The 126,468-nt window shown below is 33.1% G+C and overlaps 9 protein-coding genes and 2 long non-coding RNA genes across 15 annotated transcripts; all 11 read left to right on the forward strand.

Annotated features, from left to right (window-relative positions):
* The first annotated feature begins 10,651 nt into the window (after positions 1-10,651).
* Positions 10,652-13,664, forward strand: LOC110607240 (pentatricopeptide repeat-containing protein At3g22470, mitochondrial). 3 transcript variants are annotated; one of them, XM_021746318.2, is made up of 3 exons: positions 10,652-12,656; positions 12,781-12,892; positions 13,472-13,664. In XM_021746318.2, exon 1 carries the CDS (start codon positions 10,858-10,860, stop codon positions 12,508-12,510), a length of 1,653 nt encoding a protein of 550 aa, XP_021602010.2. In that variant the 5' UTR covers positions 10,652-10,857; the 3' UTR covers positions 12,511-12,656; positions 12,781-12,892; positions 13,472-13,664. The 3 variants fall into 3 exon arrangements, with proteins under 3 accessions (XP_021602010.2, XP_043815707.1, XP_021602009.2); XM_043959772.1 differs by lacking the exon at positions 12,781-12,892; XM_021746317.2 differs by lacking the exon at positions 13,472-13,664 and having other exon boundaries at positions 12,781-13,035.
* Positions 13,665-18,491: 4,827 nt separating this feature from the next.
* On the forward strand, positions 18,492-53,652 carry LOC110607231 (putative pentatricopeptide repeat-containing protein At1g12700, mitochondrial). 2 transcript variants are annotated; one of them, XM_043959735.1, is made up of 3 exons: positions 18,492-20,638; positions 24,019-24,068; positions 53,606-53,652. In XM_043959735.1, the coding sequence occupies exon 1, from the start codon at positions 18,605-18,607 to the stop codon at positions 20,624-20,626; it is 2,022 nt and encodes a 673-aa protein (XP_043815670.1). In that variant the 5' UTR covers positions 18,492-18,604; the 3' UTR covers positions 20,627-20,638; positions 24,019-24,068; positions 53,606-53,652. The 2 variants fall into 2 exon arrangements, with proteins under 2 accessions (XP_043815670.1, XP_043815669.1); XM_043959734.1 differs by lacking the exons at positions 24,019-24,068; positions 53,606-53,652 and adding an exon at positions 21,504-21,786 and having other exon boundaries at positions 18,492-20,685.
* Positions 22,541-53,348, forward strand: LOC122724555 (putative pentatricopeptide repeat-containing protein At1g12700, mitochondrial). The gene is made up of 2 exons (XM_043959816.1): positions 22,541-23,040; positions 52,403-53,348. The coding sequence occupies exons 1-2, from the start codon at positions 22,541-22,543 to the stop codon at positions 53,346-53,348; spliced, it is 1,446 nt and encodes a 481-aa protein (XP_043815751.1).
* On the forward strand, positions 44,638-47,922 carry LOC122724527 (putative pentatricopeptide repeat-containing protein At1g12700, mitochondrial). Of its 2 annotated transcripts, none has more exons than XM_043959738.1 (2): positions 44,638-46,830; positions 47,647-47,922. In XM_043959738.1, the coding sequence occupies exon 1, from the start codon at positions 44,756-44,758 to the stop codon at positions 46,769-46,771; it is 2,016 nt and encodes a 671-aa protein (XP_043815673.1). In that variant the 5' UTR covers positions 44,638-44,755; the 3' UTR covers positions 46,772-46,830; positions 47,647-47,922. The 2 variants fall into 2 exon arrangements, with proteins under 2 accessions (XP_043815673.1, XP_043815674.1); XM_043959739.1 differs by lacking the exon at positions 47,647-47,922 and having other exon boundaries at positions 44,638-46,385; positions 46,477-46,620.
* Positions 53,653-56,622: 2,970 nt separating the features above from the next.
* LOC110607264 (putative pentatricopeptide repeat-containing protein At1g12700, mitochondrial) lies at positions 56,623-61,778 on the forward strand. Its single transcript, XM_043959817.1, has 5 exons — positions 56,623-56,635; positions 56,886-56,954; positions 58,907-59,072; positions 59,875-60,783; positions 60,956-61,778. Exons 1-5 carry the CDS (start codon positions 56,623-56,625, stop codon positions 61,776-61,778), a joined length of 1,980 nt encoding a protein of 659 aa, XP_043815752.1.
* Positions 61,779-61,988: 210 nt separating this feature from the next.
* LOC110607250 lies at positions 61,989-62,971 on the forward strand. Its single transcript, XR_006351996.1, has 2 exons — positions 61,989-62,076; positions 62,656-62,971. It is a non-coding gene; the product is annotated as an uncharacterized LOC110607250 (long non-coding RNA).
* Positions 62,972-73,571: 10,600 nt separating this feature from the next.
* Positions 73,572-75,275, forward strand: LOC122724556 (pentatricopeptide repeat-containing protein At1g63330-like). The gene has a single exon (XM_043959818.1). It carries the CDS (start codon positions 73,572-73,574, stop codon positions 75,273-75,275), a length of 1,704 nt encoding a protein of 567 aa, XP_043815753.1.
* Positions 75,276-81,841: 6,566 nt separating this feature from the next.
* Positions 81,842-83,578, forward strand: LOC110607265 (pentatricopeptide repeat-containing protein At1g63330). The gene has a single exon (XM_021746351.2). The coding sequence runs from the start codon at positions 81,842-81,844 to the stop codon at positions 83,576-83,578; it is 1,737 nt and encodes a 578-aa protein (XP_021602043.2).
* A 10,270-nt stretch (positions 83,579-93,848) lies between these two features.
* Positions 93,849-95,318, forward strand: LOC110607266 (pentatricopeptide repeat-containing protein At3g22470, mitochondrial). Its single transcript, XM_021746352.1, has one exon. The coding sequence runs from the start codon at positions 93,849-93,851 to the stop codon at positions 95,316-95,318; it is 1,470 nt and encodes a 489-aa protein (XP_021602044.1).
* Positions 95,319-95,360: 42 nt separating this feature from the next.
* On the forward strand, positions 95,361-96,088 carry LOC110607258. Its single transcript, XR_002486698.2, has 3 exons — positions 95,361-95,462; positions 95,889-95,934; positions 96,056-96,088. It is a non-coding gene; the product is annotated as an uncharacterized LOC110607258 (long non-coding RNA).
* A 19,924-nt stretch (positions 96,089-116,012) lies between these two features.
* Positions 116,013-118,926, forward strand: LOC122724533 (putative pentatricopeptide repeat-containing protein At1g12700, mitochondrial). The gene is made up of 3 exons (XM_043959779.1): positions 116,013-117,579; positions 118,417-118,462; positions 118,584-118,926. Exons 1-2 carry the CDS (start codon positions 116,172-116,174, stop codon positions 118,452-118,454), a joined length of 1,446 nt encoding a protein of 481 aa, XP_043815714.1. The 5' UTR covers positions 116,013-116,171; the 3' UTR covers positions 118,455-118,462; positions 118,584-118,926.
* Positions 118,927-126,468: the final 7,542 nt, after the last annotated feature.

Raw genomic sequence — 126,468 nt, forward strand, 5'->3', positions numbered from 1 at the left:
AAATTCTATTCTATTCTTTTTTTTTTTTATTTTAAACTATTCTTTTATCCTACTTGTCATCTAATTTAAATAAAATTAAGGTCTCTGTGTAGATCAACATTCATTTACCCTATCTGCATATTCTTTTAAATCAAGTAAAAGGAAATCAGTTTTAATTAACGGATTCAACGCCTGTTTGTATCCATTGAATTTTATAAATAGATTCTATACTTGTTTACGAATTCTTTTGCGTTTATTTAATTTTACAAATAGATTATATATCCGTTTAAAAATCAAATTGTGTTTATTTAATTTTATAAATGTATTACTCATTGGTTTGTTAATACATTTATGTCTAATGCTAAATATGTGAAAAAAATATATATCAATTCTATATTTAATCTTTATATTAATTTATATTTTAATCATTTTTTTAATTTCTATTTAATGTTGCAAAATTCACTATTTTTTTCATATTAAATTGCATGATTTTGATATAAGCAATTGATTTTTACTTTTGGACAGATTTTGAGCTTAAAATGAGAAACTAAATCAAATATTATGTTAGAGCTTTTTTTTACTAGAAGGTACAGTGTTACCCAAAGTTATGATCGAAGCTCGATGGACAGATTGCAGTATTTCTGTTTTGTCAGTTTTACAGAGTTCAGAACTATTTTCATATAGATGCAAATACAATCAGATTAGGATTAAGATAAGAGTCATCATAGGTAACACGGAGCAATTAGCCTTAGACGTTACGGCAGACTTGGACCGAGTCTAACTTTTACTGCCGACGTCCGATGGAAACCCATGATAATTTTTCAAAAATAGAATTTCAAGACGCACAATTTTTAAAAGTGTGACAAAAGTCGTAGGCCTGTCATAAAGTTCAATATGGAAATTCCACTGTTTAGGGGTCAATTTTGCATTTTATTATTTTTTTGAATATTTTTATAATTTTGCATATTAGAGTTTGTTTCTTATTATAAATAGCATTATTTTGCTATTTGGAACTCACTTTTTAATTTTTAAAGAATTTCAATAAGATTTTGCTACTTTTATCATATTTGTTTCTTATATCGTCTTAGCAAAGCGATATTGGTTAAAACTCCTGATGGAATATAAATAGTCTTTTATCATATAGGTATCAGAGTAAAAGTTTGATTATGGCAGACAACTAAGAGGCGCGACTTATTACAATTGAGGCATCTTTGGCAGAATTGAGGGAGATGATCGGAAAGTTGGCCCTACAGCAGGGAATCAACCAACCTGCCGCCGCTGACTCCCGGCCAGTCGCTAATCATGTGGTTGCCAATCCTGTGCCTGCAAATCCCCAATAGAATTATCATGAATGTTACAAGATCAAAATAGACCTTCAAAACTTTTCTAGTTCGTTGGATGTAGAATCTGTTCTTGATTGGTTGCCGGAGGTTGAACATTTCTTCGAAATTATGAACGTGGAAGAGGATCGCAAGGTTCCGTTTGTGGCCTATGAGTTAAAGGGGGTGCAACAGTTTTGATGGAATTCAGTTCAAAACGAATGCTATCGGAGGAGGCTTGATCCCGTACAAAACTGGATGTTGATGAAGCAGATGATTGAACAACAATTCTCGCCTAGCGATCACGCTCAAATTTTGTATTATCGGTATCATGACTGTGTACAAGGGAATCGAAGGGTGGATGAATATACCAAGGAGTTTTTTAGGTTGCAGGCGAGGTGTGAAAACTGTGAGAACGAAGTCCAGCAGGTTGGTCATTATTAGAGGGGTCTGAATCATGAAATTTGTTGTATGATAGGAGTAGCTGCGATTTTCACTTTGGCAGATGCCATTGAGATGGCAGAAAGGGTAGAAGAGCGTGTTGATTGGCAGCTACGACAGCAGTATAATCGAAATTTTAATTACAAAAATTCTGGATTGATAGGAACGCAGCAGTATAGAGGCAATTACAGCGGACAATCTTCTATGGTTGTAAATTTTGGCAATTCTCAGAATACTATGGAAGAAAGGAGAGATAATAAGGGAAAAATAGTCACCACTACAGCAGACAAAGATTTTTGTACTGGGAGATTGCAACCTTAGCCAAACCTGTAGCCCAAGGCGATGGAAAGTTTTAGAAAGCCCCATCTCAGCAAATTTTGCCATCTAACCATCGATAAGATAAATTTCAAATTGGATCAAACACAATCAGATTAAGATTAGGATAGGGATAAGATAGGAGTGGTAGAATTTATTTTAAATTATTAAATTCTATCTTTTTGTGCCTATATAAGGACTCTTAGAATTAAACCTAGGCATCATATTTTCTTCCTCTTTTCTCCCTCTCCTCTCCTCTCTTGCCACTAATACACTGGGCAATCAGAGATATCTTTATTGATTACAGAATAGGTATTTATACATACAAGTGTGACTTGGTTAACAAGTATTTGAAATCTATACAAACTAGGAAACTGAAATCTATACAAATTAGGAAAATAGAATCCTAATCCTTATCAGTATAGTCTCAATCCTAATCCTTATCACTTATCAGTATAGTCTCAATCCTAATCCTTATCACTTATCAGTATAGTCTCAATCCTAATCCTTATCACGCCCCCGCAAGCTGTACCGGAGGGGCAGCAAGGTACAGCTTGTCTCGAAAGAATTGAAAACGAGATTTTGGTAGTGGTTTAGTCAGTACATCAGCAATTTGATGATCAGTCCCAATGTAACGAACAAAGAGGTGCTTGTTTTTGACCAAATCTCTAACAAAATGAAAATCTATCTCCATATGCTTTGTTCTTGAATGGAAAATCGGATTAGCAGTCATATAGGTGGCACTTAAGTTATCACTCCAGATGATTGGTGCAGTGGATAATGAAATTCCAACTTCATTTAGTAATGACTTTAACCATACCATTTCAGAAGCTACTGAAGCAATGGCTCGATACTCGGCTTCGGTGGAGGACCGAGATACAGACTTTTGTTTTCGGGAAACCCATGAAATCAATGATTTGCCGAAGTAGACGGCGAAACCTGTGGTGGATTTTCTGTCATCAATAGAACCACCCCAATCTGCATCACAATATCCTTGAAGAATTGGTTGAGTACTTTTCGAAAAGAAGAGGCCAAACTCTGATGTAGTTTTCACATAGCGCAGAATCCGCTTTACTGCCATCCAATGTTCAGTGGTAGGAGAATGCATAAATTGGGCTACCTTGTTCACCGAGTAAGCGAGGTCTGGACGTGTGAAAGTAAGATATTGAAGTGCTCCTACAACACTTCGATATAAGGTTTGATCATGGAATGGAGCACCACTTGTTAAGGAGAGCTTTGCTTTAGCATTTGATGGAGTATTGACTGGGCTACATTCTGCCATTTGCGTTCGATGGAGTAAATCTGAAATATACTTCTTTTGATTCAAGTACAAACCATTCTTATTCCATGTTGCTTGTATGCCCAAAAAATAGGAGAGGCGTCCCATTGGCTTGATTGCAAACTGCTGCTTAAGATTGGATAGTAAGGATTCGGCCAAGGAGTGATTATTACCAATGATTAAAATGTCATCCACGTAGACAAGGCAAAATAATTTTGAGGATCCAGCCGTATAGAAAAAAAGAGAGGTATCGGTTTTGGAGCCCTTGAACCCGAAGTGAAGCAAAGCATCAGTCAATCGTTGATTCCACATACGTGGAGATTGTTTTAAACCATATAAAGAACGCTTTAGATGACAAACATGATTCGGCTTATGAGGATCAATGAAGCCTTGTGGTTGGATCATAAAGACATCTTCGTCGAGATTGCCATGAAGAAAAGCGTTAGAAATATCCATTTGGTCAACAAACCAGTCATGTTGTAGAGCCAAAGCTAACATCAATCGAATGGTAGATGGCTTGACAACCGGGCTGTAGGTGTCATCAAAATCAATTCCAGGCCTCTGATGGTAACCCTTTGCTACTAAGCGTGCTTTGTACCGATCAACAAAACCATCGGTTTTTAACTTGGTGCGATAAACCCACTTGCACCCAATGACATTGTGAGTTGGAGTTGGTGGAACAAGTTGCCAAGTACCATTCGAAATGAGTGCATTATACTCCTCTTGCATTGCCAATCGCCATCTAGAGTCCTTGCTTGCTTGAGTGAAAGTAGTTGGTGTTGAGGTAGAATCAACCGAAACAGCCAAGGAGAAAGGTTGTCTCGGTTTAAGGCTCCCAGTTTGAATTCTGGTGACCATATGATGGCGTCGGGTAGTTACTGGTTCAGGAGAGGCAGCTTCGATAAGACCAACAGGTAGTGACTCAATCAATTGTAGAGGTGGAGGACTAGATTCGGCTGCTAGGGAAGTCTCGGCAGTTTCTTGAGACGGTGTAGGCGGTTGTGAATGGGCAGCCAAATGGAAATCCGTACCATTGGGAAGTACCTCCTGAATTGGGTATTGAACCCGCTCTTGAATAGCAGCCGTAGGTAAGGAAAAAACCGGTGCAGAAGCTGATGGTGAAGGGACAGTGGTACGAGTTGCTGATTGACCAATGAATGGGAAAACCTGTTCATCAAAGACAACGTGACGTGAGATAAAGAATTTGGAAGAAGACATATCAAGACAAATGTAACCTTTATGTTGTCTACTATAGCCAAGAAAAACACAAGGTTTAGAACGGGGTTCTAATTTATTTTTGGTATATGGACGTAACCAAGGGTAACACAAACAACCAAAAACTCTAAGACTTTTGAAGTTTGGCCGAACATGAAAAAGTATCTCAAAGGGTGATTTGTGATTAAGATGTGGTGTAGGCAACCGGTTTATGGTATAAACGGCAGTAGCAAAAGCATTTGTCCAATATTTGTGTGGTACGCCGGAATGAGCTAGGAGAGCTCTTCCTGTTTCAACAATATGCCGATGCTTTCTCTCAGCGCATCCATTTTGCTCCGGTGTGTATGGACAAGAGATTCTCTGAGATATACCATTATCACGAAGATAACTTGTCAATGCTTGAAATTCGCCACCCCAGTCTGCCTGAAACATCTTAATAGAACGACCAAAGTATTTTTCCACTATTATGCGAAATTGCTGGAATATTGATAGAACTTCAGATTTATGTTGCAAAAAATAAATCCAAGTATACTTGGAATAATGATCATAAAAAATAACATAATATCTGAAATTGTCGGCGGAAGAAACCGGAGCTGGGCCCCATAAGTCAGAACAAATTAACTCCAAAGGTGCTTTTGCCTTAAATTCAGAATTAACAAAAGGAAGCTTATGACTCTTAGACATTGAACAAGCAGAACATAAAGATTTAGGTAACATAGATGACGAAATTAAACTTGACTCGACTGCCTTCCGAATGGTAGGAAAATTGGCATGTCCTAAACGAGCATGCCATGTAGTAAGAGACGCAGCATGGGCTTGAATATTGTTAAGTGTTGTGGCGGATAATGGATAAAGGCCCCCTTTACTCGGTCCTTTGTGCAGAATTTCCCTCGTTACCAAATCCTTTATATCGAAAAAGTCAGGGAAAAATTCGATAGATACACGGTTAGAAACACAAAAGGAATAAACTGACAAAAGATTTTGAATGGCATTAGGAACACAAAGAATATCACGGAGATTAAACTTGCGATGAGAAACATTAATGGAGGAATGACCAACATGAGAAATTGGGAGTTTGGAACCATTACCTAAAGCGACTTCCTCGGGACCAGTATATTCAGAGTGAATTGCTAGGTTATCCAAATCATTGGTCAGATGATGTGTAGTACCACTGTCCATTAACCACGGAGCTGAAGGGTGCACGCGGTTAGACGCCATATTGGCTGCTGGCCGAACTGGATTCTTGGAACTGCCATTATCAGTTTTGGGAGAAGGACATATGCGAGCCACATGGCCAAAACCATTACAATTATAACATTGAAGATTGGAATTGTCTTGAGGAAGTGAATTCAAACCTCCATAAGATTGTTGTCCACGACTATTACCAAAAGAGTATTGGTTCGAATAATTATTGTAAGAGAATGGATAATTATTCGAAGAATACCCTCTGCCAGAATTTTCAGAATAATAACCTCTGCCGGAGGAGTGCCTACCACGACCACGTCCTCGGCCTCGCCCTCTCCCTCGGGCATTGTACTGACTTTGCGAAAACTGGGCTGATGGAGCCACAACAGCAACTTTCTCGTCTTTCTTTAATCTGCGTTCTTCAGTCAACAAACGAGCATGTAATTCGTCAAAGTCAATTGTAGCATCACTTTGATCAAGCAAACGAACAAAACTGCTATAAGTTGGGCCAAGCCCATTACAAGCAAATTCAACCAAGTCGTCATCAGAAACTGACTGTCCTAAAGCAGTCAATCGATCGGACAATAGTTTAATATTCGACATATACTCATCGATAGACAGAGAATCTCGTTGAAGATTATGGAGCTGTCCTCTTAACTCACGAATCTGAGCACGGTTGCCAGACGCATAAACCGTTTGAAGTTTTGTCCAGGCTTCATTGGCAGTTGTAAGTCCAACAATCTTAGAAAGAACTCGTTCGAATAGTGATGACGCTATCCAACTAAACACGAGCTGATCGGTGGTCTCCCATTGGCTGTAATTCGGGTTTGCTGTTCCATCCGAATTTGTTTTTGCTGGAGGTGGAGTACTGAGATCAAGATGATGCTTCAAGCCGCAACCGCTAACCATGGGAAGAAATTGCGTCTTCCATAACAAGTAATTATCGGAGGTAAGCTTAATTGAGATTTGATGATTAAGCTGGGGTGAACTCGCAGAACTAGAACGAGAGCTTGACGCCATGATTAGAAATTCTGAGATCTGAAAAAAAAAAAAATGGTGTTTAAACCCTATTGGGCTCTGATACCATAATACACTGGGCAATCAGAGATATCTTTATTGATTACAGAATAGGTATTTATACATACAAGTGTGACTTGGTTAACAAGTATTTGAAATCTATACAAACTAGGAAACTGAAATCTATACAAATTAGGAAAATAGAATCCTAATCCTTATCAGTATAGTCTCAATCCTAATCCTTATCACTTATCAGTATAGTCTCAATCCTAATCCTTATCACTTATCAGTATAGTCTCAATCCTAATCCTTATCAGCCACCACCCCTCTCTCTTCTTCTCCATCTTCTTTTCTTTTTCTTTTTTTTTTCTTTCTTTAGCTTTTGCAATTTTATTATAGTTTTTAGAGGCTAAACAATTATTTTCAGTTGAAAATTAATTTCAATTGAGGTTTTATTTAAGTTGTGAGTTTATGTATTTCAATTCTTTTTATCTTATTTCTATTTTCTGTTAATTTCTGAATTGGAGGAATAACACCTCCATTGTTATTTTCTTGAGAATTCAAGGGGTCCGTTGAATCTCTTGAAAAGATAATATATTGCTAATTAATTTAATTGGATCCATAATTGTTTAATTGAGTTAATAACAAATATTAATTAATATATTAGTTTATGGTAATAAACTGGTAATCGCGTGTTTTTATTGATTAATTTTGGGTTATTCTCTCTTAATGCAGTTGACTAATTAAATCTACACGCGTGTTTGAGTTATTAGTTAACTAGAAATTAATTTAAGCGTGAAGCGGATTAATTTATTCATAAGTAAGAATTGGTGGGATTCGCGTGTTTGACCACTATAACCAAACAATAGATAATAACATGAATTTTTTTTTTCTAATCAATGATCAACTGTAAAACACATTTGATTATTTTCAGCTGAAAGTTTTAATTAATTATTTGTTTTTCAAATTTTAATTGTATTATTTATTATTTTTCTTGGCTTGCAAGGCAAAACCACTTTCATCGAAAAAACTCTTTTCTTCTCACTTGTTGTATTAAATTACTTTCTATCTTAAATTGGTTATCTAAATTAAACAGGATTCAGATCTATGTGGTATCGATACTTCCTTACCCTATCTACAAGTTTTAATCAATCAAGAGAAGAGAAATAAATTTTAAATTGACGGACTGAACATCCGTCAGTGAGCTCGTTATTAATATTAAAAAGTGCATTTCTATGACGGAGTGTGGCAAGCCACTTTCTCTTCTTCTCACTTTATTTATATGACGGAGTGCGGCAAACCATTTTCATAAAAAAACTTTCATCTTCTCACTTTTTGAATTAAACTACTTTTCTATTTCAAATTGGTTATCTAAATTAAACAAAATTAAGGTTTCTGTGAAATCAATACTCACTTACTTTATTTATAAATTCTTATCAATCAAGAAAAGGAAAGTGCATTTTAAATTGATGGATTCGATACCGTCATTGAGCTGGTTATTAATCGTAAAAAGTGAAGTGTATTTTGTTTCTGAGATTCACTGTTAGTGTAGAAGAGATATATGTTGATGAGAAGAAGGTAGAAACAATACAGAATTAACTCATCCTAAAACTATTTCTGAAGTTAATAAAAATGGACTTGTTAAGGGGTGTTCCTTGAAGCTGTTATTCTAGAAGATGAGAGTACCCATCAATTCTCTCAACATATGATTTATGAATGGAGGCATGCTAGATGCCAGGAGTGTAGGAACTTTGAACATTATAAATCTCAGTATAAGAAAAAGCACGAGAGATAAATCTGGCAACTTAAGAATAAAAAAATCGATGGGAACAAGGGTGACAAAGTTGAGAGGTGGTAATGATGGCAGGGAATGTAAATAAAGGAAAATGGAAGAGGAGAGTGGTGAGAAATGGGAAAGAAAAAGAGAAAATATATAGTGTCACGAGAGAAAATCATTAATTATATAATATTATAATAGGGAAATTGAAAGTATTTTAGTTTTTCTTCGGCTTTATATATATATAATTTATGTGAATTGATTCAAAAAGTTGAGCGTTTGTAAATTTAATATTTTAATCTAAAATTTTTTAATTTTTATTTAATTGATTTAAATTTTATATTTTAATCTAATTTTAATTAATTTATCGATTCCTAAATTCCTATCACATATATTATTATTATTATTATTATTATTTATATAAATTAATAATAAAATTATCGAAAAAGTCTAAGGTTTATATTATTTTATATTTTAATTTAAATAATTAAAATTTAATTTAATTGATTTAATATTTATATTTAAGTATAATTTTAATCAATTTTAAAAATTAAAATATAAAATTTCAAATAAAATATTAAATATAATATCTTATTATTTTTTAAATATAAACTAACTCTATATGTGAAAATAATATTACTTCACATTTAATTATAATTAAATAATATATTTAATTTTAAAAATAATAATAATTTAATGATTAAATACGTGGTCGATAAATTTTGTTTTGTATTCATAATTATAAAAATTTTATAATAGCTATATTATTTTTAATTATTTTATATATATAATTATTTTAAATTAAATAATATATTTATTATAAAATATTTATAATTATTATTATAAAATAAAATTTATTACAGTTTAAATCGTGATCTACATATTTAACTATTAAATTATTTATTTTAATCGATCAAAATTATATTTAAATATAAAAGTTAAATCAATTTATTTAAAATTTAAACGTTCAAATTAAAATACAATGATACAAATATTAAATTTTTTAAAATCAATTAACCAATGAAAAAATTTATAAATATTTAATTTGATTGGTTAATTATAAATTAAATAATTAAAAATAAAAAAATTATACTAAAATAAAGTTATAAATGAAGTAATTAATAATAAAAAATTATATAAAGTTACTCATTTTAAATTTCTGATTATATTAGAGTAAAATTAAACAATAAACTATTTATTTTTTCCTCATCTATATTATTTACAATTAGACTATAATAATATTTTTAAAAATATAAATTGATAATTATTTATTAAATAAGGAATATTATTTAATAAAATAAAAAATCAATATTATACAATTATATTTATAATATTTTATTTAAAAAAATAAAATTAAAAAAATTAATTAATTTTTAACTAAATTTAATTAAATATAAGGTACGGTTATAATAATTTAATATCATAATAATATAAAAGAAAATTTATTAGTTATTTAAAATGATTTATAATTTTAATATGATATTGTATACAAAAATTAATTTTTATTTAGAGTGAAATAAATTTAATTTAAAATTTTAATTTAAAAATTTAGGCTAATTAAAACTATGTAATTTTATTAAGAGCTAAATAAATTCTAATTTAATATTTTAATAATAAAATATTATTTTTATAATTTAAAACATTAAAAATTTAGTAGTTTAATTATCATAAAAATTTTTAAAAATATATAAATATAATAAATAATTTTTATAATTATAAAAAAAAATTATCATAAAAAAATATTTTTATTATTAAAAAATAATATTATGTTAGATTATAATTTATTATTAATTCAATTTATATTGAAAAAATTATTATTATAAAATGATAAATTTAATTTGTTATTAAATAATATTTTTATATGAAAAATTAATAAAAAAAAATTACAAAATGTGGTGCATATAAACAACTAGTGCATTTCCTTTCCCAATTTCCTTTTGTTTTCCTTACCACTTTACCAGCTGGCAGAGGGCCTTCCTTTTCCGATTCTCTATTTCCTTTCCTCATTCCCAATCTCCGATCCATCCCTAAAAACAACTGACGAGAGATCGATGATGATGAAGATGCCTTGGAGGAGGAAGAGCAGGAGCTTCCATCTTCAGCTACAAGGGGCAATTGGTACCATTCAATCTCCATTCCTATTCTTATTTACCAATTATTGCCATTCTTCTACTTCCACGCTTGAAGATGCACGCTTCTTCACAAATAACTTCAAATCTGCTTCTTTTACCCACCTTGATGATGCCATTGCTTCCTTCAATCATGTAATTCATAAGCATCCTCTGCCTTCTAGGGTTCCATTTAATAGATTCTTATCTGCCCTTGTGAAAATGAAACAATATCATACTGTCCTTTCCATGTCCAAAACAATTGAATTGCTAGGAATCTCTCACGATCTTTATTCTCTTAGCATCTTAATTAATTGCTTCTGCCATTTACACCTTGTGGATTTTGGCTTCTCTGTTTTCGGGAAGATGTTCAAATTCGGATTGGAGCCTGACGTTGTGACATTTAATACCTTAATTAATGGGCTTTGTATGGAGAGCAAAATCGATAAAGCAGTGGAAATTTTAGATGATATGGTTGCACGTGGTTATCAACCTGATGTTCGTACTTTCAATGTGATAGTAAACGGAATGTGTAAATTTGGGAAAACAAATGTGGCTATCGGACTACTAAAGGGAATGGCTGATAGAGGTTGTGAGCCAAATGTTGTGACATACAATGCAATCATTGACGCCCTTTGCAAGGATGAGCTAGTTGGTGAGGCTCTAGATCTCTTCTCTCAAATGAGGAATAAGGGCATTTCACCTAATGTCATCACTTACAATAGTTTAATTCATGGTGTTTGCAAATTAGGCCAAAAGAACCAAGCTTTGGCCTTGATGAATGAAATGGTGGAGCACAACATATTACCAGATGTTTATACCTTCAATGTATTGATTGATGCTCTTTGTAAGGATGGAATGGTTTCAGAGGCTCAAAATACATTCAATGTAATGAATCAAAGAGGTGTAGAGCCTGATGTTGTCACCTACAATTCCTTAATTGATGGTCTTTGCATTTCAGACCAATTCAAGGAAGCTTTGACCTTGTTAAAAGAAATGGTGGGGAGGAACATTTCCCCTGATGTTTTTACCTTTAATATATTGATCGACACTCTTTGTAAGAAAGGACTGGTTTCAAATGCAGAGAATATATTCAAAATAATGATTCAAAGAGGTGTGGAACCTACTGTTATCACTTATAGTTCATTGATGGATGGATATTGTCTGGGCAACCAAATTGATAAGGCTAGAAAGGTATTTGATCTGATGGTGACCAATGAAATAGCTGACATTTTTAGCTACAACATTTTGATCAATGGATATTGTAAGTGCAAAATGATAGATGATGCAAAGGATATTTTTGGTGAAATGTCTCATAAAGGTTTAGTTCCTGATGCTGTTACTTATTGTACTCTTATAAAGGGTATGTTTCAAGCAGGGAGGCCCCAAAATGCAAAAGAGCTCTTTAAGGATATGTACTCTCATGGTCAACAGCCAAATATAGTAACTTTCTCAATTATGATTGATGGCTTGTGTAGACAGGGGAATCTCGATGAGGCACTCACACTATTGGAAGCAATGGAGAAAAGTCAGTTGAAGCCTAATCTTGTGATCTATAGCAGTTTGATCAATGGTCTGTGCAAAGTTGGGAAGATTAATGATGCCAAGGAACTTTTTTCTAGTCTTTTTGAAATTGGTTTACAACCTGATGTTTATGTATACAGTGCAATTATGAAAGGACTCTGCCAACAAGGATTAATGGATGAAGCGTATAAGGTATTTAGAGACATGGAAAAGGGAGGATGTTTACCGAATAATTTTTCTTATAATATCATCATTCAAGGGTTTCTCAAGCATGAGGATTTACCAAAAGCATCAGAACTAATCAACGAAATGGTTGATAAGGGGTTCTCTGCTGATGCTACTACCACATAATTGGTAGTACATTTATCGCAGAATAATGATCTCATTCTAAGCAAACTACGAAATCGTTCTGAGGCTTCTAAAGCTGTGCAATGAGGGATCAGCAAACTAAAGTTGTTATATCTTGACCGTTCAATGGTGTCTTGGAGAGAAACTTGGTAATTACCTTCTTCAAATGTAGTAGGTATGTAATTTAACTAACTTCAAATTTCATTTCTAATTTCAATCAGCTGTGATTCTCTTCACAAAACGAAAATTTCTAACACTGTAAATTACCTGCAGTGGAAACCATGATATGTGTGTGCCTTTCACTTGAACTCAGACATGGACTAGATCTCTTTGGATATAAGATTGTTGATGAATGGAGGTCAGATTTCTAATGATCAAGTTGCTGGTAAACCCACCATCTTCCTTACAATTTTTTTTTGGGCTGCTACTGCAGCCTTAACTCGAGAGCTCCGTCCTAAAAATGAGTTGAGAACTAAAACTAATTGATTCCATGCTATAATGCTTAAGAATCTTGATCTATTTTACTTTTGTGCTCAATGACCTTTTAAAATGCTATCATTTTTCGGTAAACATGCTGCCTTAGGACAATAACTTGGAGATTTTATCATATATTTTGATTTTTACCAGTAAGAATGCGGGTGTTAAATCAGTGAACTAGCAGGTGTTAACACCTGCTTTCTGTATCATTTTACCAAAGCTACTCATGCCTGTTTCCGTCCATTAGAATTTAACACCTACTAGTTTATCATATACTTGCATTACTTGTAATAAGTTTATGCTCCCAAAATGATTTCTATTTATTGCTAGTTTATTACTTGTAGTAAGTTTATGCTCAAAATAATTTCTATTTATTGCTCCTTGAATTAATACTTATAACTTGAACTAGAGTTAGTACTTACTCCTTGAGTGCAAGTTTTAACACCTACTTGTTGAGTTTAAGTATTAATTTGAGTTTTTGCAACAGGTGCATCTGAGCTTGAGCATGGTGCAGTATCTCTCCCACTAGTCCACCGGGTCTTTTCCCGCATGCCTGAGATGAAGATGGATTAGATGAGCAAATCGAGGATTTTTGTTGATTACTTGTTGTACACATTTTCGGGTACTATTTGTTTTGGCATTTACTACAAAAATATGCTTTTAATTATACATTTTTTGTGGTTGTATTATGTTCAATTTTAAGTTCAAAAGACTTTTCTTTTTATTGTAATTGAATACATTAGATTTGTGGTTGATTTGTGTTATATTATGCATTTAATAGTTTGGGTTTGTGATATTTGTAATTATTTTGGATTGGTTAAATAAAAAATTGCAAACGAAAATGCAATTGAAAATCTGGTTCAAATTTCGTAAAGGGTGTAAAGAAGCAACATCGAGTCACTTTGCTTTGTAGATGATTTGTTTTTGTTTTGTCATGGGGCTAGGAATTTGGTCTGTGGGCTTGGAGAGGCCTTGAAGTTGAGGAGGTTTTAGGATTGCAAGTAAATGAGTCTAAGAGCTGTGTTTATCTTGCAAGAGTGCTAGAGGAGATGAAGCAGCAAATTCTACAATTACTCAATTTCAGGGAGGGATTTCTTCCTGTTATCTATTTGGGATTACCTCTGGTATCTACTAGTATTAAAAAAGAGCATTGGCAGAAGCTTATTAGTATAATAACTAGTAGAATTGACTCATGGTCTGCGAAATAATTATCCTATGCTGGTAGGGTACATGGTAAGGAATAAGTTGAAAAGCCTCAGTTTTTGGGGATCTCTAAACCTAGTAATGCTAGTTGATCTTGAAAGAATCTGGTGAAAATTAGAGATTGTTTTAGAAAGCATTATGCATATAAGTTGGGAAGAGGGGTTTTTCATTTTGGTACGACCCTTGCATGGGTGGGAAAAGTCTTGTTGAGAGGTCTCTAAGTTGAATATGGGATATTCTTAGGGATGTAAACGGGTAGGGTATCCGCGAAAATTAAACTATCCGAATCTGAATCCGATTTATATTAGTAATATCCGAATCCGGTTCGAACCCGATTAAAAATTAATTTAAACTATCCGAATCCGTCCCAAACTCGATTATTATTATCCGAATAAAATCCGAACCCGTTTAATATTATATATTTTAATTAATAATTTATATAAAAAATATTTTTCATTAATAAATTTCATTTAAAAAATTTAATATTTCTAAAGAATATTTAAATTTAAATTTTTAAATAAAAATATATTAAAAAAATTTCTAAATATTATTATAAAATATATTTTTATATTAAATTAATTATTTATATAAACGGGTTCGGGTAGTGGGTACCCTGTACATAAAATCCGAATCCGATCCGAACCCGCAACGGGTATTATTTTTAAAACCCGAACCCATCCCAAACCCGATTATAACTATCCAAATTCATTCTATTAGGATTCGGTCGGATCGGGTACCCGAAAATACCCGATCCGTTGCCATCCCTAGATATTCTGACATCCCTAGATATTCTGACATCATAGACATGCTAAGGTGAGATATTCTGACATCATAGACATGCTAAGGTGAGGGAGGTTTGGATGGTATGTGGAGGCTTCCTAATCCATTGGATTCCACTATGGAAGGAGCCTGGGAAGAGGTTCGAAAACATTATGTAAGCAATGAATGGGCAGATATTAAATGGAAACTCATAGACTTACACTGTTAATAGTGGTTGGAAAGTCCTAAGAAGGAAGGGTGGAGTGGTTAATTTGTGGAAGGTGATGTGGGGTAAGCGTATTCCCAGGCACAGTTTTGTAACCTGGTTAGCTATCCATAATAGACTTGTTGTCAAATCGAGGCTAGGGATGGTAAATAATCCATGGTGTTGCATCTGATTACTTAATATTAATCTGTGAAAGGGACACTTTTAAAGATTAGTGTGTAAGGTCTATATGATTACTTAATATAAATTAGATTAATGATCGGTAAAAAAGTGAAACAAGTGAAAAAACTCATGTAAATCTTATTTTTTAGCAAAGTGTATCGTTTAAGATCAAGTAGGAATATCACAAATCAAGTAGGAATATTCTTGTGATAGATACTTTACGGTGCAGTAGCTAGAAGTGTAAATGAATTAAACTGTTTGTTCGTGAGTTATTTGAGATTCGATTCGATAAAAGTTTAATCGGGCTCGGTCTAATTTATAAACAAACTAAGTTCGAACTTAATTTTTAAACTCGTTTTTGAACTCCATAGAATTCAGCTCGTTAAAACCCGTGAGTTCGGCTCGTTTTCGAGCTTATGAGCATATTCGCAAATAGACTCGTAAATTATCTCGTTAAGTAGGTTGAGATTAACATCATAAGAGATATAAATTCAAACCCTACATATATTTTCATGAGCCAACCTAAATTTTTTAAAGTTCAATTCTACGTAATTTAATTATACCGTTCAAACTTGCAGATATTCAGATCCTTAAAATTTAAAAGCTCATTCTTCACAAATTTGTGAGTTAGTTTTTATATATACTTATTTAACTAAAATTATTTAGTTTTAAACTTAGAGTTGATCGTCAAAAAAATTTCTATACTTTTGATTTTGTTGCAATTATACCATATATTTTTTTACCCATTAAACTTTGATCTTTTAAAATTACTCCAAATACACCCGACTGTTACTTATGCTATTAAAAAACTAATGGAAATACCACGTCACTCGCCATATCGTCACGCCACGTCAGTAAAGTTTAAGTTTATAATTAATCGCAACAAAACTCTGTATTTTACTTTTATTACAATTCCACCCTATATTTTTACTTTTTATCAATTAAACTCAATCTTTTTAATGTATGACTAAATGCACCCTACCATTACTAGTACAATTAAAAACTTACAAAATTATAAAGTTATCATTTTTCACTATTAAATGTATTTAAAAATTACTATTTATATTATTATTCAATTTTTTTATTTTTATCAATAATTTTATAATAACAATTTATCTTAATTTTATTTTGACTAAAATTATTATCAATCGATTTTTCTTGAATCTATCTAATATGCTTACTGTTTTAGCATTATTTTTTAAAACTATCATTAAGAAAATGACCTTATTAAATATATTAATTATGAAGTGTTAAAAAATAATTTAAAATAATATATAAAATGATTCAACTTAAAAATATCAAAAATAATAAAATAATTTTTTAGGATTCTTTTTTAAAATTATTCTTTTAACTCTCAAGCATAATATTAATCCACCGCTTTTTTCTAAATTATAATAATATTTAGAGTGGATTTTAAGAAAATTAATAATATATAGATTAAGTATTTGATTATTTAATCTAACTTGGTTAGGTGACTAAAAAATATGTAATTCATCTGACGTGACATTGATATGGCGAGTGACATGGTGATTCTGTCTAGTTTTTAACGATACAAGTAATAGTAGGCACAATTGGAGCAATTTTAAAAATCAGAATTTAATTGACAAAAAAATTTATAAGGTATAATTACAACAAAATAAAAAATATAGAATTTTTTTTGCTCATTAATTTTTAAACTTATTAATTTTTAAACTTATTAATTTTAAACTAAAAATCATTATATATATATATATAAATTAAACTGTTTATGAACTATTCGATACTAAATTAGATAAAAACTCAACTCGTCTAATATAAAAATTTATTTTAATCGAATGACAGAATTAAAAAATTAAACAATCAATTTTGATAAAATATAAAAATTAAATAATAATTCACTCTTTTATATTTTAAAGTAATTTTTTTGGGTTTTTCATGGCAAATTCTCAATAATTTTACCAATTATATCTACCATTTATATACATCTTTTTTTCAAGTTTTATTTTTTTCTATTTATGCATTGATTTTTATTTCTTATAATATCAATTTAAATCTTGCTATTCGTTTGATGCCAAACTCTTGACATAAATTTAGTATAGAAATTAATTTTTTAATAGTAAAATAATTTTTATAAATGGTTATACATAAAAATATTAATAAATTATATTTATGATATTATAACAAAATATTATTATTTGATCATTGTCATATTAAAAAACTTATTAGTTAGCTCATGTTTTGAAAAATACATTAAAAGTTTTTTGAGATTTTAAAAAGTTTACTAATTGATTAAATATTATTAAAATAAAAATTATTATTTAATCCATATAATATAAAAAAATTCACTAATTAATCCATTAATTTTAAAAAATATATTAAAATATTCTTAAAATTTTAAAAAATATACTAATTAATTTCTCCATTAATTTTGGCTATTAAATTTTTAAAAAAAATTTCAAATATTCTCAAAAAACTAATTAGTAAATTTTTTTTATAAAATTGAGGGATCAACTAATAAATTTTCTCTTAGAAACTAAATAGTAAAATATATAATGGATAAAACTAATGAAATGACTAATTAATATATTTTTAGTACGTTAAGAATATTTTAATATATTTTTCAAAATAAAAAGACTAACTAATATATTTTTCTATATCATAGAGACTAAATAGTAAATTTTACTTATAAAAAGTCTAAAATATATTTAATATATATGAACTAAATAATATTACAGGGACTAAATAATAAGGTACGGTTATAATAATATAAGGTACGGTTATAATAATATAATATTACAATTTTAATATAATATTGTATAAAAAAATTATGAAAATAAATTTAATTAAATCTCTATACTTTTATTAAGAGTCAAATAAATTCAATTTAAAACTTTTAAAATTTTAAGCTAATTAAATTATGTAATTTTATTGAGGGCTAAATAGATTCTAATTTAATATTTTTTTAATAATAAAATATTATTTTTATTAATTTAAAATATTAAAAATTTAGTATTTTAATTATTATAAAAATTTTAAAAAATATATATAAATATATTTAAAAAATTATTATTATAAAATAATAAATTTAATTTGTTAGTAAATAATATTTTTATATGAAAAATTAATAAAAAAATTACAAAATGTGGTGCATATAAACAACTAGTAATGCATTTCCTTTTGTTATCCTTACCACTTTACCAGCTGGCAGAGAGCCTTCCTTTTCCGATTCTCTATTTCCTTTCCTCATTCCCAATCTCCGATCCATCCCTAAAAACAACTGACGAGAGATCCATGATGATGATGATGAAGATGCCTTGGACGAGGAAGAGCAGGAGCTTCCATCTTCAGCTACAAGGGGCAATTGGTACCATTCAATCTCCATTCCTATTCTTATTTACCAATTATTGCCATTCTTCTACTTCCACACTTGAAGATGCACGCTTCTTGACAAATAACTTCAAATCTGCTTCTTTTACCCACCTTGATGATGCCATTGCTTCCTTCAATCATGTAATTCATATGCATCCTCTTCCTTCTAGGGCTCAATTTAGTAGATTCTTATCTGCCCTTGTGAAAATGAAACAATATCACACTGTCCTTTCCATGTCCAAAACAATTGAATTGCTAGGAATCTCTCACGATGTTTATTCTCTTAGCATCTTAATTAATTGCTTCTGCCACTTACACCTTGTGGATTTTGGCTTCTCTGTTTTCGGGAAGATGTTCAAATTCGGATTGGAGCCTACCACTGTGACATTTACTACCTTAATTAATGGGCTTTGTATGGAGAGTAAAATGGATAAAGCAGTGGAATTTTTCGATGATATGGTTGCACGTGGTAATCAACCTGATGTTCGTACTTTCAATGTGATAGTAAACGGATTGTGTAAATTTGGGAAAACAAACGTGGCTATTGGGCTACTAAAGGGAATGGCTGATAGAGGTTGTGCGCCAAATGTTGTGACATACAATGCAATCATTGACGCACTTTGCAAGGATGTGCTAGTTGGTGAGGCTTTAGAGCTCTTCTCTCAAATGAGGAATAAGGGCATTTCACCTGATGTCATCACTTACACTGGTTTAATTCACAGTGTTTGCAAATTAGGCCAAAAGAACCAAGCTTTGGCCTTGATGAATGAAATGGTGGAGCAGAACATATTACCAAATGTTTATACCTTCAGTGTATTGATTGACGCTCTTTGTAAGGATGGAATGGTTTCAGAGGCTCAAAATACATTCAATGTAATGATTCAAAGAGGTGTAGAGCCTGATGTGGTCACCTACAATTCCTTAATTGATGGTCTTTGCATTTCAGACCATTTCAAGGAAGCTTTGACCTTGTTGAAAGAAATGGTGGGGAGGAACATATCCCCTGATGTTTTTACCTTCAATATATTGATCGACACTCTTTGTAAGAAAGGACTGGTTTCAAATGCAGAGAATATAATCAAAATAATGATTCAAAGAGGTGTGGAACCTAACGTTGTCACTTATAGTTCATTGATGGATGGATATTGTCTGTACAATCAAATTGATAAGGCTAGAAAGGTATTTGATCTGATGGCGACCAATGAAATAGCTGACATTTTTAGCTACACCATTTTGATCAATGGATATTGTAAGTGCAAAATGATAGATGATGCGAAGGAACTTTTTGATGAAATGTCTCATAAAGGTTTAGTTCCTAATGTTGTTACTTATTCTACTCTTATAGAGGGTATGTTTCAAGCAGGGAGGCCCCAAACTGCACAGGAGCTCTTTAAGAATATGTGCTGTCATGGTCACCAGCCAGATATAGTAACCTTCTCAATTATGATTAATGGCTTGTGTAGACAGGGGAATCTGGATGAAGCACTCACCCTATTGAAAGAAATGGAGGAAAGTCAGTTGAAGCCTGATGTTGTGACCTATTGCATTCTGATCAATGGTATGTGCAAAGCTGGCAAGATTAATGATGCCAAGGAACTGGTTTCTAGTCTTTATGAGAATGGTTTACAACCTAATGTTCATATATATAGTGCAATTATGAAAGGACTCTGCCGAGAAGGATTAATAGACGAAGCATATAAGATTTTTAGAGACATGGAAAAGGGAGGATGTTTACCGAATAATTTTTCTTATAATATCATCATTCAAGGATTTCTCAGGCATGAGGATTTACCAAAAGCATCAGAACTAATCAACGAAATGGTTGATAAGGGGTTCTCTGCTGATGATGCTACCACAGAATTGGTAGTACATTTGTCGCAGAATAATGATCTCATTCTAAGCAAACTACGAAATCGTTCTGAGGCTTCTAAAGCTGTGCAATGAGGGATCAGCAAACTAAAGATAAATCTTGACCATTCAATGGTGTCTTGGAGAGAAACTTGGTAATTACCTTCTTCAAATGTAGTAGATATGTAATTTAACTAACTTCAAATTTCATTTTTAATTTCAATCAGCTGTGATTCTCTACCACAAAACGAAAATTTCTAACACTGTAAATTACCTGCTGTGGAAACCATGATATGTGTGTGCCTTTCGCTTGAACTCAGACATGGACTAGATCTCTTTGAATATAAGATTGTTGATGAATGGAGGTCATAGATTTCTAATGATCAAGTTGCTGGTACACCCACCATCTTCCTTACAATTTTTTTTTGGGCTGCTACTACAGCCTTAACTTGATAGCTTAGTCCTAAAAATGAGTTGAGAACTAAAACTAATTGATTCCATGCTATAATGCTTAAGAATCTTTATCTATTTTACTTTTGTGCTCAATGACCTTTTAAAATGCTATCATTTTTCAGTAAACATGCTGCATTAGGACAATAACTTGGAGATTTTATCATATATTTTGATTTTTACTAGTAAGAATGCAGGTGTTAAATCAGTGAACTAGCAGGTGTTAACACCTGTTTTCTGTATCATTTTACCAAAGCTACTCGTGCCTGTTTCCGTCCATTAGAATTTAACACCTACTAGTTTATCATATACTTGCATTACTTTTAATAAGTTTATGCTCCCAAAATGATTTCTATTTATTGCTAGTTTATTACTTGTAGTAAGTTTATGCTCAAAATAATTTCTATCTATTGCTCCTTGAGTTAATACTTATAACTTGAACTAGAGTTAATACTTACTCCTTGAGTGCAAGTTTTAACACCTACTTGTTGAGTTTAAGTATTAATTTGAGTTTTTGCAACAGTTACATCTGAGCTTGAGCATGGTGCAGTATCTCTTCCACCAGTCCACCGGGTCTTTTCCCGCATGCCTGAGATGAAGATGGATTAGATGAACAAATCGAGGATTTTTGTTGATTACATGTTGTACACATTTTGGGTTACTATTTGTTTTGGCATTTACTACAAAAATATGCTTTTAATTATACATTTTTGTGGTTGTACTAGATTATTTATGTTCAATTTTAAGTTCAAAAGACTTTTCTTTTTATTATAATTGAATACATTAGATTTGTGGTTGATTTGTGTTATATTATGCATTTAATAGTATCTACTAGTATTAAAAAAGAGCTTTGTCAGAAGCTTATTAGTATAATAACTAGTAGAATTGACTCATGGTCTGTGAAATAATTATCCTATGCTGGTAGGGTACATGGTGAGGAATAAGTTGAAAAGCCTCAGTTTTTGGGGATCTCTAAACCTAGTAATGCTAGTTGATCTTGAAAGAATCTGGTGAAAATTAGAGATTGTTTTAGAAAGCATTATGCATGTAAGTTGGGAAGAGGGGTTTTTCATTTTGGTATGACCCTTGCATGGGTGGGAAAAGTCTTGTTGAGAGGTCTCTGAGTTGAATATGGGATATTCTGACATCATAGACATGCTAAGGTGAGGGAGGTTTGGATGGTATGTGGAGGCTTCCTAATCCATTGGATTCCACTATGGAAGGAGCCTGGGAAGAGGTTCGAAAACATTATGTAAGCAATGAATGGGCAGATATTAAATGGAAACTCATAGACTTACACTGTTAATAGTGCTTGGAAAGTCCTAAGAAGGAAGGGTGGAGAGGTTAATTGGTGGAAGGTGACGTGGGGTAAGCGTATTCCCAGGCACAGTTTTATAACCTGGTTAGCTATCCATAATAGACTTGTTGTCCAATCGAGGCTACTTAGATGGGAAATGGTAAATAATGCATAGTGTTGCATTTGATTACTTAATATTAATCGGTGAAAGGGACACTTCTAAAGATTAGTGTGTAAGGTCTATATGATTAATTTTCAATGATATGGTTGCACGTGGTTATCAACCTGATGTTTATACATACAATATGATAATAAACGGAATGTGTAAATTTGGGAAAACAAACGTGGCTATTGGGCTGCTAAAGGGAATGGCTGATAGAGGTTGTGAGCCAGATGTTGTGACATACGGAGCAATCATTGACGCCCTTTGCAAGGATGAGCTAGTTGGTGAGGCTTTAGAGCTCTTCTCTCAAATGAGGAATAAGGACATTTCACCTAATGTCATCACTTACACTAGTTTAATTCATGGTGGTTGCAAATTAGGCCAAAAGAACCAAGCTTTGGCCTTGATGAATGAAATGGTGGAGCAGAACATATCACCTAATGTTTATACCTTCAATGTATTGATTGATGCCCTTTGTAAGGATGGAATGGTTTCAGAGGCACAAAATACATTCAATGTAATGATTCAAAGAGGTGTAGAGCCTGATGTGGTCACCTACAATTCCTTAATTGATGGTCTTTGCATTTCAGACCAATTCAAGGAAGCTTTGGGCTTGTTGAAAGAAATGGTGGGGAGGAACATATCCCCTAATGTTTTTACCTTCAATATATTGATCGACACTCTTTGTAAGAAAAGACTGGTTTCAAATGCAGAGAATATAATCAAAATAATGATTCAAAGAGGTGTGGAACCTACCGTTGTCACTTATAGTTCATTGATGGATGGATATTGTCTAGGCAGTCAAATTGATAAGGCTAGAAAGCTATTTGATCTGATGGTGACCAATGAAATAGCTGACACTTTTAGCTACAACATTTTGATCAATGGATATTGTAAGTGCAAAATGATAGATGATGCAAAGCAGATTTTTGATGAAATGTCTCATAAAGGTTTAGTTCCTGATGCTGTTACTTATCATACTCTTATAAAGGCTATGTTTCAAGCAGGGAGGCCCCAAACTGCAAAAGAGCTCTTTAAGGATATGTGCTCTCATGGTCAACAGCCAACTATAGTAACCTTCTCAATTATGATTGATGGCTTGTGTAGACAGGGGAATCTGGATGAAGCACTCACCCTATTGAAAGGAATGGAGGAAAGTCAGTTGAAGCCTGATCTTGTGACCTATTGCATCCTGATCAATGGTATGTGCAAAGCTGGCTAGATTAATGATGCCAAGGAACTGTTTTCTAGTCTTTTTGAAAATGGTTTATGACCTAATGTTCATATATATAGTGCAATTATGAAAGGATGCTGCCGAGACGGATTAATAGACGAAGCATATAAGATTTTTAGAGACATGGAATAGGGAGGATGTTTACCGAATAATTGTTGTTATAATATCATCATTCAAGGGTTTCTCAGGCATGAGGATTTACCAAAAGCATCAGAACTAATCAACGAAATGGTTGATAAGGGTTTCTCTGCTGATGATGCTACCACAGAATTGGTAGTACATTTATCGCGGAATAATAATCTCATTCTGAGGTTTTTAAAGGTGCGCAATGAGGGATCAGCAAACTAAAGTTGTTATATCTTGACCATTCAAGTGTGTCTTGGAGCGCAACTTGGTAATTACCTTCTTCACATGTAGTAGATATGTAACTTAACTAACTTCTTCAAATTTCATTTTTAATTTCAATCAGCTATGATTCTCTTCCACAAAATAAAAATTTTTAACACTGTAAATTACCTGCAGTGGGAACCATGATATGTGTGTGCCTTTCGCTTGAATTCAGACATGGACTTGATCTCTTTGATATAAGATTGTTGATGAATGGAGGTCATGGATTTCTAATAATCAAGTTGCTGGTAAACCCACCATCTCCTTTACAGATTTTTTTTGGCTGCTACTATAGCCTTAACTCGAGAGCTCAATCCTAAAATTGAGGTTAGAACTAAAACTAATTGGTTCCATACTACAATGCTTAAGAATCTTTATCTATTTTTATTTTTGTGCTCAATGACCTTTTAAAATGCTATCATTTCTCTTGTAGGTACTTGCAAGGATATGATTACAACTTCACTTTCTAACAATAAAGGTATAAGCAATTTTTTTTTTGCTTAATTATTATATTTTTAATAATAATGAAAATAATGATTATAAACAAGTGGGGCTATAATTGAGAATTGATTTAACAATTAGACTACACTATAAATGCAGGGTGCAGGATATACTGTCCTAGAGTACAAGGGAGGAGAATCACTAGACTTCTACAGCTGTTAGTTGGATGAAATGGCACTAAAATTATACACAACAGAAAATGTTATGGGAATTGAGGGAAAAGCAAACATCCTCTTTGTGGTTTTTTTTTTTTTTCTAGTCATCAAGTTGAGTATATATATATATATATATCCTTAATTTCTTTTATTTTCCTTCAATTCAAATTAGTGAAATCATTGCATTAGCATCTAATAATATGAAGTTCACAATCTTTTCCAATGAAATTGTGAAATCATTGCATTAGCATCTAACAATATGAAGTTCACAATCTTTTCCAATGAAATCAGTTTTTTAACATGAAAATTTGAATTTTAGAAATGCTTGTGGAAGGTATATATATATTCTTCCCTTTGAGATTCTTTACTTTGTGCCAAGTTGATTGGATGTGTAACTGGCGATTAAATGTTGATAGTTAATAGCAATGGCTATCAAATAAAGCGAGTCCATTTTAAGGATATGATTAAATCACTTTGCTTGGCCTAATGCAACTATTTTCAAACTGCTTTCTAAATTAAGTTATTAACCAAACCTCTATTGTATGATTTGTATCCTGCTGAAGCCAAGGTACAAGTGTAGTGGTTGAGAATCCTGCAATTTTTTTTTTAGTTTTTTGTTTGACAGAAAATCTACCAATTTAAGTTGTTGAAACTGTTGAATCTTGTGATAGTAAATTATTTACAATGGCTGTATATTAAGGATAATTACTTAGGAAATCATCTCTGTATAAGATATCTTTATCGTATATAATAATAATAATAGAATCAAGTATGATCATTTTGTCAATATGGTATATAACGGATATATTTTAGTGTTGGACCACCATTTGAGTTATTATATGGTGCATTTTGCGATACATTTGTGTGGTGATATGAATGTGAAATGCATTGTTTCTTACTGTTTGAGATGTTAGTTAGTTGTTTCTTTTCTCCTTTCAGCAGTATATAATGAGACATCTTATGTTTTTACCACTTTCTAAACCTTGTAATATACTCAATAAAATTTTCTTTGGACTCTTGTTTGTACATGGTATTTTTCTTTTTGCTTAATGCATCATTCTTGAAGTTTTTGTGACTGCATCCGTGGGAAATGGTTTGTTAGAGAAGGTGGGGCTGTTAGGGAACATATTGAGAGGTAGGAAACCAATTGCAAAATGATTCAGATCCTTCTACTCTTCAAAACTCAGATAATCCAAGTAGGATTCTCGTATCTACACCGTTAAATTTAGTAAATTATTCGACTTGGAGTATGTCTGTGACTATGACACTTGCTTTAAAGAAAGATTTGGGCAACCTATACACCAATTAAAGAAAGAAATAAGTAGTTTCAGTCAAGAATCTATATCAGTTGCTGTTTCCTTTACAAAATTGAAGAAACTATGGGATAAACTTGGTGTTTTAAAGCATCAATAAAGAGTAGGTTGAATATGAGTTTGTTTTTAGTATAATTCTATGTTCAGCCTCCTCATTCTTAAAAGAAAAGTTGGGAAGTTAGAAAGTTGGGAGTGGAGGAAAGAGTTTCATATAGATTTTGTGACTTTTGGAAAGCTTTTGGGCATGTTAGAGATACTTGCTGATTGGTTTAGATCTTTCTTGTGGTCCAGTAGTGTCAATACAAAGAAACTTCATCTGATTAAATGGAATACTCTTTTGTTGCCTAAAAAGAATGGAGGCTTAGGCATGAAAGAGATCTCTCTTCAAATTCAAGCTCTTTTGTTCAAATGGCTTTGGAGATTTGAAAATCACAGGGATTCAGTCTAAGTTCAACTTCTTCTATCCAAATATTCTTTCAATTTGGAGAAGGGTATCTCTCTTGCTCCAGGAAATTGCATTTCTTCCCTTCAGAAAGACATTCGAGGCTATGCTACTTTCGATGAACTCTTCCTTCTCTCCTTGAATTCATATCAGATTTGCTGTGGGGAATGAGATGAAAATGAAATTTTGGAATGAGAGACGATCGGTTGGTAATATTGCTCTCAAATTCTCCTTTAGCAGACTATTAAATTTAGCAGCTAATCTAGATGTGTTGATGTTAAATATGGGCTGTTGGGCGAAGAACAAATGGGAATGGGAAATAATTGAATTGTCAAAATTATACTTAATCTTTTATATTATTTCTAATAATATATTTTATTATTTAAATAAATTTATTTTAGAGTTTTTACGAATTTAAAATTTTAAGTTCCATAAATAAATGTGGTAATATTTATGTAAGATTGTAAATTCAATATTTTTTAAAAAGGTAGTTTTAGAAAAAAATAAAATCGATTTTGTAAACAAATTTTAAAAAATGGAAAACCCAACAACTTTAAAAATATCCATTTCCATATAAATTTAATTAAAAAATAAATATTTGCTTTTTTTTGAAACTTTCATTTCCCATTATTATTTATAAATACTTGCATTGTAAAATTTATAATTTATTTTTATTAATATAATTTATTTATTTAATTTATAATATAATATTTTAATTTGCATATAAAATCCACATGTTCACTCCTATTTTAATGGATTAAAAAATTATATAAATATACATTATTTAAAATATTTTAATTTGATTTGTTCAATTAATTTACTATTTTAATTTAATTTATGTTCTATTAACAAAAATAATATTAAAATTTTAATAGATTGAGTATCTTATTAAAACTATTATATGTTTTAATAATTTACTTATATTAAGACTATTATTAATAATTAAAATTCTAATACTATTAAAATAAAAATTTCTTTTTTTTTGAATAAGAGTACAGTTTTGTGAATAATATTTTTTATATATTAAAATCAAATTATAAATAAAATAATTAATAATAAATATTATACATGTTAAAAAATTAATAATTAATATTAAAATAATAATAAAAATAATAATATTAATATTTAAATAATAACAATAGTAAGATAATATATATTATATACAACTCTCTTTAAGAATATTTGATTATTTCATGTAGTTATTAATTATATAATTTTAATTAAAAAATAAATATAATTAATATATAAAAATATATTATATTATTAATACGTAATTTATTCATATAATTAATACTTATTATATTAATAATACGTAATTTCATTCTCTGCTATAAGTATTTATTAAAATACAAATAGAATTTATAAAAAATTAATTAAGTGTGAATATTTCATATAATTTGTGATAATCTCTCCCATTTCAAACTCCTAACAAAAAATCTACTGACCTATAAACTAATTCTGCCATCTTAAGTGATGATCTAAGATCCAATAGAATAGGGTTTTACAAGGGTTTTTGTATTGAATAATCAGACATAAACTTTCAGAGGAGGGGACTCCCCTTTTATACATTGTCTCGCTTACTGGTGACGTGTAAAGGCTTCTCCATGATTGGGACACGCGTCTCTGACATACAGATTCGGGTGTACGAGGGTATCAGCCGCCTGCTCCATGCGTAACGGCCTCTGATTCTCCCATGCGTACGTCCGTGCGGATCTGCCAGGCTGTCTGAACTGGGCTCCGGATATTGGACTGGGCCAAGAGTCGGGCCGGACGCTGAGCCCAAGAGGAGAAGGCTTGTTTGGCGCGGGCTGGGCCGGCCTGAATGAAGAAGCTTGGCCGAGCCCGGCAAGAATGAGTTAGGCTTGCTGGGTATGTCAGGTATGTGGGCCTCCATGTTATGGGCCTTTTGCTGTGATCAGGCCCCTGGTCTGGAGTAAAGAAATCCAGCGGTCATCAATTGCCCCTTCACCTTCTCGGGAGTTTATTGTTCCAACTGCCGAGGGGGTGAATATCAAGAACCATAATGGCCGCGTCTGTTCATGTTCAGGTGTCTTTATAATACCCTTTCATTTTTTTGTCGTTGTGCAGTTTCTGAATCCTATCTGCTCTTTCCTCTTTCAGACTTTTCTTTATTCTTCGCGTTCTCTGCTATCTTTGTTTTCCTGTCATTATTATCTGGACGTGTTTTTTCTTTCCTTTCCCATGAACATCTTTTAAGGATTCTGACGGCATTAGTTGAGAATTCGGCTCTATCTTTTCCTGCATAGAAATTCAAACTTTTTATATATTAGTGTTACCTCTTCCCTATTCTCCAGCACTTTATTGGAGCGAGAGCGTTTTTTCTTCCAAATTTATCTGTCAAGGTGCGGGTTTTGCGTCCGCGGAGGATCTATCGAACGCCTTCTTCAAACAGATAGAAGTAAGTCCGAGGTTCTGTTGCTTTGTTGCCCCAGAGGTTTGTTTCGATCCTATTTTCATCATTTTGGTGGGGGATTGTTCTGACTTGTCTCTGTTTTGAAATCTGTTTGCAGTACCTGAGATAAAAATGAGTCAGCTCAAAATTCTTGAGAATTTGAGGTTACCTCTAAGGAGTCTAAACGTTGCTTTGGAGGTCCTTTTGGTAGGGCGGTCGATGGGTGGGACCATTCGGCAGGTCACTGAAATTACTTTACCCAGATCGTCTGGCCGACCTCCCCCCTTGTTGTCTTCTTTTGATATAAATGGAAGGGACTCAAGTGCTCGTCTCATCGTTCCCTTTGGTGTGAAGTACCAGTATTATTATTCCCTTTAGTGTGAAGTACCAGTATTATGCGGGGCTGAGATCAGCTGCACTCAGTCAAGTCGTCAACGACTTCTTCGGCTGTGGGCTTCATGATCTCTCCGGTACCGCAGCTGGGAAGCCCGTGTTTTCATGGTACATTCGAGCAAGCTCAGATATTATATCCCGCTCGTATGTACCGTGAATCACATTTGGGCAACTGGGGTGTCTGCTATTATAGGAGAACAGTGAGAAATGCTTATGGGGATCAGCTTGTTCAGTTCTCCTATGATAGCGAGACAGATCTCGACCTTTCTGCCGAGCTCATTTCTGGCTTTTTCTGCCAAACTCACATACCGAGCTGCGAGAGTTCCTCCGAATCGAAGACTCACATTCCGAGCTGCGAGAGTTCCTCCGAATCGAAGACTAGAATAGATGATAATGATGTAAATCCTATAAGGATAATCTTTTTTCCATAGTATAGGCCTTTGTAGCGTGCTGTAATGTACTTTCCTTTTAATGAAATTCTTGTTTTTCGTTCATACTTGATCTTTTGTTCTTCTCTCTATCTTGAATGAAGTACTGATAGCCTTAGCCGACTAAATTTTATTTTACTTTATCCGGACTGGCCGTACTTGTGTACTCTTGCTATTAGCCAATGAACCGAACTCCGGACCTAGCCCACTGGGAGGTCAAGTTGCTTTTCCGAGCTGGGCTAACCATCCTGTCTTTAATGTGCTGACCTTTAGATCTCAAGTCAGCTGAGCTCTTAAGCTGCGTTTCCCGAACCTGGACAGACCGACCTATGAGCTCTACTTTTTTCCGAGCCAGCATACCGACCTTCGAGTTCGGTCCCTATTCGGTCTTTGAACCTCTTTAACCGGCCGAGCTCTGAAGTTATGTTCTCCGAGCTGGACTATCCGAACTGCGAGTCCGGTCTCAGTATACTTTTCCCGGAGTGCCGACCTGTGGGTTCTATCTTTAATTCATGAGTCGAGCTCTGAGCTCTCAACTCAGTATGGCTCCGAGGTGCCTTTATTGCTTTTTCCCGATCTCATATCCCTGTTTGATAACAGCGAGTAAAAAACTTATAACTTTTTAAGTGATAAGCAGGTCTGACCTTAATCATGCCCTCATCTGCTTGTACTCTTGAGTCTTTTCGCGACTTGCGTTTTTAAGTTGCTCTGGTGAGTTGGGCTTGTTTTATGCAGGTGGTAAGTGGGCTTTTGAATGATGGGCTGTCGTCGTGGACCCGGTCCTTGGTGGATATGGAGAAGCCCGGCGATCATCCTTTTGTCCCTTTACCTTCTCTCCGGTTATTACCTAACTGTTGAGAGGGTAAACTTCGAGAGTAATTAATGATCGCGCCGCTCCAAGACAAAACTGTTCAGATCCACGTTCCGCCTCATTATTGCCTTTCATTTCGAATTCCTTCTGTCTTCTGAGAAAAACTAGTTCTTTTCTACTCTCTGTTTTCCTGCGACTTCTTCTGCCTTTTTCACCCCATAGTTTTCTCAGGTACGCTCCTCTGTTCTTCTATGACAGTTTCAATGCTTCCTGATGTTGTTAACGTGGAGTCACGCATTACTCCTTCCAACATATTTAACTACATTTCCCGGAGGCTCTCAGATACTCCGTTGTATCGTATTCGGGCGCCTCTTCCAAATGAAAGGATAGTTCTTCCTTACCCTCCTCCTCCGGGTTTGGTGGATCCCCAAGATGATCGTAGTATAGTGTTTTTCTTAAAACAGAGAGAATTTGGTTTACCCTTTCCTTTTACCCCTTTTTTTGTCGAGGTCTTTGAATACTTTGGGGTAACTCCTCGGATGTTATCCCCAAATTCCATTTTGTTCATGTCCTGCTTCAAGGCTATCTGTCTGGGTTGGGGTTTTACACCCACAGCCGGTCTGTTTGTTACTTTTTTCCGTCTGGTCAAGGCGGCTCAAAACTTCTATTACTTTTCCCCCCGTAGTGGGTTGTCTCTTTTCACGGGGTATAAGGATTCTATAAAGGGATGGGTAGAACATTTTCTCGTGGCGGAACTGAAATTAGGGTCCGCCCGAACGTGGGAGGTGGACCTAAGTTGGGGAGAAATCTTTCCGGGTTGTAATGAGCTGCCCCAGTTGAGTCTTGTTGAGCAAGTAGGGCTGCTTCGACTGACTTCCGTTGAGAGGAAGTATGACGTCGAGAAGTGTATGTTCGTGTCCAATCTTAGGGATATCAAGGACACGGGTAAAATGCTTTGTTTGGCTGTTCTGTTTTTTCTTTGCTTGTGATATCAGAAGGTATGCTGACCCTTCATAATTTTATATTTTGCAGCCTCCGAAGTAAAAATGGACAAAATCAAATTTCCCAAGAACTTTGTCCTATCTCGGGATCATATGCATGCGATTTTTGATGCCTTTGGAACTGGTCGCTCTGTAACTGAGATCGCTGCGGAGGTGGTTCAAACTGCTTCTTCCAAGAAGGTCAGCCGACCTCCCGCCCCGGCTTCTTCGCAAGCTTCAAAGCCGAGCTCTCGTAGTGCCAAGCCGGGCTCTCGCAGCACCAGCACCAAGCCGAGCTCAACTTCGAGGCCTGCTGAAGGGTCTAGGTCTGCTCCAGCTTCCTCAGAGGTCGTAAAGGAGACCCCCTTAGCTGTTGTGGAGCGGACCCAAGGTGCTGATCAAGTGGAGCCGGGTGTTGCCCACTCTCCCGAAAGGGTATCCGGGGGAAAATCTAAATCCCCTGTTGTTGAAGTCCAGGAGGCCTCCGGGACAGGGCTGGAGATCGTCCTTGTAGAAGATCTAGCTGCAGAGGTCTCTCCCCGTGATGCCCCTGTCCCTGTGAGGACTGATTCTGATGGTTCTGAGGGCGTTCCTCCAAAGACCGGGGACAAGCGCTCAGCTCCTTCTGGAGCATTCGCCCCATCCCCTGCTCGGAAGAAGTCCAGGACTACCGCAGGCTCTTCTCCAGCTCTTCCACCCATTGGGAAGGGGAAAAGTGTTCTTGCCGAGCCTCCATTGCCTTCTTCTGACAATGTTTTAAATACCTCGGGCATTACCTCCGAGGCTTCGGCCAGTGCTGTTGCTGACCTTCTTAGAGAGCAGATGTTCGGCGGAGTTACAGAGGCTTCGGATCCTCGTCTTCTTGCCCTGACTGGTCTTTTGGCCATTTCCACTAAGGAGCAAGCATCTTTCCGGTCTCACTCTCATGAGGAGCTCGGATCCTCGATCAGGGAGATGCTTCTGATGGTAAGTCATTTCTCCCCTTTTTTCAGTTTACTTTGTTTCTTTTCTTGACGGTTGCTTTTTTATGTTAGGTGACGGGCCTCTTCATGGAGGTGGATGCTCGTAATCGTTCCCTCCGGGAGTCCGTAGACCGCCGGATTGAAGAGGCACGTCTAGAAGAGAATATATCTGCAACCAATGACGCGAGAGGCAATCTGGTAGCTGCTCGGGAGCAGATCCAGTCCCTCCAGGCGGAATTGCAGTCTGCGCTGGAGGCCTTCAAAAAGGCTGAGGAGAAAATAGCTGAGACAGCAAAGCATACCTCGTTCTTAGAAGATGAGCTGTCTCGGACTCGCAATATTCTCAAGGAGTCCGATGAGAGGGCAGCTACCTTGGAGATTCGCTGTGAAGATGTTTTACAGCAGCTGTCTTCTATGACGGGAGCCCTTCGCGAGAGGGATGAGGCTGTGAGCCAAAAAGCTGAAGCCCAGCGCCAGTATGAGGCTTTAAAAGCTGATTTTGAGGGGCTTCAGGCTCACCTGAATGAGGTGAAAGCTCATAGAGAGAGTGCCCTAGCTCGGGTGCAGGTCCTTGAGCAGGAGTTGAGCACAAGCTCTGACCATATCAGAGACTTGACTTCATCGGCTGAAGAGTCCAACCTTCGCCATCAACAGCTTAATCACGAAGTCAGGACCTTGGAGCGCAAGTGCTTAGCCCTGCTCGAAGTGGTAAAGCATGCTGAAGATAAGGCTCGGCTAGTGCGCGAGCAATGCATTGCTGAGTATCAGGAGTCTGACGAGCTGAAGGGGAAAATCGTGCAGGCCTGTGAGGCTCACCTTCAGGATTACAAAGACTCTTCTGAATTTAAGGAATTTGTAGCTGAGGCCTGTGAAGCACATCTCGAAAAATATCTAGATTCTGCTGAGATGAAGTCGGCTATTCTTAAGAAAGCCTTCCGTATGTTCGTAACCGGCTATAACCGCGGTTTAAGAGAAGCCAGACAGGCTCCTGATATTCCCTTGGCCCAGCTTCGCAAGCGCGAACTGGACTCTGATGGTGAGGAAGTGCTATATGGAGAAGATGATTTCCCTTTACCCCGAGGAGATTCTCGGAGGAACAGAGATCAAAACCCACCAGTTGTGTCTCCTTCAGGCGAACCTGAGCTAGAGGGGGAGGACGTGGAAGTCCTTGGCTCACAGGAAGATAACCCTGACTCCGAGGAGGAGGACCTTCACCTTGGGTCAGAGATTCCCCCTGTTGTTAATGTGGAGAGCTCTGATCCGGAGGACCCCGAGCTTCCTTCGGATGTATCTGTAAATAGGGATAATGTAGGCGAGGGGGTTACTGATGTAAGTCCTTTAAGGACTATTTATGCTCCTACTTCGCCAGAGAGATAAATTGTAATATTTGTTGAAATATTAATTTTCTTATTCGGACTACTCTGTTTTTCATATGTATTTATAAGCTCTGAATTAATTTTATCTCTTTAGCTAATAGTAGATCAGATCTTATATCTTTTTAATGGTAATCAGCATGTCTGCTTCTTTTTTGTTTTTTAACCCTTCCTTTTTGGTCGTGAAGATTTCTTTTTATAAGTCTTTTTTAGGGAGCTTGGCCTCTTTCTTTGGCCTTTGTTCCTTCAGCTTTTGAGGATATAAATCTTATCCGTGCTGGGAGCTCGATTTTGAGCTTATCGATAATATAGGCCTATCCGGGCTGGGAGCTCGGTTTTTTGCTCTATGGCCAAACTTTTAGTTTAGCCTTTGCTTCGAGGTCGGCGCTTTTTTGCCCAAAAACCTCTTTAGTAGGTCGGAACCTAACTATCCAAGCTAGGAGCTCGGCCTTCTTTATGGCCAAGCCTTTATCGCCTATTTCGAGGTCGGCGTCTTTCAGCTTTTGTGCCCCGATCCTCCTTAGGAGGTCGGAGCTTGGCTATCCGACCATTTTTGTTTTCCTGGGACTTCCGGGGAATTCCGGTCTTTTTTGCTTATCCGGGAGATCATGGGGATCTCGGTCTTTTTATTTTCCGGGAGATCTTGGGGATCCCGGTCCTCTTATTTTCCCGGGAGATCTTGGGGATCCCGGTCTTCTTATTTTCCCAGGAGATTTTGGGGATCCCGATCTTTTTATTTTCCGGGAGATCTTGGGGATCCCGGTCTTTTTATTTTCCGGGAGATCTTGGGGATCCCAGTCCTCTTATTTTCCCGGGAGATCTTGGAGATCCCGGTCTTTTTATTTTTCGGGAGATCTTGGGGATCCCGGTCTTCTTTATTTTCCGGGAGATCTTGGGGATCCCGGTCTTTTTATTTTCCGGGAGATCTTGGGGATCCCGGTCTTCTTATTTTCCCGGGAGATCTTGGGGATCCCGGTCTTTTTATTTTCTGGGAGATCTTGGGGATCCCGGTCTTTTTATTTTCCGGGAGATCTTGGGGATCCCGGTCTTCTTTATTTTCCGGGAGATCTTGGGGATCCCGGTCTTTTTATTTTCCGGGAGATCTTGGGGATCCCGGTCTTTTTATTTTCCGGGAGATCTTGGGGATCCCGGTCTTCTTTATTTTTCGGGAGATCTTGGGGATCCCGGTCCTCTTATTTTCCCGGGAGATCTTGGGGATCCCGGTCTTTTTATTTTCCGGGTGGTTTTCTTTTTTGTGGGAGAATTTTATAGAGATAATCATATTGTGTAGACAATTTTATTTACTTATGTTTTGTAAAAATACAATATTTACAAATATTTCAAGGGAAATACCTCTTTAGGTGTTGGATGTTCCAGGCGTGGGGCTCGGGGTTTCCTTGCATATCCTCAATTCGGTATACCCCTGGCTTGACCACTTTTGTTACTTTGAAAGGTCCTTCCCAGGTCGGTGCTAGCTTTCCTGCGGCTGCTCTTTTGCCTGTGGCTTCCAGGTTTCTTAAAGTCAAGTCTCCCACCTTTAAGCTTCTCTCTCTAACCTTTTGATTGTAATATCTTGCTGCTCGTTGCTGGTAAGCAGCAGTTCGGATTTGGGCTTCTTCCCTAACTTCCTCAAGGGCATCTAGGTTACTTCTTAGCTTGTCCTCGTTAGTATCCTCGCTAACGAACTGGACTCGATGAGTGGGAATTTGTAGCTCAACTGGAACTACGGCCTCTGTGCCATACGCAAGTGCAAACGGCGTTTCTTTAGTGGGCGTTCTGGGAGTGGTTCGAAGTGCCCATAGGATACTATTGAGTTCTTCTGCCCAACTCTCCTTCGCGCCATCTAGCCGTTTCTTTAACCCTTGGAGGATAGCTCTGTTAGTGACTTCAGTTTGACCGTTAGTCTGAGGGTGAGCCACGGATGAGAACTTATGCCATATGCCCATGTTCGTTGTGAAGGCTCTGAAAGTATTGCAATCAAATTGCTTGCCGTTGTCTGAGATAAGCACTCTTGGTATGCCAAATCTGCAGATGATATGCCCCCACACAAAATCTATCATCTTGCGAGCTGTGATTGTCGCTATTGCTTCTGCTTCTGGCCATTTCGAGAAATACTCTACAGCCACCACCACAAATTTCCTTTGCCCCGTAGTCTTGGGGAAAGGTCCCAGGATGTCGATTCCCCATTGTGAGAAAGGCCATGGACTGGATATGCTTGCTTGAGGAGTAGCAGGGGCCCTGATGGCATTAGCGAATCTCTGACATACGTCACACCTCCGGACAAACTCTTCTGTTTCTTTTTTGACCGTGGGCCAATAGTATCCTTGTCTAAATATTTTGTTGGCTAATGTTCCTGCTCCCTCGTGTGCTCCACACAGGCCTCTATGTATTTCTTCCATTACCCTTGTAGCCTCTTCCGGGCTCACACATCGGAGCCATGGGCTGGACTTCCCTTTTCTGTATAAGGTTCCCCTGATCACTTGGTAATTGGCGGCTCGAGCTGCTATCTTTCTGGCCTCGTCTTTATCTTCGGGAAGCTCGCCCTTCTCCAGGTATTTGTATTTTTAAAAGCAGGTGTATGAATATACTGTATATATACTTCATCAGGGAGCTGCTCTAGTTCTTCTTTGGACAGCCGACTGAGTAGATCTGCCTCCTCGTTTTCATCCCGAGGTATCCTCTGAAATCTGACAATAATTCCTCGATTCGTGAGCTCGGCTTCCAAAGCTTTCGCTCTGTCAAGATAGCTTTGCATGACGGGGTCTCGGGCTTGATATACTCCTGTCATCTGGTTGATTACCAGCTGGGAGTCACTGTTTACCTCGAGGTCGGTTGCCCCTACCTCCAAAGCTACCAACATTCCATTCACCAGAGCTTCATATTCGGCAATATTGTTGGAAGCCTTGAACTTTAGTCGTAAGGCATAACATACTTTAAAGCCATCCGGCCCTTTAAGCATTATCCCAGCGCCACTGCCCCCAGAGCCTGATGCTCCATCTACATATAGCTTCCAGCTGAATTCTTGGGAAGGCTCTTCTTCTCCCTCTTTTCTTGGTATCTCTGAGAATGATCCCTCCTTCTCCTCATTGAATGCGCACTCTGCTACAAAGTCAGCCAGCGCTTGAGATTTTATTGCAGTCCGAGGTCGATACTCCAGACAGTAAGGGCTGATTTCCATGGACCATGCCAACATCCGCCCTGAAGTTTCCGGTCTACGTAGAATCTTCTTTAAAGGTTGATCTGTCATTACAACTCCTTGGTGACCTTCTAGGTAGACTTTGAATTTCCGGACTGCTAGCAACAAGGCGTAGGCTATCTTTTCAATTTTTGAGTATCTGACCTCAGCATCTCTAAGTACTTTGCTGACGTAGAAAACGGGTTTCTGTTCCCCTTCTTCCACCCTCACTAACACTGCACTGATTGCTTGTTCTGAGGCCGCCAAGTATATCAAGAGTTCTTCTCCTTCTACCGGACTACTAAGCACGTGAGGCGAGCTGAGATATTTTTTAAGCTCTATGAAAGCTTTTTGGCAGTCTTCCGTCCATTCGAAGTTCGGTACCTTCCTCAATTTTTTGAAAAATGGCAGGCACTTTTCGGCCGACCTTGACATGAATCGGTTGAGCGCCACTACTCTCCCGGTTAGTCTCTGGACGTCTCTTACACAGGTCGGCTCTGGCATGTTCAATATGGCTTTCACCTTCTCTGGATTAGGCTCAATGCCTTTTCCGCTCACCATGTATCCCAAGAACTTTCCTCCCCTAATGAAGAAGGCACATTTGCTGGGTTCAACTTCATTCTGTATTGGTCTAACACCCCAAATATCTCTTTCAAATCTGCTATGTGTTGTTGGAAAGTTATACTTTTGACCACCATGTCATCCACATACACTTCCACATTCCGGCCGATCTGATTTTTAAAGATTTTATTCATCAATCTCTGGTAAGTTGCCCTGGCATTCCTCAATCCGAAGGGCATAGCCCTGTAGCAGTAAGTCCCTTCTTCAGTTATAAATGAAGTCTTCTCCTCATCCGACTTTTCCATCGGGATTTGGTGATAACCAGACATAGCATCCAAAGAGGACATGTAATCAAAACCGGCCGTTGAGTCGACCATTTTATTAATGTCAGGGAGGGGGTAACAATCTTTAGGGCAGGCTTTATTCAGGTCGGTAAAATCTATGCACATCCTGTATTTGCCATTGGCTTTTTTGACTAACACAGGATTTGCTAACCACTGCGGGTACATAACTTTCCTGATAAATCCTGCCTCTTCTAACTTCTGGACTTCTTCCTGGGTGGCCTGCTGCTTCTCTCTTCCCATTACTCTTTTCTTTTGTTTCACTGGCTTGGCCTCGGGGAAGACATTTAGTTTGTGCGTCATCACCTTAGGGTCAATTCCCGGCATGTCTGAGGGCTTCCATGCAAAGGTCGGCGCGTGACTTCGGATTAGGGCCATTACTTCAACCTTCTGCTCTTTGGTGAGGCCGGCATTGAGACTGAAGACTTTGCTTGTCTCTGATTCTGACAAAGAGAAGGTCTCCAATTCTCCCACCGGCTCTGTCCGAGCTTCTTTTGTCTCATCCCTCACTTCCAAAACCTCCGAGTCAAGCGCTTCTTCAGTTGGGCTCGGTTCTGATACTGTGGCCAGATATACTGCTCTAGCCTCCTCCTGGCTGCCCCGGACTATTCCCACTCCTTCCTTTGTTGGGAACTTGAGTGTCAAATACCGGATGCTGGTGACAGCTTCAAAATCGAACAGCGCCGGCCTCCCCAAGATCACATTGTAGCACAATGGGAGTTTGACTACCACAAATACCTCGTGATGAGTGCGAGCTCTAGGCGCTTCTCCCAAGGTGACAACCAGCTTCACTTTTCCTTCAACGAGTACCGGCGCACCTCCGATCCCTTTAATTGGTGACTGGTCTCGAACCAGCTGTTCTTCCGGAATTCTCATCTGCTGGAAAACCCGGTATGGTAGTAAGTTGACTTTACTCCCATCATCTATCAGAATCTTCTTCACCCGAAAATTATTAATGACAGCCTCAATGACTAACGCGTCATCATGGGGCACCTGAATGCCCTGTGCGTCTTCCGGGGAGAATATAATGGTCATGGGAGAATGTTCCATGATCTGCATAACTTCACCATTGCTGGTCTCCCCTTCCCGGTTTCTCTTCTTACCTCGACGGCTCATCCGTCCTCCCGTTCCTCCGACAATCATGTTGATGGTTCCACTGGACCCATCATTCAAAGGCCCAACTCCTGTTCTCCTCGGTATCGGAGTTGCCGGACCGGTCTGAGGTCTCTGTCCCTCCGGTTTCTTCACAAAATTTTTGAGATGCCCCCTTTTTATCAACCTCTCAATCTCTGCAATCAGCTGAAAACAGTTGTTCGTATCATGGCCATGTGTCCGGTGGTACTGACAGTATTTGTCAGGGTTTCTTTGGTCTGCTTCCGACCTTAGGGGTTTCGGCCACTGGAGAAACTCCTTATCCTGGACTGCTATGAGCACCTCGGCTCTAGAGGCGTTGAGGGGAGTTGGCTTTTCAGGTACCCAAGGAGGGAGCGTTCTTGGCTCAAGAACCCAAGGAGGGGGAGGAGGCCTTTGATCCCTTCTCTCCCAGGCCTGCTTATACGGCTCGGGCCTCTTCCCATGTTTCTTCTCACGTCTCTCTGGCCTTCTCTCTTCCGGGACTTTCTCTTTACCTGCCATCCCTTTGGCAAATCGACTTGTTACTAAGGCATCATCCTGCCTTATGTACTTCTCCGCCCTCTTCATCAACTCAGCCAGCGAGGTCGGAGGTTTCCTGCTTAGGGAGCCAAAGAACTCGGCAGAGGTTGTCCCCTTCTGCATGGCCTCTACCGCTCTCCCTTCGTTGAGCTCGGGGATCTATAAGGCCTCCGTATTGAAACGGGTGACATATTCTCTGAGGGTTTCACCAGCTTTCTGTCTCACTGTTTCTAGATAGCTCGTCTTCCTATCTGTTGGCACCCCGGCTACGAACCGGCTGATGAAGTGGGTGGCAAGATCTCCGAAACTTTTAATACTTCCGGCCTCCAGGCTGTTGAACCATGCCCTTGCTGGTCCCGAGAGCGTTGTTGGGAACACTTTGCACATTAGAGCATCTGACAGAGTTTGCAACTCCATGAAAGTTTTATAGTTCATGACATGCTCTCTCGGGTTACCAGTTCCATCATAGGCCGCCATTGACGGCATCATGAACTTCTTAGGAACGGTCTCCTGCTGTACCACCTTTGAGAAAGGAGAAGAAGTAGGCAAGGAAGTTAGGCTCAGGTCTTTCTTACCTAGCTCGGCTAAGAGCTGCTCTTTCAACTTTTTCAATTTTTGGCTCATCTTCTCGTCCTCCAGGCTGTATTCCTCCTCTTCCTCTGCTTCCATTCCCGTCTCTATGGTTGTTTCAGCGGCATAGTTATCCGCCTCATCATTTTCTATCATCTCTCTCGCCCTTCTCCCATGGATTCGGGCCTGTGGTTCTTCTTCTTCCCTGGTTTCGTGGCTATTAGTTTGGAGGCGGTCGGAAGTGGGTCGGGGCTCATTGGTTCTGGGTTCCTCCACTACTGGAAGTGCATTTACTGGGGTGCTAAGGCCCCTCTGTTGCATTATCTGCCCCAACCAGTGAGCAGTAGTTTGTAGCTGGAGAGCCATGTTTTGGATGTCCTGGTTAGACAGGGTCATAGTGGGAGTATTCCCTGCCAAGCTTGGCGAGGGATTAAGGGGAGCAGGTGTTTGGTTATTCAACGTTGTAGGGCTAGAAAAAGAGAACTGCTGCCCTTCTTGGGCAGAGTTCAAGTCATTTGGAATGTTAAGGTTACTGTCTTGATGGTTTGCCATTGTGGATCTCAGTGGGTTTTGAAAGTGGAAACTCCGGTGATGAAAAGATCTCCTTCGTTTCCCACAGACGGCGCCAATTGATGATCTGAGATCCAATAGAATAGGGTTTTACAAGGGTTTTTGTATTGAATAATCAGACATAAACTTTCAGAGGAGGGGACTCCCCTTTTATACATTGTCTCGCTTACTGGTGACGTGTAAAGGCTTCTCCATGATTGGGACACGCGTCTCTGACATACAGATTCGGGTGTACGAGGGTATCAGCCGCCTGCTCCATGCGTAACGGCCTCTGATTCTCCCATGCGTACGTCTGTGCGGATCTGCCAGGCTGTCTGAACTGGGCTCCGGATATTGGACTGGGCCAAGAGTCGGGCCGGACGCTGAGCCCAAGAGGAGAAGGCTTGCTTGGCGCGGGCTGGGCCGGCCTGAATGAAGAAGCTTGGCCGAGCCCGGCAAGAATGAGCTAGGCTTGCTGGGTATGTCAGGTATGTGGGCCTCCATGTTATTGGCCTTTTGCTGTGATCAGGCCCCTGGTCTGGGGTAAAGAAATCCAGCGGTCATCAGTATTTATTTATTTTTAAAACGGAGTGTACATCTATTTATAAATCCATCAATGTCGGTTTATAAAATATTTATAAATAAATTATACATCTATTTATAAATTAATTTGTGATGAGTTGCAATACTTATCATTTTTTTTATATTAAATTTCATAATTTTACTATGATTTTGATGTAAAAATTTAATTTTTATTTGAAATTTGATTTTGAACAGATTTTGAGCTAAAAATAAGGAAAAGAACTAAAAGAAACTGCTTTTAGAGTTTTTTAATGATTGCAAGGTACAGCCTGCTCAAGACTGTAATCCAAGCCAACAAACAGATTCCAGAATTACTGTTTTGCCAGCTATACAAAATTCAAAACTATTTTAAATATATGCAAATAAAATTATATAGTCATCATAGGAATAGTAGATTTATTTTACTTTTTCTATTAAATTATGAATAATTATTTTTTTATTTAGAAAAAACTTATATAAAGGTTGATGTGGAAGTAGAATTTACCATCTCTTCTCATCATCTCCTCTCTTTTTCGGTTCCTTCTTAGCCAAATTCTTATTATTCTTCTTCTTCTTTTAATGTTTTGCAATTTTATTATAACCTTTATAGGCTAAACACTCTTACTCAATTAAAAGTTAATCAAATTGAAATTCATTTAAAATTATGAGATTATGTTCTTAATATCTGTTTATTTTATCTTTATTTTCAATTAATTTCTATTTTTGAGGAATACCACCTCCATGATTGTTCTTTTAAAATTCAAAAGGGTTATTGAATCTCCTTTGAAGACATCATATTGTTATTTAATCCAAGTAAGTTTAATTGGGTTAATACAAGTAGCAATTAACATATTTTTTATGTTAAGTAATTAATTAATTTGGTTTAAATAATTTGCTTATTATTATTGATCAAGTTTGAGTTATTCTCTTTCTATAGCAGTTAATTAATTAAATCTACACGTTTAATGGAGTTATTAATTAATTAAAAATTAATTTAAGCGTTATGTGGATTAATTTAAAAAAAAATTGGTAAGATTCGTTTATTTGAACACTATAACCACTAACTATCTTTTTAATTAACAATAAACTGCAAACCTTTTAATTTTAATTATCTTCAGCTGAATTTTAATTTGATTATTTGTTTCATCATTTTAATTATTATTTTCTTTCTTTAAGTTTTCTTTTTAAATCAATTTCTCCAATAACGATTTTATTCTTTTTTTTTATTTTCAACTATTCTTTTATTCTGCTTATCATCTAATTTAAATGAAGTTAAGGTATATGTAGATCAAAACCCTATCTGCATATTTTTTTTAAATTAAGTAAAAGAAAATCAGTTTTAATTAACGAATTTAACGCCCGTTTGTATTCATTAAATTTTACAAACGGATTTTATACTTGTTTACGAATCCGTTTACATCTATTTAATTTTACAAACATATTATATATCCATTTATAAATTAAATTGTGTTTATTTAATTTTATAAATGTATCACTCGAATACATTTATGTCTAATGCTAAATATGTGAAAAAAAAAATCAATATATCAATTCTATATTTAATCTTTATGTTAATTTATATTTTAATCAAATTTATTTATTTTTTTAATTTCAATTTAATACTTGATGAGTTGTAAAATTTACTATTTTTTTCATATTAAATTTCATTTTGTTATGATTTTGATATAGGCAATTGATTTTTACTTAATTTTAATTTTGGATAGGTTTTGAACAGAAAATAAGAAAATGAATAAAAAAAATACTGTTTTAAAACTTTTTTTAATTATAAAATACAACTTTACTCAAAATTATGACTTAATTTTGATGGACAGATTGTAATATTTCTGGTTTGCCCATTGTAGAGAGTTCAAAACTGTTTTCATATTCAAATACAATCAGATCAAAATTAAGATAAAAATTATCATAGGAGTAATAGTTTTATTTTACTTTTTCTTTTAAATAGTGAATAATTATCTTTTTATTTAGAAAAATCCTATATAAAGGCTGGTTTAGAAGTAGATCTCTCTTATATTCTCCTCTTCTCCACACCCTCTTTTTAGTTTCTCTTCAGCCAAGCGCTCCTTCCCTTCTTCTTTTATTTTTTACAATTTTGTTATAGTTCTTAGAGGCTAAACTCCTTCATTCAGTTAAAGGTTAATCAAGTTGAGATTTAATTAAGTTGTGGGATTTTATTTTTAATTTCTATTTATTTCAATTTCTTTTTTCAATTAATTTCTATTTTCAAATAACATCACCTCCTTTAAAAATTCAAGAGGTTTATTAAATCGAAAGATAATATATTGTTAATTAATCCAAGTAAATACGAAATTATTTAATTGTGTTAATACAAGTAGCGATTGATATATTCTTTTATGTTAAAAAACTAATTGATTTAATTAAAATATTTTGCTTGCATCAAATTTGGGTTCATTTTCTTAAAACTGTTAATTAATTAAATTTATACGTTTGATAAAATTATTAATTAATTAAAAATTAATTTAAGCCTATGTGAATTAATTTAATTTTAAAGAGGTGAAATTCATTTATTTAAACACTATAACTAAATAATGGGAAATTGAGTGAATATTTTTTTAAATTAATGAAGTCGTAAATTTTAATTTTAATTTTTATTCCATTTATATTCATTTAAATTAATGGTTAAATTTTTTTTTTTAAATTGGGGGTTGGAGGATTCGAACCTGAAACCTTCTCAGGTTTACTCGAATGGACCTAAGTCTGTGAGTGCATTAATGGTTAAATTTTAAATTTTATAAATTCACCCTCTAATTTAACCTTTAATATTTATAAACTTAAACTTATTATTAAAATTTTATCTCAATCTTTTCAATTGTAATTAAATTTATTTATAAATTAATTTTTAATTAAAAACACATAAAAAATAAATAATGAAAAACTGGAGAAACCTCTATTACCTCCCATCACACATAAAAAAATAAGATTAAGATTTCTGAAACATATTAAGATTAAGATTTTTACAAATTTTAATCAATTATATATTTATTTCAACATATTTTAATGGATTTTTTTTAATTAGTTAAATTTTATTGTGAAATATTAATTAATTTTTTTTCAGTGAAATTGTTAATGGTTTTTTAATTTAAAAGAAATTTTAACTTTAATTTTAATTTTAAAAAATTAAAAGAAAGCTAGGTCCAAAACATCCTATGTACTGTTTATGCAGTTTAACCACTTATCCATTCATCCTTCTCTATCGACTTCCCAGAAACCATAACCCATCCCCGCTCTACACTGTTATAAGGTACAGTTATAATAATTTAATATTATAATAATATAAAATAATTAATTTAATTTGTTATTAAATAATATTTTTATATGAAAAATTAATAAAAAAAATACAAAATGTGGTGCATATAAACAACTGGTAATGCATTCCTTTACCAGCTGGCAGAGAGCCTTCCTTTTCCGATTCTCTATTTCCTTTCCTCATTCCCAATCTCCCATCCATCCCTAAAAACAACTGACGAGAGATCGATGATGATGAAGATGCCTTGGAGGAGGAAGAGCAGGAGCTTCCATCTTCAGCTACAAGGAGCAATCGGTACCATTCAATCTCCCTTCCTATTCTTATTTACCAATTATTGCCATTCTTCTATTTCCACGCTTGAAGATGCACGCTTCTTGACAAATAACTTCAAATCTGCTGCTTTTACCCGCCTTGATGATGCCATTGCTTCCTTTAATAATGTAATTCATATGAATCCTCTGCCTTCTAGGGTTCATTTTAATAGATTCTTATCTGCCCTTGTGAAAATGAAACAATATCACACTGTCCTTTCCATGTCCAAAACAATTGAATTGGTAGGAATCTCTTACGATGTTTGTTCTCTTAACATCTTAATTAATTGCTTCTGCCGTTTACATCTTGTGGATTTTGGCTTCTCTGTTTTCGGGAAGATGTTCAAATTCGGATTGGAGCCTACCACTGTGACATTTACTACCTTAATTAATGGGCTATGTATGGAGAGTAAAATCGATAAAGCAGTGGAATTTTTCGATGATATGGTTGCACGTGGTTATCAACCTAATGTTTATACTTACAATGTGATGGTAAACGGAATGTGTAAATTTGGGAAAACAAACGTGGCTATTGGGCTGCTAAAGGGAATGGCTGATAGAGGTTGTGAGGCAGATGTTGTGACATACAGTGCAATCATTGACGCCCTTTGCAAAGATGAGCTAGTTGGTGAGGCTTTAGAGCTCTTCTCTCAAATGAGGAATAAGGGCATTTCACCTGATGTCATCACTTACACTGGTTTAATTCATGGTGTTTGCAAATTAGGCCAAAAGAACCAAGCATTGGCCTTGATGAATGAAATGGTGGAGAAAAACATATTACCAAATGTTTATACCTTCAGTGTATTGATTAATGCTCTTTGTAAGGATGGAATGGTTTCAGAGGCTCAAAATACATTCAATGTAATGATTCAAAGAGGTGTGGAGCCTAATGTGGTCACCTACACTTCCTTAATTGATGGTCTTTGCATTTCAGGCCAATTCAAGGAAGCTTTGGCCTTGTTGAAAGAAATGGTGGGGAGGAACATATCCCCTAATGTTTTTACCTTCAATATATTGATCGACACTCTTTGTAAGAAAGGACTGGTTTCAAATGCAGAGAATATAATCAAAATAATGATTCAAAGAGGTGTGGAACCTGATGTTGTCACTTATAATTCATTGATGGATGGATATTGTCTGTGCAAGCAAATTGATAAGGCTAGAAAGGTATTTGATCTGATGGTGACCAATGAAATAGCTGACATTATTAGCTACAGCATTTTGATCAATGGATATTGTAAGTGCAAAATGATAGATGATGCAAAGGATATTTTTGTTGAAATGTCTCATAAAGGTTTAGTTCCTAATGCTGTTACTTATTCTACTCTTATAAAGGGTATGTTTCAAGCAGGGAGGCCCCAAACTGCACAGGAGCTCTTTAAGAATATGTGCTCTCATGGTCAACAGCCAAATATAGTAACCTTCTCAATTATGATTAATGGCTTGTGTAGACAGGGGAATCTCAATGAAGCACTCACCCTATTGAAAGAAATGGAGGAAAGTCAGTTGAAGCCTGATCTTGTGACCTATTGCATTCTGATCAATGGTATGTGCAAAGCTGGCAAGATTAATGATGCCAAGGAACTGTTTTCTAGTCTTTTTGAAAATGGTTTACAACCTAATGTTCATATATATAGTGCAATTATGAAAGGACTCTGCCAACAAGGATTAATGGATGAAGCGTATAAGGTATTTAAAGACATGGAAAAGGGAGGATGTTTACCGAATAATTTTTCTTATAATATCATCATTCAAGGGTTTCTCAGGCATGAGGATTTACCAAAAGCATCAGAACTAATCAACGAAATGGTTGATAAGGGGTTCTCTGCTGATGATGCTACCACAGAATTGGTAGCACATTTGTCGCAGAATAATGATCTCATTCTAAGCAAACTACGAAATCGTTCTGAGGCTTCTAAAGCTGTGCAATGAGGGATCAGCAAACTAAAGTTATATCTTGACCATTCAATGGTGTCTTGGAGATAAACTTGGTAATTACCTTCTTCAAATGTAGTAGATATGTAATTTAACTAACTTCAAATTTGATTTCTAATTTCAATCAGATGTGATTCTCTTCCACAAAACGAAAATTTCTAACACTGTAAATTACCTGCAATGGAAACCATGATATGTGTGTGCCTTTCACTTGAACTCAGACATGGACTAGATCTCTTTGGATATAAGATTGTTGATGAATGGAGGTCAGATTTCTAATGATCAAGTTGCTGGTAAACCCACCATCTTCCTTACAATTTTTTTTTGGGCTGCTACTGCAGCCTTAACTTGAGAGCTCTGTCCTAAAAATGAGTTGAGAACTAAAACTAATTGATTCCATGCTATAATGCTTAAGAATCTTGATCTATTTTACTTTTGTGCTCAATGACCTTTTAAAATGCTATCATTTTTCGGTAAACATGCTGCCTTAGGACAATAACTTGGAGATTTTATCATATATTTTGATTTTTACCAGTAAGAATGCAGGTGTTAAATCAGTGAACTAGCAGGTGTTAACACCTGCTTTCTGTATCATTTTACCAAAGCTACTCGTGCCTGTTTCCGTCCATTAGAATTTAACACCTACTAGTTTATCATATACATGCATTACTTTTAATAAGTTTATGCTCCCAAAATGGTTTCTATTTATTGCTAGTTTATTACTCGTAGTAAGTTTATGCTCAAAATAATTTCTATTTATTGCTCCTTGAGTTAATACTTATAACTTGAACTAGAGTTAATACTTACTCCTTGAGTGCAAGTTTTAACACCTACTTGTTGAGTTTAAGTATTAATTTGAGTTTTTGCATCAGGTACATCTGAGCTTGAGCATGGTGCAGTATCTCTTCCACCAGTCCACCGGGTCTTTTCCCGCATGCCTGAGATGAAGATGGATTAGATGAGCAAATCGAGGATTTTTGTTGATTACTTGTTGTATACATTTTGGGGGAACTATTTATTTTGACATTTACTACAAAAATATACTTTTAATTATATATTTTTTGTGGTTGTACTAGATTATTTATGTTCAATTTTAAGTTCAAAAGACTTTTCTTTTTATTATAATTGAATACATTAGATTTGTGGTTGATTTGTGTTATATTATGTATTTAATAGGTTGGTTTTGTGATATTTGTAATTATTTTGGATCAGTTAAATAAAAATTGCAAACGAAAATGCAATTGAAAATCTGGTTCAAATTTCGTAAAGGGTGTAAAGAAGCAACATTGAGTCACTTCGCTTTGTAGATGATTTGTTTTTGTTTTGTCATGGGGCTAGGAATTTGGTCTGTGGGCTTGGAGAGGCCTTAAAGTTGAGGAGGTTTTAGTATTGCAAGTAAATGAGTCTAAGAGCTGTGTTTATCTTGCAAGAGTGCTAGAGGAGATGAAGCAACAAACTCATGTAAATTAGCTCGTTATGTAAATTATCTGGTTAAGTAGCCTGAGTTTAACACAGTAACAGAAATAAATTTCTGTGTATATTTTTATGAGCCAACTTAAATTTTCTAAAATTCACCTCTACCTTTCAAACTTACAAATATTCGGATAGAACTTACAAATATTCGGATAGTAAAAATACATTTTTTACAAGCTTGTAAGTTAATTTTTATATATATTTATTTAACTAAAATTATTTAGTTTTAAATTTAGAGTTAATTGTTAAAAAAATTCTATACTTTTAATTTTGTTACAATTATACCATATATATATATATTTTTTTTCAATTAAACTCTAACATTTTAAAATTGTTGCAAGTACACCCAACAGTTACTTATGTCATTAAAAACTAACCATTATTCATGCCGTTGAAAAACTAATGGAAATGCTTCGTCACTCGGCCATATTGCATGCCACGTCAGTAAAGTTTATAATTAATCGAAAAAAAAACTCTATATTTTACTTTTATTACAATTTTATCCAATATTTTTATTTTTTATCAATTAAACTCAATCTTTTTAATATATGACTAAATGCACCCTGTATAGTTGAAAACTTATAAAATTATAAACAATCCTTTTAATATCTGATTAAATACACCCTACCATTACTTGTATAATTAAAAACTTACAAAATTATAAAGTTAACATTTTTTACTATTAAATGTATTTAAAAATTATTATTTATATTATTATTTAATTTTTTTATTTTTATCAATAATTTTATAATAATAATTTATCTTAATTTTATTTTGACTAAAATCGTTATCAATCGATTTTTCTTGAATTTGTCTAATATGCTTAATATTTTAGCATTACTTTTAAAATTATCATTAAGAAAATAATTTTATTAAATATATTAGTTATAAAGAGTTAAAAAAATTAAAATAATATGTAAAATGATTCAATTTAAAAATTATAAAATAATTTTTTATGATGCTTTTTTTTAATTACTCTTTTAACTCTAAAGTATAATACTAATCCACTACTTTTTTCTAAATTATACTAATATTTAGAGTGAATTTCAAGAAAATTAATAATATATAAATTAAGTATTTAATTGTCTAGCCTAACTTGGTTAAGAAACTAAAAATATATATAATTCATCTGAAATTATAGATTTGGTCATCACTCCTCTGTCTCCTAAAAATAATTATTAATAACTTTTAGTTTTATTACGATTATACTTTAAACTTTTAAACTATTATCAATTTTACCGTGAAATTTGCTTATAATTATTAATAACTTTTAGTTTTATTATCGTTATACTTTAAATTTTTAAACTATTATCAATTTCATTGTAAAATTTGCTGATGTGGTATTGACATAGCGAGTGATGTGGCAATTTTGTTAGTTTTTAACTATACAAATAATGATAGGGTATAATTGGAATAATTTTAAAAGATTAGGATTTAATTGAGAAAAAAAAGTATAGGGTGTAATTACAATGAAATCAAAATTACAAGATTTTTTTGCCCATTAACTCTTAAACATATTAGTTTTAAACTAAAAATCATTATATATATACATAAATTGAACTGCTCATGAATTATTCGATACTAAACTTGATAAAAACTCGACTTGTTTAAGTTCTTTGCTAAATAGGTTAAATTTGAACTTATTAATATTCAGCTGGAATTCGAAATAAGTAAAAATTGAGTTCCGTTCGACATCAAAAAAATTTTAAAAAATTAAATTTGAACTTTTCAAAATTCGGATCGATTCGTTCACACCCTAGCAGTAGCTCCTCCATCCAGTCCTTTCTTGTAAGTCTCAGACAAAGAAAGATTAGATGAGGAGATAAAAAAATCTTTATCCATTACTTGTGGGTTATTTGTTATTTAAATACTATTTAGTTTTACGATTACAATAAAAATATTTTTTTAATTATAAATTTTAAAATAATTTTTGATTTATTGTTTCAATACACTATATTTGTAGTTGATTGTATTATATTATACATTTAACCTATTGAGTTTTTGATATTTACAATTGTTTTAGATTAGTGGCATAAAAATTACAAATAGAAATACAAATTCAAAGTATATTTATAAAATTATAAATAAATATTTTATTACATTTGTAAACGGATTGCGTCCTATATAATTTAGCAAACAATGATCATAAATAGATATGTTTAAATTAAAAATGGAATTAGTCTTTTGTATGATTAATGAATTTATAAATAAATAAATTATTTGAATTTCAAATAAATTTTAGACATCTATTTCAAATAAATTTCAAATAAATTTTAGTCTTTTGTAGGATTTGAACAATATAAATAAATATAAAGGCTGGGGGAGAAATAATAGGATTGCAAAAAATATATAAGATAATTTATTATTATGAAAATAAATGAATAATTTTATTTAACGTTTATTCGCTAATAAAAATTAATATTTCAATATATTTTATAAAATTCTAATAATGTGATATGAAAATATATACAATAATTTAATATTAGACTAAAAAGGAATTAGTTTTATTTAAATTAATTAAATTAATCAATACTTTGAATAAATTTCAACTTATAAAATTATAGTAAAAAAATAAGAATTCTAATATAGGAATAAAACTCCTTATACATTATTTATATAGGAATAATATTAATAAATTAAACTAATATTATGTTTTTAATGGAATAAAATAAAATGATATAAAATATTAATGTTGAAATTCTAATAAATTTTTAAAGTTAGTTTGCAGTAAAATTAATATAATAAACTTAATTTAATTAATTAAATAATAATTTTAATTGATTAAAATATATATACATAAAAAATTCATGTGATTAGTTAAAAAATAATAATTTTAATTGAATGAAATATAAAAGTTTAATGTAATCAATTTTAATTAAGGGTCAACTATATTTATAAATTTATTATATTAATGAATAATTAAATTTGATTAATTTAAAATTATTAATAATAATGATAATTTATATAAAAAAATCACGATATACATAACGAGTTAAATATAAAAAATTAATATATATATATATATATATATGTGGAAATAATAGATGGAATAATAGAATTTTCAATAATAAACATAGTTAAAATTGATAATTAAAATTAGCTATTTATTTTTATTTGTTGAAAGAAATAAAAAAAAATATTATTATCTAAAATATTTAATTTAATTGGTTAAAATTATTTTCCTTTTATTATAAAATCTATTTTATGAAATATATATCTACATCACATCTACGGTCACAAATTTTTTTGAGACTATTATATTTTTTATATTCTTTTTTGATATATATATATATATATAATATTTTTTAGTATTTTTTGTTTGAAAATTCATAGAAAAAAAAAATAGCTACTATAAACGTAATGGACCATATTAAATCTAATTATTTATTTTTTCATCCTTATATTTTAATTGCGTGATTATTAAATTATTAAAAATATATAGCGAAAAGTAAAGGGAGATAAAAAAAATATTCTCATATAAATTAAACTCTCAAGATATATATTTTTTGTAAGGTATTTTGATTTTACTTTTTTTATTATTTATCTTATTATATAAAATTAAATAATATAAATTTAATTTTTATATGGAAATTAATTTGTTATTAAATAATATATATAGCAGTTTAGCAAAAATAAATTATTATTATATAAATTTAATTTGTTATTAAATAATATTTTTATATGAAAATTTAATGAAAAATTACAACGAGTAATGCATTTCCTTTACCAGCAGGCAGAGAGCCTTCCTTTTCCGATTCTCTATTTCCTTTCCTCATTCCCAATCTCCGATCCATCCCTAAAAACAACTGACGAGAGATCGATGATGATGAAGATGCCTTGGAGGAGGAAGAGCAGGAGCTTCCATCTTCAGCTACAAGGGGCAATTGGTACCATTCAATCTCCATTCCTATTCTTATTTACCAATTATTTCCATTCTTCTACTTCCACACTTGAAGATGCACGCTTCTTGACAAATAATTTCAAATCTGCTTCTTTTACCCACCTTGATGATGCCATTGCTTCCTTCAATCATGTAATTCATATGAATCCTCTGCCTTCTAGGGTTCATTTTAATAGATTCTTATCTGCCCTTGCGAAAATGAAACAATATCATTTTCTAGTCTTTGCATTTCAGACCATTTCAGACCATTTCAGGGAAGCTTTGGCCTTGTTGAAAGAAATGGTGGGGAGGAACATATCCCCTAATGTTTTTACCTTCAATATATTGATCGACACTCTTTGTAAGAAAGGACTCGTTTCAAATGCAGAGAATATAATCAAAATAATGATTCAAAGAGGTGTGGAACCTAATGTTGTCACTTATAGTTCATTGATGGATGGATATTGTCTGTGCAACCATATGGATAAAGCTAAAAAGTTATTTGATCTAATGGTGACCAATGAAATAGCTAACATTTTTAGCTACACCATTTTGATCAATGGATATTGTAAGTACAAAATGATAGATGATGCAAAGGATATTTTTGTTGAAATGTCTCATAAAGGTTTAGTTCCTGATGTTGTTACTTATTCTACTCTTATAGAGGGTATGTTTCAAGCAGGGAGGCCCCAAACTGCACAGGAGCTCTTTAAGGATATGTGCTCTCATGGTCAACAGCCAAATATAGTAACCTTCTCAATTATGATTAATGGCTTGTGTAGTCAGGGGAATCTCGATGACGCACTCACCCTATTGAAAAAAATGGAGGAAAGTCAGTTAAAGCCTAATCTTGTGACCTATTGCATTCTGATCAATGGTATGTGCAAAGCTGGCAAGATTAATGATGCCAAGGAACTGTTTTCTAGTCTTTTTGAAAATGGTTTACAACCTGATGTTTATGTATATAGCGCAATTATGAAAGGACTCTTCCAACAAGGATTAATGGATGAAGCCTATAAGGTATTTAAAGACATGGAAAAGGTAGGATGTTTACCAAATAATTGTTGTTATAATATCATCATTCAAGGGTTTCTCAAGCATGAGGATTTACCAAAAGCATCAGAACTAATCAACAAAATGGTTGATAAGGGGTTCTCTGCTGATGTTGCTACCATGGAATTGGTAGTACATTTATCGCAGAATAATGATCTCATGGACTAGACATGGACTAGATCTCTTTGATATAAGATTGTTGATGAATGGAGGTCATGTATTTCTAATGATCAAGTTGCTGGTAAACCCACCATCTCCTTACAATTTTTTATTGGCTACTACTACAGCCTTAACTCGAGAGCTCAGTCCTAAAATTGAGTTGAGGACTAAAACTAATTGGTTCCATACTACAATGCTTAAGAATCTTTATCTATTTTTATTTTTGTGCTCAATGACCTTTTAAAATGCAATCATTTCTCTTGTAGGTACTTGCAAGGATATGATTACAACTTCACCTTTCTAACAATAAAGGTATAAGCAATTCTTTTTTGCTTAATTATTCTATTTTTAATAATAATGAAAATAATGATTATAAATCAGTGTGCTTTAATTGAGAATTGATTTAACAATTAGACTACACTATAAATGCAGGGTGCAGGATATACTGTCTCATAGTACAAGGTAGGAGAATGACTAGACTTCTACAGCTGTTAGTTGGATGAAATGTCACTAAAATTATACACAACAGAAAATGTTATGGGAATTGAGGGAAAAGCGAACATCCTCTTTGTCACTTTTTTTTTTTTTTTCTAGTCATCATGTTGGGTATATATATATATATATATATAGATCCTTAATTTCTTTTATTTTTCTTCAAGTCAAATTAGTGAAATGATTGCATTAGCATCTAATAATATGAAGTTCACAATCTTTTCCAATGAAATCAATTTTTTAATATGAAAATTTGAATTTTGGAAATGCTTGTGGAAGGTATATATATATATTCTTCCCTTTGAGATTCTTTACTTTGTGCCAAGTTGATTGGATGTACTGTTTGAAATGTTAGTTAAGTTAGGCAAGAAAAGTTGTTTTGGTTGTTTCTTTTCTCCTTTCAGCAGTATATAATGAGACATCTTATGTTTTTACCCATTTCTAAACCTTGTAATAAACTCAATAAAATTTTCTTTGGGCTCTTGTTTGTACATGGTATTTTTCTTTTTGCTTGATGATTCTTGAAGTTTTTGTGACTGCATCCATGGGAATTGGTTTGTTAGAGAAGGTGGGGCTGACAGGGTACATATTGAGAGGTAGGAAACCAATTGCAAAATGATTCAAATCCTTCTGCTCTTCAAAACTCAGATAATCTAAGTAGGATCCTCGTATCTGCACCGATAAATTAAGTATAAAGAATATACAGTTAAAAAGATAATTATAGTTATTAATCTGTTTGTATCATTTAATTTTATTATCCATCTATAAATCTATTTATATCCATTTAATTTTAATTTTTTTGTGATCCGTTTGTAAATTTATTTTTTTTATAGTGCTAGAGGTTTAATAAGTTGGAGAGAGCAGGGCTCACAGCAGCCTCACTTTCTTGTAACCATTCAAAGACTGGAGTCATATCAGTGGCGTTGATAGCACCATGATATGTCACCTCCCTAGAAAATTTGAACCCATCCTAAAGAAAAAGAATACATGCAAGCAAACTACAACCCTTTCAGTCGCCAGAAGAGTGATATCACATCTATGAGTTGACCTAAACCAAGACTGATCTTTAAAATACTCTCACCATGAAGCTCTAAATTTAGAACTGCAAAAGTAAAAATAGAAAAACACAATATTTTCACCCCAGCCGTAGAGACAAGGAGAGTAAACCTATATCCAAGACGCGAGGAAGTCATCCCTTACTTAAAAGGAACAGGAAAGGCTGCAGTACTAACCACTAGTAGAGAAACAAGGTTTGCCCTCAGAAGTAAACAGGTAGAGATAAAGCGCTCTCTCTAACTTTCACGGCTCCATAACACCATTCTCAAAAACCCCAACTCTCACACCCAACCCTCTGCAATAAACACAAAAACAAAACCTCATCTCTCTCTCTCCCCTCAAAAGAAATTCAATATATAATATGTAAGTGATCAAGTGATTGATTATGGACATCATAGATCTAACAGAAAATTAGACCTTTCAATTCACCCCCACAAAAATATTTTCCAGGCAAAGAACGATCATTCGAGCCGCTGTGTATTCGTGCTCTCCAATGACCACAGCTTGAAGTTACTTCATTGTCTTGTTAGTGACTGATCAAGTAATTCTTTTGAGAAGCATTAACTCTTCTGCTTGGTATTAATTTTGTTGAGAAGCAAGCCAGGCATCTTATCAATAATGGCGATTTACGCTTACAGGAACGCGCTGAGCAGCTTCGCTACTATTTCCGAACCATTCACTGTTATAAGAAGACCAAAGAGAAAGTCCACTTTTGTATGATAAGCTGTCAATGAGAAAATGATCCTGAATTCCTATTCGTTGCCTCGGTGTGCTCATCTACCTCGCCTTTGCCTTTGCAGATTCTGTTGCAGCCATGTAAGTTGGGAAAACAGGAGAATTCAGTGCAGAACTGTCATCTCCTGTAGTACTCCGTTGTGTCCGACAAAATGATCTTCTTGGAAATGACACTGGTGAACTCAATGCTTCTATGTTATCTTGTTTCCGTGAACTCATTTTCACTTGTGTTGAACCAAATATGTCACTAGAAGACAGATTAGAAATGGAACTTGCTTTCAGATTCTCTATCCGTTCTCTAGCCAATGTATCTTTGTTCGCCAATTCTTCCAGCCAGTGTCTCTGTCTATCAGGTTCATTCTTGGCTATTGATTCTTCCAGTACATGAGTGTTTCGCCTCTCCTGAAATAGATAATAATGTAGCAGAATCTGAACATGAGAAATGAAGGGAACAGCAGAAAACAAATGGCATTTAAGATAAAATTACCCGGTGTGAAATGAGTACTTCATCATTTCTCTTGTAGGTACTTGCAATGATATAATTACAACTTCGCCTTTCTAACCATAAAGGTATAAGCAATTCTTTTTTGCTTAATTATTATATTTTTAATAATAATAAAAATAATAATTATAAAGCAGTGTGCTTTAATTGAGAATTGATTTAACAATAACAATTAGACTAAATGCAGGGTGCAGTATATACAGTCCCAGAGTACAAGGTAAGAGAATCACTAGACTTCTACAGCTGTTGATTGGATGAAATGTCACTAAAATTATAGACAACAGAAAATGTTATGGGAATTGAGGGAAAAGCAAACATCCTCTTTGTCACTTTTTTTTTCTAGTCATCAGTTGGGTATATATATATATAGATCCTTAATTTCTTTTATTTTCCTTCAAGTCAAATTAGTGAAATCATTGCATTAGCATCTAATAATATAAAGTTCACAATCTTTTCCAATGAAATCAATTCTTTAACATGAAAATTTGAATTTTAGAAATGCTTGTGGAAGGTATGTATATATTCTTCCCTTTGAGATTCTTTACTTTGTGCCAAGTTGATTGGATGTACTGTTTGAGATGTTAGTTAAGTTAGGCAAGAAAAGTTGTTTTGGTTGTTTCTTTTCTCCTTTCAGCAGTATATAATGAGACATCTTATGTTTTTACCACTTTCTAAACCTTGTAATATACTCAATAAAATTTTCTTTGGGCTCTTGTTTGTACATGGTATTTTTCTTTTTGCTTAATGCATCATTCTTGAAGTTTTTGTGACTGCATCCGTGGGAAATGGTTTGTTAGAGAAGGTGGGGCTGGCAGGATACATATTGAGAGGTAGGAAACCAATTGCAAAATGATTCAAATCCTTCTACTCTTCAAAACTCAGATAATCCAAGTAGGATTCTCATATCTGCACCGTTAAATTTAGTAAATTATTCGACTTGGAGTATGTCTATGACTATGACACTTGCTTTAAAGAAAGATTTGGGCAACTTATACACCAATTAAAGAAAGAAATAAGCTAAGAATCTATATGAGTTGTTGTTTACTTTAGAAAATTGAAGAAACTATGGGATAAACTTGGTGTTTTAAAGCATCATTAAAGAGTAGGTTGAATATGAGTTTGTTTTTAGTATAATTCTATGTTCAGCCTCCTCATTCTTAAAAGAAAAGTTAGGAAGTTAGAAAGTTGGGAGTGGGGGAAAGAGTTTCATATAGATTTTGTGACTTTTGGAAAGCTTTTGGGCATGTTAGAGATACTTGCTGATTGGTTTAGATCTTTCTTGTGGTCCGGTAGTGTCATTACAAAGAAACTTCATCTGATTAAATGGAATACTCTTTTGTTGCCTAAAAAGAATGGAGGCTTAGGCATGAAAGAGATCTCTCTTCAAATTCAAGCTCTTTTGTTTAAATGGCTTTGGAGATTTGAGAATCATAGGGATTCACTCTAAGTTCAACTTCTTCTATCCAAATATTCTTTCAATTTGGAGAAGAGCATTTCTTCCCATCAGAAAGACATTCGAGGCTATGCTACTTTCGATGAACTCTTCTCTCCTTTAATTCATATCAGATTTGCTGTGGGGAATGAGATGAAAATGAAATTTTGGAATGAGGGACGATCGGTTGGTAATATTGCTCTCAAATTCTCCTTTAGCAGACTATTAAATTTAGCAGCTAACCTAGATGTGTTGATGTTAAATATGGGCTGTTGGGTGAAGAACAAATGGGAGTGGGAAATAATTGAATTGTCAAAATCCGTTTCTTCTTTCTATGATTGAGCGTTTATAAATTAGCAAGGTCTGTCTACTAACAGTAACTCATATGCATCCTTTGCCCTTGTGAAAATGCAACAATATTACGTACTTTGTCATTTCCTTGTTTAAAACAACTGAATTCTTGATATAAAAATAGATTCTTAAATGTTTCTTTTTCCATTTACACCTTTTGGATTTTGGCTTCTTTGCTTTTCGAAAAAGATAAAAATTGAATACAACTAAATAGTCTCAATCAACTCTCCAAGCCGAAACATGTTATATTTTATTTAAAAGAATGAATTGATCAACCCTTATTTTTATATTTTTGAAAGAGATAAAAATTAAGAACAACTGATAGACTGCATAATCTTAACCAACTCTTCAATTCTTCTGATATAATTTGTTTAATTGTTTTGGAAAGATTTTCTATTTATTATGATTGTTCACTCTTTCATCCTCTACTTTAAGAATTTATTAAAATACAAATGGAATTTATAAGGAATTAATTATGAATATTTTCATATAATTTGTTATAATCTCTCCCATTTCAAACTCCTAACAAAAAATCTACTGACCTATAAACTAATTCTGCAATCTTAAGAAACTTAAAATCATAAAACTGAAGAAATTTTATTTATTCTCAAAATTATAAACTCAAGCATAACTTAATTACCATATTTACCGATTGCCATTAATAAATTAAAATGAAAATAATTACATAATTAATAAAGATTGTTCTTCACTGCTTTAATTTGCAACTTTTTTTAATCAATTAATAAATTAATCCAGCTAAAAAATTTTATTTAAGGCTAAAAAATTAAATTTTATCAAAAAAATTCACTAGTTATCCATATATATAAATTGAATTCCAATTACTCTTCTTTACTATAGAGTTCTCTCACTCTCAAACCTTTCTTTTTAACTTAGAAAATTTTGATTAATAATGCTATCGTGGGAAGCTTTTAGTAGGAAAATGGATTCTCTCTTCAAGATTTTAAGTCAACGCTATACAATTAAATCATTACTCTCCAGTTCGACCGATTAAAAAGCTAAATCTTACAAATTCAAAGAGGCTATGTAGCCATGTGTCGTTCAAGAGATATCAAGTTCCAGCGGAAAATCTGAAGTTTCTGGCATTACAAGAATTGATTAAACAATCTCAGGATAGCGATCTCGATTCCAAAATTAATGGCCAATTGTACTTCTTGCACTACTGACAAGTTTGATGAACTATTGAAACTCGCAAGGGGTTGTCATTCTGAAACTTTAGAGAGTTTTGAATAATTCTTTTTTATATGTTTAAATTATTAATAAATTATTATATTTTATTAAAATTAATTATTCAATTTCTATTTCTAAATTACACAATTAAAACATTTTAAATTTTATAAAGCGAAACTCTTTAATATTTTTAGCTTTAATTAAAATTAATTAAATTATATATATAATATAAAATTTTATTTTAATCGAATGAGAAAATTAAAAAATTATACGATCAATTTTGACAAAATATAAAAATCAAATAATAATCCACTCTCATATTTTAAAGTAATTGTTTGGGTACTTTAAGAGAAATTCTCAATAATTTTACCAATTATATCTACCATTTATATACGTCTTTTTTTCAAGTTTTATTTTTTTTCTATTTATGCATTGATTTTTATTTCTTATGAGAATTGCTGGAAAAAAAATATTATATTGTAGGATGCTTTATGAACGGTAGATGTTAAAAGTATAAAATAAAAACTAGTTTATTAATTTCTTAATTCACTTTCTACCCAATTGCACTCATATATATATATATATATATATATTCGTTTCCTTCACCAGCAGGCAGAGAGCCTTCCTTTTCCGATTCTCTATTTCCTTTCCTCATTCCCAATCTCCGATCCATCCCTAAAAACAACTGACGAGAGATCCATGATGATGATGATGAAGATGCCTTCGAGGAGGAAGAGCAGGAGCTTCCATCTTCAGCTACAAGGGGCAATTGGTACCATTCAATCTCCATTCCTATTCTTATTTACCAATTATTGCCATTCTTCTACTTCCACACATGAAGATGCACGCTTCTTGACAAATAACTTCAAATCTGCTTCTTTTACCCGCCTTCATGATGCCATTGCTTCCTTTAATCATGTAATTCATATGAATCCTCTGCCTTCTAGGGTTCATTTTAATAGATTCTTATCTGCCCTTGTGAAAATGAAACAATATCACACTGTCCTTTCCATGTCCAAAACAATTGAATTGCTAGGAATGTCACACAATCTTTATTCTCTTAGCATCTTAATTAATTGCTTCTGCCATTTACACCTTGTGGATTTTGGCTTCTCTGTTTTTGGTAAGATGCTCAAACTGGGATTGGAGCCTGACGTTGTGACATTTACTACCTTAATTAATGGGCTTTGTATAGAGAGTAAAATCGACAAAGCAGTGGAATTTTTCGATGATATGGTTGCACGTGGTTATCAACCTGATGTTTATACTTACAATACGATAATAAACGGAAACTGTAAATTTGGGAAAACAAACGTAGCTATTGGGCTGCTAAAGGGAATGGCTGATAGAGGTTGTGACCCAGATGTTGTGACATACGGAGCAATCATTGACGGCCTTTGCAAGGATGAGCTAGTTGGTGAGGCTTTAGAGCTCTTCTCTCAAATGAGGAATAAGGGCATTTCACCTAATGTCATCACTTACACTAGTTTAATTCATGGTGTTTGCAAATTAGGCCAAAAGAACCAAGCTTTGGCCTTGATGAATGAAATGGTGGAGCAGAACATATTACCAAATGTTTATACCTTCAATGTATTGATTGATGCTCTTTGTAAGGATGGAATGGTTTCAGAGGCTGAAAATACATTCAATGTAATGATTCAAAGAGGTGTAGAGCCTGATGTGATCACATACACATCCTTAATTGATGGTCTTTGCATTTCAGACCAATTGAAGGAAGCTTTGGCCTTGTTGAAAGAAATGGTGGGGAGGAACATATCCCCTGATGAAAGGACTGGTTTCAAATGCACAAAATATAATCAAAATAATGATTCAAAGATGTGTGGAACCTAATGTTGTCACTTATAATTCATTGATGGATGGATATTGTCTGTGCAAGCAAATTGATAAGGCTAGAAAGGTATTTGATCTGATGGTGACCAATGAAATAGCTAACATTTTTAGCTACACCATTTTGATCAATGGATATTGTAAGTGCAAAATGATAGATGATGCAAAGGAACTTTTTGATGAAATGTCTCATAAAGGTTTAGTTCCTAATGTTGTTACTTATTCTACTCTTATAGAGGGTATGTTTCAAGCAGGGAGGCCCCAAACTGCACAGGATCTCTTTAAGAATATGTGCTCTCATGGTCAACAGCCAAATATAGTAACCTTCTCAATTATGATTAATGGCTTGTGTAGACAGGGGAATCTGGATGAAGCACTCACCCTATTGAAAGAAATGGAGGAAAGTCAGTTGAAGCCTGATCTTGTGACCTATTGCATTCTGATCAATGGTATGTGCAAAGTTGGGAAGATTAATGATGCCAAGGAACTTTTTTCTAGTCTTTTCGAAATTAGTTTACAACCTGATGTTTATGTATATAATGCAATTATGAAAGGACTCTGCCAGCAAGGATTAATGGACGAAGCGTATAAGGTATTTAGAGACATGGAAAAGGGAGGATGTTTACCGAATAATTGTTGTTATAATATCATCATTCAAGGGTTTCTCAAGCATGAGTATTTACCAAAAGCATCAGAACTAATCAACGAAATGGTTGATAAGGGGTTCTCAGCTGATGCTGCTACCACAGAATTGGTAGTACATTTATCGCTGAATAATGATCTCATTCTAAGCAAGCTACGAAATCGTTCTGAGGCTTCTAAAGGGGTGCAATGAGGGATCAACAAACTAAAGTTGTTATATCTTGACCATTCAAGTGTGTCTTGGAGCGCAACTTGGTAATTACCTTTTTCAAATGTAGTAGATATGTAATTTAACTAACTTCAAATTTCATTTCTAATTTCAATCAGCTGTGATTCTCTTCACAAAACGAAAATTTCTAACACTGTAAATTACCTGCAGTGGAAACCATGATATGTGTGTGCCTTTCACTTGAACTCAAACATGGACTAGATCTCTTTGGATATAAGATTGTTGATGAATGGAGGTCAGATTTCTAATGATCAAGTTGCTGGTAAACCCACCATCTTCCTTACAATTTTTTTTTGGGCTGCTACTGCAGCCTTAACTTGAGAGCTCTGTCCTAAAAATGAGTTGAGAACTAAAACTAATTAATTCCATGCTATAATGCTTAAGAATCTTGGTCTATTTTACTTTTGTGCTCAATGACCTTTTAAAATGCTATCATTTTTTGGTAAACATGCTGCCTTAGGACAATAACTTGGAGATTTTATCATATATTTTGATTTTTACCAGTAAGAATGCAGGTGTTAAATCAGTGAACTAGCAGGTGTTAACACCTGCTTTCTGTATCATTTTACCAAAGCTACTCGTGCCTGTTTCCGTCCATTAGAATTTAACACCTACTAGTTTATCATATACTTGCATTACTTGTAATAAATTTATGCTCCCAAAATGATTTCTATTTATTGCTAGTTTATTACTTGTAGTAAGTTTATGCTCAAAATAATTTCTATTTATTGCTCCTTGAGTTAATACTTATAACTTGAACTAGAGTTAATACTTACTCCTTGAGTGCAAGTTTTAACACCTACTTGTTGAGTTTAAGTATTAATTTGAGTTTTTGCAACAGGTGCATCTGAGCTTGAGCATGGTGCAGTATCTCTCCCACTAGTCCACCGGGTCTTTTCCGGCATGCCTGAGATGAAGATGGATTAGATGAGCAAATCGAGGCTTTTTGTTGATTACTTGTTGTACACATTTTCGGGTACTATTTGTTTTGGCATTTACTACAAAAATATGCTTTTAATTATACATTTTTTGTGGTTGTACTAGATTATTTATGTTCAATTTTAAGTTCAAAAGACTTTTCTTTTTATTGTAATTGAATACATTAGATTTGTGGTTGATTTGTGTTATATTATGCATTTAATAGTTTGGGTTTGTGATATTTGTAATTATTTTGGATTGGTTAAATAAAAATTGCAAACGAAAATGCAATTGAAAATCTGGTTCAAATTTCGTAAAGGGTGTAAAGAAGCAACATCGAGTCACTTTGCTTTGTAGATGATTTGTTTTTGTTTTGTCATGGGGCTAGGAATTTGGTCTGTGGGCTTGGAGAGGCCTTGAAGTTGAGGAGGTTTTAGGATTGCAAGTAAATGAGTCTAAGAGCTGTGTTTATCTTGCAAGAGTGCTAGAGGAGATGAAGCAGCAAATTCTACAATTACTCAATTTCAGGGAGGGATTTCTTCCTGTTATCTATTTGGGATTACCTCTGGTATCTACTAGTATTAAAAAAGAGCATTGGCAGAAGCTTATTAGTATAATAACTAGTAGAATTGACTCATGGTCTGCGAAATAATTATCCTATGCTGGTAGGGTACATGGTAAGGAATAAGTTGAAAAGCCTCAGTTTTTGGGGATCTCTAAACCTAGTAATGCTAGTTGATCTTGAAAGAATCTGGTGAAAATTAGAGATTGTTTTAGAAAGCATTATGCATATAAGTTGGGAAGAGGGGTTTTTCATTTTGGTACGACCCTTGCATGGGTGGGAAAAGTCTTGTTGAGAGGTCTCTGAGTTGAATATGGGATATTCTGACATCATAGACATGCTAAGGTGAGGGAGGTTTGGATGGTATGTGGAGGCTTCCTAATCTATTGGATTCCACTATGGAAGGAGCCTGGGAAGAGGTTCGAAAACATTATGTAAGCAATGAATGGGCAGATATTAAATGGAAACTCATAGACTTACACTGTTAATAGTGGTTGGAAAGTCCTAAGAAGGAAGGGTGGAGTGGTTAATTGGTGGAAGGTGATGTGGGGTAAGCGTATTCCCAGGCACAGTTTTGTAACCTGGTTAGCTATCCATAATAGACTTGTTGTCAAATCGAGGCTAGGGATGGTAAATAATCCATGGTGTTGCATCTGATTACTTAATATTAATTGGTGAAAGGGACACTTTTAAAGATTAGTGTGTAAGGTCTATATGATTACTTAATATAAATTAGATTAATGATCGGTAAAAAAGTGAAACAAGTGAAAAAAACTCATGTAAATCTTATTTTTTAGCAAAGTGTATCGTTCAAGATCAAGTAGGAATATTCTTGTGATAGATACTTTACTGTTTGAGCAAGGTGCAGTAGCTAGAAGTGTAAATGAATTAAACTGTTTGTTCGTGAGTTATTCGAGATTCGGCTCGATAAAAGTTCAATCGGGCTCGGTCTAATTTATAAATAAGCTAAGTTCGAACTTAATTTTTAAACTCGTTTTTAAACTCCATAGAATTCAGCTCGTTAAAACTCGTGAGTCCGGCTTATTTTCGAGCTTATGAGCATATTCGCAAATAGACTCGTAAATTATCTCGTTAAGTAAGCTGAGATTAACATCGTAAGAGATATAAATTCAAATCCTATATATATTTTTATGAGCCTGTTCAATTCTACATAATTTAATTATACCCTTCAAACTTGCAGATATTCAGATCCTTAAAATTTAAAAGCTCATTCTTCACAAATTTATGAGTTAGTTTTTATATATACTTATTTAACTAAAATTATTTAGTTTTAAACTTAGAGTTGATCGTCAAAAAAATTTCTATACTTTTAATTTCGTTGCAATTATATCATGTATTTTTTTTACCAATTAAACTTTGATCTTTTAAAATTACTCTAAATACACCCAACTGTTACTTATGCTATTAAAAAACTAATGGAAATACCACGTCACTCGCCATATCATCACGCTATGTCAGTAAAGTTTATAATTAATCGCGACAAAACTCTATATTTTACTTTTATTGCAATTCCACCCTATATTTTTACTTTTTGTCAATTAAACTCAATCTTTTTAATGTATGACTAAATGCACCCTACCATTACTAGTACAATTAAAAACTTTTTGTCAATTGATTTTTATTTCTTATGAGAATTGCTGGCAAAATAATATTGTATTGTAGGATGCTTTATGAACGGTAGATGTTAAAAGTATAAAATAAAAACTAGTTTATTAATTGCTGATAAGCCTATTTAAAAATATCAATTTACCAATAAGCAAATTAATTTCTTAATTCACTTTCTACACAATTGCACTCATATATATATATATATATATATATATATATATATATATATATATATATTCGTTTGACACCAAATCCTTGAAATAAAGATAATATAAAAATTAAGACTTTATTTGTTTTATAAAAAATATTACACTAAGAAATATAGTTTAATAATATAAAATAACGACTAATTTAGGGTACATTCAATATCACTTCATGATTTTTGTTTTTTATTTTCTCAAAAATTGATTATATAAAAATAAGTATAAATTTTTATATAATGGTAAGAAATAATATAATTTGTTAAAATATTATTTTATAAATGGTTATACATAAAAATATTAATAAATTATGTTTACACCGTATACGATATTATAACAAAAAATTATTATTTGATTATTGGTAATATAGAAAAACTTATTAGTTAGTCTATTTTGAAAAAATAGATTTAAAGTTTTCAAAAATTTTAAAAAGTCTACTTACTAGTCCGTTATGTTAATTTTAGCTTTTAAGTATTAGCTTTTAAGTATTTTAAAAATAAAAATTACTATTTAGTTTATGTAAAATAAGAAAGTTCACTAATTAATTTATTAATTTTAAAAAATACATTAAAACATTTCTCAAATTTTAAAAAATCTACTTATTAATTTCTCCATCAATTTTATCTATTAAATTTTTACAAAAAAATTTTTAAATGTCTTCAATATGAAAGAACTAATTAGTAAATATTTTTATAAAAATAAGAAACCAACTAATTAGTAAATATTTTTATAAAAATAAGAAACCAACTAATAAATTTTCTTTTCTACGGACACTAAATAGTAAAATAATAATAAAATATGTAATAGGTAAAATTAATGAAATGATTAATTAATATATTTTTAATCCTTTAAGGATGTTTAATGTATTTTTCAAAATAAAGAAACTAATTAATGTATTTTTTTATATTATAGAGACTAAATAGTAAATTTTACTTATAAACAAGTCTAAAATGTCTTTGATATGGATAGACTAATTAATAGGCATTTTTACAAAACTAAAGAACTAACTAATGAATTTTTAATATTATATGGATTAAATAGTAAAATATTTAATAATTAATTAGTATATTTTTTAAAATTTATTTTTTTTTTAAATCGAGAAATTAATTAATAAGTTTTTGTATATCACAAGAAATTAGGATTTATAAATAGTAGAGTGCAAATTCCTCTAATTGCCCCACCGGTTTTGAATGAGAGTTGATAGCATGGTGAGTTAGATTTTAAATTCCATCTCTAAGAATCTAGTGGAAGTTGGTGGAAGTTTTTTGTATGCATATAGTGCAAAGGATTTATGGGAGGAAATTAGAAGAAAGATTTAAGCGACTTATATACCAATTAAAGAAAGAATTAAGTAGTTTCAGTCAAGGATCTATATTAGTTGTTGTTTTCTTTACAAAATTGAAGAAACTATTGGATGAACTTGGTGTTTCAAAGCATCATTTAATTATTTGTGAATGTGGTGCTTTTGAAGTATAGCTTGAGAGAGAGAGAGAGAATTAATGAGTTGTAAAGCTATTGTAAAGAGTTTAAGATAGATTATGTGGCATTTGTAAAGCTTTTGGGCACATAGATACCCTGGTTGGTTTAAAAATTATAAGCAAAAGAAGATTGGTTTTAACAATGAAAATCATATTTATGAAATCACTGAGGACCTTCGGAACTCACATCAGTTGTAGAGTGTGCGTGTATAGGATTTAGATGAAATTAAGGACTTTGTCAAATATATTTTTGATTCTAGGTCGGTTAGGTGAAATGGATTTCTCTGCAAAGAAGGTAACTTTATATATAACACTTGATTAGAGTAAAATTTTGTATATAGTATTTTGTATTATATTAAAATCAAATTATAAATAAAATAATTAACGATAAATGTTATATATACTAAAAATATTATTAGTATCTTTTAAATTATAAATGTCTAAATATAATTTATTATCACCAAATGTAATTTATTATTGAAAATTAATAATTTTAAATAAAATAAAAATATATTATATTAATTTTGCAATGGTTATTGTATTAGGATACTTTTTTTTAACTTATGATTTATATATAATTGGGCTATAATAATTTTTTTTTTAATATATGTTATTGATAATTTCATTGAATATAGATATCAGCAAATAAATAAATAAATAAAATTTAAATATTTCATTTATAATAATAAAATCAACTAAAATAATGTATTTTCTTAATTTAATTTTATTACTATCTTTCTAGATGACTTTAAATAAATATTTTCATATAATAATGTGATATTTTGATAATAAGTGATCAAATTTAACTCATTATTTAAAATAATAATAATAATAATTATTATTATTATTATTATTATATTATATAAAACACATCATCATCTGTTCAAAGAGGGTGAGTTAGAGCAAGGCCAGAAAACATCTATTTATAAAGTGTTAAATTTAGTTGCGCAAAATTAGGGTGGAGCTTTTGAAACTAGAGGAACACATATTTTTTGGAGGGCAAACTCAAAGCAGCGATGATTCATCTAATTTTGAGAAAAAGAGATATCTGAACGTCAATCAAACTAAGAGTCATATTAAAGGTTTTTATATTCTATTTCTGATTAGATTCATAGGAGAAGGAGAAACAGTTTGGGTTTGGGAGATTGTTTGTTCAGAGATTCCATAAGCACTAGTTACAAGATTTTGGGCTTTTATCAAATTGCTAGTTTTAGAATTGCTTATACAAAATCAAATATATAAAAAAAAGCTTCTTGTTAGTAATCACATAGCATTTTCTCTATGCTGCAAAATCTCAGTATCATACAATACATCCTTAAAAGAATATACTACTTTAATGATTTAAGCGAGATAGAGAGGCAAAATGCTAAAAGGAAAAGCTATGGTGAAGGAAGTATATGTCTATAAAGATATATACTTACGGTTAACTTTTTTATATTTAATTTAATTCTCTAGTTATAAACATGATAAATCAAAAAAATTTGATTTAATTATTCAAAATTTAAAATTTTGAATATAAATATAAATTATTGTAAATGTTTGGAATATTTATCCAATCATGATAAGTGGATTAAAATAAATTTTTATCAAAATTAATTAAGACTAATGGCTAAAATTGAGGTAATTGTAAAAAGATCGATTTTATTGTCTAAAATTTTAAATTTAGAATATAAATGCAAAAATTCGTACATTTTTAAATTTTTTTGTAACATAATCAAATAGAGAGTATGTATACACTGGTAATCAACTAAGTTTTCATGAAACCTCGAATAATTTATAAATAACTATTTTCTTATATTTTAGAATATAATTCATAAGATTATATTGAAATTATAAATTAAATGAGATATAAATCATATTATTGCAACTATATAATATAACTAACTAAAATCATTATATATATATATGGAATTAATTTTTAGTATGATTTTGGTTACGATTTGATTTTGTAGTAAAGAACTAATATTAAAATTAAATAACTAAATTTTTTGTTCAATTCTTACAATATATATATATATATATTTTAGATTTTGATACGGTTTATAACCCTAAAAGCCATGTATAATTCTAGTTGGAGGTGACCGATGATAGTAGAGGTCTTGTAATTCTCCTAGGATGGATGTCGAAGTAAAAAAAATAATTTATTTAAATTTAATAAATATAAATTATGTATAGGTGAATAGAATCGTATTCACGAAGAATTAACACTAAAAATCTCTAATGAAGAGACAATAAAAATAAAGTGGAATTTTATCAAAGAATGAAATTAAAGTCAAATGAAGATAATTAAAAAAAATAATAATTAAGTGATTCTAATAATAAACTTGAGATTTATTTTAATTAAAGAATAAATTGAATCAAAAAGATCTTTATTTATTCCAATAAATTGAATTTAGTCATGGGAGATGCTCTTCACAACAATATCTCTTTAGGTATAAATTAATTAGAAAATATTGGCTAATTAATTTTAACTAACAAACAATTCAAAAAAAATTATTGAGTTTAATATATTAATTGTCTTAAGAATTAGAGAGATTCAATTTTAATAAATAAATTAAACCACAGCAGATTAGGCTAATTGTTATATATAATTAAATAACAAAAGTAATTATAGACTCAAACATTCAAACTAACAATATATTATCTAGCTATAATTTGAATAAGTTCTATTGATCAATCAATAAAATAATAATAATAATAATAACTGAAATTGCATAATAATAATTAAGTTTAAATCTCACAATTCTTGAAAAAAAGTAAAATTCCAATCTATTTCCAACTAAAATAAGAGAAATTAGTCACTCATAACTGCTCTTGAACACCATAAATAATGAATAGTTTTGGCCAAAAGCAAAGGATATTTGTTCTTACAGCAAAAAGAGAATCCTAGAGAACTACCCAAAATTATCTTCCTAAAAAGTTAAAATCATAGTATCTTTGTAAAATAGCTTTCTAATTTATTTCCCAGCGAGAGAGAAGGTTTCTTTATTTTTTTTTGACGAGAATCATATGATTCAGGGTTCAATCAAAAGTTTTTTAGATTTTTGTCAATTACGTCTTTATTGCTATTTATAGTTTTGCGCAAGGTTCTGGACAAGTCTATTCAGCCACTATACACAATCGGTTTCTTTTTTTTTTGAATTTGACTCAATTTTATTATCATTTTTATTTCTGTATAAAATTCATAAAAATTATCCAAAATAAATAATATTTAAATCTCATTTAAGTAAATATTAATTAAAATATATGTGTCTCATCATCCGGTCACTAAGTTCCGGTCACTAAGTGCATAAAGAAGCTTGGAGCTAAAATGATTGACAGTTAAAAAACTCCATTTTATCAGCTTTGAAATGTCACTAGGATCTAGCATTTTTAATGACAAGGACGTCAGAAAACAAGAGAAATTGTTCAGTCTATTGCCAAAACTTGGTTTCCCTTTCATTCCTTAAAGAGTTTCCAAAAGCATAAGTGATCGGTATAAATAAAAAAAAAAGGTAAAAGGTCCATTTTAGTCCTTTAATTATTGGCAATAGTCATTTAAGACCTTAAAGACTTTTAAGTCCAATCGAACCCCTCAACTTTCAATTTTGATTTAATAACTCTAAATTTAATAGTGTTAATTAACATAATCAAATAAATAAGTAAAATAAGCTTTTAAATGAATCAAATATTAATTTTATATTTTAAGAAATTAAAATTAAAATAAAACTAAATAAATCATTTATAAAAAATGAATACATAAAATCTAACCCCATTTCATTCCATCTCTATCTTCATCACCAACAAATCCAAATCCCATCCAACCTCATCTCCACTTCCATCATCCTTTACTTACCCACTCAATCTCAAAACAATATTACTCAATATCTTTCCTCTTGCATCTCTAGCATCTTTCCTCTTAATTCAGCTAACACAAATGGCTCAGAAGTGCTCTTCAAGCTTCCTTTATATGCCACCGTCAATATACCCTCCAAACTCAAGAACTACTTTCATTTAGTTGAAAATACTAATGATACTATGGTCATGATGTTGAGTGGGTTTGTGAATTTATATTTGATGACGCTGTGAATCTTTCTTCCTTGACAGTTCACGAAAGTGAAATGATAAATATGGTGAAACGATAAGTATCAACTTCTAAGATGAATGACATGAAAACATGACTCTCCATGTCATTGCTAATTAAAAAAACAAGTTTAGATTTTTTAGATTTTGAAGATAAGAGGTTACTGCAGTTTTGGAGATAATATTCTTGATTTTTCAATTTTAAAAATTTTAAAATATTTTAATGGATAAATATTTAATAGATTATGTTGCAATTATTGATTTGGATTTAATTTGCTTAAAATTATAATATGTAGGATAATTAGGCCAATATTGAAAGTTAAGAGGCTTGATTGGATTCAATATTGAAAGTTAAGAGGCTTGATTGGATTCATAAAATCTTTAAGAACTTAATTGACTATTGGCCAATAATAATTAAGCGGCTAAAATGAGCATTTTGTCTAAAAAAAATTAGACAGGTTTGTTCTCTTAGAATAGGAGCAAGCATCCAGAGGAGGAATTACGATTTATTCCTCCATCAATTATGAATGGATAGAAGATTATAAAATTCAGAGTTACAGATGCGTAGAGTGAATATGTGAGAGAGAAATTGATTGATTAGGAGTGTATTTGAAATGAATCATTGAGTTCAAGGAATTGAGAGTTTCGGTATGAACAAATAGAAGAGGTGTAGTCTAAATTCTATTTTTTTTTATGAAAGATAATATTTACTAGTTTAACTTTTAACTTGAGGAGAGTAAGATGTTAGTTTTTGAAAATAGACCCTATATCATTTATATAAAAAAAAAACCCCTTAATTTTGATGCAATGGAAGTTAATGTTGAGAATTGACTTGAAATCAATCCAAAAAATATATATAAGTACAACTCCTAGGATTGCCTTGGAAATTCTAGAATGTAGAGATGCTGAGTAGAATAGGTAGCACGATGAGAAACTGTGAAGAGGGTATAGAGGGTTATGCAAGAATATTAGTAAAAATGGACTTGTTAAGGGGTGTTCCTTGAAGAATAGCCATCAATTCTCTCAACATGTGATTTATGAATGGAGATTTGCTAGATTCTAGGAGTGTAGGAACTTGGACATCATGAATCTCACTGTAAGAAAAGTCACAAGAGATAAATCTGACAACTTAAAAATAAAAAAATGGATAATAATAAGGGTGACAATGTTGAAGAGGTGGTAATGGTGGCAGAGAATATAAATGAAGGAAAATGAAAGAGGAGAGTGGTAGGAAGTGGGAAAGGATGGGAGAAAATGTACAGTGGCACATGAAAAAAATAATTAATCATATAATATTATAACATGGAGATTGAAGAGCATTTTTGTTTCTATAGAGTTTAGGCTAATTGATTTAAAAAATTGTTTGCGGATATTTATATTTTAATTTTAATTTAATTAGTTTAATTTTTATATTTTAATATAATTTTAATTAATCTGTCCATTTAAAAATTTCTGACATGTGACTTATATTATTATATTTTATATAAATTAATGATTAAATTATTAAAAAGTTTAATATTTACATTATTTTATATTTTAATTTAAATGTTTAAATTTTAATTTAATTAATTTAATATTTATATTTGAATGTGATTTTAATTAATTTTAAATAATTAAAATATAAGAGTTCAAATATAATGTCAAAAATAATATTTTATTATTTTTTAAATATAAATTTATTTTATATATAAAAATAATATTAACTCATACGTAACTATAATTAAATAATATATTTAATTTCAAAGATAATAATAATTTAACTGTTAAATATAAATAAATTTTATTTTATATTGATGATTATAAGATTTTATAATAGATTTATTATTTTTAATTATTTTGTATATATTACTATTTTAAATTAAACAATATATTTACAATAAATAATTTATAATTATAACTGTAAAATAAAATTTATCACTAGTAAAAATGTGAAATATTTATTTAATAATTAAATTGTTTATTTTAATTAATTAAAATTACTCTAAATATAAATTGTGGATTAATTTATCTAAAATTTAAATATTTAGATTAAAATATAAATAATATAAATATTAAGTTTTTTTTGGTTAAGTCAATTGATTAATTAAAAAAATAATTATAATAATAAATCTGACTAGATAATTAAATTTAAAAATTTACGGATGGAATAAAATTATATTAAAATTGTAGAGGTTAAATTAATTAAATTAAAATTAAAAAATTAAAATTAAAATATAAATAAGTAAGCTTTGGATATTTTTTAATCAATTAACCTATAGCTTATTTTATAATGTTAGGTTAGATCGAAATTTATTTGACATTTGTATAATAGTACAAAAATATAGTTGATCTAAAATTTTGAATTCAGATTATTTGATCGTAGAGTAAAAGTAAAGATTTAATTAGGTTTATATCTAAAATATTTTTATTATAAAATGATAAATTTAATTTGTTATTAAATAATATTTTTATATTAATAAAAAATTACAAAATGTGGCGCATATAAACAATTCCCAATTTCCTTTTGTTATCCTTGCCACTTTACCAGCAGGCAGAGAGCCTTCCTTTCCGGATGCTCTATTTCCTTTCCTCATTCCCAATCTTCGATCCTTCCCTAAAAACAACTGACGAGAGATCGATGATGATGATGATGATGATGAAGATGCCTTGGAGGAGGAAGAGCAGGAGCTTCCATCTTCAGCTACAAGGGGCAATTGGTACCATTCAATCTCCATTCCTATTCTTATTTACCAATTATTGCCATTCTTCTACTTCCACACTTGAAGATGCACGCTTCTTGACAAATAACTTCAAATCTGCTTCTTTTACCCGCCTTCATGATGCCATTGCTTCCTTTAATCATGTAATTCATATGAATCCTCTGCCTTCTAGGGTTCATTTTAATAGATTCTTATCTGCCCTTGTGAAAATGAAACAATATCACAGTGTCCTTTCCATGTCCAAAACAATTGAATTGGTAGGGATCTCTCACGATGTTTATTCTCTTAGCATCTTAATTAATTGCTTCTGCCATTTACACCTTGTGGATTGTGGCTTCTCTGTTTTTGGTAAGATGCTCAAATTCGGATTGGAGCCTACCACTGTGACATTTAATACCTTAATTAATGGGCTTTGTATAGAGAGTAAAATCGACAAAGCAGTGGAATTTTTCGATGATATGGTTGCACGTGGTTATCAACCTAATGTTTATACTTACAGTGTGATAGTAAACGGAATGTGTAAACTTGGGAAAACAAACGTGGCTATTGGGCTACTAAAGGGAATGGCTGATAGAGGTTGTGAGCCAGATGTTGTGACATACAGTGCAATCATTGACGCCCTTTGCAAAGACAAGCTAGTTGGTGAGGCTTTAGGGCTCTTCTCTCAAATGAGGAATAAGGGCATTTCACCTAATGTCATCACTTACAATAGTTTAATTCATGGTGTTTGCAAATTAGGCCAAAAGAACCAAGCTTTGGCCTTGATGAATGAAATGGTGGAGCAGAACATATCACCTAATGTTTATACCTTCAGTGTATTGATTGACGCTCTTTGTAAGGATGGAATGGTTTCAGAGGCTCAAAATACTTTCAATGTAATGATTCAAAGAGGTGTAGAGCCTAATGTGGTCACCTACAATTCCTTAATCAATGGTCTTTGCATTTTAGACCAATTGAAGGAAGCTTTGGCCTTGTTGAAAGGAATGATGGGGAGGAACATATCCCCTGATGATTTTACCTTCAATATATTGATCGACACTCTTTGTAAGAAAGGACTGGTTTCAATTGCACAGAATGTAATCAAAATAATGATTCAAAGAGGTGTGGAACCTAGTGTTGTCACTTATAATTCATTGATGGATGGATATTGTCTGTGCAAGCAAATTGATAAAGCTAGAAAGGTATTTGATCTTATGGTGACCAATGAAATAGCTGACATTTTTAGCTACAACATTTTGATCAATGGATATTGTAAGTGCAAAATGATAGATGATGCAAAGGAACTTTTTGATGAAATGTCTCATAAAGGTTTAGTTCCTGATGTTGTTACTTATTCTACTCTTATAGAGGGTATGTTTCAAGCAGGGAGGCCCCAAAATGCAAAAGAGCTTTTTAAGGATATGTGCTCTCATGGTCAACAGCCAAATACAGTAACCTTCTCAATTATGATTGATGGCTTGTGTAGACAGGGGAATCTCGATGAGGCACTCACACTATTGAAAGCAATGGAGAAAAGTCAGTTGAAGCCTAATGTTGTGATCTATAGCAGTCTGATCAATGGTATGTGCAAAGTTGGGAAGATTAATGATGCCAAGGAACTTTTTTCTAGTCTTTTTGAAATTGGTTTACAACCTGATGTTTATGTATATAGCGCAATTATGAAAGGACTCTGCCAACAAGGATTAATGGATGAAGCGTATAAGGTATTTAAAGACATGGAAAAGGTAGGATGTTTACCAGATAATTGTTGTTATAATATCATCATTCAAGGGTTTCTCAAGCATGAGGATTTACCAAAAGCATCAGAACTAATCAACGAAATGGTTGATAAGGGGTTCTTTGCTGATGATGCTACCACAGAATTGGTAGTATATTTATCGCGGAATAATAATCTCATTCTAAGCAAACTATGAAATCGTTCTGAGGCTTCTAAAGGGGTGCAATGAGGGATTAGCAAATTAAAGTTGTTATATCTTGACCGTTCAAGGGTGTCTTGGAGAGAAACTTGGTAATTTGCCTTCTTCAAATGTAGTAGGTATGTAATTTAACTAACTTCTTCAAATTTCATTTTTAATTTCAATCAGCTATGATTCTCTTCCACAAAATGAAAATTTCTAACACCGTAAATTACCTGCAGTGGAAACCATGATATGTGTGTTCCTTTCGCTTGAACTCAGACATGGACTAGATCTCTTTGGATATAAGGTTGTTGATGACTGGAGGTCATAGATTTCTAATGATCAAGTTGCTGGTAAACCCACCATCTTCCTTACAATTTTTTTTGGGCTGCTACTACAGCCTAAACTCGAGAGCTCAGTGCTAAGAATGAGTTGAGAACTAAAACTAATTGATTCCATGCTACAATGCTTAAGAATCTTTATCTATTTTACTTTTGTGCTCAATGACTTTTTAAGATGCTATCAATTTTCTTGTAGCTACTTGCTAGGATATGATTACAACTTCACCTTTCTAAACATAAAGGTATAAGCAATTCGTTTTTGCTTGATTATTATATTTTTAATAATAATGAAAATAGTGATTATAAACAAGTGGAGCTTTAATGGAGAATTGATTTAGCAACTAGACTACCCTATAAATGCAGGGTGCAGGATATGCAGCCCCATAATACAAGTGTAGTGGTTGAGAAATCTACCATTTTTCTTTATCGGTTTCTTGGTTGACAGAAATCTAGCAATTATAGTTGTTGAGATTGTTGAATCATGTGATAGTAAATTAGTTACAATGGCTGTATATTAAGGAAAAATACTTAGGAAATCATCTCTGTATGATATATCTTTATGATATAATAATAATACAATCAAGTATGATCATTTTGTCAATATGGTATATAACAAATACATTTTAGACCACCTATTGAGTTATTTATATGGTGCATTTTGTGATACGTTTGTATGGTGTTATGAAGGGGAAACACATTGTTTCTTACTGTTTGAGAAAAGTTAGGCAAGAAAAGTTGCTTTGGTTGTTTCTTTTCTCCTTTCAGCTGTACATTAATCGAGATTTCGTGTTTAGCACATTGTAAACTTTGTAATATACTCAATAAAATTTTCTTTGAGCTTTTGTTTAGACATGGTATTTTTCTTTTTGCTTGCTGTGTAATTGTTGAAGTTTTTTTTATTCTGCATCCATGGCAAATGGAAGTGTTAGTTTTGTCAGAGAAGATAAGGTTTGACAGGGTACATATTGAGAGGTAAGAAACCAATTGCAAAATGATTCAGATCCTTTGAGTCTTCAAAACACAGATAATCCAGGTATGATCTTTATATCTGCACCTTTAAATGGACTAAATTATTTGAGTTGGAGTATATCTATGACACTTGCTTTAAGAGCAAAGCCAAGTTAGGATTTGTAAATCGTAGTGTGCAAATTCCTCCTGTTGGCTCCACTGGTTTTGAGAAGTGGATGAGAGTTGATAGTATGATGAGTTAGATTTTGAATTCCATCTCTAAGGATCTAGTGAAAGTTTTTTGTATGCATATAGTGCAAAGGATTTATGGGAGGAAATTAGAAGAAAGATTTAAAGGACCTATGTTAGTTGGTGTTTTCTTTACAAAATTGAAGAAACTATGGGATAAACTTAGTGTTTGAAAGCATCATCTAACTATTTGTGAATGTGGTGCTTTTGAAGTATAGCTTGAGAGAGAGAATTAATGAGTTGTAAAGCTTTTGTAAAGAGTTTCAGGTAGATTATGTGGCATTTGTAAAGCTTTTGGGCACATAGATACCCTGGTTGGTTTAAAAATTATAAGCAAAAGAAGATTGGCTTTAACAATGAAAATCATACTTATGGAACCACTGAGGACCTTCGGAACTCACATCAGTCGTAGAGTGTGCGTGTATAGGATTTAGATGAAATTAAGGACTTTGTCAAATATATTTTTGGTACTGTATAAACATAATTATAATTTATTCCGATCTTTCTAGATGACTTTGATTAAATATTTTCATGTAATAATGTGATATTATGATAATAAGAGACCAAATTTAATTTGCTATTTAAAATGATAATAATAATAATTGTTATTATTATATTATATATAAAAATATTAAAAAATATAAAAAATAATAGTAAAATATTATTTAGTCTTTGAAGTATACTAAAATCTCCACTTTAGTCCATGTATTTTGAATGTTCAGCCCTACAGATTATGTGAAAGTCAATATAATGAGAAACTTTAATACCTAGATTACTTATGGTAATCGGAGAGAGAAGTAAAAACATTTCCCTTTATTATCTTTGTCCATATAAAACACATCATCACCTGTCCAAAGAGAGTGGATTAGAGCAATGTCATAAAACATTCATTTATAAAGTGTTAAATAATGTTTTCTAAAGTGTTAAATTTGGTTGCACAAAAATAGGGTGGAGGTTTTGGAACTAGAGGAACACATATTTTGGATTGTAAACTCAAAGTGGCAATACGGTGATTCAGGGGAGATATCTGAAGGTCAATCAGACTAAGAGTCTGATTAAATTCGTAGGAGGAGAGACAGTTTAGCTTTGGAGGTTGTTTGTTTAGAGATTACATGGACAACTAGGGTTTTTCCGTCGCTTTTGTCAAATTGCTAGTTTTAGTAATTACATATATTTTTTCTATCCTAATAGTCATTTAAGACTTTAAAGACTTTTAGGTTCAATCGAGCTCTCAACTTTCAATTTGAGTTCAATAACTCTAAATTTAACGGTGTTAATTAACAAAGTAATAAATAAGTAAAGTAAGTTTTTAGGGAATCAAATATTAATTTTATATTTAAAATAATTAACATAAAACTAATAAATCATTTATAAAAAGTGAATATATAAAATCTAATCTCTTAACTTTCAATTTGAGTCTAATAACTCTAAATTTAACGGTGTTAATTAACAAATCAAATAAATAAATAAAGTAAGTTTTTAAAGAATCAAATATTAATTTTATATTTAAAGTAATTAAAATAAAACTAATAAATCATTTATAAAAAGTGAATATATAAAATCTAACCCTGTTTCATTCCATCCTCATCTTACTTCATTATCCACAAATCCATATCTCATTTAACCTCATTTTCTCTACCACTATGGTTTACTTACCCACCCAATCTCAAAGCATTATTACTAAGTATCTTTCTTCTTGCATCTCTAGCATCTCTTCTCTTAATTCAGCTAACACAAGTGACTCAGAAGTGCTCTTTAAGCTTCCTTTATATGCCGCCGTCAATGTACCCTTCAAACTCAAGAACTACTTTCATGTTAGTTGAAAATACTAATAATACTACTATAGTCAAGATGTGAGTAGGTTTGTGAATTTATATTTGATGACGCTGTGGATCTTTCTTTCATGGCGGTTTGTGAAGGTGAAACGATAAATATGGTGAAACGATAAAGTTTATCAACTTCCAAGATGAATGGCCTGAAAATATGACTCTCTATAGTCATCACTAATTAAGAAAACATGTTTAGATTTTTTAGGTTAGTTTTGAAGATAAGAGGTTACTGTAGTTTTGGAGATAATGTTTTTGATTTTTCAATTTTAAAAATTTAAAAATATTTTAATGGATTAACATTTAATAGAGTTATGTTTTAATTATTGATTTGGATTTAATTTGCTTAAAATAATAATATATATAGGATAATTAGGTCAAAATTGAAAGTTAAAGGTGTTTGTTTGGACCTAAAAAATATTTAAGAACTTAATTTACTATTGACTAATAGTTAAGGGGTTAAAATGAGTCTGTTGACTAAAAAAAATCAGGCAGGTTTATTCTCTTAAAATAGGAGAGGCATCCAAAAGGGAATTACAATTTATTCCTTCAGCATTTATGAATGGATAGAAGATTATTCCTCCAGCATTTATGAATGGATAGAAGATTGTAAAATTTAATGTGTAGAGTGAATAAGTGAGATAGAGGAATGGGTTAATAAGGAGTGTATTTGAAATGAATCATTGAGTTCAATAGATTAAGAGTTTCACTATGAGCAACTCTCTCTCTTTTATAAAAGATAATATTTACTAGTTTAATTTCTAACTTGAGGAGATTAAGATGAGTTTTTGAGAATAGATCCTATATTTTTTATTAAAAAAAAAAAAAAAAAACCCTCAATGGAAGGTAATGTTGAGAATTGACTCGAAGCTAATCTAAAAAATGTTTATATAAGTGTAACTTCTAGGGTTGCCTTGGAAATTGTGAAGAGGGTAAAGTGGCACAAGAGAAAATTATTAATTATATAATATTGTAATATGGAGATTGAAGAGTACTTTTTGTGTTTTTTTTTTCATATATATAATTTACGCGAATTGATTGAAAAATCGATTAAATATGCCGTTTACAGTAGATATATTATATATTTTATTTTATATCTATAATTGTGAAAATTTTATAATAAATATATTATTTTTAATTATTTTATATATAATATTATTTTAAAATAAATAATATATTTATTATAAAATATTTATAATTATTAATGTAAAATAAATTTAAAGATGTGAACTATATATTTAATAATTAAATTATTTATTTTTAATTTTAATTTTAAAAATTTATTAAAATTATATTTAAATATAAATATTAAATCAATTTATTTAAAATTTAAATGTTTGAATTAAAATGAAAATTATATAAATATTAGATTTTTTTCAATTAATTGATTAATTAAAAAAATAATTATAATAATATGCCAATTAAATAATTAAAATAAAATTACATTAAAATGTAAAGATGGGATCAATTAAATTAAAATTAAAAAATTTATATTTTACACACAGACGTATTTAGGCAATTAAACAATAGTTTAATGATAAATAATTAAGCAACTATTTATTATTTAAATTGTCAAAACTACATTTGCATGGATTTAATAATTCTATGGTTATTTTATTTTATTATTATTTAAAATTTAAAACTTCCTACTTAAAAGATTATCAAAATATGAATATTTTTAATATTGAATATTTGAATATTATACATAGAAATAATTTATATATTATAAATTTAAGTTAATATTATTAATAATAAAATAAAATAACAAATAAAAGTTAAAATGCAAAATACATTTAGTGAGTTTAACATTTCAAAATTTTATTATTTTGAAATAATTTTATATATTAATTTTTTACTGATATTAATTAAAATTGTAATATTATTCAAATAAAATATCAAAATAAAATCGTGCCAAATAGTTCTCATGAGAGTTAAACTTTGTAAAAGAAATTAATTTTTATTATACTAAAATAAAGCAATTAATAATAAAAAATTATATAAAGTTAGTCATTTTAAATTTCTAATTATATTAGAGTAAAATTAAACAATAAACTATTTATTTTTTTCCTCATCTATATTATATACAATTAGACTATAATAATATTTTTAAAAATATACATTGATAATTATTTATTAAATAAGGAATATTATTTAATAAAATAAAAAATCAATATTCTACAATTATATTTATAATATTTTATTAAAAAAATAAAATTAACAAAATTAATTAATTTTTAACTAAATTTAATTAAATATACGGTTATAATAAAACATTATTTTTACGAAAATAAATTTAATTAAGTCTTTATTTTTATTAAGAGTCAAATAAATTTAATTTAAAATTTCTAAAATTTTAAGTTAATTAAACTACATAATTTTATTAAGAGCTAAATAGATTCTAACTTAATATTATTTTTTAACAGTAAAATATTATTTTTATAATTTAAAATATTAAAATATTAATATTTTAATTATCATAAAAATTTTAAAAAATATATAAATATAATAAATAATTTTTAAAACTATAAAAATAAAGTTTTATTATATAAGAATTTTTATTATTATAAAATAATATTATATAATATTATATTAAATTATGACTTATTTGACTCTTATATAATAGTATAGAGATTTAATTTATTCAAAATTTTAAATTAAAATTATTTGACTCTTAAATAAAAGTGGAGACTTAATTGGATTTATATTTAAAAAAGTATTATTATAAAATGATAAATTTAATTTGTTATTAAATAATATTTTTATATGAAAAATTAATAAAAAAAATTACAAAATGTGGCGCATATAAACAATTCCCAATTTCCTTTTGTTATCCTTACCACTTTACCAGCCGGCAGAGAGCCTTCCTTTCCGGATTCTCTATTTCCTTTCCTCATTCCCAATCTTCGATCCTTCCCTAAAAACAACCGACGAGAGATCGATGTTGATGAAGATGCCTTGGAGGAGGAAGAGCAGGAGCTTCCATCTTCAGCTACAAGGGGCAATTGGTACCATTCAATCTCCATTCCTATTCTTATTTACCAATTATTGCCATTCTTCTACTTCCACACTTGAAGATGCACGCTTCTTGACAAATAATTTCAAATCTGCTTCTTTTACTCACCTTGATGATGCCATTGCTTCCTTTAATCATGTAATTCATATGAATCCTCTGCCTTCTAGGGTTCATTTTAATAGATTCTTATCTGCCCTCCTGAAAATGAAACAATATCACGCTGTCTTTTCCATGTCCAAAACAATTGAATTGCTAGGAATCTCACACGATGTTTATTCTCTTAACATCTTAATTAATTGCTTCTGCCATTTACACCTTGTGGATTTTGGCTTCTCTGTTTTTGGTAAGATGCTCAAATTCGGATTGGAGCCTACCACTGTGACATTTAATACCTTTATTAATGGGCTCTGTATGGAGAGTAAAATCGATAAAGCAGTGGAATTTTTCGATGATATGGTTGCACGTGGTTATCAACCTGATGTTTATACTTACAGTACGATAATAAACGGAATGTGTAAATTTGGGAAAACAAATGTGGCTATTGGGCTACTAAAGGGAATGGCTGATAGAGGTTGTGAGCCAAATGTTGTGACATACGGAGCAATCATTGACGCCCTTTGCAAGGATGAGCTAGTTGGTGAGGCTTTAGAGCTCTTCTCTCAAATGAGGAATAAGGGCATTTCACCTAATGTCATCACTTACAATAGTTTAATTCATGGTGTTTGCAAATTAGGCCAAAAGAACCAAGCTTTGGCCTTAATGAATGAAATGGTGGAGCAGAACATATTACCAAATGTTTATACCTTCAATGTATTGATTGATGCTCTTTGTAAGGATGGAATGGTTTCAGAGGCTCAAAATACATTCAATGTAATGATTCAAAGAGGTGTAGAGCCTGATGTGATCACATACACATCCTTAATTGATGGTCTTTGCATTTCAGACCAATTGAAGGAAGCTTTGGCCTTGTTGAAAGAAATGGTGGGGAGGAACATATCCCCTGATATTTTTACCTTCAATATATTGATCGACACTCTTTGCAAGAAAGGACTGGTTTCAAATGCACAAAATATAATCAAAATAATGATTCAAAGATGTGTGGAACCTAATGTTGTCACTTATAATTCATTGATGGATGGATATTGTCTGTGCAAGCAAATTGATAAGGCTAGAAAGGTATTTGATCCGATGGTGATCAATGAAATAGCTGACGTTTTTAGCTACAACATTTTGATCAATGGATATTGTAAGTGCAAAATGATAGATGATGCAAAGGAAATTTTTGATGAAATGTCTCATAAAGGTTTAGTTCCTGATGTTGTTACTTATCATACTCTTATAAAGGGTATGTTTCAAGCAGGGAGGCCCCAAAATGCAAAAGAGCTCTTTAAGGATATGTGCTCTCATGGTCAACAACCAAATATAGTAACCTTCTCAATTATGATTGATGGCTTGTGTAGACAGGGTAATCTCGATGAGGCACTCACAGTATTGAAAGCAATGGAGAAAAGTCAGTTGAAGCCTAATTTTGTGATCTATGGCAGTCTGATCAATGGTATGTTCAAAGCTGGCAAGATTAATGATGCCAAGGAACTTTTTTCTAGTCTTTTTGAAATTGGTTTACAACCTGATGTTTATGTCTATAATGCAATAATGAAGGGACTCTGCCAACAAGGATTAATGGATGAAGCGTATAACGTATTTAAAGACATGGAAAAGGTAGGATGCTTACCAAATAATTGTTGTTATAACATCATCATTCAAGGGTTTCTCAAGAATGAGGATTTACCAAAAGCATCAAAACTAATCAACGAAATGGTTGATAAGGGGTTCTCTGCTGATGCTGCTACCACAGAACTGGTAGTACATTTATCGCGAAATAATGATCTCATTCTAAGCAAACTACGAAATCGGTCTGAGGCTTCTAAAGGGGTGCAATGAGGGATCAGCAAACTAAAGTTGTTATATCTTGACCATTCAAGGGTGTCTTGGAGAGAAACTTGGTAATTACCTTCTTCAAATGTAGTAGATATGTAATTTAACAAACTTCTTAAAATTTCATTTTTAATTTCAATCAGCTATGATTTTCTTTCACAAAATGAAAATTTCTAACACTGTAAATTACCTGCATTGGAAACCATGATATGTGTGTGCCTTTCGCTTGAACTCAGACATGGACTGGATCTCTTTGGATATAAGATTGTTGATGAATGGAGGTCATAGATTTCTAATGATCAAGTTGCTGGTAAACCCACCATCTTCCTTACAATTTTTTTTTGGGCTGCTACTACAGCCTTAACTCGAGAACTCAGTCCTAAAAATGAGTTGAGAACTAAAACAAATTGATTCCATGCGACAATGCTTAAGAATCTTTATCTATTTTACTTTTGTGCTCAATGACCTTTTAAGATGCTATTATTTTTCTTGTAGCTACATGCCAGGATATGATTACAACTTCACATTTCTAACCATAAAGGTATAAGCAATTCGTTTTTTCTTAATTATTATATTTTTAATAGTTAATGAAAATAATGATTATAAACAAGTGGGGCTTTAATGGAGAATTAATTTAGCAATTAGACTACCCTATAAATGCAAGGTGCAAGATATACATCCCCATAATACAAGTGTAGTGGTTGAGAAATCTACCATTTTTCTTTTTGGGTTTCTTGGTTGACAGAAATCTAGCAATTTTAGTTGTTGAGATTATTGAATCATGTGATAGTAAATTAGTTACAATGGCTGTGTATTAAGGAGAAGTACATAGGAAATCATCTCTGTATGATATATTTTTATTATATAATAATAATACAATCAAGTATGATCGTTTTGTCAATATGGTATAGAACAAATATATTTTAGCGTTGGACCACCTATTGAGTTGTTTATATGGTGCATTTTGTGATACGTTTGTATGGTGTTTTGAAGGCGAAACACATTGTTTCTTACTGTTTGAGAAAAGTTGGGCAAGAAAAGTTGCTTTGGTTGTTTCTGTTCTCCTTTCAGCTGTACATTAAGGGAGATTTTGTGTTTAGCACATTGTAATCCTTGTAATATACTCAATAAAATTTTCTTTGAGCTTTTGTTTCTACATGGTATTTTTGTTTTTGCTTGCTGCGTAATTCTTGAAGTTTTTTTTTTTATTCTGCATCCATGGCAATTGGAAGTGTTAGTTTTGTTAGAGAAGGTAGGGTTTGACAGGGTACATATTGAGAGGTAGGAAACCAATTGCAAATGATTTCCTTTGAGTCTTCAAAACTCGGATAATCCAGGTATGATCTTTATATCTGCACCTTTAAATGGACTAAATTATTGGAGTTAGAGTATTTCTATGACGCTTTAAGAGCAAAAGACAAGTTAGGATTTGTAAATCGTAGTGTGCAAATTCCTCTTGTTGGCTCCACTGGTTTTGAGAAGTGGATGAGAGTTGATAGCATGGTGAGTTAGATTTCGAATTCCATCTCTAAGGATCTAGTGGAAGTTTTTTGTATGCATATAGTGCAAAGGATTTATGGGTGGAAATTACACCAAAAAAAATTGTGAAATTTGCGATCAAAATTAGCGATAAAATTTTTTGGTTGTTATATAGCATTCAATCAGCCATCATTCTGCTACTACTTGAATAAAATGATTTTTTTTGTTAAAATGATTTTTTTTATTTAACAAAATACTCAATTTTAAATCGTCGCTAAGTTTAGCGGGAATAAATAGCGCGAGATATTTGCGATGAAATAGCGACCATTTTTGAACGGGAATATTAGAAACCAAATAGTGACTAATTGGTTTGGTTGCTAAGTTATTTATTAGCAAAACTACGTCGTTTTGATACCCTATTCTAAGCCAAGCTCCTTCCTCATTTTTTTCCTCTGAGAATTGCATCCCCTTTTGAATTTCTGCCCTCACCGTGATTCTCACCAATCCACCGTCTGTGTCTCGTGTCCTCTGCCCTCACCTCCACAAATCAATCACTGTTGGTTCACTAAATCAGCTGGTTCGTGTCAACTGGAATCTAGCGTCGACCATCAACAACTTGTAAGTATTGTGAAAAACAATATGCTTGTGCTGTTAATTTACTATTGCATCCGTTTATTGTAGGTTCAGTATTTTAGGTTCCCTGTGTTTCTTACATTGACTGGCAGCTCCTTTTATTGACTCACGAATAATAGTAGGTTCAGTAAAATATTCTTTTGTATCATAGAAGGAGGCTCATCTTCTTCTGACACTTCCTCAAGCTCTTGTTTCTCATTATCATCATATGATTCTGTTGTGCTACATTCTGATAGTCCTTGATGCATCTTGAAAGAGCAGAAAATAATATTATTAGAATAATGCTAAAAAATTCATGCAATAACCAAATATCACAGGATTAAACTTAAAGAAATGAGAACTATAGGGATTAGAGCAGAAAACCAAAAAAGAGATTATGGTCATTTTCTGTATTTGGATCTGCTACACTCCAAATAAGTATCCCAAGTACCTAAAGAATTCTGCTCTACAATAAAGCAATGATAAGGAAAATTGATATATGCAAAATCAACTGTAAATAAACAAGAGAAGCTGAAGCAAAAATTAAGCATGTACCACTAAATTTCCCACGCCCTAAACTTGAAAATTCATGCCTTGTCAGTTGAAATTCACCAAATGGAATTCCAGATGTTTCGGCTTCAATATTGGCTGCCTGCATAAGCAAAAGAAATTGGGCAGAGGAGACAGTAAGATATAGAATTGTGTAAAACCTAACATTGAGTGATGAAAAGTTAGAGAAGAAAATTTATATTTCTGACAACAAGTATTTATGAAAGGTTTGGTTTCTGAATATCCAAATATACTAGTCAAGGGCCTTAATCGGGGAACCTAAAATATTGGTTCAGTACTCAAGGGCCTTAATCAAATATGAAATGCTTTATCTTTTTCTTCCAGCTGGTATGGATTTTTCTTCCCCCTGTTTCTGAATATCCAAATATACTAGTCATTATCTTGATCTTATTTGTATTCATCTAACAAAAAAAAGGTTTGGTTTCAATAGAATTGGAAATGCAAAGAATTTGGAATTCAATTTTTAGTTTCAAACTGTTCAAAGAACAGCCCCTTTGAGTTTACTGGTATAGTTGGAAGTCCACCTTTATTTGTTATTTCAAGTTCATACTGAAACAAATTTCCATGCACATATATGAATCTACCCAACTAAAAAGGAAAGAAAAGCTTTTCTTAATACAAATAGTTTGAAAATAAATCTTTATTTCAGTTCCTGCATATCTGAATGCAATCTAAAGAATTTAAACAGAAAAGCATTAGGTTAAGGTTGAAAATTCTGGGTTTTCTTAAATTTTTTACAGCTTTTGATATTGTATATTTGCTTGTTTAGAGAGGTCTTTATGTAGTAGTTTTTTTCTGAGATGTGAAATGCCCTTATGAGCCAAAAAAAAAAAATAAAAATATGTTGGACAGTCTTAAAAACTAGAAGTTAACTTTAAACCCTTTTTTCATAAGGAAGAAAAGAACTCCTCTTTTTAACTGGAGGAGATGTAAATAAATGATGTTTTCCTCTTTGGAGAAGAAGCATCTTTAAAACTGTGAAAATACCACTGGCTTAGTTGTTGCAGGTTTCAGAGGTTAGAGCTCGTGATTTCCAGCCCCAAGTGGATTCACATAATTTGTAACTTGTGTTGGTTGTACAATTTGCCACTAACAGGTCTAGTTGTCTAATCTAGATTCTGAAATTCTTGCTTTGCTTTGTATTATTATCTATTAGTAATATGAATAAGAATGTTAACCAGGTTAACAGCAAGAACAAATAAAAGATTATGCAATTTTGGTAGTATTCGCAAGAGAGAGTATTTATCAGATCTATATTTCTTGCATTATCTGTGGCGCGCCTTTGTCATCATTAATTGAATTGCTGTAAGTTATTAGAACATTAAATCTCTTGTAGCTTCATGCAAGTCTACTTATCACCTGTTTAAAAATTTGATTCTCTATTGAGTAGTTATCTTTTCAGTCAAAACTATTTATAGGAAAGTTGAAGTTCAGCTTATCATAGGAAAAGCCTCCTGATATTCAAATAAATCTGTATGCTATCTTCATGCATAATATTTGCAAGAGTAATTATGTATCATAGTCTATGTAATGTTAAGGTTAGATTAACATAGTACACTATTGGCACTACTAAACGTAAATGCAACTATTGCTTCAACACGGTCACTCGCTCAGCCCCAGTAGTGTTGGAAAAGGATGTATCCTAGTTGACCACACAAGGTTGTGCGTAGGTAGTTCTTCTAGCTAGGTCCTCATATTCTGAATGAAGTGCAACTCGTCTTAGGAGAATTGTGCAATATATATGGTAGTTAAATGGTTAATTCTTAGGATACTTTGGAACATCTTTTACTTTAATTCCTCCTCTCATTCCTCTAAATTTAATTTATATATTTTTACTATAGATATCTTGTGTAGGAAAATGAATGCCACTAATGTATAATAGGCCCAAGGATGGGTGGTTGAATATCGAATTTTTAAGGAAAAATTACTTTTTAGTCCTTGAGATTTAACGTAATTAACACTTCTGTTCCTTTATTTTGGCGATCCAACACTTAAGTCTCTCACTTTCTCTTTCGTCCAAATTCATAGTCGTTCCGTCCAAAATAGCCATTTGGTCAAAGAGTCAAAGGTGAGAGGTAAGAATTTTTTCCAAAAACGTCTTTAATGAACTTATTAAAACCCCCTTAAGCTGAAATCCCTCAATCTTTCTTCTCTTTCATATCCTCTCCATTTCTTTTTGCCCATTGTTGATTCTCATTTTTTTTTCTTTCTCTTTTCCATCTTTCTTCTCTATCGTATCTTCACTATTTCCATATCTTCATTATTTCCTTTTGGCATGATATATTTGCTCACATTCCAGGCGAAGGTCATAATTTGCAGGAACATTCAGTCTTAATAAGAGGAGGTAAAGTAAAGGATTCGCCACGTGTGAAATCTCATTGTATTCGAGGAGTCGAGGATTTGCTGGGAATTTCGGATCAAAGAAAAGGCAGATCAAAATATGGTGCGGAAAAATACAAATCGATATGAATGGAAGATGCCTCTGGAACTTGTTTTTCTCGGTTAGTTGAGTTATTCATTCCAATTCATTGGTTTAATCCGGTATAAATCTCATAGTCAGAGAATCCGCTTTTGCCTTAACTTAGGATGAGTTCATAGGCACAGACTTAGTCAGAATGAAAAAGATCCAATGTTCCAGATCCGCTGCTAGTCTTTGCTTCACTAGTCCTTGCTTCAGTTGGTCTACCTCCTGTTTGCAAGATCCAAGGTTGGGCATGAAGCTTTGGCTCAGTGGGCATGAAGCAATTGATAGAAGGATGAATCTCGTTCCTTTCTGAAAACCCATTCTTTGCAACTAAAAGAGGAGTCTTTTGGGGCAAGGGAGGACGCCGATGAACTGGGGTCGGTTGTTAAACTCTAAAGGGTTGTCTGAGAACTAATAGGTCGAACAGTAGGTCCTAGATCTTGAACTTCTTGTTGTTGCTGCTGCTGCGGTTGTGGTTGTGGTTGTGGTTGCTGCGGTCGTTCTTGAGTAGCAGAAGCAGGAGACCCGGGCTCTACGAAATCGAGCATGTCCAGTTCTTGTGGTGCGACCTAGCAAAGAAATAACCTTTTTGAAATTGTTAACAACTGCATCTGTAACAACCATAATATTATCCGTCGCCGAGGATTATTAACGGCTGAAGAGGATAATAACCTAGGATAATACTGTTGTTGTTTTGCAACTGATTTCTTTTTAGTAGCTTTATGACCTTCTGGATCTCGGCAGTCGCCACTTCTTGTTTTTCTTTGTTGTGATTGATTTTCAAAACTGCTTCTAAGGCTTGCACCTATTTCAGTATTTCAATATTTATTTCACATAACAAACATGAGGATTAAGGTGCATTGGGTTTGGGTTTCGTGATTTTGAAATAGCGGCACTTTTAGTGAGGGTCAATTTATATGTCCCAAATGGCTATTTTGAATGGAATGACTACGAATTTGGAAGGAAGAGAAAGTGAGTGACTTAAGTGTTGGGTCGCCAAAATAGAGGGACAGAAGTGTTAATTACGTTAAACCTCAGGGACTAAAAAGTAATTTTCCTAATTTTTAAACGGTTTAGAGGAGTTCATACAATTTGATTTAACCCATCCTGAACGTATGGATGATATGAATATAAGATGTCCTTGTAGTATGATAAGGTGTTCGAATCGCAAATTCCTAAGTGTGGATGATGTACGATATCATGTGATGAAAAATGGTTTCGTTCCTAATTACTACAGATGGACATTACATGGTGAATGTTGGGATGATCAAGGAACCACTAGTGTGCAATTATCTGAAACTATCATGGAAAACGATTTTCAAACTGAGGCTAATGGCCGATACCATGAAACGGTACTTGAAGGGTTTGGTTTACCGTCTCAAATTGAATTCATGGAGGAGGAACCTAATGCCGAGGCACATAAGTTGTATGAAATGTTACAAGCAGCAAATAAAGAGTTATGGTCAGGATGCAATAAGCACACAAAACTGTCTGTTGTGGCACGTTTGATGAACATTAAAGCGGAACATCATTTCTCTATAAAATGTTTTGATCAAATCGTCGCGAGTTTATGAAAGAAGTTCTACCCGAAGATAATGTGCTTCTAGATAATTTTTACAAAACAAAAAAGTTAATTGAGGGTTTGGGTCTACCAGTGGAAAAGATTGATTGTTCCAGAAGAAAATGTAAGCGACTTACGTACCAATTAAAGAAAGAATATAGTAGTTTCAGTCAATGATCTATATTAGTTGTTTTCTTTACAAAATTGAAGAAACTATGGGATGAACTAGGTGTTTCAAAGCATCATTTAACTATTTGTGAATGTGGTGCTTTTGAAGTATAGCTTGAGAGAGAGAGAGAGAATTAATGAGTTGTAAAGATTTTGTAAAGAGTTTCAGATAGAGTTTAAGATAGATTTTGTGACATTTGTAAAGCTTTTGGGCACATAGATACCCTGGTTGGTTTAAAAATTATAAGCAAAACAAAATTGGCTTTAACAATGAAAATCAGACTTATGGAACCACTGAGAACCTTCGAAACTCACATCAGTTGTAGAGAGTGTGTGTATAGGATTTAAATAAAATTAAGGACTTTGTCAAATATATTTTTGATTCTAGACAAGTTAGGTGAAATGGATTTCTCTCGCTTTGCAGGTAACTCTATATTCATATCTTTCAAATTATAAATCACCAAATTTAATTTATTATTGAAAATTAATAATTTTAAATGAAATAAAAATATATTATATTAATTTTGCAATTGTTATTGCATTAGGATAATTTTTTTTACTTATGATTTATATATAATTGGGTATAATAATTTTTTTTAATATATGTTATTGATAATTTCATTGAATATCGGATATTAGCAAATGAATAAAAAAGTTTTAAATATTTCGTTTATAAATAATAATAATAATAATAATTGTTATTATTATATTATATATAAAAATTTAAAAATAATAGTAAAATATTGTTTAGTATTTGAAGAATACTAAAATTTTCACTTTAGTGCATGTATTTTGAATGTTCAGCCCTACAGATCATGTGAAAGGCAATATAATGAGAAACTTTAAAACCCATATGGTAATAGGAGAGAGAAGTAAGAGCATTTCCCTTTATTATCTTTGTCCATATAAAACACATATCACCCATCCAAAGAGAGTGGGTCAGAGTAATGTCAGAAAACATCCATTTTTATAGTGTTAAATTTGTGCAATAGAGTTAAATTTGGTTGCACAAAAATATGGTGGAGCTTTTGGAACTGGAGGAACACTTTTTTTTTTTTTGGAGGACTAACTCAAAACGGTAATATGGTGATTCATCTAACTTTGAGAAAGAGATATCTGAACGTTAATCAGATTAAGCATTCTAAGGTTTTTATACTCTATTTTTTATTAGATTCATAGATTTCAAGAGAGACAATTTGGCTTCAGGAGATTGTTTGTTTAGAGATTACATAGACAACTAGGATTTTTCAATTGCTTTTATCAAATTGCTAGTTTCAGTAATTATATACATTTTTTCTATTGCTAATAGTTATTTAAGACTTTAAAGACTTTTAGATCAAATCAAGCCCTCAACTTTCAATTTTAGTTTAATAACTTTAAATTTAACGGTGTTAATTAACAGGGTCAAATAAATAAAGTTATGTTTCAATTATTGATTTGGATTTAATTTGCTTAAAATTATAATATGTAGGATAATTAGACCAAAATTAAAAGTTAGGGGACTCCATTGGACAAAAAAAATTTTAAGAACTTAATTGACTATTGGCTAATAATTAAGGGGCTAAAATGAGTCTTTTGCCTAAGAAAAAAAAAATTGGACAGCCTTGTTACCCTAGAATAGGAGCAGGCATCCAAAGGGAAAATTACGATTTATTCTTTCAACAATTATGAACGAATAGAAGATTGTAAAATTCAGAGCGACATATGTGTAGAGTGAATATGTGAGATAGATCAGGAATGGGTTGATAAGAAGTGTATTTGAAATGAATTATTGAGTTTAAGGGATTGAGAGTTTCGTTACGAGTAAATAGAAGAGATATAGTCTAAACTCTATCTCTTTTATGAAAGATAATATTTACTAGTTTAACTTCCAATTTGAGGAGAGTAAGAGGTGAGTTTTTGAGAATGGATCATATATTTTTTATTGAAAAAAAAAACCTTTAATTTTGGTACAATGAGAACTGATGTTGAAAATTAATTTGGAATTAATCTAAAAAATGTCTATATAAGTACAACTCCAAGGGTTGCCTTGAAAATTCTAGAATGTAGAGATGTTGAGTGAAATAGGTAGCACGATGAAAAACTGTAAAGAGGGAAAAGTGCAAGAATATTAGTAAAAAGGGATATTTATAATTTAGTTCCTCAGTATTGCCGTTATTAACAAGTTAATACATGTATTTTTAGAAACCTATTAAAACGTCCTTATCTTTTCTCTCTGTCAACGAAATAGTCCTTCCGTCTATTTTTACCGTTAAAAAAATAGTAAAAGACCAAATTACGCCCTTCTTTTCTTCCTCCTCCTCCTCCTTCCTTTTCTTCTTCATCAATTATTCCTCCTTTTGCTTCTTCTTCTGCTTCTGCTTCTTCTTCTTCTTCATTATCTTCTTCTTTTTTTTTGAGGAGGAGAGACTATTTCGTTGACGGAAAGAAACGATAAGGACATTTTAATAGATGTGAGAAAAGATAGGGACTATTTCGTTGACAAAAAGAAACAATAAGGACGTTTTAATAGATATGAAAAAAAGATAAGCATGTTTTAATAGATTTCTGAAAATATAGGGAGGGACGATTTCGTTGACGGAAAGAAATGATGAGAATGGACTATTTCGTTGACGGAAAGAAACGATAAGAACGTTTTAATAGATATGAGAAAAGATAGGGACTATTTCACTGATGGAAAGAAACGATAAGGAAATTTTAATATATATGAAAAAAAATAAAAACGTTTTAATAGATTTTTGAAAATGTAGGGACTAACTTGTTAATAATAGTAATATCCAAGTACTAAATAAGAGATTTTATTTGAGGGCAAAATTGAATTTTAAAAATTTTCTCTCTCCTCCTATATCTAATTTTAACGGTAAAGAGGACGGAAAGATTATTTCATTAACGGAAAGAAAACATAATGACGTTTTAATAGGTTTTTAAAAATATAGAGACTTGACTTGTTAATAATGACAATATCCATTAACTAAATTATAAATCTTCCTAATAAAAATGGACTTGTGAAAGGGTGTTCCTTGAAACTGTTATTCTAGAAGATAGAGTAGCCACTGGCAACTTAAGAATAAAAAAATGGATGGTAATAAGGGTGATGATGTTGAAAAGATGGTAATGGTGGCAGGGAATATAAATGAAGGAAAATGAAAGAGGAGAGTGGTGGGAAGTGGGAAAGGAAAAGAGAAAATATACAGTGGCACAATAAAAAATCATTAATTATATAATATTGTAATGTAGAGATTGAAGAGCATTTTAGTTTCTATATATAGAATTTAGGTGAATTGATTTAAAAAGTTTAAGTTTTGACGTTTATTTATATTTTAATTGAATTGCTAGGAATCTCTCACGATGTTTATTCTCTTAACATCTTAATTAATTGCTTCTGCCGTTTACATCTTGTGGATTTTGTCTTCTCTGTTAAGATGCTCAAATTCGGATTGGAGCCTACCACTGTGACATTTACTACCTTAATTAATGGGCTTTGTATGGAGAGTAAAATCGATAATGCAGTGGAATTTTTCGATGATATGGTAGCACGTGGTTATCAACCTGATGTTTATACTTACAGTACGATAATAAACGGTATGTGTAAATTTGGGAAAACAAATGTGGCTATTGGGCTACTAAAGGGAATGGCTGATAGAGGTTGTGAGCCAAATGTTATGACATACGGAGCAATCATTGACGCCCTTTGCAAGGATGAACTAGTTGGTGAGGCTTTAGAGCTCTTCTCTCAAATGAGGAATAAGGGCATTTCACCTAATGTCATCACTTACAATAGTTTAATTCATGGTGTTTGCAAATTAGGCCAAAAGAACCAAGCTTTGGCCTTGATGAATGAAATGGTGGAGCAGAACATATTACCAAATGTTTATACCTTCAATGTATTGATTGATGCTCTTTGTAAGGATGGAATGGTTTCAGAGGCTCAAAATACATTCAATGTAATGATTCAAAGAGGTGTAGAGCCTGATGTGATCACATACACATCCTTAATTGATGGTCTTTGCATTTCAGACCATTTCAAGGAAGCTTTGGCCTTGTTGAAAGAAATGGTGGGAAGGAACATATCCCCTATTGTTTTTACCTTCAATATATTGATCGACACTCTTTGTAAGAAAGGACTCGTTTCAAATGCACAAAATATATTCAAAATAATGATTCAAAGAGGTGTGGAACCTAGTGTTGTCACTTATAATTCATTGATGTATGGATATTGTCTAGGCAGCCAAATTGACAAGGCTAGAAAGCTATTTGATCTGATGGTGACCAATGAAATAGCTGACATATTTAGCTACAACATTTTGATCAATGGATATTGTAAGTACAAAATGATAGATGATGCAAAGCAGATTTTTGATGAAATGTCTCATAAAGGTTTAATTCCTGATGCTGTTACTTATCATACTCTTATAAAGGGTATGTTTCAAGCAGGGAGGCCCCAAAATGCAAAAGAGCTCTTTAAGGATATGTGCTCTTATGGTAAACAATCAAATATAGTAACCTTCTCAATTATGATTGATGGCTTGTGTAGACAGGGGAATCTCGATGAAGCACTCACCCTATTGAAAGAAATGGAGGAAAGCCAGTTGAAGCCTGATCTTGTGACCTATTGCATTCTGATCAATGGTATGTGCAAAGCTAGCAAGATTAATGATGCCAAGGAACTGTTTTCTAGTCTTTTTGAAAATGGTTTACAACCTAATGTTTATATATATAGTGCAATTATGAAAGGACTCTGCCGAGAAGGATTAATAGACGAAGCATATAAGATTTTTAGAGACATGGAAAAGGGAGGATGTTTACAGAATAATTGTTGTTATAATATCATCATTCAAGGGTTTCTCAGGCATGAGGATTTACCAAAAGGAACTAATCAACGAAATGGTTGATAAGGGGTTGCTACCACAGAATTGGTAGTACATTTATCCGGAATAATAATCTCATTATGAGGCTTTTAAAGGTGCGCAATGAGGGATCAGCAAACTAAAGTTGTTATATCTTGACCATTCAAGTGTATCTTGGAGCGCAACTTGGTAATTACCTTTTTCAAATATAATAGATATGTAATTTAACTAACTTCTTCAAATATCATTTTTAATTTCAATCAACTGTGATTCTCTTCCACAAAACGAAAATTTCTAACGCTGCAAATTACCTGTGGTGGAAACCATGATATGTGTGTGCCTTTCGCTTGAATTCAGACATGGACTAGATCTCTTTGATATAAGATTTTTGATGAATGGAGGTCATGGATTTCTAATGGTCAAGTTGCTGGTAAACCCACCATCTCCATTACAATTTTTTTTTTGCTGCTACTACAGCCTTAACTCGAGAGCTCAGTCCTAAAATTGAGTTGAGAACTAAAACTAATTGGTTCCATACTACAATGCCTAAGAATCTTTATCTATTTTTATTTTTGTGCTCAATGACCTTTCAAAATGCTATCATTTCTCTTGTAGGTACTTGCAAGGATATGACTACAACTTCACCTTTCTAACCATAAAGGTATAAGCAATTCATTTTTGCTTAGTTATTATAATTTTTAATAATAATGAGACTAATGATTATAGACCAGTGTGCTTTAATTGAGAATTGATTTAATAATTATACTCCACTATAAATGCAGGGCGCAGGATATACAGTCCCAGAATACAAGGTAGAGAATCACTAGACTTCTACAGCTGTTGGTTGGATGAAATGTCACTAAATTTATAAACAGAAAATTTTATGGGAATTGAGGGAAAAACAAACGTTCTCTTTGTCAATATGGTATATAACGGATATATTTTAGTGTTGGACCACCATTTGAGTTATTTATATGGTGCATTTTGCGATACATTTGTGTGGTGTTATGAATGTGAAACACATTGTTTCTTACTGTTTGAGATGTTAGTTAAGTTAGGCAAGAAAAGTTGTTTTGGTTGTTTCTTTTCTCCTTTCAGCAGTATATAATGAGACATTTTATGTTTTTACCACTTTCTAAACCTTGTAATATACTTTTTCTTTTTGCTTGATGCATCTTTGTTGAAGTTTTTGTGATTCTGCATCCATGGGAAATGGTTTGTTAGAGAAGGTGGGTTTGACAGGGTACATATTGAGAGGTAGGAAACCGATTCAGTTGTTGTTTACTTTACAAAATTGAATAAACTATGGAATAAACTTGGTGCTTTAAAGCATCATCTAACTATTTGTGGATGTGGTGTTTGTGGATGTGGTGCTTCTGAAGTATAGCTTGAGAGAGAGAGAGAGAGAGAGAATGAGAATAAACTGATGGCAATTTTTAATGAGTTGTTTGACCATATAAGAAATCAAATCTTGATTTTGGATCTGTTACCAACACTCAATAAAGTCTATAAATCTAAATGCAGCCACTGAGTGTGTTGATGGAATAGCAACTGCAATTGGTCCTACTAGCGATTGGAATGCTAATTTAGCTTCAACTATTTAACAGGACTTTTTGTCCAAATGTATTTATGAACAAGTTCATAAAAGGCAGGTTAGCTCTATATATAACACAAGTATAATCTTGCAATATACTTCATAAAATTTTCTTTGAGCTGTTATTTACACACCACCTGCAGTAATTTAATGGTCATGGTCAGTAACTTATTTTACAAATCACTTTTTCCATAATTTGATCAGTTAACATGATTTCCTCTGGTGCGTTATTATTTATAAATACTAATAATTACATTGTAAAATTTATAATTTATTTTTATTAATATAATTTATTTATTTAATTTATAGTATAATATTTTAATTTACATATAAAATCCACATGTTCACGTCTATTTTAATGGATTAAAAAATTATACAAATATATATTATTTAAAATATTTTAATTTGATTTGTTCTATTAATTTACTATTTTAATTTAATTTATGTTCTATTAACAAATATAATATTAAAATTTTAATAGATTAAATATTTTATTAAAACTATTATATGTTTTAATAATTTACTTATATTAAGGTTAGTAATTGGATATATTTGTCTATGTTATAAAATCTCAATATCATACAATAGATTGTTAAGAAATATACTACTTAATTAGTTCGGCGAGAAAGTGAGCAACATGCATGCTAAAAAGGAAAATTTATAATTCTTATTAAGAACCAAAATCAAATCAAATTTCTAATAGTTTAATGTAAAGAAAAGTTATAGTTACTAAGAATTAGAACCAAATCAAATTTCTAATATTTTAATGCATTTAAAACTAAATTTCGGTATAATTCTGATAAGGTTCTAAGTAATTTTAGTACCGTCTCAATTTGATTTTATTTTTTTTATTTTTATTTTAGTTTTATTTTAATTTTAATTTTTACAAATAAAATCATAATAGTTTTTACGTATATTTTAAAATAGTAAATAATTAATATTAAAATAATAATAAAAATAAAAATATTAATATTTAAATAATAACAGTAGTAATATAATATATATATATATATATATAACTCTCGATAAGAATATTTTATTATTTTGTGTAGTTATTAATTATATAATTTTAATTAAAAAATATATGAAATTAATATATAAATATATATATATATATTACTAATACGTAATTTACTCATATAATTAAAAAATTACAAAATAATTAATACATTTATGATTGATATAAAAAAAAGATGTACATATCATTCAAGTATAATAATTTTTTTTAAAAAATATATATGTTAATGATAATTTTATTAAATAACATATATTAGCAAATATAATAAAAATTTGAATATTTCAATTACAGTAAAAAAATCAACTAAAATGATATATTTTCTTAATTTTATTTTATTATAATTTTTTTGATAACTTTGATTAAATATATTCATATAATAATGTGATATTAAGATAATAGGAGCCCAAATTTAATTGCCTATTTGCAATAATAATAATAATATATAAAATATTAATAAAGAGATGAAAAAATAATGGTAAAATATTGTTTAGTTTGTGAAAGTGTTAAATTTGGTTGGAGAGAAATAGAGTGGTTTATTGGAGATTTTGGAACCAAAGGGACATTTATACTTTTTGAAGGGCAAACTCAAAGCGGCAATATAATGATTTATCTGGTTTTAAAGAGAGATAAATCAACGTCAATCAGACTATGTATCCTACTACAGTTCTTATACCCCACTTCTGATTAGATTGATAGGAGAATGAGAGAGAGCTGAGCTTCAAGAGGTGATTTGTTCAGAGATCACAGGGGCAATCAATTACAAGATTTTGGAGTCGCTTTTATCAAAATGTCAGTTTTAGAGCTACTCATACAAAACTAAATATAAAAGGAAGTTTCTTGTTAGAAATCTGATATATTTTTCTATGCTACAAAATCTCAATATAAGCGAGATAGTGAGCAACATGCTAAAAGAAAATAGTTATGATACTCTTATCAACGGATTTTACTAATAAAATTTCAGTAACATGCAATACATCGTTTTAATGGTTCAAGCGAGATAGTTGGCAACATACTAAAAGGAAAAGCTATAGTTCTGATACTTTTATCACCAGATTTTACTACAATATACTTTAATCTATTAGTAATTTTAATGGATTTATTAAAGAATTTGAAAATCCTTCAATAATTCTTAATATAAAAAGTTGTATAAAAATTCACCAATAGATTTGAAATCTGGTAGTAATCTACTAGTATTATTAATAAATTTAAAAAATTGTTGAAAATTTATAAATTTATAAAATAATTGGTATTGAAATTTAGTAACATACTTAAAATCTATTAGTAAATCACTAACAATTTTAATCTGTTAGTAAATTTAGGGATGTAAATTAAACAAATCGTTTTGTGAGTTATTCGAGATTCGACTCGATAAAAACTTGACTGAGCTCGACTCGATTTCTAAACGATCCAAACTCGAACTTAATTTTTAGGTTTGTTTAGTAAACGGAGCAAACTTAAACTCCATAGTATTCATCTCGTTAAGGCTCGTGAACTCGGCTTGCGTTCAAATTTATGTGCAGACTTGTGAATAGTTTCATTAAGCAGGCTGAGATTAATATCATAAGAGAAATAAATTTAAAACCTATATATACTTTCATGAGACAAATCTAAATTTTATAAAGTTCAATTTTATATTGTTTAATTATACTATTAAAACTTGCATATATTTGAATCATTAAGAGCTCATCTTTATAAATTTATGAGCTAATTTGTATATGTGAAGGTCAGCTGCTTGCTTGATGTGGGACGTCCCACATCGGCGAAGTACGGAAAATCAAATCTATATATAATATTTAGTACGAAACTACTAAATAACTTGAGTTAAACATTCCGGGTCAGGTGAAAAGTGGATTCATAAGTTATTTGAGTTATTAATACTTAACTCGTTTAAATTCAGTTCGAGATCGAAATGAGTAAAACTCGAATTCGGCTTGAACTTAAAAAAATTTTAACGAACTAAATTTGAACTCTTCAAAACTCACCTCTACTCTTCCTTTACACCCTAAGTAACTTTTTAAAAGTATTTAAATTATTAACGGATTTAAAAATCTGTTATTAAATTTTATTAGCAAATTAATAAGTATTAAATTTATTAACGGATGTTATCCGCTAGTTAATTCTTTGATAAATTTAAAATAAAATTCTACATAAAATTTCTGCGTTCTTTTTTTACAACTCATATTTTTCAGTTACCAACGAATTTATTACCAGATTTCAAATCCATTGATAATTTTCAGAGAGAAAAATATTGTTTTTATTTTCAAAATTTAGTAACAAATTATAAATTTATTAGTAATTCACGTTTATAAATATAACACAAGCTGATGACCGCTGGATTTCTTCACCCCGGTCCAGGGCCTCGATCACAGCCAAAAGCCCATCAAGCAGAAGCCCACAAGACAAGCCCCGCTCATTCAACCTCCAGGGCTGAGCTCCGTCCGATTCTCTCATTCAGGCCGGACCAGCCCGCGCCACTCAAGCCTCCTCCTCTTGGGCTCAGCGTTCGGCCCGATTCTTGGCCCAGCCCAGTATCCAGAGCCCTGCTCAGACAACCTGGCAGATCCGCTCGAACGTACGCACAAGGAGAATCAGAGGCCGTTACGCATGGAGCAGGCGGCTGATACCCTCGTACATCCGAATCTGCCTGTCAGAGACGCGTGTCCCAATCATGGAGAGGCCTTTACACGTCACCAGTAAGCAAGGCGAAATGGATAAAAGGGGAGCCCCCTCCCCATACAGATTTAAGTTTTTGATAAGTTTCTGTAAGCATTGTCTTTCAATACAAAACTCTTGTAAAACCCTATTCTATTGGATCTCAGATCATCAATTGGCGCCGTCTGTGGGAAACGAAGGAGATCTTTTCATCACCGGAGTTTTCACTTTCAAAACCCACTGAGATCCACGATGGCAAACCACCAAGAAAGTAACCTTAGCATCCCAAATGACTTGAGCTCTGCCCAAGATGGGCAGCAGTTCTCCTTTTCTAGCCCTACAACGATGAATAACCAAACACCTGTTCCCCTTAATCCCTCGCCAAGCTTGGCAGGGAATACTCCCATTATGACCATGTCCAACCAGGACATTCAAACCATGGCTCTCCAGTTACAGGCTACTGCTCACTGGTTGGGGCAGATAATGCAACAGAGGGGCCTTAGCACCCCAGTAAATACACTCCCCGTAGTGGAGGAACCCAGAACCAATGAGCCCCGACCCACTTCCTATCGTCTTCAAACTAACAGCCACGACGCCCGGGAAGAGGAAGAACCACAGGCCCGAATCCATGGGAGAAGGGCGAGAGAGATGATAGAAAATGAGGAGGCGGATAACTATGCCGCTGAAACAACCATAGAGACGGGAACAGAAGCGGAGGAGGAAGAGGAATGTAGCCCGGGAGACGAGAAGATGAACCAAAAGTTGAAAAAGTTGAAAGAACAGCTCTTAGCCGAGCTAGGTAAGAAAGACCAAAGCCTAACCTCCTTGCCTACTTCTTCTCCTTTCTCAAAGGTGGTGCAGCAAGAGACTGTTCCCAAGAAGTTCATGATGCCGTCAACGGCGGCCTATGACGGGGCTGGTAACCCGAGGGAGCACGTCATGAACTATAAAACCTTCATGGAATTGCAAACTCTGTCTGATGCCTTAATGTGTAAGGTGTTCCCAACGACGCTCTCGGGACCAGCACGAGCGTGGTTTAATAGTCTGGAGGCCGGAAGCATTAAAAGTTTTGGAGACCTCGCCACTCGTTTCATTAGCCGGTTCATAGCTGGGGTGCCAGCCGATAGGAAGACGAGCTATCTGGAAACAGTGAGATAGAAGGCAGGAGAATCACTCAGAGAGTACGTCGCCCATTTCAATACAGAGGCCCTGCAGATCCCTGAGCTCGACGAAGGAAGGGCGGTAGAGGCTATGCAGAAGGGAACAACCTCTGCCGAGTTCTTTGGCTCCTTGAGTAGAAAACCTCCGACCTCATTGGCGGAGTTGATGAAGAGGGCGGAGAAATACATAAGGCAGGATGATGCCTTGGTAACGAGTAGATTTGCCAAGGGGACGACAGGAAAAGAAAAAGCCCCAGAGGAGAGGAGGCCAGAAAGACACGAGAAGAAACACGGGAAGAGGCCTGAGCCCTACAAGCAGGCCTGGGAAAGAAGAGATCAAAGGCCTCCTCCCCCTCCACGAGTTCTTGAATCAAGAACGCTCCCTCCTTAGGTTCCTGAAAAGCCAACTCCCCTCAATGCCTCCAGAGCCGAAGTGCTCATGGCAGTCCAGGATAAGGAGTTTCTCCAGTGGCCAAAACCCCTGAGGTCGGAGGCAGACCAAAGAAACCCTGACAAGTACTGTCAGTATCACCGGACACACGGTCATGATACAAATAACTGTTTCCAGTTAATTGCGGAGATTGAGAGGCTGATAAAAAGGGGGCATCTCAAAAATTTTGTGAAGAAGCCGGAGGGACAGAGGCCTCAGCCCGGTCTGGCAACTCAGATGCCCAGGAGAACAGGAGCCGGGCCAGTGAATGACGGGTCCTGTGGGACCATCAACATGATCGTTGGAGGAACGGGAGGACGGATGAGCCGTCGAGGAAAGAAGAGAAACCGGGAAGGAGAGACCAGCAATGGTGAAGTCATGCAGATCATGGAGCATTCTCCCATGACCATTGCTTTCTCTCCGGAAGATGCACAGGGCATTCAGATGCCTCATGACGATGCGCTCGTCATCGAAGCTGTCATTAATAATTTTCGAGTGAAGAAGGTTTTGATAGATGATGGGAGTAAAGTGAACTTACTACCATACCGAGTTTTCCAACAGATGGGAATTCCGGAAGAACAGCTGGTTCGGGACCAGTCACCGATCAAAGGGATCGGAGGTGCACCGGTGCTCGTTGAGGGAAAGGTGAAGCTGGTTGTTACCCTGGGAGAAGCGCCTAGAGCTCGCACTCATCACGAGGTATTTGTGGTAGTCAAACTCCCATTGTGCTACAATGTGATTCTGGGGAGGCCTGTTCTATTCGATTTTGAAGCTGTCACTAGCATCCGGTATCTGGCACTCAAATTCCCAACAGAGGGAGGAGTGGGAATAGTCAGGGGCTATCAAGAAGAAGCGAGGGCAGTATACCTGGCTACAGTGACAGAACCGAGCTCAACTGGAGAAGCACTCGACTAGGAAGTTTTGGAGGTCAGGGATGAGACAAAAGAAGCTCGGACAGAGCCAGTTGGAGAGTTGGAGACTTTCTCCTTATCAGAAGTAGAGGCAAGCAAAGTCTTCAGCCTTAACGCCGGCCTCACCAAAGAACAGAAGGTTGAAGTAATGGCCCTGATCCGAAGTCACGCGCCGACCTTCGCATGGAAGCCCTCAAATATGCCGGGAATTGACCCTAAGGTGATGACGCACAGACTCAATGTCCTTCCCGAGGCTAAGCCAGTAAAGCAGAAGAAGAGAGTAGTGGGAAGAGAGAAGCAGCAGGCCACCCGGGAAGAAGTGCAGAAGCTAGAGGAGGCAGGTTTTGTTAGGGAAGTAATGTACCCGCAGTGGTTGGCAAATCCTGTGTTAGTCAAAAAAGCCAATGGCAAATACAGGATGTGCATAGATTTTACCGACCTAAATAAGGCCTGCCCTAAAGATTGTTACCCCCTCCCCGATATTAATAAAATGGTCGACTCAACGGCCGGATTTGATTATATGTCTTCTTTGGATGCTATGTCTGGTTATCACCAAATTCCAATGGAGAGGTCGGATGAAGAGAAGACCTCATTTATAACGGAAGACGGGACTTACTGCTACAGAGCTATGCCCTTTGGGTTGAGAAACGCCGGGGCAACTTACCAAAGATTGATGAATAAAATCTTTAAAAACCAGATTGGCCGGAATGTTGAAGTGTACGTGGATGACATGGTGGTCAAGAGTTCAACTTTCCAACAGCACATAGCAGATTTGAGGGAGGTATTCGGAGTGTTGAATCAATACAGAATGAAATTGAATCCAGCAAAATGTGCCTTTTTCATCAGGGGAGGAAAGTTCTTGGGATACATGGTAAGCGGAAAAGGCATTGAGCCCAATCCGGAGAAGGTGGAAGCCATACTAAATATGCCGGAGCCGACCTGCGTAAGGGATGTTCAGAGACTAACCGGGAGAGTAGTGGCGCTCAACCGATTCATGTCGAGGTCGGCAGAGAAATGCTTGCCATTCTTCAAAAAGTTAAGGAAGGTGCCGAACTTCGAGTGGACAGAAGACTGCCAAAAAGCCTTCACAGAGCTTAAGAAATATCTCAGCTCGCCCCAGGTGCTCAGCAGTCCTATAAAAGGAGAAGAACTTCTGATATACTTGGCGGCCTCAGAACAAGCAGTCAGTGCAGTATTAGTAAGAGTGGAAGAAGGGGAGCAGAAACCTGTTTTTTACGTCAGCAAAGTACTCAGGGATGCCGAGGTCAGATACTCGAACATTGAAAAGATAGCCTATGCCTTGTTGTTAGCAGTTCAGAAGTTCAAAGTCTATCTAGAGGGCCATCAAGGAGTTGTAATGACAGATCAACCCTTGAGGAAGATTTTACGCAGGCCGGAAACTTCAGGGCGAATGTTGGCATGGTCTGTAGAAATCAGCCCTTACTGCCTGGAATACCGACCTCGGACCGCTATAAAATCTCAAACGCTGGCTGACTTTATAGCAGAGTGCACATTCAATGAGGAGAAGGAAGGATCAGTCTCAGATATGCCAAGGAAAGAGGGAGAGCCTTTCCAAGAGTTTAGCTGGAAACTGTATGTAGACGGAGCATCAGGCGCTGAGGGCAGCGGCGCTGGGATAATGCTTAAGGGGCCGGAGGGCTTTAAAGTATGTTATGCCTTACAGTTGGAGTTCAAGGCTTCCAACAATGTTGCCGAATATGAAGCCCTGGTGAATGGGATGTTGGTGGCTTTGGAGGTAGGGGCAACCGACCTCGAGATAAACAGTGACTCTCAGCTGGTGATCAATCAGGAGACAGGAGTATATCAAGCCAGAGATCCCATCATGCAGAGCTATCTCGATAAAGTAAAAGCCTTGGAAGCCGAGCTCACGAGTCGAGGAGTTACTATCAGATTTCAGAGGATACCTCGAGATGAAAACGAGGAGGCAGACCTGCTTAGTCGGTTGTCCAAAGAAGAGCTAGAACAACTTCCTGACGAAGTATATATACAGCATGTCCATACACCTGCTTTCAAAAAGACGAACACGGTGCTGCAGGTGGAACAGAGCCTAACTTGGATGACTCCCTATCTAAAATACTTGGAGAAGGGCGAGCTCCCTGAAGATAAAGACGAAGTCAGGAAGATAGCAGCTCGAGCCGCCAATTACCAAGTAATAAGGGGAACCTTGTACAGAAAAGGGAAATCCAGTCCGTGGCTCCGATGTGTGAGTCCGGAAGAAGCTACGAAGGTAATGGAAGAAATACATAGAGGCTTGTGTGGAGCACACGAAGGAGCAGGGACATTGGCCAACAAAATATTCAGACATGGATATTATTGGCCCACTGTCAAAAAAGAAGCAGAAGAATTTGTCCGGAGATGCGACGTGTGTCAGAGATTCGCTAATGCCATCAGGACCCTTGCCACCCCTCAAGCAAGCATATCCAGTCCATGGCCTTTCTCACAATGGGGAATTGACATTCTGGGACCCTTTCCCAAGACTACGGGGCAAAGGAAATTCGTAGTGGTGGCCGTGGAATACTTCTCAAAATGGCCAGAGGCAGAAGCAATAGCCACCATCACAGCTCGCAAGATGATAGATTTCGTATGGGGGCATATCATCTGCAGATTTGGCATACCTAGAGTGCTTATCTCAGACAACGGTAGACAGTTTGACTGCAACACCTTCAAAGCCTTCACGACGAACATGGGCATATGGCATAAGTTTTCCTCCGTAGCTCATCCCCAGACTAATGGCCAGACAGAAGTCACTAACAGAGCTATCCTCCAAGGATTGAAGAAACGGTTGGATGGCGCAAAAGAAAATTGGGCAGAAGAACTCAATAGCATCCTATGGGCACTTAGGACCACTCCTAGAGCGCCCACTAAAGAAACACCATTTGCACTTGCTTACGGCACAGAGGCCGTAGTCCCAGTTGAGTTGCAGATTCCTACTCATCGAGTTCAATTCGTTAGTGAGAATACTAATGGGGACAAATTAAGAAGCAACCTGGATGCTCTTGAAGAAGTTAGAGAAGAAGCCCAAGTCCGAACTGCTGCTTATCAACAACGAGCAGCGAGATATTATAATCAAAAGGTCAGAGAAAGAAGCTTGAAGGTAGGCGACCTGGCCTTAAGAAACCTGGAAGCTACGGGAAAAAGAGCAGCCGCGGGCAAATTAGCACCGACCTGGGAAGGTCCTTTCAAGGTGACAAAAGTGGTCAAGCCAGGGGTATACCGAATCGAAGATATGCAAGGAAACCCTGAGCCCCACGCTTGGAACATCCAGCACCTAAAGAGGTATTTCCCTTGAAATATTTGTAAAGAAAAACATTGTATTCTTACAAATACGAGTAAATAAATTTGTTTACACCATGTGATTATCTTTATGAATAATATTCTTTCATGAGAAAGGAAGAACAAGGCTCAGAACAAAGAAGACCAGGATCCCCAAGATCTCCCGGAAAAATAAAAAAAGACCGGGATCCCCAAGATCTCCCGGAAAAACAAAGAAGACCGGGATCCCCAAGATCTCCCGGGTAAATAAAAAAGACCGGGATCCCCAAGATCTCCCGGGTAAACAAAAAAACGGGGATCCCCAAGATCTCCCGGGTAAATAAAAAAGACCGGGATCCCCAAGATCTCCCGGAAAAACAAAAAAGACCGGGATCCCCAAGATCTCCCGGGTAAACAAAAAAAAGACCGGGATCCCCAAGATCTCCCGGAAAAATAAAAAACACCGGGATCCCCAAGATCTCCCGGAAAAACAAAAAAGACCGGGATTCCCAAGATCTCCCGGGTAAGCAAAAAAGACCGGAGAACCCTCAGGACTCCCGGGAAAACAAAAACGGAAGGAGAAGGCCCTAAAAGCCTCACGAAATGAAAAATTCCCCATATCATACGCAGGGGCAACTTATAACATACAGTTCCGACCTCATAAAGAGGCTTGGGACACAATGGCTAAGGAGCACCGACCTCAAAACGGATGCTAACCCAAAGCAAGGAACTTGGAGCTACCAATAAAAAACAGGTTCCGACCCCATGAAGCACAATGGCTAAAGAAGCGCCGACCTCAAAACAAATGCTAACGATAAAGGTTTAGCCAAAGCAAAAGGCCGGGCTCCCAGCTCGGATAAACATATATTCTCAAAAACCCAAAGGCATGAAGGCCAAGGAAAAAGGCCGAGCTCCCTCCCTATAGAGACTAAAACCTTCCGAGGGATAAATGAAGGAGAAAAAGGCCACACCCAAAGCCCAAGTCAGTTTACCTGGAACAAACAAACTCACAACCAAGAAGAAAGAGCTAAAAGTAAAAAACAGACATGACAGTCGCCATTAAAAGGTACGAGACTTGATCTCTCAGACTATTAGTTAAGAGCTAAGCTTACAAAGTCAATTCGGAGCTTATGAATGAGAGTACATTATAAATATGAAAAATAGAGACAAATTCCAAGACATATGAAAAACCAGAGTAGTTTAAGAAAAATTGATATTTCATTAGAACAATTATTACAATTTATCTCTCTGGCGAGGTAGGAGGATAAATAGTCCTTAAAGGACTTACATCAGTAAGAACACCCTCGCCTACATTATCTCTAGCTGCATCTGAAGGAAGTTCGGGGTCCTTTGGATCAGAGCTCTCAACATTAACAGCAGGAGCAACCTCTGACCCAAGGTGGAGGTCCTCCTCCTCAGAATCGGAGTCATCTTCCTCCGACCCAAGGACTATCACGTCCTCCCCTAGCTCGGATTCCTCTAAGGAAGACCTAGCATCCTTCCTAAAACGGCAATCCCCTCGGGGCATAGGACAATCATCCTCCCCATATAATACGGGCTCACCGTATGAGTCCACTTCAGGTTTGCGAAGCTCGGCCAAAGGAGTATCAGGAGCCTGTCTGGCCTCTCTCAAACTGCGATTATAGCCACTCACATACATACGGAAGGCTTTCTTCATAGTAGCCCATCTCAGTTCATCAGAAGCCTTATATTCATCAAGATGTTTTTCACAGGCCTCAGCTACAAATTCCTTGAACTCAGGAGAGTCTTTGTAGTCCTGGAGGTGAGCCTCACAGGCCCGCTCAATTTTCCCCTTCAGCTCGTCCGACTCCTGATACTCAGCAATACATTGCTCGCGCACTAGCTGAGCCTTATCTTCAGCGTGCTTTACTACCTTAAGTAGGGCTGAACATTTGCGCTCCAAAGTCCTGACTTCGTGATTGAGCTGTTGATGGCGAAGGTTGGACTCTTCAGCCGAGGAAGTCAGGTCTCTGATACGGTCAGAACTCGTGCTCAACTCCTGCTCAAGGACCTGCACCCGAGCTAGGGCCATCTCTCTCTGAGCTTTCACCTCCTCCATATGAACTTGAAGTCCGTCAAAATCAGCCTTCAAGGCATCATATTGGCGCTGGACTTCAGCTTTCTGGTTCACAGCCTCATCTCTTTCTTTGAGAGCCTCTGTCATAGAGGACAGCTGCTCTAAAACTCCTCTGCAGCGAACCTCCAAGGCAGCTGCCCTCTCATCAGACTCCTTGAGAACATTGCGAGTCCGAAACAGCTCATCTTCTAAGGACGAGGTATGCTTTGCTGTCTCAGCTGCTTTCTCTTCAGCCTTTTTGAGGGCCTCCAGCGCGGAATGCAGTTCCACCTGGAGGGACTGGATCTGCTCCCGAGCAGCTACCAGATTGCCCCTCGTATCACTGGTTGCAGATATATTCTCTTCCAGGCGTGCCTCTTCAATCCGGCGGTCTACAGACTCCCGGAGGGAACGATCACGGACATCCACCTCCATAAAGAGGCCCGTCACCTAACATGAAAAAGCAACCGTCAAGAAAAAGAAACAAAGCAAACTGAAAAGAGGGGGGAAAATGATTTACCATCAGAAGCATCTCCCTAATAGAGGATCCGAGCTCCTCACGAGAGCGAGACCGAAAGGATGCTTGCTCCTTGGTAGAGCTGGCTAAAAGGCCGGTCAGGGCAAGAAGGCGTGGATCCGAGGCCTCTGTGGCTCCACCAAACATTTGCTCCTTGAGAAGGTCGGCAACAGCACTGGCCGGAGACTCGGAGGTAATGCCTGACGCCTTTAGAGAATTGTCAGGAGAAGGCAATGAAGGCTCGGCAGCAACACTCTTCCCTTTCCCAATGGGAGGAAGAGCTGGAGAAGATCCTGCGGCAGCCCTGGACTTCTTCCGAGCAGGAGACGGGGCAGATTTTTCAGAAGGGGCTGGGCGCTTGTCCCCGGTCTTCGATGGAACGCCCTCAGAGCCCTCAGGTTCAGTCCTCACAGGGGCAGGGGCATCTTGGGAAGGAACCTCTGAAACTGGGCCCTCCACAAGGACAATCTCCAGCCCTGTCCCAGAGGCCTCCTGGTCTTTATTCACAGGGGATTTAGACTTTCCCCCTGATACCCTTTCAGGAGAGTGGGCAGTACCCTGCTCTACTTGTTCAACACCTTGGGTCTGCCCCACAATAACTAAGGGAGCTTCCCTCCCGACCTCTGAGGAAGCTGGAGCAGACCTGGACCCTTCAGCCGGCTTAAGAGTTGAGCTCGACCCACCACGGCTAGATGGCTTGGTGCTGCGGGAGCTCGGCTTTGAAGCTCGAGAAGAGGCTTTAGCGGGAGGTCGGCTAATCTCCTTAGGGGGAGCAGCTTGAACCACCTCCATAGCGATCTCAGTTACTGAACGACCAGCTCCAAAGGCATCAAAAATCACATGCATATGGTCCCGAGATAGGACAAAGTTCTTGGGAAACTTGATTTTGTCCATTTTTACTTCAGAAGCTGCAAAAACACAAAATCATGAAGAGTCAGCATATTCCTAATATTACGAGCAAAGAGAAAACAGAATAGCTGGACAAAGCACAATACCCATGTTCCGGATATCCCTACGGTTGGATGCAAATAGACACTTTTCGACGTCATACTTCTTCTCAACAGAAGTCAGTCGAAGCAGCCCCACCTGCTCAATAAGACTCAATTGGGGCAGATCGTTGCAACCCAGAAAGATCTCCCCCCAACTTAAATCCACCTCCCACGTTCGAGCAGACCCTAATTTCAGCTCGGCCACAAGGAAATTCTCTACCCATCCCTTTATGGAATCCTTGTAGCCCGTGAGAAGAGACAACCCATTACGGGGGGAAAAGTAAAAGAAGTTTTGAGCCGCCTTAACCAGGCGGAAAAAAGTAACAAACAGACAGGCTGTGGGTGTAAAACCCCAACCCAAGCAGATAGCCTCAAAACAAGACATGAACAAAATGGAGTTTGGGGATAACATTCGGGGAGTTACCTCGAAGTACTCGAAGACCTCAATAAAGAAAGGGGTAAAAGGAAAAGGTAAACCAAACTCTCTCTGTTTCAGGAAAAACACTATACGACGACCCTCCTGGGGATCAACCAAACCCGGAGGGGGAGGATAAGGAAGAACTATCCTTTCGTTTGGAAGGGGCGCTCGAATCAGATACAGAGGCGTATCCAAGAGCCTCTTAGAAAGGTATTTAGTTATGTTAGAGGGAGTAATATGAGACTCAATGTTAACAACATCAGGAAGCTCTGAAATTGCCATGGAAGAACAAGGAAGCGTACCTGAAAATGCAATAAGGCGAAAAAAGCAGAAGGAGTTACAGGAAGACAGAGAACAGAGAAGGGCTGGTTTCTTCAGAAGACAGAAGGAATTCGAAATGAAAGGCAATAATGAGACGGAACTTTGATCTGAACAGTTTTGTCTTGGAGCGGCGCGATCATTAATTACTCTCGAAGTTTACCCTCCCAACGGTTGGATAACCGGTGAGAAGGTAAAGGGGCAAAAAGATGATCGCTGGGCTTCTTCACATTCATCAAGGGCCAAGACCACGATAATAGCCCATCGCTTAAAAGCCCATGCGCCGTATGCAAGCCCAACTCGTCTGAATCTGATTTCCCAGCCAGGACAACTTAACTTGCAAGACTCACCACTTCATCTCCATGGTAAATATCAAAGAAATAAAGGGGCAAGTTGTGAAAAGACGCAAGAGTACAAGCAGATGGGAGCATGATTAAGGTCAGCATATTATAAAAAGTTATAAGTTTTTTTATTTATTGTTATTAAACATGGGTTATGAGATCGGAAAAAAGCGATAAGGGCACCTCGGAGTCACACAGAGCTGAGAGCTCAGAGCTCAACTCATGAATTAAAGACAGAGCCCACAGGTCGGTACTCCAGAAAAAGTATACTGAGACCGGGCTCACAGTTCGGATAGTATAGCTCGGAGAACATAACTTGAGAGCTCAGCCGACTAAGGAGGCTCAAAGCCCAAGTAGAGACTGAACTCAATGGTCGGTATTCTAGCTCGGGGAAAGTAGAGCTCAGAGGTCGGTCAGTCCAGTTCGGAAAACGCAGCTTAAGAGCTCAGTCGACTTAAGAGATTTAAAGATCAGCACATCAACTAAAGGCAGGACGGTTAACCCAGCTCGGAAAAGCAAATCGACCTCCCAGTGGGCTAGGTCCGGAGTTCAGTTCATTGACTAAAAGCAAGAATTCACGAGTACGGCCAATCCAGATAAAGTAAAACAAAGTTTAGACAGCTAAGGCTATGAAGAAAGCAATCTCAGTACTTCATCCATGACAGAGAAAGAATAGCTCAAGTATGAACAAAAAACAAGAATTTCATTAAAGGAAAAGTACATTACAGAAGGGAAGACTATCCTTAAAGGAGTTACATGTCCGGGCCTACATTACAGAATGGAAGACTATCCTTAAAGGATTTACATATACAAGATACTACATCATCTACAATTACATCGTTATCACCGACCTCAATATCCCAGTCTTCAGTTCGGAGGAACTCTCGTAGCTCGATATGTGAGTTTGGCAGAAAAGCCAAAATGGGAGTTCGGTAGAAAGACCAAGATCTGTCTCGCTATTATAGGGAAACTGAACAAGTTAATTCCCATAAGCATTTATCACTGTTCCCCTATAGGTCGGCATCCTGGTTGCCCAAGTGTGATTCACGGTACATATGGACAGGATATAATATCTGAACTTGTCCGAATGTACCGTGAAAGCATGGGCTTCCTAGTTACAACTTCAGACAGATAGCCGAGCATACATCCGAAGGCATCGCCAGAAGCTTGACTGAGTGTAGCAGATCTCAGCCTCGCATAATACTGGTACTTCACATTAAAGGGAATAATAATACTGGTACTCCACATCAAAGGCAAAACTAGAGCAAACCCCTCAATAACCCAGAACCTCTTCAGAGTCCGGACAACGAGCAAAGGAGGAGGTCGGCCAGACGACCTGGGTAAAGTAACTTCAGCAACTTGCCAAACGGTCTCACCCCCCGACCGCCCTACCAGAAGGACCTCCAAAACAACGTTCAAACTCCTTAGAGGTAACCTCAAATCTTCAAAAATTTTGAACTGACTCATTTTTATTTCAGGAACTGCAAAATGTTTCAAAACAGAGACAAGTTAGAACAATTTTTTATCAAAGAAATAAAGCAATACAAATTCAAGCTCACCTCCAGCCATTTGAAGAAGGCGTCAAATGGATCCTTCGCTGACAGAACGGGACAATCTCGCCGGAAGAAGGAGGCGGACAGAAAACTGGAACGGAAGAACCCTTCACCCCAACAGAGGGTTCGAGAATGGAGAAAATCTGGCGTTGATATATACCCAGAAGTCTGAGACCCTAGCACAAGATAGAGTTATACTAGACTCTAAGCTAGCAATATCAGACGTTCATGGGAAAGGAAAGAAAGGACATGCCCAGATAATGATGACAGAAAAGCAAAGACAGCAGAGAACAAAAAGAATAGAAAAAAGCCAGAAAGGGGAAAAAGCAGATAAGATTCAAAGACTGCGCAGCGATAGAAAGATGAAAGGAATTTATGAAGGCATCTGAACACGAACAGACGCGGTCATAATGGTTCTTGATATTCACCCCCTCGACAGTTGGAGCAATGACTGCCGAGAAGGTGAAGGGGCAATTGATGACCGCTGGATTTCTTCACCCCGGTCCAGGGCCTCGATCACAGCCAAAAGCCCATCAAGCAGAAGCCCACAAGACAAGCCCCGCTCATTCAACCTCCAGGGCCGAGCTCCGTCCGATTCTCTCATTCAGGCCGGACCAGCCCGCGCCACTCAAGCCTCCTCCTCTTGGTCAGCGTTCGGCCCGATTCTTGGCCCAGCCCAGTATCTAGAGCCCTGCTCAGACAGCCTGGCAGATTCGCTCGAACGTACGCACGAGGAGAATCAGACGCTGTTACGCATGGAGCAGGCGGCTGATACCCTCGTACATCCGAATCTGCCTGTCAGAGACGCGTGTCCCAATCATGGAGAGGCCTTTACACGTCACCAGTAAGCAAGGCGAAATGGATAAAAGGGGAGCCCCCTCCCCATACAGATTTAAGTTTTTGATAAGTTTCTGTAAGCATTGTCTTTCAATACAAAACTCTTGTAAAACCCTATTCTATTGGATCTCAGATCATCACAAGCTATTATGCTTTTATCATTCATTCATTTTATCATCCGCCTTTCTTCCATTTTTTCCCTTTCTTCCATTTTTTTCCCTTTCTCTCATTTTTTTTCTATTACTTTCTTTCATTTCATTTTTTTATTTCATAAGTTTTTTTCTTTTTTTGGGTCTCTTATCCTATTTTCTCTCATTTTCTTTTCTCTTCTATTATTTTTTTTCATTCTTCATAATTGTCCTTTCATTTTCTCTATACTTTTCATTCATATTAGTTTTTTTAATATTATTTTCTTTTAACATATTTTTTCTATTTACATTTTTTCTATTATTTTCTCTTTATTTATTTTCTTTTCTAATCATCATTCACTTTTTTTTCACTTCTCTAATCATCTTTTTTACCGGACTCTCATTCATTCTTCTTTTTCATAATTTTTATTTTTCTATTATTTTCTTTATTTTTCTTTCTTTTTTATTATTTTCTCATTTTATACTATTTACTTTCTTTTTATTTTCACTTTTTTGGATATAAATTAAAAATTTAGTAACAATAATAATATAATTTTAAGTCTTATTAAACTAATAAAAACTTATTTAAACTTTCAATAAATTTACTAATAAATTGAAATTCGTTAATAATTTACTAACAGATTTCACATCTGTTAATAAATTATTTTTCTCTTACACTAACGGATTTAAAATTTGTTAATAATTTAAAATCTGTTAGTAATAATAGTGGAAATTCCATTAGTAAATCCACTAGTTTACTGACGAACTTAAAAATTGTTGGTAAAAATTTAACATCGAACTTTTTAACAACGTATCGTAATTTGTTAGTAATCCATTGTTAATTTATTTACCAATTGATTTTTATTAGATTGCCAATGGAAAAATCACTGCATTATTAATACAAATTAAGAAGTTTGTTGATTCTTATCTTTACAATAAGGTGTCTTTTAAACTCTTAAGAATTTTGAAGCTAAAATTGAAGAAACATTCATGATGTTGTATTTCTCCTTTGGTTAAAACTGTTATTCATGCAAGGTGATTTTTTTTCTGTTATAACACTTTGGATTGATGTCTGTTATTGGAATGCATATGATTATTTTATTGATATAAAATAAATATAAAGAATATATAGTTAAAAAGATAATTATAGTTATGGATTCATTCGTGTCATTTAATTTTACTATCGGTTTATAAATCTATTTATATCTATTTAATTTTAATCTCATATCGGTAAATTATAAGAAACGAAGAGTTCTAATAATATAATACTGTATATTAAATTTATAGAAATAATTTAATTATTATAAATTTAAGTTAATATTATTAATAATAAAATAAAATAATAAATAAAATTTAAAATGCAAAATATATTTAGTGAGTTTAACATTTCAAAATTTTATTATTTTGAAATAATTTTATATATTAATTTTTTACTGATATTAATTAAAATTATAATATTATTCAAATAAAATGTCAAAATAAAAATGTGCCAAACAGTTCTCATGAGAGTTGAGCTTTGTACAAAAAAAATAATTTTTATTATATTAAAATAAAGTAATTAATAATAAAAATTATATAACGTTACTCATTTTAAATTTCTAATTATATTAGAGTAAAATTAAACAATAAACTATTTATTTTTTCCTCATCTATATTATATACAATTAGACTATAATAATATTTTTAAAAATATACATTGATAATTATTTATTAAATAAGGAATATTATTTAATAAAATAAAAAATCAATATTCTACAATTATATTTTATAATATTTTATTTTAAAATATAAAATTAACAAAATTAATTAATTTTTAAATAAATTTAATTAAATATAAGGTACGGTTATAATAAAATATTATTTTTATGAAAATAAATTTAATTAAGTCTCTATATTTTTATTAAGAGTCAAATAAATTTAATTTAAAATTTTTAAAATTTTAAGCTAATTAAACTATGTAATTTTATTAAAAGCTAAATAGATTCTAACTTAAAATTATTTTTAATAATAAAATATTATTTTTATAATTTAAAATATTAAAATTTAGTATTTTAATTATCATAAAAATTTTAAAAAATATATAAATATAATAAATAATTTCTAAAATTATAAAAATAAAGTTTTATCATATAAAAATTTTTATTATTAAAAAATAATATTAAATTAGATTATGATTTATTTGACTTTTGAGTAATAATATAGAGATTTAATTTATCTAAAATTTTGAATTTATATTTATAAAATTATTATTATAAAATGATAAATTTAATTTGTTATTAAATAATATTTTTATATGAAAAATTAATAAAAAAAATTACAAAATGTGGCGCATATAAACAATTCCCAATTTCCTTTTGTTATCCTTACCACTTTACCAGCAGGCAGAGCCTTCCTTTCCGGATTCTCTATTTCCTTTCCTCATTCCCAATCTTCGATCCTTCCCTAAAAACAACTGACGAGAGATCGATGATGATGAAGATGCCTTGGAGGAGGAAGAGCAGGAGCTTCCATCTTCAGCTACAAGTTGGTACCATTCAATCTCCATTCCTATTCTTATTTACCAATTATTGCCATTCTTCTACTTCCACACTTGAAGATGCACGCTTCTTGACAAATAACTTCAAATCTGCTTCTTTTACCCGCCTTCATGATGCCATTGCTTCCTTTAATCATGTAATTCATATGAATCCTCTGCCTTCTAGGGTTCATTTTAATAGATTCTTATCTGCCCTTGTGAAAATGAAACAATATCACAGTGTCCTTTCCATGTCCAAAACAATTGAATTGGTAGGAATCTCTCACGATGTTTATTCTCTTAGCATCTTAATTAATTGCTTCTGCCACTTACATCTTGTGGATTTTGGCTTCTCTGTTTTTGGTAAGATGCTCAAATTCGGATTGGAGCCTACCACTGTGACATTTAATAGCTTAATTAATGGGCTTTGTATGGAGCGTAAAATCAATAAAGCAGTGGAATTTTTTGATGATATGGTTGCACGTGGTTATCAACCTGATGTTCGTACTTACAGTTCGATAATAAACGGAATGTGTAAATTTGGGAAAACAAATGTGGCTATTGGGCTGCTAAAGGGAATGGCTGATAGAGGTTGTGAGCCAAATGTTGTGACATACAATGCAATCATTGACGCACTTTGCAAGGATGAGCTAGTTGGTGAGGCTTTAGAGCTCTTCTCTCAAATGAGGAATAAGGGCATTTCACCTGATGTCATCACTTACACTGGTTTAATTCACGGTGTTTGCAAATTAGGCCAAAAGAACCAAGCTTTGGCCTTGATGAATGAAATGGTGGAGCAGAACATATTACCAGATCTTTATACCTTCAGTGTATTGATTGACGCTCTTTGTAAGGATGGAATGGTTGCAGAGGCTCAAAATACATTCAGTGTAATGATTCAAAGAGGTGTAGAGCCTAATGTGGTCACCTACAGTTCCTTAATCGATGGTCTTTGCATTTCAGACCAATTCAAGGAAGCTTTGGCCTTGTTGAAAGAAATGGTGGGGAGGAACATATCCCCTGATGTTTTTACCTTCAATATATTGATCAACACTCTTTGTAAGAAAGGACTGGTTTCAAATGCAGAGAATATAATCAAAATAATGATTGAAAGAGGTGTGGAACCTAATGTTGTCACTTATAATTCATTGATGGATGGATATTGTCTGTGCAAGCAAATTGATAAGGCTAGAAAGCTATTTGATCTGATGGTGACCAACGAAATAGCTAACATTTTTAGCTACAGCATCTTGATCAATGGATATTGTAAGTGCAAAATGATAGATGATGCAAAGGATATTTTTGTTGAAATGTCTCATAAAGGTTTAGTTCCTAATGCTGTTACTTATTCTACTCTTATAAAGGGTATGTTTCAAGCAGGGAGGCCCCAAACTGCACAGGAGCTCTTTAAGGATATGGGCCCTCATGGTCAACAGCCAGATATAGTAACCTTCTCAATTATGATTGATGGTTTGTGTAGACAGGGGAATCTCGACGAGGCAATCACACTATTGAAAGCAATGGAGAAAAGTCAGTTGAAGCCTAATCTTGTGATCTATAGCAGTCTGATCAATGGTATGTGCAAAGTTGGGAAGATTAATGATGCCAAGGAACTTTTTTCTAGTCTTTTTGAAATTGGTTTACAACCTGATGTTTTTGTATATAATGCAATTATGAAAGGACTCTGCCAACAAGGATTAATGGATGAAGCGTATAAGGTATTTTAAGATATGGAAAAGGTAGGATGTTTACCAAATAATTGTTGTTATAATATCATCATTCAAGGGTTTCTCAAGCATGAGGATTTACCAAAAGCATCAGAACTAATCAATGAAATGGTTGATAAGGGGTTCTCTGCTGATGCTACTACCACAGAATTGGTAGTATATTTATCGCAGCATAATGATCTCATTCTAAGCAAACTACGAAATCGTTCTGAGGCTTCTAAAGCTGTGCAATGAGGGATCAGCAAACTAAAGTTGTTATATCTTGACCGTTCAATGGTGTCTTGGAGAGAAACTTGGTAATTACCTTCTTCAAATGTAGTAGATATGTAATTTAACTAACTTCAAATTTCATTTCTAATTTCAATCAGATGTGATTCTCTTCCACAAAACGACCATGATATCTGTGTGCCTTTCGCTTGTATTCAGACATGGACTAGATCTCTTTGATATAAGATTGTTGATGAATGGAGGTCATGGATTTCTAATCATCAAGTTGCTGGTAAACCCACCTTCTCCATTACAATTTTTTTTTTGGCTGCTACTACTGCTTTAACTCGAGGGCTCAGTCCTAAAATTGAGTTGAGAACTAAAACTAATTGGTTCTATACTACAATGCCTAAGAATCTTTATCTATTTTTATTTTTGTGCTCAATGACCTTTCAAAATACTATCATTTCTCTTGTAGGTACTTGCAAGGATATGACTACAACTTCACCTTTCTAACCATAAAGGTATAAGCAATTCATTTTTGCTTAGTTATTATAATTTTTAATAATAATGAAACTAATGATTATAAACCATTGTGCTTTAATTGAGAATTGATTTAATAATTATACTACACTATAAATGCAGGGCGCAGGATATACAGTCCCAGAATACAAGGTAAGAAAATCACTAGACTTCTACAGCTGTTGGTTGGATGAAATGTCACTAAAATTATAAACAGAAAATTTTATGGGAATTGAGGGAAAAGCAAACGTCCTCTTTGTCAATATAACGGATATATTTTAGTGTTGGACCACCATTTGAGTTATTTATATGGTGCATTTTGCAATACATTTGTGTGGTGTTATGAATGTGAAACACATTGTTTCTTACTGTTTGAGATGTTAGTTAAGTTAGGCAAGAAAAGTTGTTTTGGTTGTTTCTTTTCTCCTTTCAGCAGTATATAATGAGACATTTTATGTTTTTACCACTTTCTAAACCTTGTAATATACTTTTTCTTTTTGCTTGATGCATCTTTCTTGAAGTTTTTTTGATTCTGCATCCATGGGAAATGGTTTGTTAGAGAAGGTGGGTTTGACAGGGTACATATTGAGAGGTAGGAAACCGATTGCAAAATGATTCAGAACCCAAGAATCTATATCAGTTGTTGTTTACTTTACAAAATTAAATTTAGATCTTTCTTCTCTCCTTTTAATCATATCAGATTGGTGTGGGGAATGAGATGAAAATAAAATCTTGGAATGATAGACGATCGGTTGGTAATGTTGCTCTCAAATTCTCCTTTAGCAGACTATTAAATTTAGCAGCTAACCTAGATGTGTTGATGTTAAATATTTTTTTAAAAGGTAGTTTTAGAAAAAAATAAAATCAATTTTGTAAACAAATTTTTAAAAATATCCATTTCCATATAAATTTAATTAAAAAATAAATATTTACTTTTTTTTTTTTTAACTTTCAAACCCGTTATTATTTATAAATACTAATAATTACATTGTAAAATTTATAATTTATTTAATTAATTTATAATATAATATTTTAATTTACAACGTCTATTTTAATGGATTAAAAAACTATACAAATATACATTATTTAAAATATTTTAATTTGATTTGTTCGATTAATTTACTATTTTAATTTAGTTTATGTTCTATTAACAAATATAATATTAAAATTTTAATAGATTGAATATTTTATTAAAACTATTATATGTGTTAATAATTTACTTATATTAAGACTATCATTAATAATTAAAATTCTAATACTATTAAAATAACATATCAAAATAAAAAGTTTTAAATTTTTTTAGTAAGAGTACAGTTTTGTGAATAATATTTTTTTATTATATTAAAATCAAATTATAAATAAAATAATTAATAATAAATATTATACTTGTTAAAAAATTAGTTATACCTTTCAAATTATAAATGTTTAAATATAATTTATTATTGAATATCTATAATTTTACGTAGAATAAAAATATAAAATTATTTAAAATTTATTCATATTTTTCAAATTATAAATTACTAAGTATAATTTATTACTGAAAGTTACTAATTTTAAATAAAATAAAAATATATTATTATTATTATTAATTTTGAAATTCATATTGTATTAGGATAAAGTTTTTTTTAATTATAATTTATATATAATTGGACTATAATAATTTTTTTTAAAAAAATATATGTTAATGATAATTTTATTAAATAACAGATATTAGCAAATAAAAAGTTGAATATTTCAATTGTAATAAAAAAATTAACTAAAATGATATATTTTCTTAATTTTATTTATTATAATTTTTTTAGATAACTTTGATTAAATATGTTCATATAATAATGTGATATTAAGATAATAGGAGCCCAAATTTAATTGCCTATTTGCAATAATAATAATATATTATATAAAAAATTAATAAAGAGATAAAACAAAAATAATAATAAAATATTGTTTAATTTGTGAAAGTGTGAAATATGGTTGTAGAAAAATAGAGTGGTTTACTTGAGTTTTTGGAATTAGAGCATTTATATTTTTTGGAAGGCAAACTCTGACTATAAATTCTACTAGATGTTCTTATGTCCCATTTCTGATTAAATTCTGATTATCTGATTAGATTCTGATTAGATTGATAGAAGAAAGAGAGATAGTTGGATTTCAGGAGATAGTTTGTTCAGAAATTATGAAAATAATCAGTTACAAAATTTTGCAGTCACTTTTATCAAAATGTCTAAAACATTTTAGAACTACTCATAGATATATTTCTCTATGCTATAAAATTTCAGTATCATACAATACATTATTAAGGAATATACTATTTTAATGGTTCAAGCAAGATAGTGGGCAACGTGAGGACTAAACCAAATTTTTAATATTTTAATGTTTAGAACTATATTTGAAACTAAATTTTAGTACAGTTCTCAATTTCAGTACAACCTCAATTTGATTTCAGTTCTTTTTTTGTTTCACTTTAATTTTAGTTTTATTTCAGTTTAAATTTTAATTGTTCACTTTTTCATCGTTCACCACGACAATTTATTAAAATGCAAACTGGACCTGTCACGCCGCTAGCCATATCTTTTCCAACCGGACCTGACTCACCCGAAGTACGCCACGCGTTGGACCACCAAGGGAACCTCAGTGACACCATCGACCATCTTAGAGCTGCTATGGAGCCAATCGATTCGACAAGCGAGGAATTCATGGCCAAGGCGCCCATTCTTATTGACCCGAAGACACAAAATCACAGATGCTCCTCACCTAAGATTTGCATTGGTTGCAACCTCCACCCCTGTTCCAGATTTTTCATAGATCAATTTTGGTTTATTGGGGTATGATCCTTGATGAAATTTTTGGTTTATTGGGGTTTGATCCTTCATGAAATTTCTATTCCTCTAGGTTGTTTAGATGTTCCATTGATTGATTCCGTTGAGATGCTTGTGTTTGGATGTTACATAGTTTGAACCAATTCTTATGACCTCCTCAATTTTACCTGTAAGAGCTGCTAGGAGTTTTATTTCCTTGAAAATTGATTAATTCCTCAAGACCTCTAAGCTGGTATACAAATGGAAAGTTGGTGACACTCTCAAGAAACTCCGGAATCGCAAGCTTTATTATCCTTCTTTCAAGGTTCATCCCTTCAGAATCTCACCAACATTACTTAGCATTTTGTCTTTTCAAATTAGTTGTTTCTTTTTAATTTACTAAAAATTGTTTCTTCTCTGCATTAATAGCATTAATTTGTTAGATTTCTGTTGTAAGTTTGTTAGCTGTGAAGTTAGTTAGCTTTTAGTAAGAAGCTAAATTAATTTTCCCGCCAATGTTAGATGATGAGCCGACAACTCAATTCTTTACTTGTATAAATAACTCACTTATAAATCTTCTCATTAATGAATGGAATATAGAATTTTTCTCTTAATATGGTATCAAAGTAACTAAGGCTCGTGATCCAGAACTTTTTTTATTGACAGTTATTTTTCTTCTTTTTTCTTCTTAAATTTCTCTACAATTTCCTTGATCTTCTTCATTTTTCATCATTTTTCATACTGATCCTACGAAGATAACTACTAATCCTACTGTCGAAGTTGTTGAATCATCTAATACAGATTTAATTACATCTAAATCTAAGATAGACACAGTTATTTTTCTTTTTTCTTCTTCCTAAATTTCTTTGCAATTTCCTTGATCTTTTTCATTTTTCATCATTCCTACGAAGATGACTACTAATCATACTGCTCAAGTTGTTGAATCATCTAATACAGATCTAATTACATCTAAATCTAAGATAGACACAGTTATTTTTCTTCTTTCTTCTTAAATTTCTCTGCAATTTCTTTGATCTTCTTCATTTTTCATCATTTTTCATACTGATCCTACGAAGATGACTACTAATCCTACTGCTCAAGTTGTTGAATCATCTAATACAGATCTAATTACATCTAAATTTGAGATTAACCTGCTGAATTTTGATTCCCCAAGCCAGATTCTAGTAAGTACTCCTTTGACTAAATTCAATTACCTCTCTTGGAATAGATCTATGATAATTGCTTTGACTGCAAAAGATAAAATAAGATTCATAGATGGAACATGTAAAAATTTAATTTTTCATATCGTCCACTACGAAAATTTATTAAAATGCAAATAGAATTTACAAATAGGTATAAATTCATTTATAAATGTTATTTCACAAAATCCACAATAAGTTTTTAATGGTTTAATAAATAGATTAAATGGTCCATGTCGTTAATATGTTAATTGAATATTTAGCGGTACAAATTACCTGAAAGTTAATATAATGAAAAACTCTAATACTCAAAATACTTATGGCACTTGGAGAGAGAAGTAAGAGCATTTCCCTACATCATTATCTGCCCAAAGAGAGTGGGACTGAGCAATGAGAGAAAACATCCATTTCTTTGAAAGTTTTAAATTTGGTTGCACAAAAATAGGGTGGAGCTTTTGGAATTAGAGGAACACTTGTATTTTGGAGGGCAAACTCAAAGCGGCAATATGGTGATTAATCTGGCTTTGAAAAGGAGATATCTCAACGTCAATTAGACTATATATGAGTCCTATCAAAAGTTTTTATGTTCTACTTCTGATTAGATTGTAAATGAGAGACAATTTGGCTTCAAGAAGTGGTTTGTTTAGAAATCACGTAGGCAATTAGTTGTAGGGTTTTGCTATTGCTTTTAATCGTACGAAATTAAATATAAAAGAAAGCTTCTTGTTAATAATCACAAATATTTTCTCTATGCTATAAAATCCCAGTATCATATAATACATCGTCAAGGAACATGCTATTTTAACTATTCAAGCAGAGTAGGGAGCGAAATGCTAGAAGGAAAAGCTATGGTGAAGGAAGTACATGCCCATAAAAATATACACTTCTCCATATTCAATTTAGTACTCTAGTTATAAATGTCACAAATCGAAAAGATTTGATTTTATTATTTAAAATTTAAAATTTAAAATAGAAATATAAATTAATGTAAATATTTGGATTATTTATCATTCTGCAAATCATTCTACTTCCATTTAATTTTACAAACAGATTCTATATCCATTTACAAATCCAAACATATCCATTTAATTTTACCAGGAATTGCTTATCCTTTTTCGAATTAGTTTGTATCTATTTAATTTTACAAACGGATTAAAATCTATTTGCCAATCAATTTGTATCCATTTAATTTTACAAATTATACATTCCTTTATGATCATTTTATATCCATTTAATTTTATAAACGAATTATATAATCATTTGCGAATTAGTTCGTATTTATTTAATTTTACAAACATATTATACATCCGTTTGCAAATCACTGTGTTCATTTAATTTTATGAACGTATTATATGTTTATTTGTGAATCAGTTTGTATCGTTTTAATTTTACAAATAGGTTATATATCTGTTTGAAAATCAGTTTGTTTCCTTTAATTTTATAAACGGATCAAACATTTTTTTATGAAGCAATTTGTATCCATTTAATTTTACAAATGGATTATACGTTCCTTAATGAATATATTAGTGTCTATTTAACTTACAAACAAATTATATATCTATTTAAAAATTAATTTATATTTATTTATTTTTAAAACGGAGTGTACATCTATTTACAAATCCATCTGTGTCCGTTTATAAAATTTTTGCAAATAAATTATATATCTATTTATAAATCAATTTGTGATGAGTTGCAAAACTTATCATTTTCTTTATATTAAATTCCATAATTTTGCTATGATTTTGATGTGAAAAATTAATTTTTACTTGAAATTTGATTTTGGACAGATTTTGAGTTAAAAATAGGAAACAATTAAAAATGAGGAAAAGAATTAAAAGAGACTGTTTTTAGAGTTTTTTTTTTTCTGATTGCAAGGTACAGCCAACAAACAGATTTCAAGATTACTATTTTGCCAGCTGTACAGAATTCAAAACTATTTTAAATAGATACAAATAAAATCATATTAAGATTAGGATAAAAGTCGTCATACGAATAGTAAATTTATTTTACTTTTTTTATTAAATTATGAATAATTACTTTTTTATTTAGAAAAAACCTATATAAAGGTTGCTCAGAATTTACAATCTCTTCTCATCATCTCCTCTCTTTTTCGGTCCCTTTTTGGCCGAATTCTTATTCTTCTTCTTCTTTTTCTTTTATTTTTTTGCAATTTTATTATAATCTTTATAGACTAAACTCTCTCATTCAGTTAAAAGTTAATCAAATTGAAATTCATTTAAAATTGTGAGGTTATGTTCTTAATTTGTGTTTATCTTATTTTTATTTTTAATTAATTTCTATTTTTAGGAAATACCACCTCCATGGTTGTTCTTTTAAAATTCAAAGGAAGACATTGTATTGTTATTTAATCCAAGTAAGTTTAATTGGGTTAATACAAGTAATATTTAATTTAATTAATTAAATTTACACGTTTAATGGAGTTATTAATTAACTAAAAAATAATTTAAGCGTTATGTGGATTAATTTAGGAAGAATCGGTGAAATTCGTTTGTTTAAACACTATAACCAATAACTATCTTTTTAACTAATGATGAACTGCAAATCTTTTAATTTTGATTATCTTCAGCTGAATTTTAATTTGATTATTTGTTTCATCATTTTAATTGCGTTATTTTCTTCTTTAAGTTTTCTTTTTTAAATCAATTTCTCCAATAACTATTTTATTTTTTTATTTTTATTTTAAACTATTCTTTTATCCTGCTTGTCATCTAATTTAAATGAAATTAAGGTATATGTAGATCAAAACCCTATTTGCATATTTTTTTTTTAAATTAAGTAAAAAGAAATCAGTTTTAATTAACAGATTCAACGCCCATTTGTATGCATTGAATTTTACAAACGGATTTTATACTTGTTTAGGAATCCGTTTACATCCATTTAATTTTATAAATATATTATATATCCATTTATAAATTAAATTGTGTTTATTTAATTTTATAAATGTATCACTCGAATACATTTATGTCTAATGCTAAATATGTGAAAAAAAATTAATATATCAATTATATATTTAATCTTTATGTTAATTTATATTTTAATCAAATTTATTTATTTTTTTAATTTCAATTTAATACTTGATGAGTTGTAAAATTCACTATTTTTATCATATTAAATTCCATTTTGTTATGATTTTGATATAAGCAATTGATTTTTACTTAATTTTAATTTTGGATAGGTTTTGAGCCGAAAATAAGAAAATGAATAAAAAATACTATTTTAGAATTTTTTCTTATTACAAGGTACAACTTTACCCAAAATTATGACCTAACCTTGATGGATAGATAGCAATATTTCTGGTTTGCCAATTGTAGAGAGTTCAAAACTGTTTTCAAATACAAATATAATCAGATCAAAATTAAAATAAGAATTATTATACAAGTAGTAGTTTTATTTTACTTTTTCTTTTAAATGGTGAATAATTATATTTTTATTTAGGAAAATCCTATATAAAGGCTGGTTTAGAAGTAGATCTTTCATCTATTCTCCTCTTCTCCACACCCTCTTTTTAGTTTCTCTTCAGCCAAGCGCTTCTTTCCAGTCTTCTTTTATTTTTGCAATTTTGTTATAGTTTTTAGAGGCTAAACTCTTTCATTCAGTTAAAGATTAATCAAGTTGAGGTTTAATTAAGTTGTGAGATTTTATTTTTAATTTTTATTCATCTCAATTTTTTTTTCAATTAATTTCTATTTTCGAGTAACACCACCTCCTTTAAAAATTCAAAAGGTCTATTAAATCGGAAGATAACATATTGTTAATTAACCCAAATAAATACGAAATTATTTAATTGTATTAATAAAAGTAGCAATTAGTATATTCTTTTATGTTAAAAAACTAATTGATTTAGTTGAAATATTTCGCTTGCTATCATTGATTAAATTTGGGTTGCTTGATAAAATTATTAATTAATTAGAAATAAATTTAAGTCTACATGAATTAATTTAATTTTAAAGAATAATAGGCGGAATTTACTTATTTAAATACTATAACTAAATA

Source organism: Manihot esculenta, chromosome 9, assembly GCF_001659605.2.
Source record: "Manihot esculenta cultivar AM560-2 chromosome 9, M.esculenta_v8, whole genome shotgun sequence".
NCBI classification, from domain to species: domain Eukaryota; kingdom Viridiplantae; phylum Streptophyta; class Magnoliopsida; order Malpighiales; family Euphorbiaceae; genus Manihot; species Manihot esculenta.

What these genes read in the sequence shown, in the direction of transcription:
- LOC110607240 (XM_021746318.2), top strand. Translation starts at nt 10,858, where the DNA reads ATGAAACAATATCATACTGTCCTTTCCATGTCCAAAACAATTGAATTG.
- LOC110607231 (XM_043959735.1), top strand. Translation starts at nt 18,605, where the DNA reads ATGATGATGATGATGAAGATGCCTTGGACGAGGAAGAGCAGGAGCTTC.
- LOC122724555 (XM_043959816.1), top strand. Translation starts at nt 22,541, where the DNA reads ATGGTTGCACGTGGTTATCAACCTGATGTTTATACATACAATATGATA. An exon ending in TGCATTTCAGACCAATTCAA is followed by an intron (nt 23,041 to 52,402) that starts GGAAGCTTTGGG and finishes AGACCATTTCAG; the next exon opens with GGAAGCTTTGGCCTTGTTGA.
- LOC122724527 (XM_043959738.1), top strand. Translation starts at nt 44,756, where the DNA reads ATGATGATGAAGATGCCTTGGAGGAGGAAGAGCAGGAGCTTCCATCTT.
- LOC110607264 (XM_043959817.1), top strand. An exon ending in TCCAAAATTAATGGCCAATT is followed by an intron (nt 59,073 to 59,874) that starts GTACTTCTTGCA and finishes AATTGGTACCAT; the next exon opens with TCAATCTCCATTCCTATTCT. An exon ending in GTAGAGCCTGATGTGATCAC is followed by an intron (nt 60,784 to 60,955) that starts ATACACATCCTT and finishes TAATGTTGTCAC; the next exon opens with TTATAATTCATTGATGGATG.
- LOC122724556 (XM_043959818.1), top strand. Translation starts at nt 73,572, where the DNA reads ATGAAACAATATCACAGTGTCCTTTCCATGTCCAAAACAATTGAATTG.
- LOC110607265 (XM_021746351.2), top strand. Translation starts at nt 81,842, where the DNA reads ATGAAACAATATCACGCTGTCTTTTCCATGTCCAAAACAATTGAATTG.
- LOC110607266 (XM_021746352.1), top strand. Translation starts at nt 93,849, where the DNA reads ATGCTCAAATTCGGATTGGAGCCTACCACTGTGACATTTACTACCTTA.
- LOC122724533 (XM_043959779.1), top strand. Translation starts at nt 116,172, where the DNA reads ATGAATCCTCTGCCTTCTAGGGTTCATTTTAATAGATTCTTATCTGCC. An exon ending in CTATAGCAGTCTGATCAATG is followed by an intron (nt 117,580 to 118,416) that starts GTATGTGCAAAG and finishes TTTCTCTTGTAG; the next exon opens with GTACTTGCAAGGATATGACT.